The 144,179-nt window shown below is 36.8% G+C and overlaps 2 protein-coding genes across 7 annotated transcripts; one reads left to right on the top strand and one right to left on the bottom strand.

The window, feature by feature from the left end:
- Window positions 1–21,209: 21,209 nt before the first annotated feature.
- On the bottom strand, window positions 21,210–100,429 carry LOC149539855 (uncharacterized). Of its 6 annotated transcripts, none has more exons than XM_089801051.1 (4): window positions 100,086–100,429; window positions 77,800–77,930; window positions 21,814–22,054; window positions 21,210–21,681 (listed from the first exon to the last, which is right to left on the bottom strand). In XM_089801051.1, exons 3-4 carry the CDS (start codon window positions 22,015–22,017, stop codon window positions 21,568–21,570), a joined length of 318 nt encoding a protein of 105 aa, XP_089657177.1. In that variant the 5' UTR covers window positions 22,018–22,054; window positions 77,800–77,930; window positions 100,086–100,429; the 3' UTR covers window positions 21,210–21,567. The 6 variants fall into 6 exon arrangements, with proteins under 6 accessions (XP_089657177.1, XP_089657176.1, XP_089657178.1 ...); XM_089801050.1 differs by having other exon boundaries at window positions 100,164–100,428; XM_089801052.1 differs by having other exon boundaries at window positions 77,868–77,930; window positions 100,164–100,359.
- Window positions 26,913–30,955, top strand: LOC149539856 (uncharacterized). Its single transcript, XM_089802629.1, has 5 exons — window positions 26,913–27,097; window positions 27,220–27,713; window positions 27,799–28,199; window positions 28,304–28,431; window positions 30,655–30,955. The coding sequence occupies exons 2-5, from the start codon at window positions 27,569–27,571 to the stop codon at window positions 30,953–30,955; spliced, it is 975 nt and encodes a 324-aa protein (XP_089658755.1). The 5' UTR covers window positions 26,913–27,097; window positions 27,220–27,568.
- Window positions 100,430–144,179: the final 43,750 nt, after the last annotated feature.

Here is a 144,179-nt window from a genome sequence, read left to right on the forward strand (position 1 = left end):
TTAGAAGAGCTTCCATTTCTTCAACTTCCTTACAAATGATAATAGGCCTTTCTTAAATAGGCACTTACCACCCAAGGCATGATTTATCCACAACATTCTAGAATCTCCACAACCTTCTACAATATCTACAACCTTCTAGAATTTCCACCTAAATACAACTAAGCACCACTATGTGGCCCAATTAGAAAATTATATTTCTTTTGTGGATCACAACAAATATTAAATGCATGATGCCACCTACACACCTCAATTAATAGAATAACAGCTATTTTTATTATTTTTCTATGCATGATGCCACCTAAACACCTCAATTAATGGAATAACAACTATTTTTATTATTTTTCTATTTACGCCACCTATGCATCTTGAAAATAGAAATTTCTCTTTTCTCCTTTTTCCCTTATTTTATTTTTAAATTATTTTTCCTTCTATTTTCGTCACTTTCTCTCTCCTCCACAAATTTTTTTTTTTTTTTTCTCTTAATAATTTAATTTTCCCATGCAAGATGCTCCTGCATCAGACTCCCTTGGTAGATATAAAAGTGTGTCCCACACTTTGATGTCAAAAGAAAGATATAGAATCATTTTCATCTTCACCACAAGCTTCCACCTCAATAGGAACAAGAAAACCAACATGCAAATCTTCCACATTTTTTTTTTCTGCTGATGCATGATGCTCCTGCATCCGACTCCCATGGTAGAAAAAAATTTTGTGAATATGGAGTCACAAAATGAAGTAGCCATTGTTGACATAATTTTTTTTCCTCTTCCTCCAACACATAGCTAGAACAAGTATTTGATGCTGAAATTTCTCCTTTGCAATGAACTCTATCCAAGCATAAATCTCATCCTCATTCAATCTTGTTGAATTAATCACACCTGTAATAAATCCAGCAATACCATACCAATCTTCCTTTGCATACCACACATGACTAACAAGATCCTCATGCAAAAAATCATCAATATCTTTTAAACTCATATCAAAGACAACATCCCATGATTCATAAGAATTTACCTGTTTGACATCTTCATCTTTGCTTGCCTCTTTTATGTCATCAACAATGCACGTAACTACTCCACTTGCTTGATCTCCAACTAAGGCACTATGCTTCTCCTCCATTGCTGCAATCTTCAAATCATCTTGATCTACTTCAGGTTCGTAAGTCTTGTCATCTTTATGCTCTTCCTCTTCTTGTTCATCTTCTTCAACTTTAGGTTCGCAAATGATTTCCTCTTCATCCGCTTGCTCTTCCACTGGATCATCTTTCTTTTCCACATCCAAGGAATTATCAACATCTCTTTTCTGGTGACATGCTTTTTGTTTCCGCAACTCAGCTTCTAATTCATTCACTTGCTTCTGCAAATCAACTAGCAATGCTTGTTGATTTCTTGCTCTAAATTTCTCAAGTCGAGGAATCCTCAAAATTCATCCAATCACAAAAGTCATCTTCTTCTTTCTCTTCTCCATAATCAAGTCTTTAGAAGACAAATCTCATGCAACACAAGAACCTTGTGCAAACTGCCTCACAGTCGGCAAACTATCTACACAATCAAGAATTTCTTGACAAACTTCAACCAACTCACGGTCCTGGTGCAAACTGCCTCACGTTCGGCGATCTGTCCGCACTCTCAGGAACCCCTGCTCTGATACCACTGATGACGGGCCAAACCACCCGTACCAACTCACAACCAAAAATGCAATAATATGGAGACAAGAGAGATGACAAAATGCTTCATAAAACTTCCATTAATACTTGAAATTCATTAGAATATTCTCCAAATGGAAAAACTCCAAATTCTTACAATATAAGAGAGATTGCTCGCTAAGAGCTTCTACAAGAAATTACATCCGAAGAGCTTCTACTTGAAGAGCTTGTCTTGAAGAGCTTCTATTTCTCCAACTTCCATTAGAAGAGCTTCCATTTCTTCAACTTCCTTACAAATGATAATAGGCCTTTCTTAAATAGGCACTTACCACCCAAGGCATGATTTACCCACAACATTCTAGAATCTCCACAACCTTCTACAATATCTACAACCTTCTAGAATTTCCACCTAAATACAACTAAGCACCACTATGTGGCCCAATTAGAAAATTATATTTCTTTTGTGGATCACAACAAATATTAAATGCATGATGCCACCTACACACCTCAATTAATGGAATAACAGCTATTTTTATTATTTTTCTATGCATGATGCCACCTAAACACCTCAATTAATGGAATAACAACTATTTTTATTATTTTTCTATTTACGCCACCTATGCATCTTGAAAATAGAAATTCCTCTTTTCTCCTTTTTCCCTTATTTTATTTTTAAATTATTTTTCCTTCTATTTTCGTCACTTTCTCTCTCCTCCACAAATTTTCTTTTTTTTTTTCTCTTAATAATTTAATTTTCCCATGCAAGATGCTCCTGCATCAGACTCCCTTGGTAGATAGAAAAGTGTGTCCCACACTTTGATGTCAAAAGAAAGATATAGAATCATTTTCATCTTCACCACAAGCTTCCACCTCAATAGGAACAAGAAAACCAACATGCAAATCTTCCACATTTTTTTTTTCTGCTGATGCATGATGCTCCTGCATCCGACTCCCATGGTAGAAAAAAATTTTGTGAATATGGAGTCACAAAATGAAGTAGCCATTGTTGACATAATTTTTTTTCCTCTTCCTCCAACACATAGCTAGAACAAGTATTTGATGCTGAAATTTCTCCTTTGCAATGAACTCTATCCAAGCATAAATCTCATCCTCATTCAATCTTGTTGAATTAATCACACCTGTAATAAATCCAGCAATACCATACCAATCTTCCTTTGCATACCACACATGACTAACAAGATCCTCATGCAAAAAATCATCAATATCTTTTAAACTCATATCAAAGACAACATCCCATGATTCATAAGAATTTACCTGTTTGACATCTTCATCTTTTCTTGCCTCTTTTATGTCATCAACAATGCACGTAACTACTCCACTTGCTTGATCTCCAACTAAGGCACTATGCTTCTCCTCCATTGCTGCAATCTTCAAATCATCTTGATCTACTTCAGGTTCGTAAGTCTTGTCATCTTTATGCTCTTCCTCTTCTTGTTCATCTTCTTCAACTTTAGGTTCGCAAATGATTTCCTCTTCATCCGCTTGCTCTTCCACTGGATCATCTTTCTTTTCCACATCCAAGGAATTATCAACATCTCTTTTCTGGTGACATGCTTTTTGTTTCCGCAACTCAGCTTCTAATTCATTCACTTGCTTCTGCAAATCAACTAGCAATGCTTGTTGATTTCTTGCTCTAAATTTCTCAAGTCGAGGAATCCTCAAAATTCATCCAATCACAAAAGTCATCTTCTTCTTTCTCTTCTCCATAATCAAGTCTTTAGAAGACAAATCTCATGCAACACAAGAACCTTGTGCAAACTGCCTCACAATCGGCAAACTATCTACACAATCAAGAATTTCTTGACAAACTTCAACCAACTCACGGTCCTGGTGCAAACTGCCTCACGTTCGGCGATCTGTCCACACTCTCAGGAACCCCTGCTCTGATACCACTGATGACGGGCCAAACCACCCGTACCAACTCACAACCAAAAATGCAATAATATGGAGACAAGAGAGATGACAAAATGCTTCATAAAACTTCCATTAATACTTGAAATTCATTAGAATATTCTCCAAATGGAAAAACTCCAAATTCTTACAATATAAGAGAGATTGCTCGCTAAGAGCTTCTACAAGAAATTACATCTGAAGAGCTTCTACTTGAAGAGCTTGTCTTGAAGAGCTTCTATTTCTCCAACTTCCATTAGAAGAGCTTCCATTTCTTCAACTTCCTTACAAATGATAATAGGCCTTTCTTAAATAGGCACTTACCACCCAAGGCATGATTTATCCACAACATTCTAGAATCTCCACAACCTTCTACAATATCTACAACCTTCTAGAATTTCCACCTAAATACAACTAAGCACCACTATGTGGCCCAATTAGAAAATTATATTTCTTTTGTGGATCACAACAAATATTAAATGCATGATGCCACCTACACACCTCAATTAATAGAATAACAGCTATTTTTATTATTTTTCTATGCATGATGCCACCTACACACCTCAATTAATGGAATAACAGCTATTTTTATTATTTTTCTATGCATGATGCCACCTACACACCTCAATTAATGGAATAACAACTATTTTTATTATTTTTCTATTTACGCCACCTATGCATCTTGAAAATAGAAATTCCTCTTTTCTCCTTTTTCCCTTATTTTATTTTTAAATTATTTTTCCTTCTATTTTCGTCACTTTCTCTCTCCTCCACAAATTTTTTTTTTTTTTTTCTCTTAATAATTTAATTTTCCCATGCAAGATGCTCCTGCATCAGACTCCCTTGGTAGATAGAAAAGTGTGTCCCACACTTTGATGTCAAAAGAAAGATATAGAACCATTTTCATCTTCACCACAAGCTTCCACCTCAATAGGAACAAGAAAACCAACATGCAAATCTTCCACATTTTTTTTTTCTGCTGATGCATGATGCTCCTGCATCCGACTCCCATGGTAGAAAAAAATTTTGTGAATATGGAGTCACAAAATGAAGTAGCCATTGTTGACATAATTTTTTTTCCTCTTCCTCCAACACATAGCTGGAACAAGTATTTGATGCTGAAATTTCTCCTTTGCAATGAACTCTATCCAAGCATAAATCTCATCCTCATTCAATCTTGTTGAATTAATCACACCTGTAATAAATCCAGCAATACCATACCAATCTTCCTTTGCATACCACACATGACTAACAAGATCCTCATGCAAAAAATCATCAATATCTTTTAAACTCATATCAAAGACAACATCCCATGATTCATAAGAATTTACCTGTTTGACATCTTCATCTTTGCTTGCCTCTTTTATGTCATCAACAATGCACGTAACTACTCCACTTGCTTGATCTCCAACTAAGGCACTATACTTCTCCTCCATTGCTGCAATCTTCAAATCATCTTGATCTACTTCAGGTTCGTAAGTCTTGTCATCTTTATGCTCTTCCTCTTCTTGTTCATCTTCTTCAACTTTAGGTTCGCAAATGATTTCCTCTTCATCCGCTTGCTCTTCCACTGGATCATCTTTCTTTTCCACATCCAAGGAATTATCAACATCTCTTTTCTGGTGACATGCTTTTTGTTTCCGCAACTCAGCTTCTAATTCATTCACTTGCTTCTGCAAATCAACTAGCAATGCTTGTTGATTTCTTGCTCTAAATTTCTCAAGTCGAGGAATCCTCAGAATTCATCCAATCACAAAAGTCATCTTCTTCTTTCTCTTCTCCATAATCAAGTCTTTAGAAGACAAATCTCATGCAACAGAAGAACCTTGTGCAAACTGCCTCACAGTCGGCGATCTATCTACACAATCAAGAATTTCTTGACAAACTTCAACCAACTCACGGTCCTGGTGCAAACTGCCTCACGTTCGGCGATCTGTCCGCACTCTCAGGAACCCCTGCTCTGATACCACTGATGACGGGCCAAACCACCCGTACCAACTCACAACCAAAAAATGCAATAATATGGAGACAAGAGAGATGACAAAATGCTTCATAAAACTTCCATTAATACTTGAAATTCATTAGAATATTCTCCAAATGGAAAAACTCTAAATTCTTACAATATAAGAGAGATTGCTCGCTAAGAGCTTCTACAAGAAATTACATCCGAAGAGCTTCTACTTGAAGAGCTTGTCTTGAAGAGCTTCTATTTCTCCAACTTCCATTAGAAGAGCTTCCATTTCTTAGACTTCCTTACAAATGATAATAGGGCTTTCTTAAATAGGCACTTACCACCCAAGGCATGATTTATCCACAACATTCTAGAATCTCCACAACCTTCTACAATATCTACAACCTTCTAGAATTTCCACCTAAATACAACTAAGCACCACTATGTGGCCCAATTAAAAAATTATATTTCTTTTGTGGATCACAACAAATATTAAATGCATGATGCCACCTACACACCTCAATTAATGGAATAATAGCTATTTTTATTATTTTTCTATGCATGATGCCACCTACACACCTCAATTAATGGAATAACAACTATTTTAATTATTTCTCTATTTACGCCACCTATGCATCTTGAAAATAGAAATTCCTCTTTTCTCCTTTTTCCCTTATTTTATTTTTAAATTATTTTTCCTTCTATTTTCGTCACTTTCTCTCTCCTCCACAAATTTTTAATTTTTTTTTTCTCTTAATAATTTAATTTTCCCATGCAATATGCTCCTGCATCAGACTCCCTTGGTAGATAGAAAAGTGTGTCCCACACTTTGATGTCAAAAGAAAGATATAGAACCATTTTCATCTTCACCACAAGCTTCCACCTCAATAGGAACAAGAAAACCAACATGCAAATCTTCCACATTTTTTTTCTGCTGATACCACTGATGACGGGCCAAACCACCCGTACCAACTCACAACCAAAAATGCAATAATATGGAGACAAGAGAGATGACAAAATGCTTCATAAAACTTCCATTAATACTAGAAATTCATTAGAATATTCTCCAAATGGAAAAACTCCAAATTCTTACAATATAAGAGAGATTGCTCGCTAAGAGCTTCTACAAGAAATTACGTCCGAAGAGCTTCTACTTGAAGAGCTTGTCTTGAAGAGCTTCTATTTCTCCAACTTCCATTAGAAGAGCTTCCATTTCTTCAACTTCCTTACAAATGATAATAAGCCTTTCTTAATGAGGCACTTACCACCCAAGGCATGATTTATCCACAACATTCTAGAATCTCCACAACCTTCTACAATATCTACAACCTTCTAGAATTTCCACCTAAATACAACTAAGCACCACTATGTGGCCCAATTAGAAAATTACATTTCTTTTGTGGATCACAACAAATATTAAATGCATGATGCCACCTACACACCTCAATTAATGGAATAACAGCTATTTTTATTATTTTTCTATCCATGATGCCACCTACACACCTCAATTAATGGAATAACAGCTATTTTTATTATTTTTCTATGCATGATGCCACCTACACACCTCAATTAATGGAATAACAACTATTTTTATTATTTTTCTATTTACACCACTTATGCATCTTGAAAATAGAAATTCCTCTTTTCTCCTTTTTCCCTTATTTTATTTTTAAATTATTTTTCCTTCTATTTTCGTCACTTTCTCTCTCCTCCACAATTTTTTTTTTTTTTTTTTCTCTTAATAATTTAATTTTCCCATGCAAGATGCTCCTGCATCAGGAAATATGTTTTCCATATGTGTCTAAATATTAGTTTACAATAAAATCAATGATTGGAATATTAAAATTACCAAAAATCCACGAGCATACATGCACGAAAGAGAATGTTCTTGAGAAAATTTTATGGTTTTGAATAATGCCTTGTGAACAAGATTGTGTTTTTACACATTTATTAATTTTGAATTCTTATGTTTTTACACATTCATTAATTTTGGTAGTTATAAAAAAAGAGAAGAAAAGAATTCTCAACTAGGATACTAAGATGTGGAGACTTGCATATACGAAATTGGAATCAAACAGTAGATGCTTCTAAGCCTAAGGTATATATGTTAATGTAGTAGTTTGACATCTTTAAATAAACAATTTATCATTACTTTATATTAGATCATAAAAAATGAATAAATTTTTATATAAAAACAAGGTGTTGTTCAAAGTCTACAATTATATTATTCTTTGGTATAAATATAGTAATCTGCAATACTACAATATTGGTGTTCTATTATATTTAGTTTTAAAAACAAAGAATAACTACATTAATCTCAAATTGATTTCAATAGTCAGTTGGCAAATTCAAAATATAGGGTTATTTGTGCTAAGAATTGTATAGAATTATAAAACTACTTAATCAACTTGAGATGTAAATAATTGATTTTGTTGTAATTGAGTTGGAGCTCATATTGGTTGATTGGATGCTATAGTTTGAAAGAGTTCTTTCTCTTGTCGGGATTTGGAGATTCCTTCAGTTGGAGCCCTAAAGTTGTAATTGGACTTAATTGTGAGGTTGGATTAGGATAATAGATCCTAGCAACAATTCTCGTGGTGGTTTTCTGTTATGTATTGTTTCCATGTTACATACTTGTGCAGTATTTCTTGATGTTCGGTGCTTCTTTTATATTATGTTTTTTAACATTCCAATTGAAGTATCTACAAAAAGATTGAATTGAAAAGAGGAATTGACAAGGTTTATTCACCACTAATTCACTCCCCTTTGAAAGGAGGAACTAAGAAGATTAAGAAGGTTTTGAATCCTTTGAAAGATTGAACATTTTAAGAGCTAAGGTTGAAAAAGAATTGATTATGAAATTAAATTCATTAGGTCTAATAGAGGTGGTGAGTTTTTATCTTACAAATTTGTTGCTTATTATGAAGAATGAGGTATAGAAAGGCACTACTCTACAACCATGACAGGTCTCAACATAATTGTGTAGTCAAAAGAAGGAACAAATTGGTAAAAAAATGGCTAGACCTTTTCATAATGAAGCAAATATCTCTAATATATTTTGGGTGGAAGCTATGTATACACAATAGTTTAAGTTCTTCACAAGGTTCATCTCAACCTTAATAGTTAGAAAACTATATATGAATTGTGGTATGGTAAGCCAACCTTAGTAAAGTTTTTCAATTTTTTTTGGAGAAAATGTTATATTAAACATGATGACGAAGGTCTTGGTAGTTTTGATTAAAAATATCATGAAGGATTGTTTCTTAGGTATTCAAATCATAGAAAATTATATAAATGCTATGACAACAGGTTAAAGATAATTGATTAATGTGTCAATGTAAAAATTGATGAGCAAATACACAAGGACAACTCTAATGATTGTGTTTTTTATTCTAAAATTGTGTCTAAAAGTCCCTGCATCCTTAAATGTTTCTAATGAAACTACAACTACAACTTTGAATGATGATGATGAAATTGATTGTTCTAAAAATGTTAGTGAGATTTCCTTTGAGCATATTGATGACAAAAGTCCATCTAAGTTCATAAAATTAAATCGTCCTAAACAATAAATAATTGATAATAGAGAAGATGGAACTCAAACAAGGAAAAAGGGTTTCAAAAACTATAATGAAAATCTTATTTGTCTTTAATTTCTTAAATAGAACCTAAAACATTGAAGGAAGCTAGCATTGATAATAATTGGATCAATGCAATGAAAGAGGAACTAGCACAAATTAAAGAGAATGAAACTTGGAAATTGGTTCCTTGACCAACACAAAAAAAAAAAAGTAATTGGTGCCAAATGGGTATTCAAAAATAAACTTAATGAAGATGGGAAAATTATTACAAATAAGGCTAGGCTTTTTTATTAAGGCTATGCTGAAATTAAAGGTGTGGATTTTGATGAAACATATGCTCATATAACTAGATTATAAATCATTTGCATATTTTTTGCATTCTCAATATATAAAAAATTTAGGTTTGGTAAATCCATGTGAAATCAACATTTTTGAATGGATTCTTAGAAGAGGAAGTCTATATGGAGCAACATGAGGGGTTTATTTGTAGAGGTAAAGAAGAATATGTTTGTGGGCTCAAAAGGACCTTATATGGTCTTACAGCTACACCGAATGGTACTCAAGAATTGATCAACATATCTTGTAGTAAGGTTTTCATATAGGTATTGTAGGTAGTAATCTATACTTCATGTATGTTGAAGAACATGTATTCATTATAGTTTTTATGTGATGATATAATTTTTGGTGGAAATAATACTGATGAAAGGATTTTGCTAATTGGATGCAATTGTCCTTTTAAATGTCTATGTTAGGAGAGTTGTCATATTTCCTTTGCTTTCAAGTTTCTTATTTGAAAGAGGGTATTTTCTTATCACAAACTAAATACACTAAAAAGATGTTTAATAAGTTTCAAATGGACACTTGAAACTTGTTAATACTTTGATGATTACAAGGTGTAAGTTAAGTAAAGATAACAAATATCTTGCAACAAATTAGACCTGCAGTTGGCAATTTACTTTATCTAATAGCATCTAGAACTAACATTATACATGTAATGCTTATTGTTGCTAGGTTTCAATTTTTTCCAAAGATTTCTCACTTTAATGTTGTTGAGTGTATTTTAAAATATTTGTAGGGCATGATTGATTATTGATTATCATATCCACAAATGAAAGTTTTGAACTTTTTTCTTATACAAATGTAGATTTTCCAAATTGTTTGGATGGTAAACATGCAACACTAGTGGTGGATATTTTTCTCTTGGGAGATATGTTGGTAGTTTGGTTGAGTAAGAAGTGGAAATCAGTCAATTTGTCCACTGAAAGTCAAACATGTTGGTGTAGTTTCATGTTGCACATAGGTCTTATGGATTTGAAGGTGAAATTTGATCACTAATGCATTTGGGTGCATTTTTCGATGAACATTTTTGACAAATTTTGTATCATGTTTTTTTAAAATAATGCCCGCATTCGTCAAATTTTTGATGACATATGGGTACATTGGAATTTTGGAAAATATATACAATATTAAAAATATACACATCATTCACAATATTTTATAATTCACAATCATGACAAGCAATCGATGATGCATTAGACAATACCCTCAGGAATTCATTCTATACCTAAAATTGTGGGAAAAAATTTGTTTCTATAATATTATATGGGGGTATTGTGAGTATTGGGAATTGTTGAAGCATTCCAATCTTTCCAAAATCTTTCCTAATGATTGATTAGGAGGAAACATTCACTGACATAATGAATAGTCAACTACCCTATTTCTCGGAAGATGACAAATAGAGTAGTATGAGTGGCTCCATGTTCGCATTCTGTAGAGAAGCCACATATAACTAAAGGTAAAGGAAAGTCATCACTCCCTTTTCATTAGAGGAAAGGCCAAGTGAAATAAGCGAATAGAGAAAAGTCCTAGTGACTATATTTAAACTAAATGGCTTTCATTTGGATGGTGATCTAATGATAGTGGTGAGAGAATTCACACCTTTTTTTTTCAAATAAAGTAGACTTTATAGATATTAGGGAGAGTAATGTTGGGTTTGGTTATATGTCTACTCATATAGAAGAGGTAGGCTCATTAATCCCTTATTAAGCTAAGTAGCAAAAACATGTAACTATACTACATTATTTAATACTTTTTAACTTTATTTCTAGATTTGAAATACTTTCTATATCTTTATTAATAATACAATATGTAGGTAGGCTAAGTCGTCAACAAAATCTTGCAACTAAAATTTCATTATTTGTTGCATTTTTCATTTATTGTTGGACATGAAAGACTTCTTTGTTTCTATATAACTTTAAACTTTTCTTTTAATGCACAAATTTTTGGCTTATAAGATTCATTATGAAGTATCTTTTATTTAGTGGATAATGAACTATTAAAAAATAAATGTATCCAATGAGCTATTAAAAACAAATGTAAGGGGGAAAAATAGAGAATACAACAACTGAACAAAAAATCAAAGTTATAGCTTATTATTCATCATTGGATTGTACAAATATATAAACACAACTAATCATTGAATAGGTGATAGCTATTATTTTGATACATTGTGTACCACTACCATTAATTAGGGGTTGATTTATTATTAACATTTTGTTGATAAGTTATGAGTAAATCACTAAATGCAAGGATAATTTATTAATGATGAAAAGATAAGTTGAAAAAAAATTAGTCTCCTACCTTAACGGCAAGGACTAACAAGAAAATATTTTTCACCTTGGCAAAAATAAGTGGTATAGAAAACAATGTGTCCTTATTCATAGTAAGGTGATAATATGGGTTCTTTGACTTTGGACAAAAAAAGAATTGTACTCATTATGAGTATTAAATGTATTATTAATGGAACATTATTTCTTTGGTTGTTATGAACATCATTTTATTTGATTTGGATCCAACACCATGGTAGGGCATAAAATATTTTTGTGAGGACCATCAAACAATTTGAAGCTACCTGTCGTGTTGAGGTGGTTGAAAGAAAAGGTGCCAAGGAGATTTTGAGGCATGATTTTCATTTTAGGCGATATTGATTTATTATTTTGTGTGATAATTTTCTTGTGATCAACATTTGTTCTATGTTTGAAGTTATTGTCATTCATTTTAATAAGGTCATATAGCTTTTTACAACATTTAATCCCAACCATTCCACCCTTTAAGTAACCTTTCAAGTTTGTTAAAACAATCAAATCTTTAGTAATATTGCCAACCAAATGATTTTTTCCTAATTTTTGCTTACTAGGGCATCAATTATCCTTCAACCATTATAATAGGACTTAACTCTAGCCCAAATTTCTTATTTCCTTAGGACTATAATCCTTAAAATCCCATTGGAAATTTCCCACAATATATCCAATACTCATTAAATTACCCAAATCATAAACTTCCCAACCAACCACCATACTTCAACACTCTTTGCTATGAAGACAAGATAGTTAATTGCCTTTTGTAAGAAGACACTATTTTGACCCTACATTGTCACACAACCCTTCTATACACTTGGACCCATTCCCAAATCTATCCCAGTGCCCCTTTGCCAAACAGATTTGGCACTTCTGGTGGAGTGTGTAGGGATGCACATGCTAGCATGTTTCCTCTTTGTTTGAATTCTGGGACCGTTTGGGCCATTCTCCTTCCAATACTTCTTTTCTTCAAGTTGCTTGGACTATTGGTCCTTCCCTTATTCTGTGGCATGTTTAGCTTGAGAGGAATAGGAGGATCCTTCATGATTTGCAGTTTGAGATCAAGCACCTGTGGGGGAAAACTGTTAATTCTCTTTAGGAAACTCTCCTAGCTAAATGTGACATTGGTGGGGGTTTGGATCCTAGAGATGCTGGTATTTTCTCTCGCCTCTCCTTTCCTCTTCAGGGTTGTACTCCCTTGGTCCCCCACACCCGCTTTGGGAATAGAGCTAAGCAACACTCTCAGCGTGTTAATCATCAGGTACATTGGTCTCCTCCTGAGGCAGGCATTCATAAAATCAACACTAATGGTTCTTCTCGAGGAAATCTTGGTCCAGCTGGTATTGGGGGAGTTGGGCATGATAGTTTTGGTGATATTTAGTTTTTGTTTTCTATATACAAGGGTTACAATACTAATAACCTCATGGAAGCCCTGGCTATCTTGGTTGCAGTGGAACAGTGTTATCAACGTGGCTAGAAAAGAATCATCTGTGAGACTGACTCACAAGTGTTTGTGAATTTATTGCATAAAATGAACCTTGTGCATGTGGATTGGCATTTGGCTCTGGTTATTTAGCAGATCATTCAGTTATGTGATTCTCTGGATTTTGTGTCTTTTATGCATATCCCTCATGAGTGGAACGATGTGACTAATTGTCTGGCTAAATGGGCCTCTAAGCAAGGGCTCGCTTGGAATATTATTGATCATAGGATGCTTCCCCTTGATTTATCTCATATGCTGGTTCAACTTGTGGACTAGGATAAAGCTCTGTAGTTTCCTGTGTTTCTTGTGTTGTTTAGCTCTCTTTGATATTCAATAAAAATTTTACCCCTCTTTTAGTTAAAAAATATATGATCAATTGCCAAGTGATGGTATTATCTCCTTTACTTTGAGCTCAGTTAAACCTAGGAGGGTGTGCATAGAGGTTTCCTTAACATAATTAATCACAACTAAAGAGTAAAAACATTGAACTAGTACTCAATGTACAATTAGGGGTGTCATTAGAGAAAAACTAATCGGAGCCACATCAAACCTCTTTTGAGCCAATAAGTGTAGCACTTCATAGATGCAAGATGAAGGTATACAAAAAATGATTCCTTAGAATAAAATCTCTTGTGGGTAATAGCCTCTATTCCACTTCTTTAACATAAACTTCACATATTGGAGCCTATTGGTAAATGAGAACATTGTTGTCTTGAAAGCCATCTTGCATCACCAATCAACAATATGCATTTGAAGAGAAGAACCACAAAGACATGTGAGTTTGGATTTGAAAGGGACGTTTCTGGAAATTCTAAAAGAGATCAATGAAATTTTGATCAACCAATGGTCAAACCCTGTCCAATCATGAGTTTTAGAGTTGGTGCTCTAGCTGTCTCTCACCCAAAGACAAGACACAAGAAATCTATTAGCATCCTCTCTCCACCTTCTATTAGTCCAAGTAAAAATACAATTGAAATGCTTAGTTATATTGATCAGATTCAAAAGAGCTCTTTGGCATCCAATACAAGACACAAGAAATCTATCAAGATGGCATCCTCTCTCCACCTTCTATTAGTCCAAGTAAAAATACCATTAGAATGCTTAGTATCGATCAGATTCAAAAGATTTTTGTTTTCTCAGAGGAGGCTAGAAGAATGCTCAGATATACCAACTCCACCCTATTATCACTCAAATTAGTAATGGCTTTGAAATCCCCCCAAGAATACAATGAAGATAGGGGGCCAAACATATGACCATTCTTATGGGATGCCAGAGATTAACCCTGCTAGGAAATTCAGTTGGAGCATAAACAATAAAGAAAATGATGACTTCTCCTAAATCCAAACTAGCAACAATCATAGAGGATGAATACTAGACACCCACAACTTTAGATGTGTCCCCAAAAATATGTTGCACCACTGGAACTACATTGAACTCTAATGTTCTGACAATGTCCTATACCCCACATCATAGAATCCAAATTCAACATACGTTCCATAGACGACTTAGCCTCCTAGATGAAAACAACATTAGGATCTAATGAAATCAAATCATATCCAGAATAGCTTTTTGTCTAGGGATGTTATTCAACCCCCTTACATTCCATGAGAGCACAATCATTTTTGAGATAGTGAGAAGTGAGGATCAATAATCTTAAATAGCTCTGACTCAACCAAAGTCTCACCTGTCATTTTCACTTTTACGTGGTCTTTATTTCTTCCCAATTTAGGAGGCCTATCGAGAGTACCAACCTTAATCATTTTTTGTTGCACTTTTTGTGCTAAGGAAGAGCTCTTACTCTTCCTAGCATCTTACAATTCATTTTAAGCTCCAATCAACAAGTTTCCCAAGGCTAAAATTATCCTTTACCATATTGGTTTCCATTGGTTCTAAAGCACTTGATAATATCATAGTGATATCTATATCCATATGTGAATGTCTAGGTCTATAACCTAATATTTGATAGGTGCAATGCGCTCTTTCTCCCCACTAGTTTGATATATAGTCATATGATCTTGGCCTATAGAAAGTATCAAAAGAACATCATCATATTAATCTAGTTCTTTTAGAGCATTGATGTTACATTAAAAATCTCAACATATTTGTCCTTCATCACTATTTTTTGCCCTCCCCTCACAATGAGCCATGATTGGAACAAAGACTTCATTATCTCCAATAAAAGAGCTTTCCCTTTGTCTTGCTTAGGAGGGAGGCAAGCCAATCTATTGTTACATAGTCTAGAAGAAAAATGACATGGAAAACTCCTCAACAAATTACCATATTCATGGAAAATCTAACAACCAAAAGGCAAAGATTCATAGTCTATTGTTTTATCCAAACAAATCTCCATAGAGTTTGGTAAGCATTTATTTAAGCCTATTTCAATGCAATGACAAGCATAATGAATTACCTTGTTATCCATTGTATCCATTAAAGGACCAACCGATTTACCAAGAAATAAAGCAATTGAATGGAAGATGTCATGCCTCCAAGATTTAAGTGAAAACCATGGAAGTCTTACCCAAACTAGAACTTAGAAGGAATCTCACAAACCTACATTCCAGGGTTTAATGAACAAACCCACTTAGTTGTAGAAATTTGAACCCCCCCTTCAAAAGCCTTATTTCAATCACAATACAAGAAAATTTGCCAGAAAGTAACTATTAGCAGTCAACATAACCTCCATTTAACTTATTGGATTTGAAGCTTATCAAGCCCATGATTCCAAGAAATGCAATGAAACTAGAATCCCCATGAATTTGGATATCGACTAGACATGTAACTAACACCTTCTATGGTCTCTAGTTAAATCACCAACACTTCCCTTTGCTCACATCGATCGAAATGCCCATTAATCTTTCGCGGCCCCAAACCCTCATTATGAGAAGAGTTTTCACCAACACCTTTGTTCTTCTTCTGAGTCTCGGAGTTGACATGTGGAAGAGGAATTCCCTGTAAGGAACCTTTGAATGGAAATTCCATCCACAAAGCTCTAGCATGCAAGGATGTGCAAGGCCCTCTTAATAAAAATTCAAGCAAAAGAGTACCATCGCAAAGCCCCCAAACCTATAAGAGAAGCTTACAAAGTACCTCCTACATTATGCTCTTAATGCAATAACTCCCACAGATTCACAAAACCCACACCCACTATCTTAAAACCCCATACAAGACCCCCATGAAACCGAACAAAAGCCCCTAGCAAATCCACAAAAAAGAGGGAGGGAGATGCCTTGTCGCAAATATCCAATGAACAGTAATCTCAAAAAAGGACATGATTAGGGCCAAACCTTAGCCTATATACACTCAAAACCTGTCACTTACCAAATATTTTTTGTTGGCATTTTTTAAACTTGTCATGAGTTATTGAGATAGCATTGATATTATATTAATCTAATAGACTATTATACAATAGACTTCAACAATGAAATGAAATGTCTTACTCACAAAAAAGAATAGCCAAAGCTTCCCAGATGAGGAAAAATAGATAGATAGAAGATTTACTGTGTTTGGTTCCAAGGTTGTAGATGGATTTGCTTATTTCTTGTGACATGGGAAACATAGCCCACTACCTCAGCTCCAAAAAGTTCCTTCTGAAGTATCATTGAATATCTCGTAACACAAATACTATCATAGTGGAAATAAGGTAGGTTGACTAGAAATAAAGCAATCATTGTAGCAATTCCTCGAAGGAGAAGGGGCATGAAGAAGACAGGAAAAAACTCTTATGAGTTGCTCACCCGCTTATAAAGATTAAAGCAGTGTTCAAATTCATACAGAAGAGAATGATTGACAAAACGTAGGAGGGAAGAGAAGAGCGGGAGATAACAGAGATCAAATGCACTCGAATGGGAGGCAAATCATCAACACGCTACTAACCCCTACTTTTTTTTCCAATAGACTTGTTCGCAAGTGGAAGAAGCATTAGATTCCTCATTAGCACGAAAGAATGAAATATGGACCTGATGCAGATGTTATCAAGGATGAGATTACTCATGAGATGTACTATGAATATGTTAGGCTTGTTAATCCTTGCACTGAAGAAGAGAGAGGAGGTTGATCAATGTAATCACTATTGTAAAATTGAAGAGCATGAAACGAGCTAGGTAATTTTGATAAATCATATTGCTTTGTAAAACTCTAGCATCCACCTACCAAGAGTGTTGGTTACGTTGTTTTTTATCTGGCCAATGAGTTCAACATGTGTCAATGGGTGCAAGACAAAATTTATGTCTACTAGACAAATTTAGTTTTTATAATTGAAAATAAAAAGTAGTAAAGCACCTATTTAACAATAATAATAAAGTGCCCTTGGATACTACCTAAAATAAACTTCTTTTGGTGGTCAACTCTGCATGGGTCGATCCTCACTATTAACAACCTCCAGCGACGTGGTTACCAACTTGCCAACTACTACATTTTATGCCTCGAAGATGTTGAATCTATTATGCACCTGCTCATCCACTGTCCTTTTTCCATGGACATCTGGAGGGAGGTTCTTTCTTTATGGGGGGTCAATTGGTGTATGGATAATGAGTTGAAGCAATTTTCCCATTGGGAGGGCCCGGCTGCCCACCCTTATCTCAGAAACCTTTGGTCAATTCTCCCACCTTGTATCTCATGAAAAATATGGAAGGAGAGGAACAATAGGATTTTCAAGGAGCAAGGCACAACTAGCTTGGGGGTGGCTCAACAAGTTATCATACTCCTAAAGGAATGCAGTGGGATATGACACTAGAAACACACACACCCCCCCCCCTCGCCATCCCCCAAGTGAAACTGATAGGAACTGGGCTTCGGCCTGGGGCGTGGGGCCGATGGTGGCACAGTTTGACAACTTCAAAATCTAGGCAAGAAAGGAGACGATTTGGCACCACCAGAGTCCTAGATAAAGTTAAATTTCGATGGATCGGCCATGATGGCCAGCATCGTAGCGAGGGGTATCCTCCAAAACAACATGGGAATGTTGGTGGCTGCTTATCCGAGTAACTGTGGTGGAGGTTCTAATAATAAAGCCAAGGTGATTGTGCTTCTTTGGGGTCTAAGAATTGCGAGAATTGCAAGAACTTGGGGAGACTCTATGTTAATCATCAAAGCCGCTAAGGGATAGGGCAAATGCAATTGGTCGAATAAAATCATTATCAACAAAATATGAAGGATGATGGAAGATTATCATATCCGCGTGGCACATATATATCGAGAAGGAAACAACGTGGCGGATGATATTCCAAAGCTAGCTAGGGTGTCACACAGTTAGTGAAATGGGATGACATCAGTTTATTGCCATCATTAACTCAAATCGTGATGGAAAGGGAGCGTACCTTCAATAATGACACATGAACTATCAAATTAGGTGGCAGGTCTCCTTTTCTACACATGGTCACGAGAATGTAGCACTCAGTAAAGGGTTTTTTTTTGGCATGTTTGGATGTTGATTAACATTTATGTTAAGACTACCGTGAACATTGATGACTGCAATAAAAGGATGCAGAGGGGGGATTCGGTGAGATTTAAGGAACGATTTTGTAATGATCATAAAGACAGGTTGGTTAATTCCCACAATTGGTACAGCTAGTGATGGTTGTTTGCAGATGGAAAGGAAATGTCCACATGTACTGTGTTGGGAGATTTTTGGTTTTTTGAGAAACATTGCGAATTCATGATGAAAATGTAATGCCTTTTCATTTTCTCCATTGTGTCTTGGCATTTTATATTTTGCAACTCCAAAACCTGGTGCAAGGCTATGTCATCGGAGGAGTTAGTTGCGGACCTGGGCGACCATATGGGCACTAGCAACCATATTGAACCAACAGATGTGGAGGAGTGTATCAACAGTAATGAAGTTGCAATGGTCTACTTGTAGGAGGGGGGCCTTTTACCTTATATGGAGAGCATGGTTAAACTAAATGAGGTCATCTCAATGCAATTATATCAAACTTGGAAGGATAGAAAAGTTACTGTTAACGGCATGAGCTTTGAAATTTCTGAAGAAAATATTGTGAGGGTTGGGGATTTTCCACTGGATGGTAAGAAATGGCAGAGGCAAGCTAAGGTCAATGAGGAGGTGAGTTTGCATAAATTCTTTAAATCCAAGGAGGAACCAACAAGATTGCCTGGTGGGTTTACGCGAGCTGCCCTTCCTAAGCCATGGGATACCATTTGCTATGCGATTATCAGATACATTACCTTGGAGGACTGCTGTCAAGTACTATATTATTGTCATTTTCCTATCCTGAATCATTTCAAAAATCTAGACCTTATCTCCTTTTCATTTATGATACTACATTCACTAGATGATAGCATCTTTAAGGCTAGAAGGAAACACGAGGAGGGGAAGCCCTTCTACCTTATCCACCAAGGCCTAATGAATAAACTTTTCACCCAACACCTGGCTCAGAATCCCCCTCTCCTGATTAACCCCCTGGCCACTATCACCCCTCAGACCTCCCTGGACCCAAACCTAGCTCTACTGTTATAAGGCCCAAGAAAGGTCATGCCATTGAGGTCAAAATTAACCTTGAGGTTAAAGTGCATTATTGAGTTGGACTCAGATACCAAGAAGGGCAAGCAATGTGCTAGAAGAACCAAAAAGAGTCTCCAGATGGAGAAATTTAAGACCCCCCTCAAAGTACGAATCCAACTCTGACTCCTCCGATAGTGAGGATAAACCTACTAAAAATAAAAGACTCCACCAGGACATCAAACCCAACCCCAACTCTATCAGCCCATCTCATGTCTCTAATACCCTAGAAGCTACCATGGCTCGTAGTGGGGGACATGACATCACTTCTCCTAGGAAGGTTAACCCCAAGGTTACTAGCAGGAAAGGAAAACATAGCCACACCAAGATGTGGATGGAGAGGCTTGAGAAGGCTATGAGGGGACCTGGCAAATAACCATACCACTATCTACCACAAGGTCAAAACCCTGGTAGAGTTCTCCACCAAAGTTATGCACTCTACGGCTACAACCCTCTACTTCCTATAGGCCTTGAACAGGACCTGGGAAAGACTACTGAGACAACCTGATTCATATATGGGTTCTCGGTGGAGGATTGGCTAAAAACCATCCTAGACAAACCAATGAAAGTGGAAGAGGAGGATGCGACAGGGGAAGCTCCTGAAGAGAAGAAGAATGGTAACCAGGAGAAGGAAGAGGGCATCTAGCCTAGGTTCTATTGTGTTTTATTTTTGTTTTTATGATTAAGTCTTTGAACTTTACACCCAATGGGGTTTTTTGGACTATGTAAATTAAGTGGTCCAATAGCAGCGATGTCTTTAAATGCTGCTAGTTTATTATTTAGTTTCTTATGCGTAGTAGTTTAAGCATTGTGGTTAATGACAATTCGACTCTTAAAATTTTATGATTTTTGATGTTTAAAGTTGGTATAGGTTAGAGAACTGGGAGGTAACCTCCAGCTGAATTCTTGGCCTTTTTGTACTCCGAGATCAGCCCCCCATTTTTTTGGCTGCTATCAATTACTTCAAAAACAAAAATAATAAAGTTATATTTTATATTTTATTCTAAATGCTTATTAATATTAAAAATCGTTAAAATTATCTATGTGATAAATATTATCGTAATGAGAATTATAAGTTACTACATTCATTTGTATCTCATAGATTGCTATCAACGGTAACTATTGCATCTGATTTTGATACAAATGCTAGTTATTATTAAATAATAAGTCACTTGATGAATAAATGACAATAAACATACTCGCATCAAGTTACTACTCTCATTTGTACCTCCTATATATTACTATCAACGTGACTGAACATTGCATCTTCTTTTGATACAAATGCTAGTTATTATTATTATAATAACCAGCTAAATAAATGACTACCAAACATACTCACATCATTAGGACCTTCCCATCACTACCAATATATATATACTCTTATTTTGTGTTTACATATAACTTATGCCATTATCTCAATTATTTTCTTTAACAAAAAGCATAAAGAAATTAAAATTAGCCCAACATAGAGTACACAAACATGTAGTCTAGTCAAAACTTAATATTTTAATTCCTACACAATAAAAAACACCACAGTACCAATCACATATGGTTTCCTCCTCTAAGCAACTAGGTGGCTAGGAGTTATGTAATTCCAAAGAGTATTCATTCAATACTTTTTGTGCGATTACAATTTATTCTTGCAACACAGAAATAGAGCCCTGTAAAATCTCCATAAACTATGTAGGTTCGCTATAAACTTCCAAGAAATACATTTAGAATTTACAGTGCTTCGATTGTAACCAAACACTATTAGCAATAAGCCAAAAAAACTGAAAAGGGAAAATTTGAAATCAGTGTCTGTGGCTCAATGAAACCTTAAGCTTACTACATAAGCCACTCCAATCTATTCCCAATAAGGTTTGGGTATCTGAAGCCCAACACTTGCAGCTGATTTTTTCAGTGTCGCTTTTAATTCTCCTTCCCTATTTACGGCAATGTTGTAACAGAATAATAGATCCTGCAGAGATCACCGAAGTTGAATATTTGCTAAGAAAACTTAAGAGAGAAAATTCCAAATCATATGCTTCAGTTTCAGTTCTCTTATCAAACCCATACGAAAATATTAAAGAAACATATTAACAATTACCACCTTATGATGGTGGACGCTACTGAGGAGTACCGCATAGTTCTGTGCAAGCTTTAATTTTTGTTGAACTATGGAAGCGTCCTTGAGACCTTTATTCTTTCTGAACTCTCCCACAATGTAATCTCGAAAATGTGTTTTGCTTCCATCACTCCCGATATGTATGTGCATTGTCCTCAAAAGATTCCTATAAATTTTTATCGTCTCCATTTAAAAAGACCTCAGTAGAATTGGTAAGAGCACATCCCTGCACACAGGGTATTAGAATTTAGAACACAATAAAGCCAAATCCTGCCCTGATATTTTTCGTGATGCAAATTAAAACAAAGTTATTCCTGTTACTCTTCAATAAAATATCTTTAAATTGCACATTCTACATTTGTTCTCAACAAATAAATTAACTTTGTAAGAAGAAAATAAGAGATTGTGTAGCAAACCAGCAAACACTTTAAACAACACGCACCCATAAAATATTAAATGCTATTAACCTCACCAAAAAACTACCAAGAATCAAATAACTTGCCTGCATATACAACAGCATCATAACCAATTAGCAGAGAGGATGGGTGTTGGGCAATTAATGTCTCAAGTGAAATTTATGAAGATGGTGATTACTGTGAACATTGGAAAATATATATTGATCAAGGCACAGTTTGCAGTATATATACTAGTCAAGACTCATGGTAATTCGGACTTGTCTTTGTTCTGAGGCGTGCCCACCTTGCTTTTTTCTTAAATTATATTCATAGATATTCTTTAATTCCAACACTAAACGGGAGCTTACAAACCCAATATAAAAATTCCAAGCACTGAACATGATTATGGATTAGGCTGATTTGGCTAAAATATACTGACATTTATGTGTCTCAACTTTAAATAGTAAAAGGTGTTGAAATTTTGAGCAGATCTAAGAGGAAATAAGCATCACAAATAGAGCACCCACACAATGGATTGCACAGATATTATGTGGATTGTTGAACAGCAGAAAATACAAGTTCATCTCGCAGATTACAACTAACAGTTCACAGTATGTATAGAAGCAATTTGGATAACAGCGTAATTGCAGAGACATGAAATGTGCAAGGACAAAACCTGTGGGACTTCACAAACCCAACAATATCCTAGTTGAAGGCCAAACCATGCTGCAACTCAGAGAAGGCCAGATTCATTGTCAACATTCATTAAAACAAGAGAAGCTCTCCCACACATTAGCTTCTCTTTGGGAACAGCCTTTCTGACAACTCCACACATCTTGATCCTCTTCATCAACAGAATGCACAGAAAACTCAGCTGCCATCTGAGGCATAGACATCTAATATTTTATGAAAACTTTTGCGTTAAATCTCAAAACATTTGAGGACCACCCACATTCGCTTCTGACACAACAGAATTTGTCATTAAAAACAACTTCATAAAGTTTATTATTTTCCTACCAACTTATCAAAACTTTTCTGTAAACTGACGCACACATTAATGTTCATGATAGTTTTTATCTGATCAATATTAAGACTCTATACCACAAACCTCTTGACTTCTGCAGACCTGAGAACTCTCCACTGAACCTCTGGTCACAGGCTGTACAATTTCCTCTACTATAGGTTCATCCAGCCATAAAGGAGCTACTTGAGTTCCTAAGTTGACAGATGCAGACAACATCGATATGGTTGCAGTTCATGAAACCACATCTTGATTCTCCTGTGTTCCCATATTCTATAGTTCCAATTCTTTGCTTCTATGAAACATTCCAGAAGCATTTGGCATTTCATTCTAGACTCTATAATTTCTGAGCCAATGCCAAACAAAGTATTACAAGCATTCTAGTGGCATCCAAGACCCGGGTAGTGCTCATCGTACTATTATTTGCATATGTCCACTTTAAACACTTTGCTAAGAGGTTTTGCTACACTGACACTGACATTTACAAAAATCAAATACAGAACTTTTCTGGCAAGTATCGGCTGTTGAAAACATTTGATCTTTTATGGGCAGTACTTAAAGTAGACCATTGTCCAGACTCTTCATATCATTATTTACAATATGTCGATAAATCTAATGCTTTTATATTAGATCTATATAGATATTACGACATAACTGAGCATGTTTGCTGAAACAATGTTACCATTTCCTGTTCCTGTCAGCTTTTTATGAAAGAAAGTGATTGAGATCTCCTGGCAGAAAAGGGATCTAGACATTTGCAAACAGAACTTTAGTGTTTCTCCTTAAACTTGGCAGGCATGACTTTGTTAGAGCCAGATTTCCACAAAGGCACCTTAGGAGATGGTGTCAATAAAGTGGGCAATATAATTTCATAAGCAGCCCAAGAATTAACATTGAGGGACTCCGAAGTACACTCCTGTAATCAATAACACTGTAGCCTACTTTGCGTAAGCTTGAACATAATGATTGGAGTTGTTTTAGTTTACTTTTGAACGACCAAATTTGGCAACAAAAGTTCCATTAAACAAGATGATGCTTGCTGGGGAGAATACCTGTATTCCTCATGATGATATTATTCAGTGGCTTGCATTTGAATAAATTTTCTGGTATTGATTACAAGGTTTTTAAATCTCGTCATCATTGACTCTCAGTCCTGAAGTCACATTTGTAACTTATGTCTACTCCCTGCCTACCGATATTTAAAGCAAAGTAGAAAGAACAAAAATTTAGATGCGCTTTCTTTTATTGATAAGTTTGTAATTAAAATACAGACTGATCAATAAAGAAGAAGCTCGGATACAACAGTCGACATTCATGAGAGAGATCTAATGCACAATCCCTGGATAGCAACATAATAAGATGTTCTAGCCTATTAGAAAAGGTTCCTCATGGATCCGTGGAAGAAATTGGCCATGCTGAAATTCCCATAGTTTGGTTACCCAAAGACAGTTATAACTGAACATTCATGACAGGCAGAAAACGAATGTGAAAGAAGCTTTGGGATTGAATATTCTGTGTAAAGTAAATGCCTGAAAGGAATGCTTTGAACCTCAACAAGATCAGCAGACATGTCATGACTGTTCTGATAGTTATCCAAATATGTATGGAAGCTTTAGAAAACATTAAATGATGGATAGAACTGATGAAAAGCATCACAAGAACGCAAAAAAATGAGGCTCTTTGAACAACATATAAAGCTACATGAGTTTGAATAGAAAATGATGCTGATGTAGAATAAAAGTCTCGAGATGCATTCTATATGTCCTCATTGGAATAACTTGTGTACTCCCAGTATTAAATGGTTCAGGGATCTTTTAGAGTGTATTCTGAGATAAAACAGAGAAGTGTACCAGAGAAAGAAAATAATTACAATTGCCCAGGACATGAACTTTACAATCTTGTTTAGACATGTGTTTACAATGATATACCCAAATGCCTCGAAAAGAACACCCAAAAAAAAGTCACCAAACAGTAGATGACCTACAACTTAGAAGCAAATGAGAATTACCAATTTCCCAAGAAACCTTATGCTGACATCATCCTGAAAATTGTTCATACAACTGAAAGCATGCATTTCTTTTAGACTGCATACAATTGTAGAAAGAGGAAACGTGTACTGCACAAAACTGTAACAAGAGAGAATAAGAGAGTCTACAGCTATTAAATGACGGACATAAAGTTGGAGAAAGCAGACCATCAATAGGACTCTTCCTGTGAAAGTTAAACCATTTGTTCATAGTGTGTAAGTTCATTCTTTATTCTTACACTGGCTTTCCATAGATTTGTAGAAAGGCAAAATGATTCCGATGAATTGGAAAACCAAGATAATAGACAGGTATATGAACTTTGATTTGGAAAATTTGACGGACATCCAGTTTGCCTGCCATGCCAATGTTGGAAAAAACAATGGTGGACTCACATTTATTTCCTCTCCTAAGGCCAGTTGATACATCAGCGCAATGAGCTTTGGCAGTTCTAATAAATTTGTCAATAAGGCCAAGAAAATACTTTCAGAGCAGAGTAACGAGAATCGCCCAAAAATCGCCTAAATCGGCAATTCACCAGATTCATCCTCTGTGATTTTTTTTGAATCGTGAATCAATATCGCCGATTTTTGGGCCATGAATCACCTAAATCGCCGATTCAGACGATTCATGTAAAAATCGCCAAAATCGCCTTAAAAAATCAGCTATGAATCGCCTGCGGCATGTAAAAACAGAAGTTGAAATTTTTAAAAAAATCACTTTTTTTTTCACTTTGTTTTTGACCTTTTCTCTTTGTTATAACCCTAAAAGGCCTTCTATTTGTGAAACATGAGTAGAAGAGAGGAAAAGTGAGAGAGAAGAAGAGAAAAGGAAAGTGATAGGTTTCCAACCGGCAAGAAGGAGGAGCACCAAAGAGATCAGCAGGCCATTTGGGGAGCCCATCAATTGCTTTGGGAGCATTAAGGAGCCAATATCAACACTCCTCAACTCATTTGCAAGAGGTAAGTGCTTATTTTTTTCTTGCATGTTAGTGTATTATGCATTTTTTGTTAAATTTTTAGTGTATTATGCGTTTTTTGTTAAATTTCTATAGTTTTCAAGAATTTTAGTGTAAATCTTGAATGTTCTTTATTTTTACTAAGTTGCAAGCTAGGGTTTGTTGTTTTCTAATTTTTATTAGCTTCAAACTTTGATATTTTACATTAAAAAATTTATTGCAGCAGCCTTTGCTCTCATTTTTCGCAAATTCCAATGGGTAAAAAAGATGAATGTTGGAAATATAATGAAGAGTTTCCTGGAAGAACCAAATATCAAACAAAATGCATGTTTTGTAAAGAAAAAATAACTTCCGGGGGTATTTATAGATTGAAATTCCACATTGTTGCTATACCTGGACATGATGTTACAGTTTGCACTCACCAAACTCCTGAGGCAAAACGCACTTTCTTAATGGCATTAGAAAAAATTGAAAAAGACAAAGCAAATAGGAAAATGCAAGTTGAAGGGTTAAGGGGTATTGGCTCCCATGTTCCCGCATCCGCAACCACATCCACATCTGCATCTGCATCAGCTTTCGCATCCGTAGGTTGTGTTGGAGAGGGTTCTTCTAAGCCTCCTTTTTATCCTAGTTCTTCTACTCGTGCTAGTGCTAGTGCTAGTCGGTCACATACTGAGACAGAGTCCCACACCAACCTATTGCAGCCTAGAGTGCGAAAAAATAGAATGGATAGTTACTTTGTGCCCCGCACTACTCCTGGTTCCCAACCCACGCTTGAGGGCATGGGTTTGAACAAGGAGATTCACGATGCTGCCAGAAAGGAGATATGCAAATTTTGGTACTTTTGCAACATTCCATTTATTGCAGCCAGGTAATTGATTCTTTTTTCTTTGTTTTCTTTAAAGCTAAAATTAAAAGTAAAAGTAAAACTTTAATTATATCTACTTGTTTTATAATTTGAGTCTTTGACATCTAAACTTTTATTTGTGACAGGGCTCCTTATTGGCAGAATATGATAGATGCGGTTGCTATTTGTGGTTCGGGGTTTAAAGCCCCAACTGAGGCTGAGTTGAGTGGATACCTCCTAGATGAGATGGTAGAGGACATGAGGGTTGACCTCGAGGAGAACCGAAAGGAATGGATTGCAAAGGGTTGCACCATCATGACTGATGGTTGGATCGATAGGAGGAATAGAACACTCCTCAATTTTCTTGTATCCTGTGGAGGTGATTGATCATTCTACTTTCCTACATACATTGTAAATTTTGATTTGTTGAACGCTAATTCGTTAATGATCCATTTAATATTATAATTCATTGTTTTGTTACTTGTAGGATATACCATGTTCATAAAATCCATTGATGCTTCCGCACATGTGAAAAATGCCACATATTTATGTGAGGCTATTGAGGAAGTTATAGCAGAGGTGGGGGAACAAAATGTGATCCAGGTGGTGACGGATAATGCAACAAATTATGTTGCAGCAGGTAAACTTTTAACTTTGCAAGTTTTGAAAATAAATTTATTTGAATTTTGAAATTTGAGTTTCTAATTAACTTAAAATTGTTGTAGGTAAATTTTTGATGGAGAGGCACCCCACCATATTTTGGTCCCCTTGTGCGGCACACTGCATTGACCTCATGTTGGAGGAAATTGGCAAACTTGAGTTTGTCAAGTCATGTGTGGAAAGGGCAAAAAACATATGCAAATTCATTTATAATCATGCATTTGTCCTTAGCACAATGAGGAAGTACACAAAAGGCAAGGAGTTAGCTCGCCCAGGTATCACGAGGTTTGCCTCGAATTTCATCACCTTGCAGTCCTTGTTGACATCAAGGGATGGATTGAGGAGCATGTTTGTTGGGCAGGAGTGGATTTGCTCTTCCTATGCTACGACCACTATAGGGTTAGATGTGGCGGATTGCATATTTGATGAGGATGGTTTTTGGAAACCCGCTAGAGAAATCCTTAAGGTAAATTTATTGCAATTTAACATTTAGTATTTTGCTTTTACTTTAAGTTATATTATTTTATATTTAAGTTTTGACTCAAATTTTTTGTTTTACTTTATATGTAGGTCACTGAGCCCCTTGTAGCTTTGCTACGAACTGCTGATGCGGAGAAGCCCTCTATGGGCTACATTTATGAGGGCATGGATAGGGCCAAGGAGGCCATCAGAGCCCAATATGCAAGAGTGCAGGAGAGGTATGGCCCTATTTGGAACATCATCGATAGGAGATGGCAGAATCAGCTCCATTGACCCATCCACGCAGCAGCTTACTATCTGAATCCGGCATTTCGTTTCCGTCCTGAGTTCAAGGCGGATGTGGAGGTTCTCACTGGCTTATACACAATGATTCAGAGATTGAGTAGCGATGAAAATAGCGATGCTGCAATTGTTGAGCTAGACTAGTTCAACAATAAGGAGGGGCCACTTTTCTCTGGCAAGATGGCCATAAATGCTCAGACAACACTACAGCCAGGTAAAAATTAAATAATATATTCAATGTTCATGAATCTAGATTCTAAACTTAAAGTTGATTATATAATGCATTAATTTTAGAGTTGTAATCTATAAATGAGACTAATTGTTTTTGTTTTTTCCTTATTTCAGATAGATGGTGGCAAATGTTTGGGGCCACAACCCCAAACCTTCAAAAAATTGCCATCTGCATTCTGAGTCAGCTGAGCAGCACTTCTGAATGTGAGCGCAGTTGGTCCATGTTCGAGCACATCCACTCGAAGAGGAGAAACAGGTTGACAGTGTAGAGGTTGAATGATCTTATCTTTGTTCATTACAACCTTCGTCTTAGGATCAGACAGATTTTGGGTGCTGACTCCTCTCCGATCCTTTTGGAGGAGATTGATCCAGAATCAGAGTGGATCACAGAGACCGTGGACCCAGTCTTCACTGAGGAAGACCGCACGTGGGTTGACCAGGTGGATGTAGAGGCTGAGGCTGTGGCCAGGGCAGAGGAGGCAGCTAGAGCACGTTCAGGCATTGGTAGACGCACACGCGCACGCACAGACGCAGGCCCTAGCGACGTTATTCATGAGCCCATTGCCCATGCAAGGGACATGGCTCGGCGCTCCTCTAGGACCTACCTTACACGCCTTTCTCATAGGTAAACTGGATACTCAGAGGCTGAGGTTGAGGTTGCAACAGAGCTAGAGGATGATGATGAGGATGATGAGGCTTGAGTCGGAGCCTTAATTTTATATTTTGTTTACACTGTATAGATATTGATAGTGATACTGAATCACTGATAGACATATGTTTCAAACTTTCATGGATCTTCATCTTAGATTTATACATACATTTATGATTTGATGTCTTATAGATCTTCATGATTTCATCTTACTGATTCTATGATTTGAATCATTATGATCATTTGATTTTTATTTACTTCAGCTAGCATACAATTTACATTTTAGTACATAATGATAACATAGTTACGTATGTGATGGATTTTATGTTTCATGTTTATGTATGTTAGATTCTATTTGATGATGTTATAGTGTTTTCAAGTTATATTCAATAAAGGGTGCATGAAATAAGTCTTAAATTGTTAAAATCTTTACATTTAAAGGGTTTTTTCAAATTTGCCGATTCACCGGCGATTCACCCCCGATTCACAATTCGATTCGGCCGTGCCGATTCCGATACAATTCCGATTCACGTTACTTTGTTTCAGAGTTTATAGATGTTGAGTTAAAATTTAAAAGTTATATGGTAGGTATGCCCAATTCTGGGATGAGCAGGCATGAACAATATAACTAAATTAAGAAAATGAATCTATGAATTTTTATGCAGTTTTATGCTCCATAAATACTTTTTCATAAATGTGTTGAAGTTTTTGGATCCTTCTTACTTGTCATATCCCCCGTCTTGAAACCTTAGTTGCATAATTCCCTTTTAAAAGCAAGAGACGCAAATCATCAAAGTTCCTACCATTTAGTTTAGCATAGATAAAAGCAGAGATGAAGATAGAGTGGGAAGAAAAGGAAGAGAGAGGGAGAGGGAGACATATCCAAAATACAAAAAATCTGAAATGTTTGCAAACATAAAGAACTATAAAGTGTTTGGGTCATTGCAAAGCTGCCAACTAAGCAATTTATTAGAGAAAAATTTTGGTTAACAAAGCACATACAGCTGAAAACCTCCAATACATTACTTGTAGATTCATAGAAGTGCCATGAATAATTACATTGGTGTTGAAAAAATCAAAAATAGTTGGAAATGGGAAATGGGAAATGTCATAGCATCAAGCAGGCATGCCAAGTGTTTGAGAAAATAATCATGCAGGCTGCTGTGTCATGGATTAGTACAATTACAACACATGTTCAACATGGAAACGTTGATTATGCATGTGAAATGTTAGATGTAATCAGAAGAGAATATTGTTTCTTAGTATGCAATGCTTATAGGATATGCACAACATTGGTTTGGGGAAGAGGATTTGAATTTGTTTCAGAAATCATGCAGGCTGCTGTGTCATGGATTAGTACAATTACAACACATGTTCAACATGGAAACGTTGATTATGCATGTGAAATGTTAGATGTAATCAGAAGAGAACACCGTTTCTTAGAATGCAATGCTTATAGCATATGCACAACATTGGTGTGGGGAAGAGGATTTGAATTTGTTTCAGACAATGCAGAGGACAAGGATGCTACCGGATTGTATTACTTTTGGGAGACTTTTAAGTGCATTTACTACCTGTGAAACTTTTGAGCACAAGTAAGTCAGTGCTCATTCTATCAAATCGTCATTGAAATTGCCTCCTACTTTCTGTTAAATTGTCACTAAAGAACAAAACAAAATAATTTGATTGAAAGGCACTAATTCACTGATGTTTGAAAAGATTTCTTCATGTGAGGCTTGCATCCTTATAGCTATATTGGAAACAACTGATTATGAATTAAAACAAGCAAACAGAAAATAGAGATGGTAGAATAACACGTCTGCTAGTTGATAGGGATGATAAATTGCCTCAACTATGCATGATATAAAATGGTGTTGAACCCAAAGTCAAAGATGAAATTTTGCATGCAGAAATTTTCAATTATCATGTTCCTTGGATTTCTAGGACTTTTAATAGCTAAGAAGGGCCATAGCTGTAAAATTTGAAATGGCGGCCCCTACATACAATTAATCATTCAAAAGACACAGTAAACTTGAATAAACATGAATATTAACAGCACTCAGTTTCAGAACAGAGAATGCTCTGTTTTTGGAGTATACTTAATTTTATTGCAGCTCATAATAAAACAAAGCAAATTACATCTTTTCATTTAGTCTATAGCCTTTGTAGACTTCTTCATACCTGAAATATTTTATTAAATAATTGACTGACTAACTTCTAGTAAACTCACTAAACTCCAGCACTACATAGGACCAAATTACATAACATTAACTATTATTAAAAACTCCACATAAATGTATACACATGTACAGGATGTTTGATTGGAAATAACAAACGTTAATTATGTACGTGGAAGCACATGCTTATTGCTCAATATATACAACAGAAACTAACAGTTAGTTAAGGTAAAAACTACAGAACTACCAAGATAAGATAAAAATATTAATGTCCAAGAAGAGACCAACTAGTGTCTAAGGGACTCGAGTATATAGCAGTACAAGAAAGAACGAAACAGCTGGCACACCAAACGGTGTCCAACAAAATGCTTAACATGAAACCAACAAAAGAGAACAAAAGACAAGAAGGACTAGGGATCCTTGCTTGGTGAAAAGAAATCAAGCATTGAAGGATAAGGCTCAATACAAAAAGGGGTCCGATCCCGTCTCAGGGAAGCACTGGAAGTAGGGTGCTATTGACCATGAAAAATATGTCGAGGTCTAACTGATCTGCAATGTCCAGAGATGGGTGTAGTGAGTTCTCACTTCATACCTCATGAAGGAGACAAGGATGGGAAAAAATCTGTGATGAGCTGATCAGAGAGCTGACTCTGAGGAAGCATGAGTTCTAAAGTATGGTCCAGTAGCTAGGAGGTCTCTCAAAGATAAAGAGCTAGACACCGCTGGTCGGAATAGCTGAAGAAGGATGAAAGGGATCTGCAGTCTTTGAAAAGGCAATAGAACCTACCTCTAATCTCATATTAGATAGGGCACCTAAAAATGAAATTGATCTCGGTCTCAGTCCCAACCTCGGATAAAGTACAAAGGTGGAAAATCCGATCCTCACAGGGCAGGGGGTGATCCATCTGGCACTAAAGATGATGGGAACCGACTTTGAACGACCCCAAGGAGATGCATAGGGCGTGACTCCAATGTTGGCTTAAGTCCCAGGGATGCACAATAATCCCATCATGTATATCTAGAAGTGCTTTGAATAAAGGCTATTCACGGGCGCAAACCCCCAGGAGGGTTAGTCCAGGTCATGGTGATGTATTGTTTGTATATGTCAAGTCTGACATGACTATTCAACTCCTACTGTGGGGGGAGAAGATGGACAGGAGCATCTAGGGAGGACTGATACAACGGAAGACGATCAATGTCAATCCCAACTGAACCCAATAAGGTAGTAGCCTAGGTGTACCAACTATGAGCACTGGATCCCCTAGTGGAACTGGCAGTATCAACTGAGGAGCAATAAGCAAGGTAGGAGTATTTGTAACGACCATCAACAAAGCCTCTGAGGCGGTGGATGAACTAGATCAGATCAAAGATAGCACTAAGACAAAACGGATGAACCCCGAATTCGGCCAAAATAATACTGTGTGGAGTTTAGTGGTCACAACGGATAATCTGACGAAGGAGAAGGGTCTAAACCCGCTTGATCGAGACCCAATCAGAATCTAGAAGAGAAGGCCCCCAAATCACTGAGCAGTATAAAACTGTCAGTCTGATCAAGGAGTCTAGGAGAGATAACTTGGAATTGGTGTTTTGAAAGTGATGTCGGAAACACTGTCTCTCAATAAGGGCAAGGGAGCCCATACCCTTGGCCACCCGAGGTAGATGAGCAGGTCTCATGCTGAAGCGAGGGCCGGAGAACTTGACCCTAAGATAAGTATATGAGGAGACAAACTCAATCAGATGGCTCTGGAAGCTAAAGCGAAGATGTGAGGTCTTAAGTCTGTTGAAAACCATAACCCGAGTTTTACTCAAGTTCACCACAAGCTGACACTGATCACAAAAAGAAGCTAGTTTGTCAATAAACCTCTGGAGACCCTCCAGAGAGGAGGCCAGCAAAGCTACATCATCTGCAAATAGGAGAATAGAGATCATAACCTAGTGTAAGTAATAGCCATCATCGGGGAGTGATGCCTCATGGAGAAAGGTCTCCAACTCATCAATATAGATACTGAACAGGGTGAGGGAGAGGGGGCAGCCCTGCTTCACACTGATGGTACTTTGAATCTGTTATGAAAAACCCTCCAAAGTCCTAAATCTGCCAACCACAATCGCATAAAGTCTCATAATTGTTGTCATGAGAAAATCTGAAATACCAATGTCCCTGAGACTCCACAAAAGGGCCCCAAGAGGAACAGAGTCAAAAGTCTACAAAACAACAATAGACGTTTGTAGAATGGTGTTGTGCCTCCTCAATGATAGTCCATAAAATCAGAATGTGGTCCATAGTCTGAAAGTCAAAAGAGAACCCGGCCTGCCCTCTGGCATGAATCTACCTCCCATCAAGCTGTCTGGAGAGGATATTGTTCAAGACAGTAGCGTAAAGCTTGGCAAAGGTGTGTCCATGATGAAACTGTAGTTGTCGAGGTCCGATACCAACCCAAACTTGTAGATCGGATAAATCACGTGTCTTGGCCAAGAAGCAAGGAACCCAGTACACCACTCTGTTAAAGAGCAATGAGAGAAAGGAGCACAGAATTGGGACACTGAGCTTGAAAAGCTCTGCTTGAAAATCTTTCTCATCCGTGGCTCTGCTACATGTCATAAATCTAATGGCCTCGTTGACGATGGATGGAGTAAAAAGATGGCAATAGGTGGGGGTAGGATGAATGGGCCGTTGGCCAAGGATATCATATAGAGTGGAGGCATGGGACAAAAGAGAGTGCCAATCAAGGGTGGAGGGCAGGGGAACATAATACGCCAAAAAGCTTTTGGGTCACGGGCAAGCGTATCGCACATAGATCTGCACTGCATATCAATGAACAACCGCTTCTTGTGACAAAGAAAGTGGTGGTACAAGGAATGCATCCAAGTGTATGAAGGGGAACTAGCAGCAAAAGAGGCAAGCAGGGAGTGGTGGAAAGACTTGCACTCATTATCAAACCAAAGGTTCATGGTACAGGATTTACAACTAGCATGGGAAGAGGGGGAGCGAGGTGTCGTGAGGGATGGAGAGGAAGGTGGCCTCCCATATACCAACGGCCAAATGGTCAAATAAGGACGAGGCCTGGGAGGAATCCGAGAAGCAATCATGGGAGAGAAGTTGCCTAAGGTGGAAGGTGAAGAGGTAGCAATCACACTCAGAAAAGCGAAAAGTGGTATGGCGGCATGAAGGTGAAAGCGGGGGAGGAAGCACGGGGGTGGCGATGATGCAGTTGAGTGGACAACGAGACTAAGGATGGGGTGGTCAGCCAAAGGGGGCCGGGTGATGCAGAAGCGACTAATGGAGGGGATAACCGAGGCAGGGGCAAGAACATAGTCAACCACACTCACCCCCTCACTGTGGGGCCAACAAGTGAAGAACTAAGAGTCTGGGAAGCGGGGAAGGCCATTCAGGATCAACAAATCGGAGGACTCACAAAACTGGAGGAGATGTCGACCGTAGCATGAAAGAGGCCCAAGGCTGTCTAGAGAGAAGCGTTGGAAGCCCATATTGGTCGGATCAATCTCTCTGGTACAAAGCAAGTCTAAGGTGCAATCGTGGAGAGGGGATTGAAGATCTCTAGTACATGCATTAACGTCCCCCAAATTGATGATGTCTCCCAAACTCGAGAACTTCAAGATGCACTAATGCAAATTGGAGAAGGGATCTCCATCCACCGGACTGTGAACAACATACGGCGAGGTGGCTGGCAAATAATAACAAATTGCTAAGAAGATATCCCTGTGGCGGCTAGTAGTATGGCTGATCCGGATCCACATAAACCTAGCTGAGATGTCTAAATGAACCACTGTAGTAACATCGAAAATGTCCACACCACCGGAACCCCAAAAACCGTCGGATGCCCGAACCTCCTCTCTACAAACAGAAAGCCACTGATAACCATGGGGGGGACAAAACGGACTCTCATGAGTCTCAGTGACAGCAAGTATATTTGTAGACACAACCATGTCAAAGAATAGGCTAGGTAATGACTAAGGGTGTCATTACCATTCCAACAATTAACATGAGAGAACCAGAGGAAGGTTCTCTATCATGTAACTATTGGTGGGACCATCATTTGGCTGCAAGAGTCGATCTTTGCTCCCATCCGCTGGGAGACGAATTGCAAATAATACCTTTGAGGTATTGGATTACCGCCCATTTACCGGAATATCTCGCCTCTGCAACCAAACCTCTCGAATGTTGTAACTCTGTCATTTGTGCCCTGGTGAGATCCTCATCCAAAAAAAGCTTTTAAGGAAGAAGGAATAACTTCCTCTTCAATCTAAGAGCCCACAACCTATCGATAGGTGAGAGAAAAGGGTACCATCCAATCCCACCCAACACCTATCTAAAGTGATGTTTGAAATACCAAGTTGGTCAGAAACAAAGGACTATCCAGCTGTCATTAGGTCAATAGTAAAAGTAGGGAGGCCCCGAACTCTAAGATTAAGCTCATGGGCACGTCTCCAGTACTCTTCAATAATTTGTCCCTAGACAATCTTTTCCACACCCCGCAAGGGGGCAGACTCGAGGTTGGTGCAAATAGAGGCCCATCATTTGGCCTTCTCCTCCATATCAGATAAGAGGGAAGTATGCTTAACCACCAAATCGCTCTATTGTTTTCTAAAGGTATCAAGGTCACCCAGCTATTCAATAACCGTGTCAAAGTGGGTTTTGATGTCACTAGTTTCAGAAATGAGTGGTAGAGAGACAAGAGAGGGCCGAAGAGTTGGAATCAACCTACAATTGCCACTATCGTCTCTAAGAGTTCGTGGATAGTAACTTTCAAACACTGGCTCTTTGTTTCTACTTTAAGCATTCTGTCATATAGCCTATGATAGGTTAACGATGGTGTAGAGATTACAATTGTAGAAAGCGCTAGAACTGGGTTATCTATTTCTGGGGTCCCCAGATAAGAGGGAAGTATGCTTAACCACCAAATCGCTCTATTGTTTTCTAAAGGTATCAAGGTCACCCAACTATTCAATAACTGTGTCGAAGTGGGTTTTGATGTCAGCAGTTTCAGAAATGAGAGTGGTAGAGACAAGAGAGGGCCGAAGAGTTGGAATCAACCTACAATTGCCACTATCGTCTCTAAGAGTTCGTATCAGATAAGAGGGAAGTATGCTTAACCACCAAATCGCTCTATTGTTTTATAAAGGTATCAAGGTCACCCAGCTATTCAATAACTTGTCGAAGTGGGTTTTGATGTCAGTAGTTTCAGAAATGAGTGGTAGAGAGACGAGAGAGAGCTGAAGAGTTGGACTCAACCTACAATTGCCACTATCGTCTCTAAGAGTTCGTGGACAGTAACTTTCAAACACTAGCTCTTTGTTTCTACTTTAAGCATTCTGTCATATAGCCTGTGATAGGTTAACGATGGTGCAGAGATTGCAATTGTAGAAAGTGCTAGAGCTGGGTTATCTATTTTTGGGGTCCCCATTGGAAGGGCAAAAATCACAGCACAATACACCGTGAGCTGAGAGTTGAGCACACGCATAGGATGAAGATGATAATCCAACCACCAGTTAGGATCAGCGCAAAATGCCATAGAGGCAAGTTCAAGCAATAAATGACGAGTCAGACAGAAATCCTACTTCCAATTCGAAGGTCAACTACCACACGACTTACAAGATGAGCATGTACGCAGTGCAGCCACCTCGTGGAAGTAACACCAAGGAGGGCAGCAGGCAACACGCGGGTGAAGGAAGGTAGTCGCAGAAAGAATAGCCCCTGCAAATCGTTAAAGAAGAGCAGTCGCAGATAGAAAACACCCCGGCCGTAACTGCAAAAACGACAAGGGGAGGAGAAAAAGAGAAGACCACGGGACCAATATTCAAACGGCACAATCCACTTAGACCCCAGCCGCGACAATGAAGACTCTTGAACACAAAAACACAACACCCAAGACAGTAGATGCGAAGGTTACGATCAGAAGCAAGCAGAGCCATCAAGCTCGCGCAAGAGAAGGGGAGAGATGGTGGTCGCACAAAAGAATATCACAGACAATACGCATGCTGATTTCTAGAAGTGTAACTGAAACTTAGCATCATTTATCTTCTACCATGTCAAATAGCTAGCTCTCATCTCAAATCAGAGTCTTTAAAGTTAACATTGACAGATTCTCCTATAGTTCTGGAAGAATCTAGGAGCCAAGAATGAATACAAGAACAACATTTACAATGAAACATGTAGAAGTGCCATCATAAAATTAATAAATTATTCATATCCTTTGTTTATGGGCTGATTGATTTAGCATATCTCGGACCCATTTTTATTTTATTTGTTTCCATGGCTGTTGTTGTGTCTTTTGTCGACACTATGTTTCTTCCTCGACGAGGTATTTATGTTCGTGAGGTTGAGTTGTTTTGGCACGTGATTTGATTATTTTCTTTGTACTGCAAATTCCTTTTGGAGTTCTATGTTGTTCGCCATTTTAGATGTGAGATTTTCTCTACTTGGCTATTCTGGTTTCGGTGGGATTCAACTCTCACCCTATTCTGTTAGTATATTACTTTACTTCAGATCTGGTATGTCTGGAGCGCCATCTCTTGTGTTGTCCTATGATTATTGAAATCTTAGTTGGCATTTTCTTATTGCTATTGTTATTGTCTGGAGTAAATTCTGCAACATCCAATTGACTATTCTAAAGTAGGCATGGACACTCTCATCGACATCTAGGAGAATCGACAAACCAATTCTATACACCCACCGTACGACATCTCTGTGCAACATAAGGCATCCTTGTTGCCCGTACAACCTACCTATTGCTCTGTACGGCCTTCATATTGCACGTATGGCAGCCAATCCACACCGTACCCCAACCACCCCACCTCCACCGTACAAATCTGCCCTTGCCGCCATCGTACGGCTGAAAGATTAACTTCATACGCCACTTCTGTGACCGTACGCCATCTAGTCCATATTAAGCACACTCCATCCTACCATACGGCTCCTTTCCAGCTACTTGTCGTTGGTGCAATTAGAGATAACAAGAACGTAAGAGTACCACGACATCTACTACTGAGAAACAAAACATTAAATATATAGGTAAGAAAGAAATGCCCTTTCATTCATACACATGTTCTTGAGAATGTAGAGATTGTAGTTGATTTAAAAGTAAAGCTTCTATAGTTATATCAAGACTTTCACAAGGAAAAACATTGGCATAGGTAGAGCATAAAGGATATCTCTTCAAGACAGAGGTATAAAAGAGAGGATAGTCACATTAAAGGTAAGGGTTTGGAGTACTTGGAAGGCATTAAAAATTAAAATTGATGGCAATGACAAGGACGTGTTAATTTTCAAATCTGAGAAGCATTTCAGTAAGAATTTGCTGGATTGAACGGGCAAAAAACAAAGATTCTTTGGTTGAAAGTTTAAAATGAAATTTAAGCACTAGACCCAGTAGTATGGATTTAGTTCACTGTTTTGCCATCACAACTTCCATTATCTTTAGCTAATTAGCATATAAGATATGGTCGTAATAATTCAATAAAACTATTTTAAGTGGTGTATGTGATGTTTGGATCTTGACATGTATCTCAAGGGAATATATGACAAAAATAACGGAATGCTTCACAAAATCCTTGAGCTTATTCAAAGTGCCTTTGTAGTACAATTTCCGTCATTTTCCTTTAGCAAAGTATTCTACTTTAAATATTCTAATTATAGCTTACAAGACCGAAATGGTGAAAGGTCTACATGCAAGATTTGTGTAGCAGATGTAAAAAACAAAATAGAAAAACTCAAAACAATTTCCTATATTTGGATAAACAAGTTTCATCTCACTAGCCCTTGAGTAAACAAGCTGCAATGTAAATTCTAATAATAGTTAAAACAAGAAAGTTGTAGAAACTTAACATAATAATAATCATTCCAGGTGAGCCTTAAGTCGTCCAATCCCTTAAAAATTAAAAACAATTTTCCTAGTCTACTCCTTGGAATCCATAAAACATTATGCCAAGGCTCAAAACTGTAGCTACAAATCAAAACAGTAAAATACAGTCTTCAGATTCTATTCAAAGTGTAGAGAATTTTGAAAATATCTTCAGTATTTTACAAAGAGGAATTGTTGAAAACTCTAGTCAATATAAAAACAGAATCATATCCTCTGAAAGAAGATGCAGAATAGACTGTTCTCTATACCATTGAAAAAATCACAAGTAATACAACCGTTTGGGATTTCTTCTTCAAGACACAGAATTTTGATACGAGCTTATCAACCCCCAAAATCTGCTGAAAATTAGTAACTACAGAAACAGAATTACTTTTCTGGCAGAACAATATAGCAGAAAATATTGGCAAAATATTGAGCCATCAAAATCTTAGAGGAACAGAAAAACATGATTTCAGCTTCTCTGCTCCCAAAACACAGCAAATAACCTTGCAGAGATTCAAAATCCAAATCCAAAGCTTTACAGCAATTGAACAATCTCAAAATTCCATTCTAAAATTACTTGACATTTTGATAATATCTTTTCAACCCTCAAATTTGTTCAAAATATAACAAATCACAGCACAGAAATTTGCAACTCTGACATGAAAATTACAAAACCAGGTAAAATACAGATTCCGGAAAAACTCCAGCCATCAAAACCCTAAAAATATATGTTTATACCTATTTTGCACCATGGGGAGCTTCTACAAAAGGTCAAACTTCCAGCTATACATTTCAAAACAAACCCATTAAAAATAAACAAAAATGACAATTTCACTTCGCTCACAAGATTGATGAGATGCTTTTCTATAGCAAAGAAAAATCCCAGAAGACAGAATCCACGACAAGCAATGCAAAATCAATCATTATCCACAGAAGATGCATGAACCTAAATGTTTGGAGACTTCGAGGAAAACAAAGATCCACGAACCTCGACATATGAAGAATTCCAGAAAAAAAAATTTAAAACTGTTTTATTAATGTACCATAGTTTTCTGTACTAATTAAAGTCTTTAAACTTTTCAGAATATATATATATATATATATATATATATAGATACACACTATTATTCTTTTACATTCTTATTCAAACACACACATATATATACAATATAATAATGTTATAATCCTAAATTAAGAAGTTTAGTTATGTATTGAGGTATGGTTACGTAGGGTCATACCCCTACATAAACATATCTCAATGGCATATATATATTGTATGCATTTGTGAATTCTTAAAATAGATCAATAACAAGGCATTACATTCTCAGGCATATTCAGATCTGCATACTTTATATATATACTTGAATAAATCAGAACAAAGATATTAAAAGGAAGATCTATAATCTTCATATAAGATTCACTATTTTCAGTTTAAGTCTCCACCAATAAACAATCATTCAAATTTAGAAAAGATTTGTATCAGACGAAGAGTGGGGGAAACTCGACCAGAAGGCACAAGCAATGATTTTTCAATCACTCTCAAGCAATGTGCTCTTCAATGTTTCAGCAGAGAAGACAACAAAAGAATTGTCGGATAAGTTACCCTCATTGTATGAGATAGCATCACTATCCAACAAAGTATTTATAATAAAAAGCTATACAATCTGAAAATGAAAGAGGAAGGAGTTATATCTAATCACCTTAATAAATTCAATGCCTTAGTTACTCAGTTTCAATAGGTATTACATTAGATGATGAAATAAAAGCTATTTTATTGCTGAGCTCATTACCCAATAGTTGCGAAGGGGTGATAATGGCAGTTGGCACTTCAGTTGCTTCCATAAGTAAATTGAAATTTGATGAGGCTGCAGCCACACTTCTCAGCGAGGAGATGTGGAGGAAGATTCAAGAATCTTCCTCCGCTGATGCACTCACAGTTGTGAGCACTAGCAATAGAGGTCAGAGTAGAGAAAGAGGCAAATATAACAACAATGGAAGGTCAAAATCTAGAGGCAGAAATGGTGCATGTTGGTTTTGTGGTAAACCTAGCCACACAAAAAGGCAATGTTGGAATTACAAATAGGCCCAAGATAAACTGATTAATGATGGAGTCAACACTGCAGCTGTTAAAGATGATTGTGTTTTGGTTCTTGCTGCTAATGACACAAATGCTACTTTGTGGGTTCTCGATTCGGGTGCCTCATTCCATGCCACTCCATGTCAGAGTGCTTTCACAAACTACCAAGCAGGTATATTTGGCAAGGTTTTTCTTGGAGATAAGAAAGACTGTGACATCGTCGGAAAAGGTGATGTTTTATTATTGCTGAAAAATGGTAGTAAATGGCTTTTGAAGGATGTAAGATATGTTCCTACTCTCAAAAGAAATCTGATTTCTGTAAGTCAGCTTTACTCTCAAGGTTAAAATGTTAATTTTTCTTTGGATTCTTGGAAAGTAACCGAAGGTCAGTTGCAAATGGCAAAAGGAAAGAAATTAGGGAATTTATATGTTTTAGAGTACAATGGTGAAGTGGGAGCTGCCATGGTCGTTAGGAATTGTAACATTGAAATTTGGCACAAGAGGCTTGTTGAAGATTGTAGCTGTGATAGAGATCTTTATCTCTAATTTTTCTATATATTGAGATTGAGTTAATACATATGTATTGTCTTTACAGCTGAAGAAGATACTAATTCGAGACAATATTATATGAAGAAACATGTGGTCATGTGTCATGGCAAGAGGCGTGCATTTGAAAATATGAAGACTTGCTTGAGAAATTGAAGAGACCTTCAATTGTGAGATGACGAGTCTCTCAATTCTTTATATACAAATTGTATCGAATGGAAAGCATTGTAGTGAACATTTTATTATCAATAAAACAGATATTTTTCTAGTGTGATTGGATTTTTCCCTTCCAAATTAAAGGGTTTTCCAAGGATAAACGTCTCGTGTCTCTTGCACTTATTTTCCTTTTATTTAGTGTTGTTTATCATTATTTTGGGCAAAACATCAACTGGTATTAGAGCTAGGTTGATAACGGCAATGAAGGGATGCATGAACAATGTGAAGAGCATGTACAATTGCATATCTAAACAGTTTGGCGTTCGAGAAGATAACATAACAATACTAACCAATTGATGTAGGAGCATCCAATGGTGTAAGGGCAATCATGTATCACCCAAAAATATGCTTAGTGTTAGTTTCTATTTAAAGTGTTTTCATTTCGGGATACCCATTTGGGTCAAATAGAGATTCCAACTCTCATAATTCCACTATTGGTTTTTTGGGTTAGAATTTTTGAACACCTTGGGATATGTGCCAATGCAAAATATAATTTATTCTGTAATTGAGCCATAATTATGATGAGTTAGAGGGTGTAAATTGGAGGGATGATTATACTTGTAATTTAAAACAGCCCACAAAAAAAATCAGGTCAAAAGGCTTTACGGTTTGAAAGTTATTGCAGTTTTAAGTTGCCTGAAGACCCCCTAAGAGTACTTCAAAGTCAACTTTGAGGCACTAAACGGCCTCGTACGGGCTTGGAAAATGGGGAAGAGCGAAGCTATCCATAGGGCTATAGAGTGCTTGGAGAGTTTTCCAAAAATGTAAACAGTTCGTCAATCAAAGTCCCGGATCAAAAGTTATGCCTCCCGAAAATTGGACTATCCTTTCTAGATTCGTCTAATTTTACACCGACTTCTAACGTGTTTTCTAGAACCTTTTGTTTTGGCGGTGGATGCCAAATGGTATATTCTAAAATGTATTCCTAACCCTAAACCTAATTTGGGTTACTTAAGGACATTTCTGGCATTCTAAATGAAATTTTTGGTGGAGTTTGGAAGAAGGTACTAAGGAGGGCTTTTCTCCAAAATTGGACAACATTGTAAGCCCTTAGGGCACGTCATTGGGTCTATTTTCATTGTACCGAATGTAATAGCATATCACTTCTGATAATAATATTCCCCTTTTCCTGTTGTGTTCATTTTGGTCTTGGATTGTGCCCTCATCAAGTGGTATCAGATTGGGTTTTTCCTAAGTGTGTAGACAGAGCACCGACTGTGAGGCAGTTTGCACCAGGACTCCTTGGTTGTGGGTTTTGATATAGCGAGAAGATGCCTCCACGAAGAGAGCATGGTGAAAGGGTCGAAGTTGTTCCTCCTGAGGTTAGAGCCATCCAGAGACAAGTTCAAGCATTGCAAGAGAAGATCCGTAGAGGGATGAATATTGCCGTAGGCGACGGAAGTGAGGAGGAAAATGAAGCAAATATTTGGCAAGAAGGGGAAGGAGATAGAGAAGTCCTAAACCAAGTAGAGGAGAAGCTTTTTAGGGCCATTGCCAAGCTTGGAAAAAGACCTAAAATTGATGTCGATATGTTTTTGGGAAATCTAAACTTGGATGAGTTGATCCACTGGATCAATGAGGTAGAGGAATATTTTGAGTATGAGGATATCGGGGACCCTAATAGGGTTAAGTTTGCGAAAGCCAAAATGAACGGCCATGCCAAAATTTGGTGGCAAGAGATTCAGTTGGAAAGAAATTGAAAAGGAAACGAGAAAATCACAAGATGGGATTGCATGGTGGACAAACTAAAAAAGCAATTCATTTTTGTTGATTATGAGCTTGATTTGTTCAAAAAGATGCAAGGGTTAAAGCAAGCGGGAAAATCTGTCCAGGAATACACAGAGGAATTTTACTGAGTCCTTATAAGGGTGGGGCATGCGGAAGCAAACTAGGAGAAGGTTGTTTGTTATTGTTGCATTTTGTGCCCCTGCCAAATATTTGAATTTTAAATCAAACCCCACCCAACGGCTAGTTCCCAAGTTTAATGTTATCTTAAACGTCCCAGAAATATCGAAAAGATTAAATGATCAAACCTTATGATTTATTTCTACGAGCCCGCAAGTTCCTCATCATTGGATTAGTCTGAATCGACGGATGGCGCTATCTCACTATGAGAAGTTGCGCGTTGTTTTCCCATGGTGACATAGCGCCTTCCGGCCGCGTGTCAAGTGGGTCCCCCTTTTCCTGCTGTTTCTCCAGCGCCGGGTTTTGCTAAATCAATGTTGGGCGCTATGGCGCTATCGGAAAATCTCTATTCCTCGCCGTTAGCGACATAGCGCCCAGACGAAAAGTTGATACTGCAGCAATGTCAGAAGGAAGGTGGGTCCCAAGTATGCCCCGTCTGATATCATGATGGAATTTGTCAAAAAACGTTGGCAGTGGTCTTCTTTTTCATTGCCTAAGTATGACTGCGTGGAATGTGGGTCCTGCCTCACTTGGTGGGCCGCAAACAAGGGTTGTCAAACAGGTTGGCACATGGCTAGTTTCTATTGGTTGATGCACTGACAAGACAGACTCATCTTGCTCACCGTCAGATCGGTTCGGATCAACGATGGGCGCTATCTCGCTATGGAAAGCTGCGAGAATTTTAACAATAGCGACATAGCGCCTTGGCGACACGTGGCACGGATGACGTAATGGGCCCACCCTTCTCCAAAGCAATATTACGGCTCATCCTCGGTGGCATGTTGTCAGGTGGGTCATAGTACGGTGGCAATTTTTCATTGGTCCATTTAGCCAGCTCGATGCGCAGTTGTACCATTTTGTTGATCATCATCAGATCTAAGAAAATCTACGGCAGACGCCATCTCGCTATGGAAAGCTGCGAGGAAATTACCCATAGCGACATAGCGCCATTGTGCCACGTGGATAAGTGGGTCCATGTTCCTTCTGTGGGCCGTAGGTTGGACGGGGTGGTTGGCTGAGCTTGCGTTTTTTATTGATGCCCGCTTCCCCGCATTCTGGACTTTGTCAAACCTTCTAACAATGCGGGAAAGCGGGCTGTTGACACGCGTCCAAGTGGTGTCAGGGAGTGTAGTTGTGCAAGTTCAAAGAACGCATGTTTCAAGCACCGTCAGATCTCAGAGGATCAACGGTCAACACTTTCCCACATTATCAAGATGCGAAGAAGTTAAATATTGCGGGAAAGCGGGTAGCCGCCACATGTCTCTGTGGGACCAGTTTCTCTGTGGGTCGCCAGTTAGATGCCAGGTGTTGTCCAGTGTGGTACAGTTGTTGATTAGATGCCAAGTGGTTCGTGGGCCCAGAGGTCTAAAGGGCAAAGCGCAGTAATGGCAAGTCTTCACGATCATCAAATTAAGGAAGATCCACGACGAGTGCTATCTCGCTATGGGAAAGTGCTCGGAGGATATCCATAGCGACATAGCGCCTCGCTACCACGTGTCCCAGTGGGTCCGGTGGACGCAGTAACAGTTAGCGGCTGGCAGTTAATGTAACTGTCGCGATCAGGGTTTAAGGGGTTGGCACAGTTAGTAAAGAAAGGGGGCGGTCAACTCAAAAAGACCTTGCGAGGTGGCGGAAGGATAAAAGATTATTGGCCCACGTGGCCTTTTTGGGTTGCAGTAATAGGTTGACCTGTTGACTGCACTGGTTCATGAACTAGGAGCAAGGGGAAGCCAGGATTTTATACGAATTTGATATTCATGATCGATTCCAACTACCAAGAAATGAATGCTAAACGAGAACACTTTACCACCCCGATCCAATCTATCTACCTAGTCGAAATGGCTTTATGGCACCGTTTCTATCTTCTCAAGGCATTATTTGATAGCAGGATCAGATCTTCTTCAAATTTGCTCCATGATTGTTCTCTGCAGGACTTAATGGCGGTGGTTGTAGAGTCACTTCAGCTAGAAAAGATCTCAGTTATGCCTGCACTATAAAGGCAAATTTTGTAAATTTTGTTAGGGTCGGATCCTTCTCTGTTTTTCTCTGCTGTTGCTCTGCAATTTCAGTGTAAAATTCCCTTTGCCTCTGAACTGTATGACATTCTGCCCTATCTCCTTCAGCCATTGGTGTGAAAGTGCAAGAATCCTTGCCTCTCGTTGATGTTTTGTGGATATCTGAAACCAGCATGACTGTATCTCTTTTGGCCTATGAATGATATATAAGTGAATATCTCTTTCCTTGTGTCATTCATTCTGGTTTTCTGATCTGTCTGTGGTTATTAGATTAAATCAAGTCTGAATGTGTATATCTTTAGTTTCATTCTGGTTCAATAGTGCATATATGGGCAGAGTTTGGTCTGAACACTCTATTTGCGTGCATCACCTCTTTAAATTAGAATAGGTAGATTTTCTTTCATGCTCTCCTTCTCCCTTTTCCAATCCAAGAGTAGTTAGGTGCATCCTAATAGTAAGAGGAAGTCGGCCTTCTCCGGAGACTCAACCTCACAGTTCAACTCCCACAGCTTAGAGGTTGTTTCCATGTTTCACTAAGTTGTCCTCATGCATAGGCTTTGGACAAGGGTGCAAACCTAAGTGACAACAGTTTTTGGCACGCTCGGTGGGACCACTTATCAGAGGATTTTAAGCCTACTAGTGTCAAAAGGGAAGATTTCAAGATCAATACCGAAGAGATAGTTATGGCTTCAGTATTCAGGCCTTCAAGGGGCTGATCCTTCAAAGAACTTGGCGACTCTGAGCTTCAAATACATATCTGGTTCTAGACCAAAGCTGCAGTGATTCATGCCCAGAGCTGAAACAAGGGCATCTTCTAGAGGTAATTTTCAGTATCAAGAGCTTTCATTTTCAAACCCTAGAAGAAGGAGGACTAGAATATCTTTATCACCAGTTAGGAGTGCAATAGTAACAAATACAAATACCCCTACAAGATCTATCTCTACTCCTCTTGCTGTTAGATCTCAGCCCAGATTGCCATCATCACATATCAATAGACCACTTGTCTATATGGCGTTGCCTAGAGCTCATACTTTTGCCACCTTTAATGGTGGGAGCCCTCTCTTATTAGCCCAAAGACATGACATACCAGTAGCAGCACTCAAAAGTATACCAGAGTTTACTAGTGAAAATTCTATCTCTCCTTCAGAGCACATTCAAGAGGTTGCAAATGTCTGCAATATCCATGGTATTACAAAGGATGATGTTGCAGTTAGGCTCCTAGCCTCATCCTTGAAAGGAAAAGCATTACAATGGTATAGAGGTTTAGCTCATGGTTCTATAACAGATTGGGATGGATTAGGAGTAGGATTGTGCAAACATTTTGAAGATAAAAGTGACTATTTGTCACTTTTAGAGTAGTTGACTACTATAAAAAGAGCCCCCCATGAATGTATGACTGATTTTAATTATAGATTTCAAAAGACATGGGATAGAATACCTACTTCAATGAAGCTTACCCCTGGTAATGCCTTCTTGCATTATCTTAGAGCTTTTAACAATGATATTGCCACTACAATCCAAACTATGGGAGGGGACACCTTACCTAATGCTTATGACATAGTAATAAGGGCAGAAAATATATTGATACAAGGAGGTAAATTAGCTCCAAGGCCTCCTATGCCCTTCTTTCCTGATGTTCCAAATCATCAACCAGCAATGGCTCCTCTTCCCACAACTTCTACATCACAATCCCTTGTCCCAGTCCCGCAAGCTTCCACATCTTCAAATGGGATAGATGAAATCAAGGAGATGATGCAATCTCTGATGCAGAACATGGACAAAAGAGAGGAGCCTAGAGAAAATATTGCAAGATTATGGGAAGAAGCTAGAGGACAACTCCTCTATGATGCAGAAAGTAAGCAACAAGGTGGTGACTTTAGAAAGACAAGCTCAAGGTGGTAAGCCTCATCAATTGCAGTATCAAGCTCCCAGCAGTGGTAGGCCTCCAAATCCTAATCATTGGAACAATTCTTTTGATCAGAATAGGCAAGGTGGCCATGCTTCAACCTCAAATGTAAACCAAAGTAGGGCCATAGTCCCTCAAAACAATATGGCCCAAGATCAAGATTTTTGTCCCTCCTGTAACTACTCCTATGCCTATTGTATGTGTCAGAAGGCTGAATCTTATATGGCTTTGATAGTCCAAGAACCTGCAGCAAAACAATCATACAAGGAAGGACAAATTAAAGATGCCTCAGATATGCAAAGACAGGGTGATTGTTCTTTTATGAACCATCAAATGGAGGAGCATTGTAATGTAAACCAGGATTTCATTGCTCATAACACTAGGAGCAAGAGAAGAGCTATGGAAGATGCTATCCCTCCTAATCGGGCCTCAACTTCAAGTGCAATATCTCATGAGCAAGCAGCAAGTAATCAATCAAGTACCTTTCAGTAGCAAAGGCAAAATCATGGCAGAAAAGATACAAGTGATCCTCAGGTTATTCCATCTCAACCTCATACAATTGCAGCTCCCAAAGCACCTGCTATGCCATTCAGTGTGGTAGAGCAAATGAAGAAGACAAATGTGAATATCTCGATGTGGGATGCTATTGCCACCATACCAATGCAAAAGAGGTTGTTGCAGCAAGAATTGGAAAGAATTGAACCAAAGGATCAAACACTCAGCATGGAAAGTGCCACAAGCCTAGTACAACCATCAAGGGAGGTAGAAACAAGCAAAAAGGTTAGACCTCCTCCATTCTATGTTTCTCTAATTATAGGGGCAAACTAGTCCATAATTGCATGATTGATTCAGGGGCTAGTAGTTCAGTGATGCCTAGGTGTGTTGCTGATGCTTTGGAAATGAAGTATGAGCCCATTGTTAGGGATGTATTGCAGTTGGATGGTAGTACTATCAAGACTGTAGGGATCCTTAGTAATGTGGAGATGGCCTTACATGCATGCCCTGGTTGCACTATAACCCAAGATATTTCTGTTATTGAGGTCAAGCCATATTTTGCCATTTGTCTGTCAAGAGACTTTACTGCCCAAATAGGTGGTTTCATATCTTCTGATTGGTCATATATGTCTTTTAAGACGAGATATGGAACCAATGCTTCAATTAGAGTAGAGCCTCAAGCCCTCCATCATACTGAATCTTACACCCCTAATTCCATCAACATGAATTGCCCTATCCTAGAGATGGATGAGAATGACATAATGAATGAGCCCACCACTTCCCTAGCAGAGATACCTGATTTTTTCTTGGATGAATGGGCTAATGCGTATCAATTTGACCCTATGTCAGAAACCCTTGAGACAGGTCTCAGTACATATTGTATATCGGAGAAAGATGCTCTAGTTCCCAATCTTGTGGAGACTAAAGAAGATGTAAGTGGGATATGGAGTATGTACTTTGATGGATCAAGGAATAAGAATGGGTCAGGGGCTGATGTGATGTTGATTTCTCCTGCACAAGTAAGGTATTATTTCTCCTTTAGGCTCCAATTCAGTTGCACTAATAATGTGGCCGAGTATGAATCCTTGATTCAAGGTCTCCTACTTGCTCAAAAGAGAGGAATCTAGGCCTTAAGGGTGTATGGAGACAGTGAGTTGGTGGTTAATCAAGTGAAAAATCAGAATACCACCAAGAATGGTTTGCTCAAGTCTTATAAAAATAGGGTATGGGATTTGCTTGAAGGTTTCAATGCATTTAATATTCAAAGCATCCCTAGAAAAGATAATAGACACGCTGATGGACTTGCAGCAATAGGTGCATCTTATGATGTGTCAGGGAATCTTGAGGAGGAGAAGAAGCAACAAATCAGAGTGGTAGTAAGGCCTGCTATCCCTGATAACAACATCCATTGGCAGGTGTTTGAATCTGATGAGCAAATTGTCAACTTCTTGCAGAATGAGGCAGAATTTTCAGAGAGAAATCAGTCAAGACTGCAGGATCAATATGGTGACCAAATCATTCACCTCAGCTCCAACAAGCTGCCTAAAGGTCTTATCACTCTAGAGAGTGTTTTTAATCTTGATGACCAAGCAAGAGGCAGAACCATGAACCTAGCTGCTGATGAAGGTGATCATACTCTAGTCATGGTTGTTGATGGAAAGTCCTTGAACATGGGTAAGATATGTTCTGAAATTGAGTAGGAGAGTTTTATTCATCTATGTCAAGAATTTAATGATATATTTGCTTGGACATATGATGACTTAAAGGGTTTTGACCCAAGGTTGTTTCAGTATACCATAGATTTAGTTGATAATGTCAAACCAGTGAGACAAAAGCAGAGACTAGTGAATCCCAAGATTGAACCCCTAATGAGAAAAGAGCTATCCAAGTTGATTGAGGCCAATATAATTTTTCCCATCAAGCACTCATCATGGGTAGCAAACCTTGTCCCTGTTAAGAAGAAGAATGGAGAAATTAGATTGTGTGTGGACTTTAGGGACCTTAACCAAGCTTCCCTTAAAGACCATCACCCTCTCCCTTCTATGGAGCAGATTTTGTCCAAGGTCAGTGATTCAAAGAGATTTTCATTTCTTGATGGATTCTCTCGTTATAATCAAGTACTGGTTAAGGAGTCTGATAGATACAAGACTGCATTTACCGCTAAATGGGGTACCTATGCTTATTGTAAAATGCCATTTGGGCTAACCAATGCAGGTGCTACATTTTAGAAAGCAATGGAGATGGCCTTCAAAAAATTGATTGACAAGTTTGTCTTAGTTTACCTTGATGATATCACTTTGTATTCAAAGGATGCAAAAGATCATTTTGATCATCTAAGACAGGTATTCCTAAGATGCAGAGGGTTTGGGGTTTCCCTTAACCCAAGCGTGTCTTTGCTACTAACCAAGAAAAATTATTAGGACACATTGTATCTGAGGATAGCTTAACCATTGATCCAGAGAGAACAAAAGCAATACTTGCCCTCCCTCTTCCTAAACACAAGAAAGGGTTGCAAAGTTTCCTAGGCAGGATAAATTTTGTGAGAAGATTTATTCCAAATCTTGCTACCATGGTGAAAACTCTTACAACTATGCTCAAGAAAGGTATGGTCTTTGCATGGACCAAGGAAGGGAAGGAAAGTTTTGAAGAGATCAAGGCAGCCATAGCCTCAGCCCCTACTCTCGTGAACCCAAATTTTGAGAAGGATTTCATCCTTTATACCCTAGGTGGTGAGTCAAGTATTTTTGCTATCCTGACTCAAAGAAATGATAAAGGTGATGAGCAGCCCATAGCTTTCTTTAGTGAAGGGCTTAAGGAATATGAAGACAAGTACAGCTATGTTGAGAAACAAGCCCTTGTAGTCATCAGAGCTTTAAAGAAATTCAGACACCTCCTGTCCCATAATAAGATTCATTTGTTAGTACCCCATGCCAGTGTGAAGGATTTTCTTTTGAGCAAAGATATTAGTGAGAAAAGAGCTAGTTGGATTACAAGAGTGATGGAATATGATGTTGACATCCAAATCACCAAGCTGGTAAGAGGGAAAGGATTGTGTAAACAAATGCTATCACATCAAGAACCAGATGAGGAAGCTGCTATGGTACTAACAGATCAACAAGAGGTGAGAAATAATAACCCAAAGAATTGGATGGATGATATGAAGAATTTCTTGCTAGGAAATGGATACCCTCAAGGATTAGACAAAGCTAAAAGGAGACAGTATAGATTGCAGTCTATCCCTTATGTCATAATTGATGGTATCCTTTTCAGGAGAGATTTTAATGGAGCCCTATTGAGATGCCTTGATACAGACCAAGCTGAAAGAATGATCAAGGAGCTTCATGATGGTCCTGATGGTGGCCACTTCTCAGCTAGAACAACTACAATAAAGATCATGAGAGCTGGTTATTACTGGCCATCTCTGTTTCATGATTGTCATAAGTATGTGAGGAAGTGTGGAAAATGTGCCTTCTTCTCTGGCAAACAAAGGCTTGCAGCTCTTCCCCTTCATCCTATCCCGTGGATCAACCTTTTGCTCAGTGGGGATTGGACTTCATAGACCCTATCAATCCTCCTTCCAGTTCTGGTCACAAATGGATTTTAGCTGCTACAGATTACTTCACCAGATGGACAGAGGCAGTTGCATTGAAGGATGCCACTGAACCTTCAGTTGTGGAGTTCCTTGATGGAATTGTGACCAAGTTTGGTGCCCCTTCAACCATTATTTCAGATAATGCAAAGTCTTTTGTTGGGGCTCAAATTTGTGCATGGGCAGTGGATCCTAATATCTATTTGAGCAGATCCTCAAATTATTATCCTCAGGGTAATGGTTTGGCTGAGTCAGCCAACAAGAACCTGATCAGAATTATGAAGAGGACAATAGAAGATAACCAGAGGTGTTGGCATAAAAAACTGAAGACTGCACTATGGGCTGACAGGATAACACCTAAAAGATCAATAGGGAACTCACCATTCATGCTGGTATATGGCAGAGAAGCAAGGCTTCCAATTTCATTGGAGTTCCCAGCCCTGGAGTTAGCTCATCAGTTAGAACTAATTGAAGATGACGCCATGACAGTGAGAATGGCAGAACTGATGGAGCTGGAAGAGAAAAGAAATCAGGCCATGCAGACCCTAGAGACACATCAACGACAGGTAAAGAAGAGCTTTGACAGGAAAGCTAGGGTCAGAATCTTCAGGGAGGGAGATTTGGTTCTAAAATGGGATGCAGATAGGGCAAAACCAGGAAGACACTCAAAGTTTGATGCGTTATAGAGTGGTCCCTATCTGATTATCAGTTGCAAACAGGCCAATGCTTTCCAGTTAAGCAACCCTGATGGTGAGATTCTGCCTATCCCAGTTAATGGGCTCTATCTCAAGTCTTGTTTCTGAGAGTTTGAGATTCCATGTACATAGTAGTGTGTTTCCTTTTTGTTGTTTCTAGTTTCCCAAGAAGTGCACGAGCACAACTGTTTCACTTTGAGATAGCAGGTTTTGATTTTTGAAGGTCGTAGAGGAAGTTTTTGGTCTCTAGTGCCAATTGCAGAAACATGGGTTCCAAGGTTTCCCTCTCAGAGGTAGGGTTAGGGTTTCATAGTGCCCAGAATCTACATATTTTACGACTCTGTAGCCCAATGGATGCTTCAGGTCATTGGTCTTATGCATAGCAGGCTAGCATCCCTTGTGAGTCGCCAAAAATGTTGCATTTTGTGCCCCCTGCCAAATATTTGAATTTTAAATCAAACCCCACCCAACGGCTAGTTCCCAACTTTAATGTTATTTTAAACGTCCCAAAAATATTGAAAAGATTAAATGATCAAACCTTATGATTTATTTCTGCGGGCCCGCAAGTTCCTCATCGTTCGATCAGTCTGAATCGACGGATGGCGCTATCTCACTATGAGAAGTTGCACGTTCTTTTCCCATGGTGACATAGCGCTTTCCGACCGCGTGTCAAGTGGGTCCCCCTTTTTCTTGTTGTTTCGTCGGCCCCGGGTTTTGCTAAATCAACGGTGGGCGCTGTGGCGCTATCGAAAAATCTCTATTCCTTGCCATTAGCGACATAGCGCCCAGACGGAAAGTTGATACTACAGCAACGTCAGAAGGAAGGTGGGTCCCAAGTATGCCCCGTCAGATATCATGATGGAATTTGTCAGAAAACGTTGGCAGTGGTCTTCTTTTTCATTGGCTAAGTATGACTGCGTGGAATGTGGGTCCTGCTTCACTTGGTGGGCCGCAAACGAGGGTTGTCAGACAGGTTGGCACGTGGTCGGTTTCTATTGCTTGATGCACTGACAAGACAGACTCATCTTGCTCACCGTCAAATCGGTTCAGATCACCGATGGGCTCTATCTCGTTATGGAAAGTTGCGAGAATTTTAACGATAGCGACATAGCGCCTTGGCGACGCGTGGCACGGATGACATAATGGGCCCACCCTTCTCCAAAGCAATATTACGGCTCGTCCTCAGTGGCATGTTGTCAGGTGGGTCATAGTACGGTGGCAATTTTTTACTGGTCCATTCAGCCAGCTCGATGCGCAGTTGTACCATTTTGTTGATCATCATCAGATCTAAGAAAATCTACGACAGGCGCCATCTCGCTATGGAAAGCCGCGAGAAAATTACCCATAGCGACATAGCGCCATTGTGCCACGTGGATCAGTGGGTCCATGTTCCTTCTGTGGGCTGTAGGTTGGACGAGGTGGCTGGCTGAGCTGGCGTTTTTTATTGGTGCCCGCTTCCCCGCATTCTGGACTTTGTCAGACCTTCTGACAATGCGGGAAAGCGGGCTGTTGACACGCGTCCAGGTGGTGTCAGGGAGTGTAGTCGTGCAGGTTCAAAGAACGCATGTTTCAAGCACCATCATATCTCAGAGGATCAACGGTCGACGCTTTCCCGCATTATCAAGATGCGAAGAAGTTAAATATTGCGAGAAAGAGGGTAGCCGCCACATGTCTCTACGGGACTAGTTTCTCTGTGGGTTGCCAGTTAGATGCCAAGTGTTGTCCAGTGTGGTACGGTTGCTGAGTCAGATGCAAAGTGGTTCGTGGGCCCAGAGGTCTTAAGGGAAAAGCACAGTAATGGCGAGTCTTCACGATCGTCAAATTAAGGAAGATCTACGGCGGGCGCTATCTCGCTATGGGAAAGTGCTCGAAGGATATCCATAGCGACATAGCACCTCGCTACAATGTGTCCCAGTGGATCCGGTGGAGGTAGTAACAGTTAGCGGCTGGCAGTTAATGTAACTGTCGCGGTCAGGGTTTAAGGGGTTGGCACAGTTAGTAAAGAAAGGGGGCGGTCAACTCAGAAAGACCTTGCGAGGTGGCGGAAGGATAAAAGATTATTGGCCCACGTGGCCTATTTGGGTTGCAGTAATAGGTTGACCTGCTGACCACGCTGGTTCGTGAACTGGGAACAAGGGGAAGCCAAGATTTTATACGAATCTGATCTTCATGATCGATTCCAACTACCAGGAAATGAATGCTAAACGCGGAAGAACACTCTACCACCCTGATCCAATCTATCTACCTAGTTGGAATGGCTTTACGGTGCCGTTTCTGTCTTCTCGAGGCATTATTTGATAGCAGGATCAGATTTTCTTCAGATTTGCTCCATGATTGTTCTCTGCAGGACTTAATGGTGGTGGTTGTAGAGTCACTTTAGCTGGAAAAGATTTCAGTTATGCCTGCACTATAAAGGCAAATTTTGTAAATTTTGTTAGGGTCGGATCCTTCTCTGTTTTTCTTTGCTGTTGCTCTGCAATTTCAGTGTAAAATTCCCTTTGCCTCTGAACTGTATGACATTCTACCCTATCTCCTTCAGCCATTGGTGTGAAAGTGCAAGAATCCTTGCCTCTCATTAATGTTTTGTGGACATCTGTAACCAGCATGACTGTATCTCTTTTGGCCTATGAATGATATATAAGTGAATATCTCTTTCCTTGTGTCATTCATTCTAGCTTTTTGATCTATATGTGGTTATTAGATTAAAACAAGTCTGAATGTGTATATCCTTAATTTCATTTTGGTTCAATAGTGCATATATGGGCAGAGTTTGGTCTGAACACTCTATTTTGGTGCATCACCTCTTTAGATTAGAATAGGTAGATTTGCTTTCATGCTCTCCTTCTCCCTTTTCCTCTCCAAGAGTAGTTAGGTGCATCCTGATAGTAAGAGAAAGTCGGCCTTCTTCGGAGATTCAACCTCACAGTTCAAGTCCCACAACTTGGAGGTTGTTTCCATGTTTCACTAGGTTGTCCTCATGCATAGGCTTTGGACAAGGGTGCAAACCTAAGTGACAACAGTTACCTTAATGGGTTAAGACCTAGCATTCAAGAGGAGTTAAGTCTAGTTAGAATGACTAGAATTGAAGAGGCATACCAGTTTGCCTTGTGAGTTGAGAAGCTAAACAAAGAGTTTGATGAAAGGCAAAAAGGGCGCAATCAAGGACGAAGGGGCAGTGGCAGGTCATTTGGAGGCCAAAATGAGAACCAGAAGAAAAATGAAGATGTGGGTACTAGCCGAAACCAGAGGAACAAGGGTTTCAACCGCTCCCATGATCAAAACTTTGGAGATCAGAGAGGAAGAGGCAGAGGACGTTGGCAAGGCTCAGGAAGAGGAGGCATCTATGGTACCTGTTTACATTGCAATGAAGGTCATCGTGCCTACGAATGACCTCAAGGCCAAGGAAAGACAAACAGGAGAGCTGATGGGCAAGCAAGGGTTACTCATGTAGATGATGATACACAGTCATTGCATTCAAAGGATGCAAAAAGAGGAGAGGTTCTAGTTAATGAAAGGGTCTTACAAGACTAAACTTGGACAAAGGAGGAGTTTGTTTTGTACCAGGTGCAAGTGCGAGGGTAAATGTTGTGATGTGATTGTTGATGGTGGAAGTATAGACAACTTGGTGTCAAAGGAGATGGTCTCAAAGCTAAATCTCAAGCTGGAAAAACACCCAAACCCTATCGGATAGCTTGCGTGCAAGATGATCATAAGGTCCTAGTTACTGAGCAATGTTTGGTAAAGTTCAAGATTGGGAGTTACCATGATGAGGCTCTCTGTGACATTATCCTAATGGATGTCTGTCATTTATTGTTAGGAAGGTTGTGGCAGTTTGATAGGCATGCTATACATGATGGTCATGCAAATACATACTCTCTGACAAAGGACGGAGTTTGCCACAAATTGAAGCCCTTGATAAAGGAGGGTGAAAAGGTATGTAGTAGTACTAGGGTACCTCCTGTTGATGGAAGAAAGTTTCGGGATGGCATGAAGCATCAGCATATGCGTTATACTTTAATTCCTAGAAAGGATAAGGAAGGTACTAGTGAAGTTCCACTTGAAGTTTCAAGTCTATTAAGTGAGTATGGAGATGTCATCTCTGATAATGTTCCAAAAGGGTTGCCGCCAATAAGACAAATTAGTCATCAAATAGATTTAGTCCCTGAAGCTAGTTTGCCTAACAAGGCTTTTCACAAGATGACTCCTACTGAGACTGAGGAGCTAAACAGACAAGTTCAAGAGCTGTTGAGGAAAGGTTTAATTCGAGAGAGCCTCAGTCCATGTGCAGTACCTGCAGTGTTGGCACCAAATAAGGATAGAGAGTGGAGAATGTGTACAAACTCTCAGGCTGTAAATAAAATAACCATCTAGTACCAATTTCCTTTGCCAAGGATGGATGATCTTATGGACTGCTTGAGTGGAGCTCAGTACTTCACAAAGACAGATCTCAAGAGTGGCTATCACTAGATACAGATACAAGAGGGAGATGAGTGGAAGACTGCATTCAAGACCAAGGAGGGTCTATATGAGTGGTTAGTCATGCCTTTTGGACTGACTAATGCGCCAAACACCTTCATGGGGCTTATGAATGAGGTACTAAAGAATTTTTTGGGAAAAAATTTTATTGTCTGTCTGGATGATATTTTGATTTTCAGTAAGTTTTTGGACAAATATTTATTGCACATTCGTAGTGTCCTTAAAAAGTTAAGGGAAGAGAAATTGTTGATTTATTTAAAGAAGTGTAGCTTTGTCAAAAGGGAGTTAGTCTATTTGGGGTTTTTTGTATCAGCTGAGGGTCTCAAAATGGACCCAGAGAAGGTGAAGGTCATCTTGGAATGGCCTATTCCAAGGTCTACCACTGAGGTGAGGTCATTCCATGGTCTAGCTGGTTTTTACAGGAAATTAATTAGGAATTTCAGTAGTATATGTGCACCCCTAACTGAAACAATGAGGGGGGATAGAAAAGAGTTTAAGTGGACTACAGGAGCTGCAAGGAGTTTTGAATTGCTAAAGAAGGTGACAGAGCAACCTGTGTTGGCACTTCTTGATTTCAACAAAGTGTTCCAAGTGGTTTGCGATGCTAGTGGTAGTGCTATTGGGGCTGTGTTGAGCGAAGAAGGTAAGCCTATTGCCCATTTTAGTGAAAAATTGAGTGATGCGAAGAAGAAGTATTATGTTAATGATCACGAGTTCTATGTAATAGTTTAGGCCTTAAGGAAATGGCGGCATTATTTGTTGCCAAAAGAATTTGTTTTGTATATTGATCACCAAGCATTGCAGTACCTAAACAGTCACGGTAAATTGAATCAGAGACATTTGAAATTGGTAGAGTTCATGCAAAGCTATACATTTGTATTGAAATATAGAAGCGGAAGGTCTAATAGGGTTGCAAATGCATTAAGTAGGAGATAGTTGTTGCTGACAATAATGCAAGTTGAAGTGGTTGGGTTTGATGAACTCAAGAATCTTTACCCTGAGGATCCTAACTTTGCAGAGGCTTGGAAGGCTTGTAAAGAACCTATTACTCTAGACAAGACTAGGTGGCTAGATTACATGATTAAGGATGGTATGTTGTTCAAGAGAAGTCAATTGTGTATTCCGAAGAGTTTCATGAGGGAGGACTTGATCACGGAGAAGCACAGTGGAGGGATGGCAAGACACTTTGGTCGAGATAAGACCATTGCCATTATTAGAGAACATTATTTTTGGCCTCAATTGTCATAGGATGTGAAGAAGTTTGTGCAGAGTTGTCAAGTATGTCAAACAACGAAAGGATTTAGTCACAATACTAGACTCTATCAGCCATTGCCTATTCCATCGAAGCCTTGGGAGGACATAAGTATGGATTATGTTCTTGGATTGCCAAGGACACAAAAGGGTAATGACTCAGTATTTGTGGTGGTTAATAGGTTCTCCAAGATGGCGCATTTCATTCCATGCCACAAGACTCATGATCCAGTGCATATTGCAGATTTTTTTTTCAAATAGGTGGTGAGGCTACATGGTCTCCAAAAAAGTATTGTTTCTAACAAAGATACTAAATTTGTTGGATGTTTCTGAAGGACTTTGTGGAAGAAGTTGAAGACAAAATTGAAGTTCAGTTCTGCACATCATCCGCAGATTGATGGAAAAATAGTAGTAAATAGAAGTCTGGGCAATTTGCTAAGGTGTTTAGTAAGAGATAAGCCCAAGGGATGGGATTTGATTCTACCACAAGCAGAATTTGTTTACAATAATTTTGTGAATAGGAGTACTGGTAGATCACCATTCCAAATTGTGTATAGGAGTAGTTGAAAGACTGCACCAAAGCTGAGGAAGATGGAGCAAGGGGAGAGGACAAGTGCTGAGGCAGAAGACTTTGCTGAACATGTCAAGAACCTACATGAGGAGGTACATGCACATATTACTAAGATGAACCTATAGTATAAGGCTAGGGCAGATCAAAAGAGGAGACATAAGGAGTTCCAAGTTGGGGATCTGGTTATGGTATACTTGAGGAAGGAACGATTTCCCGTGGGTACCTACAAGCTGAAGATGAAAAAATTTGGCCCCTAAAAAAGTTTGAAAAAACATGACTCAAGAAATGCATGAGGTGGAGTTGTCAGATTGGATTCACATTTCTCCTGTTTTCAATATTGCAGACTTAACAAAATATCATGATGGTAGTGCAGATGAGGAGTTGGTGTTGGAGCCATGTCCAATTCTTACTTCTAAGAAGGAAGAGATTGAAGAAATTCTGGATAGTGGTGTGGGCTAGAGTACCAGAAACAAGCAGTATGAAGAATACCTAGTGAAGTGGAAAAGGCAACCAGTAGAAGATTCAACTTCGATATCCGCAACGAAGGTTGCCCATTTGGGTTTTCCTCTACCAGCTATAAAGTGATAGGATCACTTTTCAATCTACCCTAGGTGTTTGATGCAGGGGCATCCAGTGGTGTAAGGGCAATCCTATTTCACCCAAAAATATGCTTAGTGTTAGTTTCTGTTTAAAGTGTTTTCATTTCTGGATACCCATTTGGGTCAAATAGAGATTCCAACTCTCATAGTTCTACTATTGGTTTTCTGGATTAGACATTTTGAGCACCTTGGAATACGTGCCATTACAGAAAATAGGTTATTTTGTAATTGAGTCATAATTATGATGAGTTAGAGGGTGTAAGTTGGAGGGATGATTATACTTGTAATTTAAAGCACTCCCGAAAAAAGAATCAAGTCAAAAGGCTTTACGATTTGAAAGTTATTGCAATTTTAAGTTGCCTGGAGACCCCCTAAGAGCAGTTCAGTGTTATTGAAGGCATTAAACAATCTCGTGTAGGCCCAAAAAATGGGGGGCAAGCGAAGCTATCTATAGGGCTATAGAGCACTTGGAGAGCTTTCCAGAAATGTAAACGGTTTGTCAATCGGAGTCCCAGATCAAATGTTATGCCTCTCGGAAGTTGGACTACCATTTTTAGATTCTTCTAATTTTACACCGACTTCTAATGTGTTTCCTAGAACCCTCTGTTTTGGCGGTGGATGCCAAATGGCATATTCTAAAATGTATTCCTAACCCTAAACCTAGTTTGGGTTACTTAAGGACATTTCTAGCATTGTAAATGCAATTTTTGGTGGAGTTTGGGAGAAGGTACTAGAGGAGGGTTTTTCTCCAAAATCAAATAACATTATAAGCCCCTAAGGCATGTCATTGGGTCTGTTTTCATTGTACTGAATGTAATAACATATCACTTTTGATAATAATATTCCCCTTTTCCTATTGTGTTCATTTTGGTCTCGGATTGTGCCCTCATCACCAATACAGATAGGAGATCCAAGGAGCCCACAATGGTTTTTATTAGGAACACCCTAATGACCGTGGTGGAAAGTGTAGAGCCCAGAGCTGTATTGTTTTTCATTGTAGTGGTCCTAATGTTTTCCTACACGATGAGAGAGGCGATGAAGATGATACCAGCTATGATGAATGCATCATTCCAACTAACATGAATCTTATCACAGGAACTTCTCTATTGTAACAGAAGGCCATTCTTGTGCTACGGGAATGCAAAAACGGAGCAATTTCATTGTCTATTGGAATTCTCGTAGACAATTCCTAGTGTAGCGTGGGTGGACAACGTTATGGGTGCAGTTCTTGATTGAAGACAGTGAGTCATTGTTTTGATGCTATTTTGTAAACGTTCTCAGCACCATGCGATATTACAATAACTACTTTGTTGTTGACCGTGGAAATCTACTAGGTGAAATTCAACTACTTGAAGTTCAAGTTGCAAAACTTAGATGTGAGCATCATGAATGGCCAACAAGAGTGATAATTGCAAAGGTGCCAACAATCACCATATAGATCTAGTGGAAATCAAGAACCCTTCGTTAGTGCTCAATGTCGAATTCATCGCGCACACGTTATGCTTCATTCTGCTCACTTTCAAGAATGCAATTGAGATAAGCTTTTCACACGGCTATGACGAATGCAATGACGTCAACTACTCTGTTTTATTCCACCTCCATGCCAAATGTGATGGCGACCAAACCCTCGATCTCATCAGCTTTGTGATCAATTCATTTCCATTGATGTAACCAATCAATTTGGCAGAGCATTCCAACCCTGTCAGGACTGACAATTTTAACCGATGCAATATCTTGTATTAAAGGGGAATCATTTTTTTTTCCTTTTTTTGCAAATTTAAGGATAAGGGTGGTTGTGCGAAGAGTCATTACACATGGATGTCGAAAATGATGGTCGAGTTTGATAGTGAAAAAAATAAACACAACAGATGCATTGGTTGGAGCAAGCAATAATTTTTTCCGTTGTGACTAAATGGTATGTTTTTTTTAAGTTGATGCATTATTATACTTACAAGCTTCTCTAAATATGGTGTAATATCCCTTTGTTGAGAATTAAGTTCTACACTAGCATCAATTAATTAGTTCATGTGACATATCTCTTAGCTGTATTCTTCTATTTATATCAAATATCTTATGAAGAAAAGTTAACAACGACATCCCCATTCATTAAATATCTTCATTGTCTTCTATTCAAGACGGGGCTATCACTTAGTCCGTGGTGTTATAGAGATTAGAGTGTTTGGCTCTAAAAAGTATATGATCATTGAGTCAAATCTATGAAGAAAAAACACTATGCTGCTACAGATTTGTGCAATCACCATTTAAGTGATAGGAAAATGGTATTGATAGATAGCAAGAATGATGTCAAGACCGTCTTGAAGAGAAAGCATGTATCACTCAATGGTAAAGGATATTATGTTCTACATGCATCGTGTATCAAAGTGCAGAAATTACCCTCAACTTCTTGTGAAGAGTCTCAAGTTGTTGTTCTTGGAGATGAGTTGGTAGCACTTTCATGTGTATCAATCAACAAAGGGTTACCTGTTTTAAGTACAAAGTGTTTGGTATGTCCAAAGAAAAGTTGATACTTTTAGATCATATAAGGCTGTAGTTTCCTTTCATAGATCACTACAGAGATGTAAGTATTCCTTGATGTATGATTTTTTTGTTATCAAATTGGAAATAGTGTTTGCTTTTAGCATTGATCTCTATACAAGTTAATTCTTAATAAGTTATTATTAATCCATCCTAGTTGCAAGACAAGATGCAATGGGATGATGAAGCAATATCGACTGTATGGGTTCTTAGACTAGATTGATGATGCATATCTTCATTAAAAGAGAGAGCATGATCTTTAGAGGGAGGTTACGTGACAGAGGGAAATGTCTAAGCTTATTTGGTTAAACTAGAATCAGCTATCTTATTCTAATGATCAAACCTATCCCTGTTGAGAGGGAGTTTTTGTTGGATCTCTATCATTTTAATACATGTTAATTAGTTCTTCTCTGTGAAGAAGTCTGAGGTGAAGTCCCTTGTTAATGAGTTCTTCTCTATGAGAAAAATTCAAGGTGAAATCTCTTATTCCACCCTCTACGAGGAGGTATGGTGGATCCACCCTTTGCAATGAGGCATGGTGGAAAAGCATTCTTTTTAGGGAGAAATCTAAGGTGAAAGCCTTTGTTCCACCCTCTATGGTGAGGCATGGTCACAATTCATTCTTCTCATGGAGAAGTTTAGGGTTAAAGCCCTCATTCCACCCTCTGGGATGAGGCATGGTGGTAATGCATTCTTCTCAGGGAAAAGTCTGACATGAAAGCCCTTGTTCCACCCTCTATGAATAGGCATGGTGTAAATCATGTGTGTGACTCCATGACGTTAATTTTGTGTTGCCATGGCGAATTATGTTATGCTGAGATAGCACATTTTTTTATGAGAATCTATGTGACGAGAATTTATCAGTGACACGTTTGGTTCCAACTATGTGTGCCTGTCTTACTAAAGATCTCTCTCTTGCTAAGAGGGAGTGTTGAATATTGTAGTTGCAATACAGATCTTTATCTATGATTTTGCTATATGTTGAAATTGAGATAATATCTATCTATTGTGTTTATAGCTGAAGAAGATACTTATTTAAGATAATATTTATTATATGAAGAGACTTGTCGTGTCATGCAAAGAGATGTGCATTCAGAAATATCAAAAGACTTGTTTAAGAAATTGAAGAGACCTTCAGTTGTGAGATGAAGAGTCTCTTAATTTTTTATATATATTGTATCAAATGGAAAGCATTGTACTTGAACATTTTATTATCAATAAAAGAGATTTTTTCCTTTGTGTGGTTGGGTTTTCCCCTTCCAAGCTGAAGACTTTTCCCAAAATAAATGTCTAGTGTCTCTGACTCTTGTACTTATTTTTCTTTTATTTAATGTTGTTTATCATTATTCTAGGCAAAACATCAACAAGGCTCGGTCACATGAGCAAGAAGGATCTTGAAGTAATAATTCAAAGAGATTAGCTTTCGGATCTTAAATCCACAGATTTGAAGTTATGTGAGCATTCCTTTATGGAAAACAAAATTAAACAAGCTTCGTATGGATGGGTCATGAGAAGAAATCTTCTCCATTAGAGCTTGTGCATTTTGATGTTTTCAGTCCTACAAATGACTTCTATCGGTGGTGCAAATTATTTTGTTACATTTCTTGATGACTGCTCGTAAATTTTGGATTTATATGTTGAATAAAAAATCTGAGGAGTTTTCCAAATTCAAAATTTTCAAGGTTATGGCTGAAAATCAGATTGGAAAGAAAATTAAATGTCTACTAACAGATAATGTTCGTGAGTTTTGCTCTTCGAAATTTTATAAATTTTGTACAAATTATGGAATTTGAAGTATTAAAGTAGTTTCCTTTACACCTCAAGAAAATGGTGTAGTTTGTTAGTGTAGTTTTTTATTTTTCCTATTTTGCTAAGTTTTTCCTACACTTTTAATAATCTCGCTTAGGTTAATAAAGCATGTCTTATTAGGTGAATGGTTGTGAGGTGTCACCTTCCTACATGTGAGCATCCATTAGCTATCTTGGGAAGATACTTTGCTATCTTTAGTCCAATAGATGGTTGCTCCTCATTGGTTGGTGTTGCCACCTCCTCCCTCTTCCTAGCCTATATAAGCATGCTACCTGGCTTGTATTTGCATCTCTTATTTTTGCATCCTCTTAATGCTATTTTGCTTCCAACATTTGCATTACTCTCTTGGAGACTAACTCTATGATGCTATTTTGATTTTGTATCATTTGCATTCATAGTTTAGATATTTACTCTTTGCACTAGTTTTCTGGGTTATTAATCTAATCAGATTCTAACATGGTATCAGAGCTTTTCTATGTGCAAGAGTAGATTTTAGTTTCCTTATTTGAGAGATTTGGGGGGGGCTGATAAACTTTATTGTAATTTTTTGAAAAACTAAGTATGCTCTTCTCTTGCATCTTTGGATGATCCTAACAATTAGAAAAGTTTTGACAAAAACGATTTTTCTCTGGGGTTTCAATCTCAAATCTGACAACCAACTTGCATATTTGGAGTTTTCAATCAGTTTTGCAGGTTCCAGCATGCCATTAATGGAATTAGGAAGCTGATCCAGCATTTGCATGTCATATTCTGGTTGCTGGGGTCGTTTTTTGATTTTTGGAGCCGTTTTTTACTGTTAAAGGCGTTTGATTTACACTACAACAACATCTTCTGTACATCAGCAAGAAAAACGCTTTCTGGGTTTTGTTCGCAGCCCCGAAAAACCATCTGGGTATCTTTTAGATTTTGCATGCAAGCTGTATATTTTGCAAAATCGAGCATGCAAAGCTACAGTCATACCCCTCTCCGTTGGCAATCGCAGATTTGAACGCAGTTTTCAAATGTCTCATTCTTGCTCATACGGACTCCAATTTTGATGATTCTTATTATGAACTTAGCTATTTTTTTGTGCTCTATCCACTAGTGGAGTTGTTTCTTGATTTTCATGCATGAATTCTTCAGAAATTGCAGATTCTCAGCCGTGACTGTGCACAGTTCTCGTTTTGTAAACTTCGGAGGATCATAACTTTCTCATACGACCTCATATCGAGGCGATTCTTTTTTTGAAAGTGCATGATTTTTCGAGTAGATCGCAGTGGTGCTATTTGTTTCCTTGATTATTGTGCCCAAGTTTCACTTTTAGCATATGCTCTTCATGAGGAGGCCCTGTCGGTTTTTCTTTTGTAACTTGAGTATACAGACGTATTTTTTCGATCCGAAAAATGCGTCGAAAAGCTGGTTCTAAGACAAAGATGATGGTACAGGTTTTTTTGATTTTTGCTATAGTCTGGTTGCCTTTTTTGGCAGTCAAAGCTAGATGTTCTATTTTTCCTTCCGGGAGCCATATCTCGCTCATTCGGACTCTTTTCTGGGCTTGCCAGATATCGTTGGAAAGCTGGTTCTGTGAGTTATTCAGTTGCAGAGGTCTTTTATCCAGATTCTGCTCCAGGTTCTTTCTCCTTCGAGTTTTGCACTTTCGCACTCTGGCGGATTACTTGGATTCTACAGGTCCTGGAATCTCTTCTTCTATTCTTTTGGCTCACTCTTCTTTCTGACTTCTGAGTATTGTATGCTTCTATTCTGTTGCATTCCTTTTTTTGTAAATGCACTGAGATAAAGTGTCTGCTTTTGCATATCTGGGATCTTGTACACCTTGTGTTTGTTTGTACTCGCACTCAGTTATAAAGTGCCATGGGGGGTCATGATGTTTTGCCATTTTGTGCTCATCCACCTTTGTCAAGTGAATTTTTCTTCCACGACATTAGCCCATGTAGAGTGTCGGTGACACCGCCCTTTATCCTGTGCTTGTACTTCTATTGCACTGTTGGTGTTCCTGATTCTTCTTCTTGCAGATGTTTTTGGCATTGCATTTCAGTGTTCCTGTCACCCCTTTCCCTGTTCAGCATTATGGGGGGGTTCACCTGTTGGCTCTATTGCTTCTTTGGTTTGGTTGAGTGATCTACGTATTCAATTTTTGTTCCTATGTACTAGGCAGATGCAGTGGCTAAGCACCTATGCATTTCGGTGAGATGGTTCATCTACTATATAGACACTCATTCATTCCTACCTTTGGAGGTCACCTCTTCGATTGATCAGCTCTTCAGACTTTGTCTTCTCTACCTGGTCATGCACTATTTCAGTGGGGGTTTCAGCAGTTTCTTCTGACAGTGTTTGTAGCTTCATGCTTCGGAGATGCTTCATGCTCTTTTTTGTTCCTCTCTTTGGGACATTTCCTAGATTGGAGGCTTAGTTTCCTTCATCTAGTTCTTTTTCTTGTATTGGGTACCTGATCAGGCCTTGTTGTCGGGACCCATTTTCCTGCTCTCATAGCTTTGCTAGGTTAGCATCCACCTAAGCTTCGCTTATGGGGGGGTGTTAGTGTAGTTTTTTATTTTTTCTATTTTGCTAAGTTTTTCCTACACTTTTAATAATCTCGCTTAGGTTAATAAAGCATGTCTTATTAGGTGAATGGTTGTGAGGTGTCACCTTCCTACATGTGAACATCCATTAGTTATCTTGGGAAGATACTTTGCTATCTTTAGTCCGATAGATGATTGCTCCTCATTGGTTGGTGTTGCCACCTCCTCCCTCTTCCTAGCCTATATAAGCATGCTACCTGGCTTGTATTTGCATCTCTTATTTTTGCATCCTCTTAATGCTATTTTGCTTCCAGCATTTGCATTACTCTCTTGGAGACTAACTCTATGATGCTATTTTGATTTTGTATCATTTGCATTCATAGTTTAGAGATTTACTCTTTGCACTAGTTTTCTGGGTTATTAATCTTATCAGATTCTAACATAGTTGAGAGGTTGAATCGGACTATATTGGAAAGAGCTTGGTATATGCTCTCCAATGCTGGTTTCGGAAAAGAATTTTGGGTAGAGGCATGTAACACTGCAATTTTATTTAATTAATCATGCCCCCTCGTCTTGATTTCGACATTCAGGAAGAACAATGGCTTGGGAAAAGAATTTCATTCAATCACTCGTGCATCTTTGGTTGTGATGCTTATGTTGACATTCCTTAAGAGTACAAAACAAAATTGGATTTTAAATCCAAGATGTGCATTTTTTTGAGTATGGTGAAGATTGCTTTGATTTTTGTTTGTAAGATCTTATTGCTCATAAAGTGTTTTGTAGTTCAAATGTTTTCAATGAGAAATCTTTCTCAAGTTTGAAAATTCAAAGTCTTTCTTGGAATGATTCTATACAATTTGATATGTTTGATAATGGCACAATTTCAATGCTTGGTTCTACTTCTTCTAAGAGACCCACTATGAGTTTTCATCACTATATTTGTCCCCAACACACTAATACCTCTTCTATTACTACTTAAATGCCCCTTTCATTATTCTCACAACCTATTGTAGCTACTATGCAATCTGCCATTCTTCAAGCATTGCCAATGACTTCTTTGTCTACGCAGTCTTCCATTACTTGTAAACAGCTTGAGTCTCACTTTTGCAGCCCCCCTCTACTTTCTATACAGACTATAGAGGATAATTCTCCGGCTCCTAAATCGCCTCCTAAACACTATCCACCGTAAGAAGTTGACTTCTTTGTGACTCTTTCAACAAGGGACATGCGGCTTCCCTTGAGGAGTACGCAACCTACTAACTCATTGGTCCATTCCTATTCAAGTGTATCACCTTCCATATATATCATCTACGATGAACCCTCCCTCCGCGTGTGGGCAAACTTTGTCTACGATGCTCAAAACAGGGGAACTTCTTTGTCCCCATTAATACTCTTTCACTCTTCTTTGCAACAGCAACTTACCGTGCACATCCCCACCGGTATTGAACAAGTTTATTGTCCCCATTAATACTCTTTCACTCTTCTTTGCAACAGCAACTTACCATGCACATCCCCACTGGTATTGAACAAGTTTACCAAGAGTAAAATGTGGATCATCAACAAGATCTTGAAGTCCAAAATCCAATAATTGAATAGGGTATTCAACTAAGGTCTACTAGAGCACGAAAACATCCGTGTAAATTTGATGATTATGAATTATTATTTTCTTTGTGTTTTGATCAAGCAGAGCCTCAAACTTTTAATCAGGCATGTAACAATGTTAATTTAGTGCATTGAATGGATGCAATGAATGATGAATTGGAGTCCTTAAGAGCCAATCAGACTTCAGATTTGGTTTCTCTTCCACCAAATCAACTTTAAAAAATAAATGGATTGACCAGTTAAAGAGTAAGATGAAGGACGAAAAAGATACAGGGACAGATGGGTGGTGAAAGGCATAGTTGGAAAACTCACTCGGCAACAACTCACCAAGCCCCATAAAGTTTATTTAGGAAAAAATCGACCATTTCTTTAAAAAAAACTCAGGAAAAACTCGAGAACCTAAAAAATCACTTAAATTTAATTAAAAATACTTTTTCTTTGCAAAATTCAATGAAAAGGTGCATGTAATGAGTTAATTAAAGAGAACACAAAAGAAACAAGCAGAATTTCGATATATATAAATGCATAGTGGGTACAAAATCGCATTCTCATGCGGAATGTTGATGGTGGGAAGCAAAATAGTAAACAGTTTATGTCAAACTAGAAGCAACTACTAAATAGATCAATAAAATCATATCTTCCTCTACTAGCTGAAAATAGAGGGGGTCTAGGTCTCAAAGAGGTGTCCCACACTGGAAGTGGGCGTGACTGTGAAGTTCGTGGCTCTGCCTCCTTGCCCGGCATCCCTACTGACTAGCTCTATGTACCGGAAATGGATGTATCTCCTATATGTGGCACTGGTAATGCCTCCTCCTTTGAGTAAGAATCCTCATCGTCCTCGTCTTCAATGTCGTCCATACAAATGAACACTGGTGAAGAAAAAATGTAATTTTTTGGCCTATATCACTGGGGTGTGCACGCAAGCGAGTTGCTGGTTAGAACTATGCCATTACTCACCAAAAACCATGCCATTAATCGGCAATATTTTGTAGATCACCGAGTTTTTGAATCCGCAATTCTTTGGCAGAAAAACTCGCCCAGCCAAAATACTCGGCGATTTTTGAAAAATCGTAGATTACTCTACGATTTTGCCAACTATGGTGAAAGGTTTTGCTCAACAAAAGGGCATTGATTTTAATGAAATATTTTCACCAGTTGTAAAAATGCAAACCATTCGTTTAGTTTTGAGCTAAGTAGTCAATTCAGATTCTGGTACAAACACAGATTTGAGATTCGGGTTCGAAATTCATCCTAATTTTTAAGGGATTGGGTTTGGATTTGTTTTGGGTTCGGATTTTAGGTTCGTCTGTACAAAAACATATTTTTTAGGAAAAAATAAATAAATTGTGTATTTATGCAACAACAAACAAGTCCATATGCCCCTATGCTAATAATAAAGTAACATAGCAATATACACCACCATATCTATATTTCAATTTAATAGGAGATTTATTGCATCATTTAGCCATATATACAACATGATAAATTGGCTTGATCGCGCATGGAACATATTTACATATCACGGGGATAGTTTGAGAATGAAAGGAATCATCAAAAGATAAGTGCAATTATCTGAATTTTCATTTTGCATTGGTTAGAGGATTTCTAACTAGGCTAGATCAAAAGTTGAGATTCAACTTTTAAGCCTTGGATTCAAAGATATCATTGTTTTTTAAAGAAATTCCTCTTTAATCACGAATTTGGATTTCACCTATTGTCAATTTGGGTCTCCTCTATAAGCAAGTTTTAATTTTTATTCACAAATGCATAAATGACATATAACCCATACTTTTTGGCCTTTTTAGTGGTCACTTTCAAGGTTAGGAGGATCAAATAAATCAAATTAGGCAAAAAAAACACTTTAAAAAAATCATAAGAAATTGTTTTGAAACCAAATTCGGTCCGATTCAGCAACTAGAAGACAAATTTTCCAAAATTTGCTCCAAATTCTGCCCGGGTTCCTCTAACAAAATTTGCAGTGAATATGTGGTTTTCTAGGCAAATTTGGGGAGAATTTGACAAGGACAAGACTTTGTACAGAATTGAACTAGACTTTGAGGGTTACTAGAGAGAATTTGGTAACTTAGGTTTTGAGTATGACAACCACCGAGATCTTCAGCTTGAGCAACTTAACATATGTGATGTCCCCAATATTATTAAATAATAATTTTTGTTATATGGCCAACTACAAATGTATTTATCTCTCAAGCCCACTCTTTATTTTATTTTTGTATAGATTGTCGACGCTTTTGTAATCCTTTGGAAAGCTTCCCGAAAGCCCTTTATAAGCCAATTTGTAGGTGGTTGTAGAATGCGATTTGGACTATTTCTTTGTACTATGAATCTCTGTTGGAGTTTGATGTAGGAGCATCGAGCTTGGATTTTGAGGACCTTATGGTCCGTGCAATTGGGGATGTGTTCAAGGCATATTGGTGGACCTTGTCCTATGTGTGCATAATGATTGGAGTGATTGTGTTGGAGTTAGAGTCTTTTGGTGGTTGTTGGTAACATGTTCCTGGACAGGCTTTGGAGATTCTTTTCGCAAGCTTCGATTTGTGCGAGTTATCTTGTGTGCCCTTGGATTTGGATTGTTGGATGGCAAGTGGACTTATGTCTAAGGGCGCGTACTCGTATTTGGTCTTATTAGTTATGCTTTGTAAACTTGGGGCTTGTCCTAAGTATGTATTTAAATCTAGTCTATCAGGCCGAGTTATGGCTTGAGTGTGCATTTGATGTGAGTGTTTATTTAATGTAACTTGCTAGGCCAACTTGTGGCTTGGTTTAACATAAGTAAAGGGTCTTGTGATGTCTAGAGTCATTCATGAGATCATGGAGAAGATGGACTAGCTAGGAGCGAAGTTCAAAGCTAGTAGCTAACTGTGGGCTTGGGAAACAAGAAGGTTGCTTGGTAACTTGCAAGCACAAGTTTAGTCTTCTTGTGGTTTCTACCAAATTGTGGATTTAGGCTAGCTAGGGTTTCGATCTTGCGAGGTCTTACAGAACTGTCATATTAATTGTTGATGTATTTGGCAATAACCCGAAAGGCCTTCCAGTCAGGCATGTCGGATATAAATCTTATGATTCTATTATGAGAATATGTTGCAATTGATCTGAATCCCCAAGTTATTGTTATTCTTCTGTTGTGTGGTTATTTGTTGGGGGCTAGGTCATCTCCTTTGGGGATACACCTGCCTTGCACTACATCAAGTGGTATCAGAGCAGAATTCGATTTTGTGCTAGTTGTATGGTGGATTGATTGTTTGCGGAGCCCTAGATTTGTTTGTTGTGAGGTGGCAGACTACAGTTCTAACTTGCAATTGTAGAGGACTTGCAGATCGATCTTTTGGTTGTGAAACCTTGATGTGATGAGATGAAGGAGATTTCCCTAAGTGAGCCATATAGCTGAATTGAGGCAAGTTAAAAAAATGAAAAACATATTGCCAAGTGGGAGGCAACTAGACTCTTGCAATCAAATCACGGATTCGAGACAGTTGCACTTTGAGAGGAACCTAATGGCTAAGTTGGAGTAGTTTTGGCAAAATTTAATTTGAGGATTGAAGAGACAAAAAAAGCTTGTTTGAGTTGGCCTCACTTGGATTTGATCATGTTGTTAGGATATTCTATTCCATAATCCTGTCATACTCATGTAGACACTTATGATGTTTTTTTTAGTCATTTTCTCATAACAATAGCTTGTGTACGAGAAATTTTCAATGTTCAACATTCAAGAATAAGTTAATCATTAAATTCCTTGACTATCATATGCTCTAGATCATAACTCGATCACTAGAATTAAATCACTCTTACATGTCATCCGGTATATGGTACCTATTAAATAAGTAGATCATCCTTGTAGGCTCATAGATCACCTGAAATGTTTTGTTTATCCATGTTTCCATGTATGTAACCTAGGTCATGCCCATCTTATCACAATAACATTTCATGATAGGCATATATTTCATCTCTAAGACAATATAAAACAATTCCGGTATGCCTTGATATTTCATTACCAATACAATATATAAAGGATTTGAGCAATACAAATCCACAACACCCGAAGAACACCTGCATGCAAGAACTTGTCACAAAGAAGAAAAGACAACGAAGAGGCAAGGGTTTTGCTCTGAAAATATGAAAAATTATATTATCAGACTGAAAAGTTGAAAGATATTAACAAAAGATCAATCTTTATAGAAGGAGATCGAAAAACGTAAAAGGCAAACCCCAAGAGGTAAATGACATTTAATAATTACTAATTAATTATTAAATGGACATGTCAGATGCATAAAGGGAAATCTTAAGAAGAGAGTAAAGGTAATTTAATAAATGAAATGAAATTAACCTTTTACTCTAACACCCCACCTTAAGATGAGCAATAATGCAGCTACGAACAATGCATGAAAAAACAAGGAAACTACAATGCTAAAAGCAAACTTGTGTCCCGGCAACAAGGCTTGATGAGGCACCCAATCAGAACCAAATCTCTATGAAACGGAGAAATAGGGAAAACCACACTCCAAAAAGAGATAGCAAAGAAAAAAGTACAAATGATAAGTCTCAAGAGTCTCTCTCAAGACCATAAAACCCCCCATGATAGAGGCTTGAGACTCCATAGCCCCCCCAGAATGGCAGAACTCCTATGTCCATGAACATATTAATATGGCTCCAATCTAAAAGAAACAAAGGCAGTAGACAAGGAGGGTGAAACCCCTGAATGTAAGGTGAAGCTGGAAGTCCTAGTTGATGCTCGAAGGAGAATGCATGAGAATCTTCAAATGGAATCTCCAATGGAGGTGGGGTAACAGGTGTGTTGAATCTGTCATCTAAGAGGAGATGTGTGTCCTCTAATATAATCTCAACAACTGCAGTAGGTGGCTTGATGACTAAAGCTACAATGATAGGCAATGTTGAAGAGTAATCCTGTGCAATAGATGGAATCTGAACAGGAGGTTGAGTTGTATAAGTCACAAAATTGGTCTCAGGAAAAACACAAAAGTTCAAGTGACCTGACTTCACCTTAGTAGTCTCTCGTAAAGGAGAGTGAGACTCCGATAGAGGAGATAGTGGACCAAAATGAGAGAAAGAGTATAAACAGGAAGAATGAGCAACAATCCCTATAGAAACAATATTGCCTGTCTCACTATCTCTGGTGTGCACGAAATCTTGTGCAAACTCAACTGTCTTCCTTGCCCCACTATGTGTAATCTGATAGATAGAGAGAAGGTTAGAGGACAAAGATGGAACACAGAGTACATCATAAAATGTACCATCATCAAGGCCAATAGAACCTTTCCCACATACAGTCATAACAGTGTTGTTCCCCATCAAAATGTGTGGAGTAGAAGCCTCAAAGAAAGAGCAAAAATCCTAAGAAGATGTCATATGGTGTGAAGCACCTGAATCCAGTAACCATCTGGAAGAATGTGAAGTAGTAGTTGCACATAGTGCATGACCCTTTCCTATATCTTTACCATCTAATTGAAATGATGGTGATAAAGAAGATCTATGAGAAGTAGAAGGAATATCAATGTTGCTCTTCTGAACGAGAGCTATCAAATCTAAAACCTGTTTGGTATAGCCATCTAACTTCTTCTCATACCAACGTGACTCATCATGATTGGGCTTATTGCAATAAGCACACTTCGGTCTTTCTACTTTGGTTATCCCCACTAGGAGGAGGTGGCCCTGATGAAATATGAGGGCATGAATCAATCTAAGACTCTGTAGGATGTGACTTTTGTTTCTTCTCCTTCGTCCCAGAAGATGGCCGACCTACCAATACATAAGTTTGTGAGCCTGTGAGAGAATCCAACTGAGAGAGCTTAGCTTGCTCTCGGTCAAACGATCACAAAAAACCTCAAAGGATGGCATGGTAAATCTATTGCCCAAAGCATCTTTGGTGGAATAGAAGGTAGAAGCAAAAATCTGAAAGTTTCCAAGAAGCTTAGAAAGAAACAAGTAAATGCACTCATTCACTCTTGACAACCCTACAATAAAGATCTCTGTTGTTTGAACTTCATCAAGAAGTCCTCAATAGAGGGAAAAGTATCTGGTATAAGAGAAGTAAGCTCTGCCTCAATATGAAGTGTTTTGAACTCGTTGATGGTACCAAACAAGTCTTGGGGCATCATCAAGATGAAACTGTAAGCTTTCTAAAACACTCAAAGAAATGAGACCCATGGCTTCATCCATCTTATTCCTATGCTGCAAAGTCTAATATTAACTCTGAAATACTGGCTGTATTGTATCTAAACAAGACCACAAACCCTTTGAACAGAGAAGTCGTTGCATATGAGATTTCCATGTGTGACAGTTGTGTGAGTTTAGAAGTACTAGACAAGAAGATGTCTCAACCATTGCTTTAAGAAAATGTTTTGAAGTTTTCAGATATACTAATACTGTAATTTGTAACATAAAATAATGAAAAAACTCCCCCCATAATGCAAAAAATCGAACCCCAGATGGCAGTAGACATGCATATACTAGAATAGAACAAAAAGACTTCAGTTGAGTATCACAAATACCTGGTATAAAATACTAGTGAAATGACAGAAAATCTGGAAAGTGCTCGAGGAGCTTTCCGACACTTCTTTCGGATCAAAAAATAGAGCTATAACGAGTAAGTTACGCCCCCCAGAAGATAGAAGACATCATCTAACTTTGAGCGAAAAAACAAGCACTAAACTAGAAAAAATTCCAAAAAATACCTTCATCATCATCTTTGTCTTTGAATCATGAAGGAGCAATGCAAATCCACAAAACCTAAAGAAAAGACAAAGAAGAGGCAAGGGTTTTGCTCTAAAAATATGAAAAATTATATTATCAGACTAAAAAGATGAAAGATATTTACAAAAGATCAATTTTTATAGGACATTGAAAAACATAAAAGGGAAACCCTGAGAGGTAAATGACACTTAAAAATTACTAATTAAATATTAAATGGAAATGCAAGGTGCATAAAGGGAAATCTTAAGAAGGGAGTAAATGTAATTTAATAAATTAAATCAAATTAACCTTTTACTCTAACAATATTAGCCTTACAAGTGATTAAACAACTCACTAGGTTTTGATATTTCATAATCATATAAAATCAATTATGCAAGTGAATTATACATGTATAACAATATTTCATAGGTAAAATGAAAGATCAGCATACATCCAAATGAGATCATAGAGGTTATGTTTAACTTGGTACCACACTATCTTCATCATACCATAAACTTTTACATTTTATGGGACTACCTACAGAAGTCCCCTTGTCCATAATCAAGTTCATAATGATATGCTTCTCACAGCATTAACTTACATCATTAGTTTTCCTCAGTATAGAATATTTCAAATCTATGCATCTATGTGCACACTAATTTTGATTGACACATAGTTCAAATATTTAGATGCAAGTGAAATATTATAAGTTCTTCATAATCTATTCAATCATATTACATGCTGAAAATCATTACCTTTTATGCTAAAACTTCTTAGCTCAACCCACCCTTGGGTCCTAAATTGATCATAAGTATTTGGAACAAATTTACATAGGATTCTTGTCAACTAAGTAGATCATCTGGGCTCGCTTGCCAATCACCTATAAAGATTTGGAAATTCACTTTTCTCATTCATGTGACCTAAGCTCTCATGCCCATCTTGTCACCATAGTGTTTCAAGGAAAAACTCTCAAGTCAAACAAAATGTGACATCTATAAATAAGCATTGATAGTTTCAATTATGCAAGTGTGTTTGCTCCATATTGGAGCACAATATGTAATGTATAGCCATCCTATCATTTAATCATCATTAAAAAAAAGATCATTACTTTAAGATTAAAGAATTCTCAAAATCACGGTTCACATTTCTTTTCAGTCCAAGTCCCGAAATGGATAAAAAAACATTAACTACCATTTCATATGAACAAGAATGTAATTGCATAAAGCATAATGCTGAAAACATGTAAAGGAAAGAAATAACTAGTTACGATCAAGATTTCAATCACATCCCATCAAAAGAAGTGGAAATTGGTATGCACTGTGCAAGTCTAGGCATCTTGACCTAGTGTAAGTCTCACTGCCCCCCCTACCTTGGATAAGGCATGTGCACACCATTCTAGTCCTGCCATTTGAGCATCCTAGTGTTAGAGTGTCAACTAGTCAATTGCCGAGGTTGTGGACACTTTCCAATCAACCTATCTTACAACTCCTAGCACTCTGACCTCTAGTGATCACAACATCAATCTTGCCACTAATCCTACCCTAGCCAGGGATTTCAAGTGGACAGTGTGTGCCCGATCACCCACCTCCCGGCATGCAAATTATGTTAATTTTCATAATTCTGATTCATCTTTATGATTTTGCAATTTTATCCATCGGTCTAATCATATAGACCACACCATCATCCCAGCCCTTCCTAGCTATTTTGGATGATCTCTGGTGTGATTTTCTAGCTTGCATTGTAAAATATTCAATTATGCAAAATAAATAATCATCCTGTCTCAATCAGCATCACATTTTCAGCTTCTCTAAAATAGTGTTGGCCCAAGGTTCAGTGTTGAACTCAAAGCTCTGATACCATATGTAACATCCCCTTATTCCAGGTCTTAGTTAATAGCTAGCATAACATCGAAATACAAATACTACTTTACATTCATGAGAAGGCAGTTATAACAGTTATGTTCATGTGAAAGAGATTAATGATTACAATCAGTTTAACTGAAATATCATAATTAACAAATGAAAGTATCATCAATAAATTTAAATAGAGGATTTAAGTTTTCCATACCCTAAATTCCGAAAGCGGAATTCTGCATAGGGCAACATCTACAAAAACCAAGTTAGTCCACATATACCACTTAGGGCACAAATAGTTATACCATTGTACCATTATGACCAATACCATTTAACGCATCAAATACCATTGTATCATCCCTTTTCTTTCCTATCTCTAACTATGGCACTGATATATGGTTAAAAGATATGTTCATATTCATTATTCACATAAATGAAGGATTGCTATAACAACTATCAAGTAATCCTATCTCTTGCATTCAAATACATTTCATGTTCAATTGGAAAATCAGCTAATTTAACTATTTTTTGAATATATTTTAGAGGAATTGATTTCTAAGTGTTGAAGAGAATATCTAATTAAATGATACTAATCAGTTTAACGTATATAGTTAAAAGATATGTTCATATTCATTATTCACATAAATGAAGGACAATTATAACAACCATCAAGTAAGCCTATCTCTTGCATTTAGATACATTTCATGTTCAATTGGAAAATCAACTGATTTAACTGCTTTTTGAATATATTAAAGAGGAACTGATTTGTAAGCATTGAAGAGAATATCTAATTAAATGATACTAATCAGTTTAACATATAGTCAACTTGTAATTTCAAGTTTAAGAAAATAAAATACATGTTACTTAGCAGATTTTTGAATGCATATATTATCCCAGAGTTGTGCATGTCTTGGCATTTGGTGGAGAGAAGCATTGTCAAGGTGCACAGAGATCAATACACAATGAAGGTTATCTTATTAAGTTTTTTTTGAAGTGTTTTAAGAATAACTAGATAGCTTACGGTCATCCTTTGTTCTTCTTGCTTGTCTAGCCATTTCATCCTTGGTCGTGGTGGTTTCAAAATCCCACCTATTTGCTCAATGGTAGGTGGTGCCCCCCCATGCCAACTCCTAACAATGCCTCAACGTGCTCCTACAAGGAAGAAATTCTCCATAATAATATCAATTTCCTCAATATAATCATAATTACCATAACAGTTATTATTCATAAAAAATCATAACAGCTAAACACCATTTCACTTTCCATGAATTCACAATGAAAAACCAACTTTCCAAGATAACATTAAAATATCATCATAACGGTTAACTAGCATGCCAGCTTTGAAATTATAATGATTAACCATCCTACCATTTCACATGATCGTAACTAACTTTACTTGTCAACTGACTTCACATGAAACCGCAACGGCTATATGAACATTTTCAAATTGAGACAAAAATAGGGATGTAACATATATTATCTTTCTAGCTTTAAATATATTACAATAATACTTCAAAAAAAGATATTTAAATAAATTATTAATCTTGTAAATTATGCAAAAAAGATAACTTTTCTTCAAAAAATTCTATTTCCGAAAAACCCTACCAAAATATGCATATATCTTTTTCTATAACTTCAATATTTGAAATAATAAAATCTGTAAAAAAATATCTAATAATTTCATAATTTTTTTAGTTACAAGATATGTTTAATTTTTTATATTAGGAAGAGGAGAAGATGGAGAGGACAAAGAAGAGGAGGGGGAAAGGCAAGGGTGAGGAAGAGGAATAAGAGGTAGATGAGGAAGATGAGTAAGAAGATGAAGAGGAGGAGGAGGAGGAGGAGGAGGGGGAGTAGGAGATGGAGAAAGAAGAGAAGAAGAACGAGGAGAAGGAGAAGGAGGGGAAGTAGGAGGAGGAGAGGAGGAGGAGGAGGAGGAGAATACAAGGAAGAGAAAGAGGAAGAGAGGAAGGGTAAGAGAAAAAGAAGAAGGCAAAGAAGACAAAGTCAGAGAAGATGAAGAAAAAGTAGTATTGACAGTTGATTCTACTTAAGTGAATGAGCTGAGATCATATCAAAACAAACTTGGAAGCATCTCCAACAACATCGCCACAAACAAATAAGAGATCACAGAGCGTGTAAACTAAACAAACCACTATAATCAACATGTGAAAATTTGTGAAATTGAAATAGTAGAAGTTGGGTAAAATTACTTGCTATTTACTATGTGAGTTAAAATATAATGAGGATTAGAGAACGAAAAATTTCTGAACATTGAAACATTTAGTCCACCTTTTTCAAAGAATGCAGTATAGCTTGCTATCAACATAATCCTTCATTTAAACAAAGGGAAGAAAAAGAGAGGAATGCACATTCCTATTTGTTATCTACTTTTTTTGCTACAATAATATAATACTAAATATACTTTTGCAAAAGGCTAAAACATTGCACCTCTTTTTGGTGCAACTGCTAGTTTATATTTAATGTTGAATTATGTTCATGTCTGGAAGAACAACGAAGCTTGCTATTTGCTGATTATCATTTTATAATACCTTTGGATGGATCAATATCATATGTACAGTTCTACAGCTTGAATATCGAAGCAATCAAACCAGGCAATATCCATATTTCCCGAAACACTTAATAAATTTGTACAAGAAAAGGAATGGTGTGACTTTAGATGTTATGTAAAGAGGGTTTCCAGAATTACAGAGGATTGTCTAAGGCTTTAGGATAAACTTGGAGGTTATTATAAGTAACATTGGGACACAGATATTATAAGTAACATCAGAACATTACAAATCTGAGAGGCACATTCCATAGTCCTAGTCAGAGACATTACATTACGATTTCCTGAAAAGTCAAAAGAAAAGAGGGAAGAAAAAAAACTTTTTAAATGACAGTCCCATTCTCAAATATGTGCACTCACTCTCTGTGCTGGATCCAGTGTCATAGTATCACATTGACAGGAGATACAGATGAAGCAGATGATCATGTAGACAGCTCATGTATAACTAGCACTTGCACCATTAGAAGGTGTAATGGTTGCACCACTAGGAATAAAGGTATTATTGACTTAGTCACATCATGCAGATGGTAATGTAATATTCAACAGTTTTTTTCACTCAGAAATGAACTCTAAGAGGAAATGATAATTTTGATGCAGAGAATTTAAATATAGGAGAATGTGTGAAGAGAATGTGATAATGATGCTTGGCATATGTATGGAAAATGATGCAAATAAAGGTGAAATTGATGTGATTCGGAATCAGGTCATGAGCCAAGCTTAATACAAGTATGCCACTTGTCCATTTGTTATCAAGGCGTGGTGCAAAACTAGCAGGAAATGGCATGGTTATGAATTTCACCATTTCAATAACAAATGAATCCATAAACATTAAAACTAAAATTGTAACAAATTGTTATCCAGACCAAATGAACCCAAAAAATTTCAAAAGATTTAACTCTATCAGCTCTTGCAATCAATGAATCCATTCTCTGCCCTTACCACTGCTGTTAGGATGAAACATCAAAGGTCCTACACATGAAGCACATGCCCAAAATTCATCTACAGATGCCTGTCTACTGAAGGGCTGTGTTCAAAATAAAGAGATTTGGCATGAGCTAAGTGAATCCATGCCCACCTGACTTAGAATGAATATAGTCCAGATGAAGTTTTGGGTAATGCACTTCATAACATAGATGTAAATGTGGCATTGTGCAGGATGCACCAAGTGTTGAAAAGACGTAGGAACAACAGGGGTTTCTGTGGAAAGTTGATGTCAGTTTATGCAAGATGTAAAAGTTCGCGGCACTCTTCAACGAATATAGCACATGCAAACCAGGCCAAAGAATAAGTAGTCACCTAAAACATAAAGTGGTATGGAAGAAGAAATGTCAAATCTAAACCTTTTTTTACATTATGATTTGCTATGGGGATTCAACTGTCTATTTTGAGTCAAACTCATTGACCTATGTTTTGTGACTAGTAGTTCACAAGAACCCATCTCTTGTGAGGATGAATGGCACACTTAGCCCTCATTTCATCTAGGTGATCCCCACATAGGTGAAGCATTAGGCATTCTTGGGAAGTTGCACAGTTCAATACTAGTTCAGCTCAACCACGCTTGACCATGGAGTTTCTCCTAAGGTTAAGCCTACTTAGCTTGCTACCCATTTGCAAAACCTTCAACAAGTGTTGTGCCTTATGAAGCGTTCGTTATAAAGCACCTTGAACTAATCAATTGATAAGTAGGAGATATTTTCCACAGCAAGTCAAAATATGAAATTGCTATCAGGGTTCAACTGTGTAGTTTTTTAGTCAAACTTGTTGACCTATATTTCATCACCAATGGTTCACAAGAACCCAGCTCTCATGAGAATGAATGGTTCACTCAGCACTCCTTCCATCTAGGTGATGCTCACAAGGGTGAAGCATTGGGCATCCTTGGGAGGTTACCCATTACAGTACTACTCTAACTCAAGCATGTTTAACCATGGAGTTTCGCCAAGGTTAAGCCCACTTAGTTTACTACCACATTTTGCAAAACTTTCAGCAAGTGTTCTGTCTTATAAACCATTCCCTATAGAGTCCCCTTTTTCTACATAATCTAAAGTTTACCAAATTTTGAACACACATAAAAATAGACATTTCCTGATAATCTAATGGGTGCAGAAACTATTTGACCAGAAGCTATTTGTGCTTAAAATATCTGTATTTTTCAAACTATTCATTTGCTGCTATGGATGGCTAAACAAATCTATGGCGGACTCAAATTATAAATTTTTCAATATATAATCTAAGGGAGAAAGATCATAAAGAGTCCCAACACTGAGTCAAGTTGAAAGTCAAGGGACTCTTTATTACAGACTGTGAGGACCAAGCCCTCAAGAGTATAATAAAAATAAAGTTGACATAAATTCTTTGCTCGCTATAATTATGGGTCTGTCATGAAGTTTATCTGATGGAAATTGAAATACGACAATTTTTTTGCATCTGGTCAAACTCAACACTGTATTATTTCTAGCACAAAATTTACAGCTTTGTCCAAAGCTTCAATCCAAATGAGTGAAACAGATGATAAAGCAAAAGTGCAATCTGCAACTAAGCTGAAAAAAATATAGACATTGTTAGCCAAGAAGAATTTGAGATTTGAATATTCTATAAGTAGAAGGCAGTACAGAACAACAGAATAGGCTGCTACCGGTCAGACCAGATAGGAAACCACTTTTTGTCCCTGTAGATCAGTTCATTAGGGAAACCAACTATACTTCAAGGCAATGAGACCACATTATCAATTATAAAGGTAATAAAATTGAATAGTTCGGTATAACCCACTTTCAAAAATCAAAAGCTGAAGAACACCCACCTATAGAAATCAATGGCTCAAGCAGCCCCAATTGAACTTTCAAAGGTTGAGGTACACCCATTTATAGAAATCAATCTCTCAAGAAAACCTTCTTGTAGAAATGCAATTGCAAAACCACTTGTGGAATTCTAAGGTTAAACTTCAAACACACTACCTCCTCAAATTTACAGAACTAAACATGCCCACTAATACAAATCAACAGTTTAGGCTCACCTACTTACAAGATTTTAATGTGCGCGGACAGAAGGGACAGACACGTGATAGAACTTGATAGCTCATTCACACCCACTTACAGAATTCAAAGGCTCACCCACACCCACTTGTTAAATTCAAAGTTTAAGATGTGTTGAAATTGGGTGAACCCACTTATCGAATTCAAAAATGCAGATAAACCCATTTATCATACAAGCCGGATCGGAATCATTAAGCCAAAGCAAATTCTACATTATACTGTTCTGTGCTACAAAAATCCATCCAAAACTAAAAAAATTGCAGTGGCTATAACAGCTCCTCTTCTTCTATAAGATGTCTGCACCCAGTCAAGGCCTTTATTATAAATTATTGGAAATAAAGCTTATGATAAAAAGCAGCAAGGCCTATTGATTTTGAGAGTCCAAAAGACAGAAGGAAAAAATAAAAGTAGTGCAGAGAACTGAAGCAGGCAATGTATAAATCTATGCACACAACTGGATAAATGCGTACTTAAAGCCAAGCCTTTCATAAAAGATGGATTGACTAAATGTAACATTGAGCCACCATAAATGACTTGCCAAGCTGCTTGTCAAATCTAGGTGAGCCTTATTTGATTTCACTGTTTATTTTGATTGAACAAACATTGTTTATTTCCTGCTCCACTGGGCAACCGTCGCCTGTATTTCCCCAATTACACAAACCTGAAAATCTATGAGACTTTGAGCTCAATCGCATGGTACTATCAACCTAAGAATGAAACATGCTCATTATGTTAAGCACTGGGTTCAAAATGCCAGTCAAACTTTAAATGTTTTCTTGAAAGGACAAACACCCCCAAAATGAAAATAAAATAAAGCACTGAGATATGCAAACCAGATGGAGTGTGGCAGATCCTGGATCCCCCAGGATTAACTAGGCCACACAAACTTCACTAAATCCTGAACCTCGAATACCCAGATTGGTAAAACAAGAGTTGCCCAACAAAAAGCTTAAAAAATTCCTAAGCCATATGCAATCTTAAACCAGCACGAAAATGTGCTACCCAATTAATAAAATGATGAGATACAACATCCACTAAAGCTCACCTCTTGAGATTGAAAAAGGTTTGAGAAGACCCAATGTCTAGAGGGGTAAGCAGATCTTGAAATAATAAGCAACGAAAAGGCCACGTCCGTTAGCATCTGCAGTGTTCAAATTTGACCTTGAACCTGTAGAGGAAAATAATATGCGAAACTTGTTTTTCTTATTTTATGTTTAGTTCATTTACAATAGTTAAATGTTATATACAATTAAATTGTACATTTATTTTTTCTTGTTAGTCCCTGCCGCACATAGTTGGAAATCTCTCACTTGGCAACAACTCGTCAAGCCCCAAAAAGTTTATTCGGGAAAAAATTGGCCAGTTCTTTAAAAAAACTCTAAAAAAACTCGGGAACCTAAAAAGCCACTTAAATTTAATTATTTTTTGCAAAATTCAATGAGAAGGTGCATGTAATGAGTTAATTAAAGACAACACAAAAGAAACAAGCAAAGTTTAGATATATATAAATGCATAGTGGGTACAAAACCGCATTCTCATGTGGAATGCTGATGGTGGGAAACAAAATAGTAAATAGTTTCTGTCAAAGTAGAAGTAAATATGAATACATCAATACAATCATATCTTCCTCTTCCCAACTCAACTAGCAGAAAATAGAGGGTATCTAGGCCTCAAAGAGATGTCCCTCACTAGGAGTGAACATGGCTGTGCCTCCTTGCTCGGCATCCCTACTAGCTAGCTCTGTGTACTAGACCTGGATGTATCTCCTCCTATATGCGGCATTGGTAATGCCTCCTTTGAGTCGGAATCCTCATCGTAGTCATCCTCAATGTCGTCCATACAAATGAAAACTGGTGAAGAAAAAATGTAACTTTTTGGCCTATATACTTGGGGTGTGTGCGTAGGCGAGTCACTGGTTAAAACTTGCGAGTTTTTTGTTAAAAACAAAAACTCGCCAAAAACTCTGCAACTAATCGGCAATTTTTTGCAGATTGTCGAGTTTTTGAATCTACAATTTTTTGGCGGAAAAACTCGCCCAGTTACAATACTCGGCAATTTTTATTACTCTGCAATTTTGCCAACTATGTTACCACAGGCAGGGGTACTAAATTCTTAACCTCTATTCACATTTGCTTAAGGAAAATTAATGCATTTTCGTAATGTTATTTTAATATTGTTTTTTTCCCCTAAGTTACCTGGTTCACCCCCTGGCCGTTCGGACCAAGTGAATTTCAAACCAGTCTGGGGTCATGGTCCTAATTCACCTATTGGTTTGACCAAGGTTCAAACTCAGGCAAGCTAGTTGTCCAGACCAAATCTAGGTCAAACAAGGGCAGACCCAGGCAGACCAAATGCGAACCAGTTACAGTTCCACTGTGAAACATTCTATAATTTAGTGCAGAAAACAACTATTACAGAATTTGTATAAGATCTTTAACATTACAAAACAAAGTTTGCTGAAGTTCAGATATTTATTACATCAAATTATTTTGTTCCAGTGAATTTTTTATATCCAATTGCTGATAATAACCCCTGTCGGATTAATTGGAAGCTCTCTATAGTAATAAATCACATTTTAAACATTGAAAAGCATTTTTAATAGGTGAAAGGAGTTGCAAGCTACTTTAAGAACATTTTTCAAGTATGATATTAATTACAAACAAACAAGCTCTTTGCACAGTGAAACAGTAAGAAGCATTTGAGGAGTTGGAAAGCAAGAATGTTATTGGTGAAGCTGATACCATTGGCATTGACACTGTTTGTAAATCAACTAATGCCTCTGATAAAGAAGAAAAAGAAGAAGATGCAGATTTAGATAATCGTATAAATTTCAATCGCTGAAGGTCAAAATAATGATACTTGAACTCAACATTATTAATTTAATATTTTGATGTTGACATGATGCTATGATTACAAGCTTTTAGTGTTTTTGTTGTTTTTATGATACTATGTAGCATTCTAATCTTAATTAATGCTTCTAGGCTGCATATATATGTGTATGCATGTTTTGTACCAATAAACCCGAACTCCATTTCAAAATTTTGCTGTACTGGCGAACCAATTCTCTGACCCAGAATCCGCAACTTAGGTTTTTCACCGTTTCCAAAAATAATTAAATTCTAGTTTTTCACAAGCCTGCAAGCCTGTTAGAAGTTTGGTGGGTAGATTTATAATTTTCCATTCACAAAAATAAAGGAAACAGAAGTTCATTGAAACAAAAATCTAAACTTGATAGCCTTAGACCATATTAGGTATTTATGCTGTAAAATACAATCAAATTTTTTAAGAAATTAAAATGCAGGAAAGGAGAGCTTTTAGAGACACTCAAAATTTACATATAAGATCATATTGATATAAATATTTAGTTTATATATAAAGTTGTTTATTTTAAGGTGGGTCTCAGTATTTTTAAGGCATTTTCAAACAGATATCAGTCATACAAAATTTTTCTTGACATGCACAGTCAAGCTTCAAATTGAGGCCCCAATAATTGTCTGGCTTTAACAATTACAGCAATGAATTCACATTTACACCAAAAACTGTTGCAAATGAAAGCACTGGAACAGGATATGGACATTCATCACAACATTGAGGTAAGAGAAATTTCGCAAGGTGTTTTAGTTGCCACTGCACTGATGATCAACAGCGCCTCACACCTCATCACTTCTCCTGTGCTTAAAATTGACTTTACCTCACTCCATGCCATCATCATTTTCTTCTTGGCAATAAAGACAAAGGTTTAGTGGGAAAAGCAATTGAAAATGCATGGCAGAAGGCATTAAACCCCCAAATCCACACCATCACCTCACATTCTTTTACTTTTGTTCTCTGCATTCACAACTCTGCCATCCAATTCCTTCAGACAGTAATAAAAATCAAATCACGCTGCACTGCATTTTTCATCCAATTATTTTCATCTATTAATCTGCAACAGAGCCCATTTTCCCGTTGGCTAAGATTTTTCGAGATATTTTTTAGGATTGGTTTCTTGCAGTTTTATTTTCTCTGAATGATTTGAGATGGAGAATTTTTAGCTGGGTTCTACATTTCATCAAGTAAGGCCTAAGCTTTTCAATGCAAGAGCTTAATTCTCTGCAGCATTCAAGATGATAGATAGGAAGAAGGACGATGCTTGCCAGGATGAGCTTCCTGGTTATGAAAAGGATAAAGAAACCGTCCCAACCTGGACACTTCTCAAGCTGCCACTGTGATCTTGAGTAAGGAAGCAGAACAGTAATTTTTTTATTCATGCGACTAGTGTCCTTAAATAATTATCTAATATTGATCTTAATATGTAAATTTTTCCCTGCAAAAAATGTAATAGAAGGCTTTCGTTAATAGATTTCCCATTCATTTAAAATTCAATAAAATGAATATAAATATTTAATATTACTAAATATATATTATATATGCTATGAGATATTCTACCCAATTAATCCTTTTTTTTTAAAGTAGATATATGTAAAAGAATATTATCTATATATGTTAGTAGTTGTGCAAATTAAAAGATATTCAATATATTAATATACAAATATATACTAGCACTTGCATCAAAATGAGGCGCAATGGTTATGTTGGTAGTGTTATGATAAATCGATGTTGTTGTAGTTGTATTAAACAAAGGAGATGAAAGCTCCTTATATAGATTTACAAAGACGATATATTTAAAAGAAACAATCATGAAGTAAAGATGAAAAAAGAAATGACCTAATGAACTAAAAACTAAGATGACCATTAAAGAAACATTATAATATTCTAATACCCTCCCTTAATGATCATTGTCTAACTATTGTCATTTGGTCACAAATTCTTCAAAACATTTTGTTGTTGTTGAGACCTTCCTTGGCTCTGCAAAATGTTAATGACCAAGAAGCCAAAATTCCTCCATAAAAGAACAAAGGGGGGTCCCCTTCTTCATAATGCTTTGCAACAAGAGACAAGAGCTACCATTGACCCTACCACTAAGAAGTTTGCCACTAACCCTCCCAGAATTAGCAAAACATCTGACGAGAAATCATCACAAAATATCCAACCTAATGTTGGATAATGAAGCTGCTCTACCCAGGAGACAAAGACAAACATTGAGAACATCTACTACGATTTTGAGGAAAAATCGATAAACCCTCCAAACTTTGCAGATGAGCATGATGCCCCAAAACAAACTGCAAAAAGCTATGATTTTTTAAGGAGAAAATTTGGAAAATCAAACACGATTTGTTAATGAAAAATCGATCAAAACCAAACAATAGAATCTAAGACATGGATAAGAGAATACAAAGCTTTGTTTTTAGGAAAAAATGTAAAACCCAACGGATAATTTTTGAGGAAATATTATAAGCCCACAAAGGAATCCCACACTACTTCGCCAATTACAGAATCAGAAATTTTTCAAGGAAAAAAATTATGAGAACCCATCAGAAAAAAAATTGAAGGGAAAAATTTATGAGAACCCATCAAAAATTTTTAAGGAACAAAATTATGAAAACCCATTAGAAATTTTTGAAGGGAAAATATTATAATAACCCATCAAAGAAACCTTCATGCGGCAAAACATGAGACTTTGCATGGTAAAACAGCACATGCAAGCAACACACAACTCACAAGCAAATATGTGCAACCTTCAAAAATTAGAGACTTTTGCCCAAACCAAGAAATCGTGCAATCAAAACCTTTGACCAGGCTCATGATTTTCAGCCAAAATCCTCAAAGGCAAACTACCAAGTTTCATAAAATACCTCCAGCGATTTTTATTTCTAAAAATCAAAAAGAAAATTAAAAAATTCCAAATCAAAGGAGGTTCGAATTGTTTTTTTAAATTCACCAAATTTTATGAAATCACATCAACCTACTTTGGTACCATGTTATGGCAAATCCATGTTGTTGTAATTGTATTAAACAAAGGAGATGATAGTTCCATATATAGATTTACAAAGTCGATGTTTCTGAAAAAAACAATCATGAACTAAAGACGAAAATAGAAACTACCTAATGAACTAAAGAATAACTAAGATGACCATTAAAGAAACGTTATAATATTCTAATATGTAGTAAGTTATACCTTTTGGGACAAGCATATTCACGAGTTCTTCAACTCGTACTGCTTGAACTAACTTAGATGTTGCTAGCGTTGTTGCTAGTGGTTCTCAAAATGAACTATAGTTCAGTTTTCCCTGAAGGGATGTTTACTTGGATTCAAAGAGTATCTTGTATAATATATTGGAGGGATGAAGAATTGATACAAAGGAAAATTGAAAACCAGTGTAAATAAGATTTATGTCTTACAATTTAAGTGAGTTGTTTTAAAAAGGAAACACCAAAATTAATATCAATTAATTTTAACAAGTCATACAAAAAAATTATATTTTTGTGATGTGAAGTCATATAAAATGTCTTTACAATATGAAATATCTTTATAGTGTGTGAAAAGAATCAGCACACGTGAGTTATTGCATTAGATATATTTCTTGTCGTTAATTTGAGATATAAAAATTGTCTCTATAACTTCAAAGTTTTGTAGACCCACTTATCCTTTGCTGTGTCCTCCAAAACCTTTTTGGCCTTTTGTTCCAAGATGTCAAATTGTAATGACCCCCATTTGCTCAAGCATGCCACACAAGCAAAACACATAAATTACGAAAAGTCAAATGTTAATGTCAAAGTCAATACAACACAATCTAGCCAACAATGATCCATTCCATAATTAATAAAAACATGCATTAATTCAACCTACACATCAAATAAAGGAATGTAGAATAATAAATTCAATAACCCAAGTGTTGACCCAAACTATCGAACACAGGATATCATCACATGACAATGACAACATGATCAAATACATCAAAGAAGTCAACCTACATGTCAAGCTTCACTACATCATGAGATTGTTGGTATCTCTAACCACTGTTGCCTATTAGTGTCAAACCACTTAGTCATTTACAAGGTAGAGTCACACGGTCATCACTGCAACCAAGCTACTCTATAGAGGCCGAGTCATGTACATAAGTTAGTATGTACCAAGCAGCTCTATAGGAGCCCAGTGTATGGTCACAGAGTAATTTTATATATGTACCGAGCTCATTCAGCGACCGAGTGAATTCCAAGTATGCAAGTGTCGAGCATAATATATATCAAGCATCAGAAGGTTAACAGAGGTCCAGCAACAGCAATGCCAAGCATCAAAGACAGTAAAGACCGGGCTACGTAGAGTTTACACAAAAGTCAGGAATGGAATAGACTCTAGAGTTTTAGGCAAAATGATTATCAAGCCAACTTGGAAGGATTATTTAAGTTTTCAAGAGGTTGTTATAGATCATTTACATGACGTGGATCACATATCCCTATGTTGTATGTTCAATGATCAAGATGAAGAGGCAAAACATGGAACTATCTAGAAAACGGCTTACGGAAATCTTTAAATAACGATGATCTTAACCTATATCATATACATGACGAAGGAGAAGAAGGAGAGAAGAGTATATGTGTGAACATGAAGCATTATACTATGAAGGATTGAAAAGACACGAAGTCATTGAAGGGTTATCATCTAACAAAGCAAGTGACCTATTCATAAACAGTGAAGTGGAAGGGAAAGACAAGTGTTATCAGATCATAGGAGAGGATTAGTTAGTAAGGAGAAGACTCGAAATCAGCTTACAGGGCAAACCGAGAGTCGAGTACTGAATTAGTTTTAACAGACTTGAATCAAGGTAAATCTCTTAACAAAGTGGTCTTAACAAATCTTTGTAAATCTCCTAATAGAGTCTTTACTTTATTAGAAGTGTTAAATCCTCTAACAAGGTGAGACCTAACAGTCTCTTAAGTCTTTAACAGGATAGACTCCTCACAGAGTAGATCATATTTTATGGTCAAAAATTGTAACCTTAACTGGTTAACTTTAATACTGCAATAGTGAAGATTTGTGGGTGTGATCCCCACCCCAGTTTTACCTTCACCTTGGAGAGTTTTTGGGTAACAAATATTGTGTTATGTGTTTTTACTTCATGCATGTGACTGAGTTGATTTACATGTTATAGCAAATTTACATTAGAAGTTTTACAAGCACAAGATATTGATAGATGTGAATGAATCTGTGAAAAGTTTTAAAAGAGTTCAAGATTCTAATTCACCTCGCCCCCCCCCCGCACTATCTAGTTTACACCTCCATAAATCAACAGAGATTTCACCTTACTTAATCATGAACATCAAATCTAAATCAAGGAGCAAATAAGGATGTAAACCAACATGACAAGTACAGTAGAACAACATAATAAAAGTACATCAATAAGGTACGAGACCATAAAGGTCGAACAAAGTATATGGAATAAATATGCCATTGAACCTTTGTCCATTTGCATGCATCTCTATCTCCTTAGCCTTCAAATAACGTCCATGTGCTATCACAAGACGGAAGTGTGGCTCAAGTGCTTTTTTCACCGAACCACGGAGCGAGTAGCTCCCCCAAGGTCATTCCTAACACGAAGAATTCCCCAACCCTACCCAAGAAACCTAGCAACTCGAAATTGGTGGATTGGATGGATATGATGGAGCCGTAAACATAACTACTAGCACATATGCCTAATGTAAAACTAACATGGATGTGGTACGGAGATGAAACATAACTAGTATATTTTAAGAAACATATGCTAAAATAGCTTTGGCCAAAGCATTGAATACTAGACTTCTATTGGTAGGCAATGTGAAAATTACAATATTTCCAACTATCCTTCCCTGGTTAACCACATTCAGCACCCTTCCAAAAATTTACGTCAATAAAAACATCTTCACAAATGCAAGAAAAGTAAAACTCTCTTTGATTCAACATTTTAATCAAGAGTTCAAACATTCTATTCAAAAGACTAAAAAAAACATTTAGCACATCTACTCCATATTTCCTATTAGCAATCATGGATCTCAATAAGAATTAAATCCATTTAAATGCACACTCTATTAGAAAGGTTAATCCATAGTCTCCAATCAATCTCTAAAACACTATGCCACACACAAAAAGATAGTAGATTTTACAAGTTTGTCTAGATCTTACCACAAGGAATGAAATAGGAAATATCTACCTGATTAGATGTTAGACATATCCAAATTAACCAAAGCATTTATCGATATTTTCCCACACTAATCTATGCTAGACATTCATATCCTTAACTTCTTCCTCGGAGTAGAAGTAGCATAGAACACATATATGATTATTATAATGAGCAACACTATTGATTTATAAGGATTGCTGCAAATGTATTAACACTGTCTGTTTAGTATGTGTCTTTCAAAGGCATCAATTTTCTTTTATATATATTGTGAATGAGACATGTCCCTTCATGGGACATGTCTACTTATAATTGTGTAGCTAATATAATGAAAATCTTAATTTTACACACACACATAATTTTCATGAATCGTTATGATATTAATTTCACTTCAATAGTTTATTCTCATAGGTTTATTCGACTAAAGCTAGCAAATATCAACACTCCCTCATAGCTAGGGAGGTTAAACACAAGATTACTTCAATGTAAAAATCAGGAATGACAAGTTTTAAGGATATCTTTGATCAAAAGATATCCACCATTTTAGATATCATCTCATGATATCAAGATTAACCAAAGCATTTATCGATATTTTTCCACACTGATCTATGCTAGACATTCATATCATTAACTTCTTCCTCGGAGTAGAAGTAACATAGAACACATATCTGATTATTACAATGAACAAAATTGTTGATTTATAAGGATTGCTGCAAATGTATTAGCACTGCCTGTTCAATATGTGTTTTTCAAAGGCAGCAATTTCTTTTATATATATTGTGAACGAGACACGTCCCTTCATGGGACATGTCTATTCATTATTGTGTAGTTAATATCTAAGTTACTAGTGCGTCTAAGAGATCACCAAATGCTAGTTCTGGTGCTTTCGAATGCATGGATGCGTTTGGATGTTGCACTGGTACTCACTGGAAGTTCGTCCAACGCCTGCGGATGTGCGCAAAATGCATTTGAGAGCATCCAAAGAGCATCCAGGCACATTTGGAAAGCATCCATACTTTTTCAACACCCATTCACTTAAGTGACTTTAAAAAACATGTGTTTAATTGATTTTTTAATTATATTTTTGTTCCTTTTTGCCCCAAAACCCTGAAACGGCCCTAAACACTTTATGATGATAAATACTTATATGCGCATCAATAGCGTTAATGCAGATTGTTCTAATGAGGGCCCATATACAACAAATCAGAAAGGATCAAAGCAAATAGCAATCTTTCTTCCTTGAATGCAATCTTTAATACTTTTTGGTTCGTCCTCTTTTATTCCACACACACTTGTTAAATCTCTCACATTATTCTGACATATATATATATATATTAGATTTCATAAATCTGAATATATATCCTTTATTTATCTCTTCTATTCTCCAATCACTAACATCTATTTTGTTTGTACATGCCTCTTTATTTAAATGTTTCAAATATGAGTTATGTCTCTTCAAAGTAGATGTCTCTTACTAACAAAATAACTTGTCAGACTTATATAGCACTTTAAAAAATTCTAAGTTTATAATGACACTTCAACAGTTGAAGTACACTCCTTCATGATTATCAGGCATATATTTATATCAAATCAATATACTGATGGCTTAGACTAAACCCAAATCTTGAGAATATTGAGTTATATCTCCTCCTTGATACGCGATGTGATTGTCTCCCCATCTTGTGATTCTCCCTATCACTCATGGATTTCTTGTTACTCCTTTTCAAGTTCTATGTAAAGAAATACTAGTTCGATCATTCCAATTGTATTCTGCGAATATTGTCATCAAGTCTTGAATGAGTGTTCAACTCCGGTGGTCAACATTGGTTTGTTGTGGCAGAGACGATCCTTCCAGAATACATATCTAGAGCACAAACTTCTACCATGGAAACTGTAAAGTTGTAACACACATGACTCTAGAATTGCTCTACGACATCTTCCCTTAGACACTTGCATAACAATAATTCATTTATGCTTGCTCCTTCACTACTTCCTCTGCTCCTGTGAATTTCACTTTCTGTAGGCCTCTTTATGAATCTACAGACTTTGTATTTCCTTTCCTGTGCAATTGTCGTTAATATCAGCAGATAAAATTGAAGGCTTCCTTTCTTAGCATTGTACGGATGTAATACTAATTTCCTTATGACATCCAATCTAGAATCAACAATATTCAATGTGTAATCTTATTCTCTAACACTGAATGCAGCCGTCTATGAAACTAAGCACAATGGTCCAATATCTTCGATTACGGACCATTTGTCCACTGGTTTGACATGGAGTCACCAGAATTCAATCATATATAACAATACTATGATTGATTCATGCCTATTTGATGTTTTCTCTAATCATGCAAATATGACCGATCCTCATGTAGAGGAGACCACCAACTTCAATGTACATTAAGTGGAGGCTACAGTTTAAAAATATGGTAAAAATATTATATGATATCCTCTCATCTGATGTCGGTGTGGGTCGATGCAATGCTTCAGGAATTTGTTCTCTCAAACCCGTATGTCATTTGAATCAATGCTATTAAGAGGCTTGTCATCAAGACTCCCTTTAGATCCAAATCTCAACGCCATTGCATTGCAAGACTTTATATTGATCTTCATAGCCAGTCTTTGACCATTGTGGTATTTCATTTGTATTTGATTGTACATTATAGAAATAGAACTCATAGTTGTTATCGCATCCATCTACACTTTGCTCATCACACCTGCGTAGCAAATTTTCTACAATCTTTATCCTTATAGTATTCAGGTCTTTAGGATCTTCCTTTAAGCGGTAAAGCTTTGTTCAAGGGAACATGGCTATGATACCATGTTGATTTATAAGGATCACTACAAATATATTAGCACTACCTATTCGGTATGTATTTTTCAAAGGCAGCAATCTTTCTCTTTTATATATATATATATATTTTGTGAATGAGACATGGAGAGACATGTCCCTTCATAGAGCATGTCTATTCATTATTACATAATTAATGAATATATATATATAATTTTCATGAATCATTATTATATTAATTTCTCTTCAATAGCTTAGTCTCATAGGTTTATCCAACTGAAGCTACCAAACATCAACAAAAACAACTAATCATTTTCTTCTTACCCATCATCCTCAGATGATACAATCAACTATCAACTCTCACCGTCCAACCAACCCATCCATCGGGATTACTTAAACAGAAAATTTATAATTTATAATAACATATACTAATGTGAAAGGCATAGATACCAATTCTCGTATCAGTTTGGATAATGGGTAAACTACTAGACAATGTCATAATTTAAGGGACTGGGGGCCGTTTTCAACGTTCCCAGCAAATTACACCTTGCCAAGATTTTCTAATTGCAAGATGAAATGAGTTTATACAAAACTGACTCATCGTTTCATTTTAAAAGTTACAGACACTTTCTAGCAGCTTTAGCCTACAGTTTTAATCTTTCCAAAGACACATTACTATATAGGTTCCACAAGTTTAGCCTGATAGACATTTCAAGTTCAGATTGGAAGACAAATGGATGCTTACACATCAAATGAAGTTCCTAATCACATTGCAGCCATGCTGCTACGAAGGAAAACGATCATAGCAGAAATTAAGATATTAAAAAGAGCTTAAGGCGTGATATTTTTTGCGCACACAAGCATTAAGCAATCTTCATTGACTGGTGTATTTATCCTTGGACAGGAAAAAAAATATCAAAATAAGATAATGAAGTCCACCAAAGATACAATGCAATTAAACGACGCGTGGTACTTACATCCTCTAAATGTGGTTTTTGAGTTATGGTAAACAAAACATAGTAACACTCTTACTAGAAAGTAAGTTCAAGCCTGTGTTTCCTCAGACTTGACCAATTCAGTCCCATTACAATGAACAAACAGTTAACATTGAAATTAATAACAAAGGGAGGACATAGCTACAATTTGCTGATTTTGATTGTTTGTCCTTCTTTGTTGCTTTTGAATATTTTAGCTCTAGCTTTTATTATTTAGTTTTTGTTTTTGTTTTAATAATTTTTTATTCCTGTCTTGTCACATTTTTTAATTTGTTAGCTTCCGTGCTACCTCCCACTTCTCTTTTTCTTTTTAGTTGCTTGTGTTCTGCAATCTTTCATTCTTCTCCTTATGCTCTCTTATTAATCCTAATGATGGATCACAAAGTATGATTGAAATGTTGGTACTAAAAAAATCTCATACAGTTGAAACCAGAAGCAATATTACAAATATCGGTTACATCCCAATTTTTGACCTAGCTTGAAATATAGCCTTTGAGGTTCGCATGAAGTCAGTTGGCAGTTTAATTTGATATAATCTAGCGAAATGGTAAGATAGTTGGTCGTTATAATTTCAAGTGAAGATGACCCCCTGTCAATTCCGGGTAGGGAGGGCCTTTCTCATTAGAGATCATGTGGGGATATATTGTGGTCTGAGGTTGGGTGGCTAAGCCCTTGACAATGTTTCACCTCTCCCAAGATGTCGGACATGCGTCAGACAGATATAAGCTATGCATTCAATTGTTTATCGAAAACAAGTATTATCATTTTGATTTATGAGGAGGAAAGATAAATTGAGTTAATTTAGTGTTATCATTATTTTACACCTAGACGCAAGATATAGATTCGTGGATTGATTTTCATTTATATGGATATCAAATATAAGTATAATTTTAACCCTGAGTTACTATCACAATTAAGCAATTGGAAAGAAAGGAATTTGAAGCCCTATTTGATTCCGTCGTTGCGGAAACCCTAAATTTAATCCGTGGTCGCGGAAGCCCTAAATTGAATCCATAGTCACGGAAGCCCTAAAATGAATCCGTGGTATTGGAAACCCTAAGTGAGATAGCAGTATCGGAAGGCCTAGTTGAATCTATGGTAGCAAAAGCCCTAAGTGAGATAGCGATATCAAAAGCCCTAAATGAACCGAAGGTAAATGATGCCCTAATTGATACAGTGGTATGTGATGCCCTAATTTAAAATATAGTGGTATTTAATTGTAATAATCATTTGATTTTAAGGTAGCGGATTAGTAGATGATAGTCATCATATGAAATTGTTATAGTGTATTTGTGGATTAACACGGGTGGTTGCAAAAGCATTCCTAGTTGATTTCGATCTCAATCTTCCAAGGTATGTGGTTTTCAATTTCTGTAGTAATTTCATTTGATGGTATTTCAAGTTTTTAGTTAAGAAATTTTGTTTAACTGAATTTAACGGTAAATCTTATTCACATGAACATGAATGATATAACTGTCTTCCTATGAAATGTAGTAGAAACTATATTTCTTTGAGTATGGCATTTATTAATTTAGACCCGAGAAATCGGGATGTTACATATGGTATCAGAGCACTGGGTTCAACACTGAAACCTTGGGTCCAACACTATTTTTGAAAAACTGAAAATGCAATTTGCAATACTGGAAAATCACACTGGAAAATCATTCAGAATAGCCAGGAAGGCTGAAATGATATAAGTGGGCAAATGTATAAACTAATAAAAAGATAAAAAGGATTGGCAAGTTGAGTGGTAGAGATCGGGTTGTAAACCCACAATTTGAAATCCTTGGCCAGAGTGGATTGTCCAAATGCTTCAGTTATTTTGTCGAATAACTGTTGGGACCTCAATTAGGCTAAATTGCCGGAACAAGTGATCTATGTTGATTGTCTAGACGCTTCAGTTATTTTGTCGAATAATTGTTGGGACTTCAACCCACTTGAATACTCAGATGGCAAGACCAAAATGATATATATGCCTTATCCTTGGTGGGAGGGCCATTCTTTGTCGAGAATGAAAAGATTAAAATGGGTCTGGATGCCGAGGCTTGCGCAATCCAAACACAGTTTATATAATTTTGATAAAATGTTCATGATCGGGTTTGTCGACCCAAATTAATGATAGAAATAAATTGTTATCTATTTGAACTTGAACTGAATGAAAACAAAACTGTGAACCATGATCCTTCCTGATGTTGGTTAAACGACAAGACCATTATGTGCTCCAGTAAGGAGTAAAACACACTTGCGTAATTAGAACTAGCAATGCTTGTTTACAGATGTAAACTTTGATGAGATGGGCATGGAAGCCTAATTCACATGAATGAAAAAGATGAATTCCCAAGTATTTATAGATGAATGAGGAGAATCTTATGAATTGTTTCAAATGTTTATAATCTTGATTTGATGATCTTATCATGTTTTTACCCTTGAGCACATTGTTATACATGTATAATACACATGCGATGTTGACTTTACTTATTGAGTTGTATATTGTTTTGAAGATATCCTATCATGAAATGATTATTCTAATGAAATATTGGGCATGAAGGCCAAGGTTACAATGGAAAAACATGGATTCACTAACCTATTACAGGTAATCTGTAAGTTTGCAAGGATGATCTACCCATTAATAAGTGCCTTATGCCAAATGGTATGTATAAGTGATTTAAGAACTTGCTAGCTGAAGAATTTCAATTTTGAATACTTATCTTACTTTCAGTCATTGAACCCTAAAAATCCTCTTAAATGAAGATATCAATATAGAATCAAACTAATGATTTGGTAAGTGTCTACATAAGTATGACAGGAATATGAAACAGAATCAACTCAATCGATGTTGAGATGATCACCATTACGGTAAAGTGAACTCAAGTGAGTACGTGTTCAATTTTATGTTACCATGCAAGTATCTTTCTAGAAACTTTTAAGTAAAAATGGATCTTGGGTTTCGATTATGATTTTCAATCTGATCCAATTGAGAAAAGAAACGATATCACAATGATTATATATATGTATATTGTATGTGGAATATTCTTTTAGTGTCTAAATTGCAGAGGTCATCGAGGACGATGAACCACAAGGGGAATGGTACGTTAAATTCCAATTATAATGTTCATTGCAATTTCAAGTTCATCGAGGACGATGAACCACAAGGGGAATGATATGCTACATCCCAATTTTTGACCTAGCTTGAAATATAGCCTTTGAGGTTCGCATGAAGTCAGTTGGCAATTTAATTTGATATAATCTGGTGAAATCGTAAGATAGTTGGTCGTTATGATTTCAACTGAAGATGACCCCCTGTCAATTCCGGGTAGGGAGGGCCTTTCTCATTAGAGATCGTGTGGGGATATATTGTGGTCTGAGGTTGGGTGGTTAAGCTCCTGACAATGTTTCACCTCTCCCAAAATGTCGGACATGCGTCAGACAGATATAAGCTATGCATTCAATTGTTTATCGAAAACAGGTATTATCATTTTGATTTATGAAGAGGAAAGATAAATTGAGTTAATTTATTGTTATCATTATTTTACACCTAGATGCAAGATATAGATTCGTGGATTGATTTTCATTTATATGGATATCAAATATAAGTATAATTTTAACCTTGAGTTACTATCACAATTAAGCAATCGGAAGGAAAGGAATTTGAAGCCCAATTTGATTCCGTCGTCACGGAAACCCTAAATTGAATCCATGGTCATGGAAGCCCTAAATTGAATCCATGGTCACGAAAGCCCTAAAATGAATCTGTGGTATTGGAAGCCCTAAGTGAGATAGCGGTATCGGAAGCCCTAGTTGAATCCGTGGTAGCAGAAGCCCTAAGTGAGATAGCAGTATCAAAAGCCGTAAATGAACCGAAGGTAAATGATGCCCTAATTTATACAGTGGTATGTGATGCCCTAATTTAAAATATAGTGGTATTTAATTGTAATAATCATTTGATTTTAAGGTAGCAGATCAGTAGATGATAGTCATCATATGAAATTGTTATAGTGTATTTGTGGATTAACCCGGGTGGTTGCAAAAGCATTCCTAGTTGATTTCGATCTCAATTTTCCGAGGTATGTGGTTTTCAATTTATGTAGTAATTTCATTTGATGTTATTTCAGGTTTTTAATCTTATTCACATGAACATGAATGATATAACTGTCTTCCTATGAAATGTAGTAGAAACTGTATTTCTTTGAGTATGGCATTTATGAATTTAGACCCGGGAAACCGGGATGTTACAATATCATGGTGGAAATTTAATGGTGTTAATAAAATTTGGTTTCCAATTTTGAGAAGGGCGGTTATATGAAAACCGCCCAGTCCAATTTACATATTATCAACAGTTCATACCTCTTCCTCAAACAAGAATGACATCTACATACAGAAAAAACGGCTCAGACTGCTCTCCATTCAGCCCACGCAACCAACAACCAAGGATATGAAAAAAATTAGACTACAAAATGCCGAGGATTGGATAGTCAGACTTGTGAGGTTCAGATTTCAATGAAAACCTAGCATTTCTGGCGGAAGTTTATTGTAGTCAAAACATATCAAATGTACCAGAAGTGCTATCTCACAGACATATGAAGCTGGGAGAAGATTTGTGGCAAATTAAGCAAATAACATGACCTAGTATCTGAACATATTCATACAGAAAGGTATATCTTCAAAAAAAAAAATTAGTGAGCTGAAGGAAGAAAAGGAAATTTCATTGCATTCCTAGCAGACGTCTTGTTCTTTCAGAAATTTGAGAAACAGCCCCAAAGAGAAATTAAGAACAAATTTACGCCATTCAAACAGAAAACATAATTTCCTTTCTCCCTGCAGTTTACTTAAATTATTTACTAAATAATCTAACATATCTATTAAAGAGAAGAATAAGATTAAAGAACCTGGTAAATGCTACGGAAATGATGCCTCAGAATACATTCTTGTTTTCCAATGGTCAACAAAGAAAGTGTCCGGCTCACCTCTGCTTCTCGCGGATGCTGGCTGTCAGAAATTCTTTCCCAACTCCCGTTGCTACCCTTGGTAAAATTTCTCCTCTTCCCACTATGATCTCTGAACCCCGCAACAGCAAGCCCGTTAACCGTCTAAGCTCTTTCGCAGAGGAGTGAAAACCAGTCAAAAGAAAGAAAAATACCCTGCTCCCACAGATTCATCCATAAATTTAAAAAACCAAGAACTCGTTACTCTATGTTTTCTTTTGGTTTTTTTTTGGGTATTTTTTGCTTTCATCTTAAACATGTTTTTGTTGCTCATTTATAGCCACTACCTCTCATTAACATGTCTTTAATGAGTCCTTATTTCTATCTTTTTTCTTTTGAAGTTTTTTTCATATATAAGGCAAAGAACTAATGTTTTTGTTTATCCGTCTTTTATTTCTTTTTCTCAAAACAATTATCATATTGCTAAGGTTTTTATGCTGTATATTCTTAATTCATTTATGAGAACAAAAATTTGTTTTCCTGATTGGATAAATACTATTTTCTTGGGCATATTTTTTATTTTTTGAATTGAAAAATGTAAGAAAAATGATAAAGCTAAGAATGTAATTAATATGTTGGTTAGAATTCATTTATGAATTCTCACTTCTAATCTCATTTCTAATCGTACCCATAAAAAAATAGAAAGTTGAACTCTTCAATGCTTTTCCATTTTCACGAGCTGTTATCTTATGTTGACTCAAGTCAAGAGCATGGGACCCATGAAACATCGCTCCTTCTTATTAATTTTAACTTGAGTAGTTGGGCCATCACCGGCTTAAACTAATGTTTAAAACATTATCAGTCCCGTATTTTTTTGAAAAGGTTTGAGTACAATCTAATAAACTAAATAAATATGATTTTAATTGTAAAATTAAAGAATTACTTTTATTTAATTTTTTGATATGTCATATAAATAATTTTAAAATATAAAAAAATAAAATGGATTCACATTTGATTTTAGAATAAAATTTTAAAATTACAATGTATATATTAAACTAAGTTTTAGATATGATGTAATCTTTAGTTTTTAACTTACTTAACTTATAAATGTAATCCTTTTAATCTAATTCTATGTTATTAATGTAAAACATTATAAATTTTACAAATAAGTTGAATGTTATTTTTTTAATAAAATTGTCATTAGTATTAAATTTTTACAAACAAACCATCCAACTTAAAATACTTGTACATACTATATTTTTTTTAAACAATGTATTTGCAATTTGACAATTGCAATTTTCCTAAATGCATTTTCTTGAATAATCCTTCTAATAGTTCATTTTTATATCTTGCCAAAAGGCAGGGACTCCAGCTCGCAAGAGCTCTTATTAGAATGGTACTCATATTATAGAGGAGTTTTCCATTTATCGAGTTATTGAGTCATAAATACATATAACAATTTCCAACATAAAGTGAAATATCTATATATTTTAGAAAAAAATATTCCTTTATCTTTAAAATAATAATTTTTTTCAATTTAATTGCATAAGGTTAGAGATATAAAATTATTTTAATTCATCAATGCATAGGTTTTCATATTGTGTGCAGGGTAGATTATTCATACTCATGACTATTGAGGACCTAGTCTCCTCTACCTTAACCACGCTCTCATCTTCTTCCCTACAACCACTCGGACACACTTAAGACCACATCAATAGGTTAGTGTCCTAATAAATCAATAACTAGATGAAATAGCATTATATCACATTGTATCCCAATTTACATTATACTATCATTAATGTATGTAAACATGTGTCATATTCATCAAATATGGATTAACTAATCAAGCATTAGATGTATTCCCAATGATTACACGATAGAGTAGTAGCAGCAGCATCTTCGTCATGTATCAAATCAAGCATGCTAAGTGTAAATGGAAGAAATCATGATCACATAGTCGAATGTATCAAATTAAAATATTGACTAAAAATCTTAGAACCAAATCAATAATAAGCACAACAGCACAAGTCTAAGTTAGGAACATGTCAACTAAAAGGTCTAAATCTGAGAAACTCATGAAGACCAAAAATGAATGGTCACATAGTCAAACAACATATCAATTTAAAGTTGAGCTCAAACACACACACACACACACACACACACACACACACACACACACACACACACAGAGCCATCAGTCAAGGTCCATCGACCAAGTCATGACAGAGTCAAGGATTGCATAACTCCTACAAATAGAAGTCTCACAAGGTGGGTCGTGATACAAACAAATGCTTCATTATAATGATAATAAAAAAAATTATTGTTAGGAAAGCTTTTTGTTATGTATTGAAGGATATAGGCATTCACAATGACATAGTGCCCCTCAAGACTTTGTAGTATGTGTACAATAGAAGATAATATTTATGTTATAGGTTTACAAGAGAAGTGGAACTAAATCAATTGATTCCTCTCGCTTTTCTTTAGCATGCATAGGACATCAATATGTTATGTATCAAAAGAAAATTTCAAGATGTTGCCTAACAAGTTTAGTTTGTTAAAGTTGATCCAACCACACTAACATAGGTAGTTAGTGAACAATTGTTGTCTCTTCTTTGTATGTGACGGAGAATAAAAATTCTTTATTCAACACATCTCTTATGACCTCCTAGATGTCTTTTTTTTGCATTTTTCTCAAACTATAGGGAGTATGACTCTTTAGAAACTATTCCCCTTAGGTGTACTACTTCTTCATCAAATGTAACAGTTCATATTGTATTTGTACGATATTATACTTTATGTAAAGTAGGTATGTGTTACTATGTGCAATATACAAAAATTAAAAGTACATGAATATCTACCTAGTTCAAACAACTTCATGATTTCGCTATTTAAATACAAAATTTGTCAATTAAAAAAATCGCAATGTTCTGAAAGAATCTCTTCCTACTTGTAAACTAATATTGTATTTTTTATTACTTCATTTTTTATAGACATAAATGAAATCTATAATATTCGTCTATTTTATTTATATGTTATACTATATTTTTACAATAATAATAAAATTGATATAATAATAAATCAATATTATAAAAATATTCGAATACATATATTATATTTAAAAATCTCTTCAAAATATTTTTAAAAATAACTATTAAAAATATTTATAAGGAAGCTTCAATAATACACATGTCATGTTATAATTGTAATTTAAAACTAAAAACTAGAATATAATAGAATATATAATAAGTTTTGTTAAATAAGTATAAAAATTCTTGATTTCCATTAATCGTCAAATATATTGAAATAAAAAATTAAATAATAATTCAAATTAAATATATTTAAGATATTTGTAAATCAACATATGTAAGATATTTCTTTTACTATTTTAATTGCAATATTTATAGATTTTCCATTATGATATCTCAATTCATATTGAAAACTGAACTTCTCAATTTCTTCAATTGTATACAAATTGTATGCAACATTTCAAAAAATATGTAATCCTAGTTAATGAAATATGATTGATAACTTAATTACTTGAAAGCATAATATGTGTTCAAAATGAGAACATCCTCAAAGAAGGTTGCTTAAATCAACTTTTTGAAGAACCAAAGATTCACAAAATTGTTGATTTTGTGAAAAAGATTCACAATCAAAGAGCTAACATTATGAAGAACATGAAGATGGTTTATGATTAGATTCTTGATCTCTTAAGTGTTTCGTCTCATAGGCAACATTAAAATTCCCCATTCATTCATTTAATCATTCATTGAAGATATCATTTTATACATCATCACAATGTGAACATTGTTTTTCACTTTAATTCGTTACTTATACTACAAGTTTAAAAAATATTTTAGTTGTAATTGATACATTTCAGCAACAATTTGAGTACAAACATGTCCAACAATTATTGTACGAGATGCAACTTAATTTTATTAAAGTAAAATAAAAAATGCTTCCTCAACCTAACAAGAAATTCTAATTTTTGTTAACTATAGTGCACAAATATTAAAAGGCTTTAAAGGTGATCATGCTGATAATTGTTAGGATCAAGTCAATTTTAGGGAGTGCACTCTTTGGCGAATCAAATACTAAGGTGACATGCATGTGTAGTGAATTTTATTCTAACGGCATACATGTAATACATAGGTCTTTATCAAAATTTTATATTATAATTACGATTCATAATCATAATTTTATTCCAAATTTAATGTAAAATTGTTTTATATTATATAATAAAATAATAATATTTTATTTTTATTTTTTATATAACAACATTGAAACTATATATTAGTTTTATTTTATATTATATTTTTATTTTATTAAGAATATTTTTTCAGTATTAAGTATTCTTTTATTCATAGAAGAAAGATAGTATGTCTTTGTATCCATTAACATTTATATCTTCTAAATCATACAGTGGCTCGTGCCTTGTTCCTAGCTAGTAACCCATCTAAAAAAGGATCCTCTAAGATATAGTAACCAAATTCATACACCTTAAAACCTTCAAGCCTTTCCATAACTTTGCCTTATAGATTAGACATACTACCTATTACAACCATAGAGATAATTTCCAACAACAAATTACCATAAAGGTAATTTCCAACAATATTTTTTTGCAAATGCACATCAATTATGACCCTTCATTTGCGCTACTCCACCACTCAACTATCATCCCAGACACTATCCTCCGTTGGCATTAAAAAAAACCACAAAACTAACAAGTATCCTTAGCCTGCTGCCACCATCTCTCTCAGCCTAATCAAGCTATTTCCATACTCTCATCACTCTCATTCTATCCCCATATACTTAGCCTGTTGGAGCCATCCTCTATCATAACTCTTCATACCTTTGTAGAAAAGGAGTATAAATGTGTAATACCCCTCCTTTGTTATCATTGTGGACTTAATTTTTAAAGTTCTATATGACTCTTCTATAGTTGTGTTAGCCCTTATTTGATATTTGAAATGCAATACTTTGATATGTTGAGTAATTGATTATGTCAGATTGTAACAATTTCCTATGGGTGGTGATGATGCTTTAATTTCTCTTAGTTGATTGATGAAATTACTTTTATGATGATGTCATATGGTGTCTTAGAAATATGTTTAGCATGTCCTCACGATGATGAGATATTCATGTTAGAATATGATGTTATTTATATTTAGGATTTACTATTATACTTACCCATACTTGCATGTGTGTGGTGTGTGTGTCTATTTTACATTTATGTTTGATGTGTCTAATATGGTTGAGGGAGGGAGTCATAGTCACCTGCTAGTCGAGATCTACATGATGTACCACTCACTACCATTATTTTTTTAGCTTAGGTATATATGCACATGTACATATTTGTATTTTATACAAATTTGCAGGTATCAGGCATCGACTTCCTTGAATTGTCAGAATGAGCATGCCCTATCACAATAACTCAATGCTAAGAATGGGGGATAATGTTTAGGTCCAATCCTAGCCATAGCCTAATTACTTGTCCTAAAAAAGAGGACATGTATTTAACTTTTCATTGGACACTTTTTAAATCCATAGGTTTATCTTTTTCTGTGTTGTTTACTTTTGAGATTTGGTTAGTTTTGGTAATGTTGTTTTTATGTGGTTTATTTGATAAATGATTCAATTATAATATTTGGGTTAGTTATATAATATTGAGAATTATTAAATATTATTTGATTAAAAAATATTAAAATATGAGAATATTCAATTAATTAAAAACTAATTAAATATATGCTTTAATTTAAAAGACTTACTTTAGAAGTTTAATTTAGAAATTGGTTAAAGAGAAATTAGAATATGATGATATTTAATTAATTAGAAATTAATTAAATATTTGCTTTAATTGAAAAGATTTAATTTAAGAAGTTGGATAAAAAGAGAATTAAAAGATTAAAGATTTAATATTGCTTTATTATAATTATTTAATTAATAATAATTAAATAATAGTTGCATTAAATAATGAGCTTTAATTATTATTTTTAATTTAAATAATAAACTACGTTTTAAATAGTGCTTGCACTGATTAATAAAGTGGAGGAAAAGAAAGGTAAGAGTCTCCAACACAATGATAAATTATGAGCCTCTTATTTGGGAGGTATTGGGTTCAAATCTACTCAAGCTTAATAAATTATAACAATTAATCATGAATCTTCGCTTCGGCCTCTTACCAATAAAAAAAAATGTGGAGGAAAAGAAAATAAAAGAAAATTTTAATTAAAAAGTTCTTAAGTGTGCATGAAAGGATTAGATAATAAAAAAATATTTTAAGGAGAGACATTTGCATGTTTGAAAATTGGAAACCCTAGGTAGAGTTAAACTCTTTATTAAAAGATTCAAGCTCATTTATACACACATAAGATTTGAGGAGCGAAATTCGGAATTGGATCAAAAGAATTGTTGAAAGTTTCAGAGGGTTTGGGTTTGCATGCGTTCACAATTTGTCTCATATTTTAGCTGTGGTTTTGAGGTAGGGTTTGAAAACCCATTATAAAATTTTATTGAAACATATGTCTACTCTGTGTCTCCTAGGTGCTTGCATAGTGCTTATTAATTTATTCTATTGATGTTTGGATAAAGAATTATGTTGTAGATTTAAAAAAGTAAAAGTTATTAATCAAGAAAACTTGACTAGGAAAATTTGTAGAAAAATGTAGAAAATTATTATGATTTTATTATTTTAGAATCCTTTTTAATATAAAGAAAATTTGATTATAAAAAATTGGAAGAAAACAACAAATTGAACAACTAAGGTTTCAACTTTAAATTTGTCATTAGAACCATGTGATTATCATGAATTTTCTAAATAAAGATAAATATTTTTCTTATATCAAAAATAATTTGGTTGCAAAATTTATTGAAAAAGCAAAAGATTAATTGAGAGAAGAGCATGATGTTACTAAATTTATGCATACATGTGAAAATAAATATATTAAAGACCGAAAACTAAGTTTAGTATGGTTGCATGATTTGGGAAATCAAAGGCATGAGAAAATACTAATTGTATGTTTATTTTTTATTTTATAAAATTATAATTTAATTTGATTTATTTATTTAAAAACTTTTTTTAAAAAAAGAAGATTAATTATTAATTTTAAATTTTAAAAAATTTAAATTAAATTATTTATTTATTTTGAAAATAAAATAAATAAATACTATTTATTTTCTTATAAATGGATTTTAAATATAAATTAATTTTAAAACTCTTAGTGGGATATAACTTAATACATATTTATTAATGCAAGTGGAGTTACAAATTGATAAATATATAATTGTGATTTAGTTATATTTTAAGAGAAGATATAGTGAAGTTCAGTATATAATCATCTAGTTATGAATATTTAATATTATCAGAGAGATTGTAGATAACTTAATTAATATTATAATTTCAAGTTTAAGTTATCTCTAATTACATTATGAATTAAAGGAAAAGTAAATATTAATATTAGACTTAAATAGAAATCAAATTAATATTTTAGAAATGAAATTGATATTAATATTTAATTTAATAATATATATTTATGTTATTAATTAAATTATTCATGCTTTAATATTATTTAAATTAATTACATGATAATATTGCATGATACTTTATATGCACAAAGATATTTGACATTCAAATATTTATTGATTTAAATAAGTATATTAGCATAACAATTTATACTAACATGCACATGCTTACTTTATTTTTAAACACATTTTTATGGCTCAAACTAAACAAGAAAAAATGATGGAATAAAATCATATGGCTGAAAACTATGTGTTTTCTTAAATATTCTATTTATAGTCTTGTGATGTTTATTTTCGTGATGATTTTTCTTTGTGGGTTGTTTTGTTGGCCAAGTTAGGATGTGCACCAGAGGTATTTTTGATATTTTTTTAATGATTATTTGACTAGATGTCATGATGTACTTTATGATTTAAATTGAGGTTTATTTTGATGAGTATTTATGAGAACTTAGGTTTTGAGAACCAATGTTATTTTCAAGTTGCCCGTTAAGGAACCAAATTTGATCAATATTATTTTTGTGGTATGGGACACAATTGTGATTTGCGAGTTTTGGGAAGGTAGTCTAGATGCATGTTTATGGGAGTGGCTTGCAATGGGGGTCGGAGCCCAAAGTGGTTGCCAAGGTAACTCAATGTAAGTTGTGTAACAAGTGATAACATAGTAATTAAAATACTTTCCTCCCCAATGCCTTGAGATAAATTAAAAACACAAGTTATTGAGTTTTTTTCCTCATCCATGCTCAGAGTGCTTGTATAGGGTAAGGATGAAAATGGGATGATACCTTGAGAGGTATGACTAGTTTCCTCGTCTTCATGAGAAGGTATTTTGGTTCCGCATAGAGTCACTAGATCTCGGGGTCTTAAGAGACTGCCAAGGTAATCTTAGAGTTGGCTCATGTGATGGCACTCCATAGTATGTACCCTAAGTCTCCTTCACATTTTCTTTATATTTGCCTCTAATGATATACTTGTTGGATATTATTTTTTATGGTGTATTTATTATAAGTTATTATTTATTTATTGGATGTAAATTATCGTTGATAGTTAACTTTTATTAATGAATGTCAATTATTCGTTGGTGGTGTTCTTATTGTTGGAGTTAGTGATTGGTGGTCTACTTTTATTGATGATAGTTGTTATCTATTGGTTATTGTGCTTGTGACACTTAACATTGATTTGGAGGTGGTTGTATCTTTTTTATTTTGATATTTGATTTGTACTTGGTATCTGTTGTTGATTTTGATATGTGATGTTGGTTTGGATGAGTGTCTTTTCGACTTTGCTTATCTTTTCTTTATTAGTAGTTTATGTTACCCTGGAGGTAGGTTTGGCTATCAATATCCCTTACCTAAGATTGTTTTATGATTTGATTATATGTGTGTGGATCGTACATTATCTCTCCTACATAGTGGGAGTGGGAGCCTGATTAGGTGACCACATGGTCGAAAGGTAGTGTCTTCTTACTATTTGGGTCCCCCTCAGATTGCCAGATGTTGGATTATCATTGATATAGTTGTACCATTATTATTTGTATTCTTATCTTGAAGACTTCTATTCATTTTATGTATCTATGTATCATGTGTTTTAAGATCCCACGGGATATTGTATTATATATTGATGTACTTGTATTTAATATTGCATACCCTACGACATGAGTAGTGGATGATGCTATTTGAATGTACACTATTATATCAGTTGTTTTATGTATGTGTATATGAGATTATATATGTGTTTATTCATTTTATGATTATGAACATTATAATTGAGACTTAAACTTATTAAAAAAATAATTCTTAAACATGATTCAACGTGAAGGAATCATTTAGGAATGGAATCTGTATTGTAATTGCATTTGTGTAAATGTTGTGTGTGTGTGTGTATATTGCTTTCACATTGTTACATTGATGTTGCTTAAACTTTAAAAAAAAAAATATAGTTTCATAAACTTTGTAACATATTAGATTTATTTATTTTGGATTCTCAAGCAGGGCGTTACAAAATGGCCTATGTATAAAGATTTGGGATTTACCATTTGCTAGGGGTGAAGGTGAAACTAAAAATATCTCATAAAACCCCAAGAGGAATAGTCCAACGGACTTGGTTTGTGAGGATAAATAGGGATTTTCAATTCTTTTAAATTTCAAAAGGGTGGATTTCGCTTTCGAGAAGATAAATGATTTTAGTTGATTTTCTAAATATTGCATTTCTTTTCAACTTTTTGTCTTTATCCATTTCCTTTTAATTTGCTTTATTTTTTATTTTATGAATTGAATTTCCTCTTTGAAAGTGATTTTGGTCTTTTTGAATTTGATCAAGGGTTTAGGTAATTAATTAATTAACCACTCAAATGACTTGATGTTGTAATTGATTTGAAAGTATGTTGTTTTCCTCATTTTTTAAAATTTTGTCCTTAATTTTCATTGTTTGATTGAAATTCATGTTATTTTAGGTCTTTGCCAATTTTAGGGTGTCTACAAATGCCCCTCTTTGAGCTAATATGTGAAACATATTAGTTCAAAGAATATCTTACTTTTCTTATTTTTAGCCAAATTTTGATGATTGAGTGACTGATCACTAATGTTATGTTGATTTGATGTTGATACGATGCTTGATTATTGATGATTTGATGTTTGATCTTGATATTTAAAATCCTTCATTTAGAAAAGTTTGATTGAATGTCCTAGTTAATTTTGATTGAAGTTGAATTTTGATTGGGGTAGAACTTTTTTGAGAAATTTTGATGTCTTGGTTTGATATAGGTAGATTGCCCCCTTGGAATTAAAATTGGAAAAATTGATTTGCAAATATAGAGAATCCAATTTTATTAATGAAAAATGTCGAGGAATAAATTTGAAGATGAATTGGATAGTTGGTATGTCATTAAATGTGGTTGAACAATACCCAAGTCCAAAAAATGGGCCTAAAGGCTTTAAATAGGATGAAGGGTGTTCAAAAATGTCATAAAATGGCCATAGAGAGGGTTAAATAGGTCAAAAGACCTTTTACCCTTTTCATTTTTACATGCCCCTTTCACTTTTCTCTATTTTGAGCTCTAAGTTAGCAAAGATGGTGGTCCCCTTACGAGAGCACAGATTTAAGAGGGGTCATAGATACGAGCGTCCAACTGACTATGGTGTCCCGATAAGTCATTGAGAACCTCTGTTATGAATTTTTTTGTAGGAATTTATGATTTTTTGCATGATTTTAACCAATAAATGCTAGGATTTCATGTTGTAGTGCATTTAACATTTTCTATAGCGCTTTTAAAATGTTATAGCGCATATGTCTTCTAAAATAGCACATTTGCGGTGCAAAATAACATATTTATAAAGCCCTAGGTTTGAAAAACAATGCATAATGGACAATTATAGTGCATAAGTATATTATTGTAGTGCATTAAGGTGTTTTAGCATATGCACAGTGTTTTCTAGTGCATCACCATAGCGCATTTGATTGCTAATGAATTGTGCCTATAAGATGATGTGAGGATTGGTTTGTTATAGTGCATATGACATGTTTTGGAGCACACTAGTGCATCTATGTAGTATAATAGTGCTTCTGTGTGACAAGAGCACTTGTTGTGAATTAAATAGTGTTAATAATAGTTTTAGTGCATCCATCAAGTATGATAGCACATTTGTTTTGTGCAATAGTGCAAATATGTGGTATAGCACATCAAATTAAATAGAGCATTTGTTCTGTGTAATAGTGCTTTTGTTATTTCTGGTGCACTCATGCTCTATTGTAGCACTTTTGAGTAGGAATTGAGCTAGAAATCTTAGATCAATGTGGCAATGGCCAGTGTAGGGTGTTACAAATATCAAAGAGGCCAGATAGGTAAATGTCAACATGTGCAATATTGATCAAAGTCTAAGATAGAATCTTGATGTCCAATGGATAATGATAAGGTTGAAGTTGACTTGTAAACTTGTTCACATAAATAACTGAAACCCTAGGGTTGTGTAGTCACAAAGTGATATGTAGGATCAATCAAGTATGTTGGATAGATAGAAAATGTTCCCTCCTAAGGATATAAAGTAGGGAAAAATTGTCATGTCCGTATCAAGATATAGAGTAGGACAACTAATGGGTTTGAGATTGAACCATTATTGAGATAGCTAGATGTTTACTAAGATTGATATATGACAATCACTTGTAATGAAAAATTGATGCCATTGTTTGATTGTTTTGTGAAACGGGTACATGGGCAGAAGCTCATGGTTTGAGGATTATATCCTTGGCCACTAGAGTCCATTGGTAGATTGTCAACAATTGATCATCAGATTATTGATAGATGTAGATTCACGTATCTTCTTTAGATGCCTTAGTTCTAGGTGACTCGAGGATTATTGATAGTTGTGGCCAAGCAGTGGCACTCAGACTACAACATCTTTCATATGCCACTTGGGGAGGTGATGATTACCCCAAAGGATGTATATAGTATTCTTAGGATCCCTATAGTGGGGGATCCAATATATTATAATTAGATAGATGATGGGACAACCTATAGAGATCTATATGCAGATGATGATATTAGGGACGATAGTATGTCGTGGTTCCAGATGCTTCAGTATGATCCCTTACCCACTATGTTAATAGGACCGATAGGAGGATTTCTCCTACTAGATAGGCAAGGGTGCAAATGTCTAATTGGATGGGGCCGCATTATTTAGGACATGATTGATCGACCACAAATATTTTTGTGGGGAAGTTGTATTCTAGCCCACTTGTATCATGATTTGCATCAAGTGGTGTATATAGGGATTGTATCACTTTCAATGGTTGTGGTGTTGTTATAGATATGTACATGGGAGCATCTTCCCATTACTCAGCTTATATGTGTGTGGCAACAACCATAGCACATGCCCTACATATATTTGTATTCAGGTGTTATTGTCCAACCCCATCTAGGAAAGACACAGTATTGGAGACACATGTTCGATGATATTGATGAGGGTGTGTGGAGGCCTTATAGGTTTATGAAGCCATGGGCAGAGGATGATGATGAGATGATGTACTTCTTTTCTCTGTGGTATTTTCTTGGCCAGATCCCCTCATTGATTGAAATATTTTGTTTCATGAGGGTAGTCAAACAGTTTGGTCGCCAATAAGGGATGCTATAGGGATTAGCACACTATGCTTGTGTTCATGTAGAGAGACTAGTATGGGGTCCTACATTAGAGTATGAGGCATGCCAAGAGGCTTTCATTTAGATGATGGGGACTCTTCAAAGATGTTCACTAAGGGACGATGAGGTGGATGTAGGGATGGAGGGGGACTATTCTTGGTGGTTCAGGGAGCATCCTCTTTCAAGGTATATAGATCCAACAAAGCTAATACGCAATATTGAGGAGTAGTCAAGGGGGGAGGATGATGATGATGAGGGTGGATGGGGGAGAGGATGGGCTAGAGGAACAACCAAAGGTACAACTAGAGAGTGAGGGAGGTATGGAGGTAGAGGTAGGGTCATGGTGTTGTCACAATGGAGAGTTCGGCCATAGGTTCTAGTACAAAGGTAGATGTTGACACAAAGACCACGAGATTTGGGCAGTGGTGGGCCTAGAGAGGTTTGTGGGCAAGGTGGGATTGTGATAGGAGCACAAACATGAGCTAGTATGGGTAGTATGACAACTAGTGTGATTAGTGGGAGAGGCTCAGATAGGGGTGTAGGGTCGAGCATGAGGGCAAATGATTTGGATTGGGGTAGGACACTTCAGCATAGGGCCATGCTACTAGATGATGTCTAGTTTGTGAGGATGTAGAGGCCTCGGGTATAAGATCCCTCTATAGGGGTACAGAGTTTACACTCACAGGTATAGCCATAGGTGTTCATAGCTCCAATGTCATCAATAACTATACCTAGTGGGTCATCCATTTTGGATGCCCATATGAGTGTCTTAGAGGCACAGGTTGGAGTGATTGGCACTCAAATCAGTTAGTTGACTAGCATAGTACAAACCTCCATAGAAGTTATGACACCAAGGCCCCCACCTCCACCACTAAGCACAAATGGAGTGACTGCTAGTCAGGTCTCCCTAGCCATACTAGTGACATAGGGTACCAGTGCATCCGATCAAGCCCATAGATATGGGATGAGTGCCCCCAATGATTAGGTACCTTCTGATTAGACACAGACAGATGGGGCAGGTGGCCCAAGTGGTGAGACATAGGAGTGATCCTATGTATCATTTTGTATTGTATGTATTGGCTATCAGATGTGTCATAGATGTTTTGATGATGACCTTTTGATATATGACCATTCAGGTTGAGATTTTCACATTTGTGTTTATGTTCGATTTTTATGTCTTTGTATTCTGGATTTTGTATGTTTGACAGTAGCATGCATTGATGTTATGGATGTTTTATGTGATATGCATATGTTGTTTTATTTTTAGATGTTGTTATATGTGAATGTTTAATGTAGCTAAAGTGTATATGAATAAATGCTTAGTGTGGTAAAATAATATGTTGATGATGAATAGAGAAGTAAAATGGATGAATAAAATAAAATGTAATGTGATGACATAATAACAAAAATAGGATAATGTAATAGATGGTAATGTAGAGACATAAAAATGGTTCAATGAAATGATGAAATGAAAATGAGACAACAAATGAAATGTTGTAATACGATGACATGAAATGATGGAAAAAAATGGAAATGGATTAAGAAAACATGAGTGTGAAGAGATGAAATGAATTAAGGAAAAGTTGTGATAAAATGATGTAACAAAATGAATGTAATGTAAAATGAATAAATAAAGATGATTGGATTAAGTTATATATATATATATATATATATATATGAAAATGGATTCAAGGAAATGAAATGATAATGGTTTAAGTAAATGAAGTGGAATGTAATGGGTTAATAAAAGGAAAATAAAATTAAAAATAATGAATAGGAAATGATTAAGAATGGTTATAGTTGGATGAAGGTGAAAAATGGAAGGAAATAATAAAAAGAAAAAGGTGAAATGAAATGGGTTAATGTTTGAAATGAAATAAGGTAGTACGATGAAATGAAGATGGAATTAAAATGAACTAAAGAAATGAATATGAAATGATGTAATGTGAAGATGAGAGGAAAATTAGATAACGAAATTTAAAAGTAAATGAAGATGATAGGAAAATAAAAATGAAATGGTTCAAGTGATGAAATGGAATGAAAAGGGGGGTGATTAGAGTAATTAAAACTAAATGTAATGAAATATGAAAAAAAAAATTGATGAAATGAAAATGAGATGAGAATGAGTAAAGGAAATGAATATAGTATGATGTGGTTTAATGAAAATGATGAAAGAAGGATGAGATGAAAAATAGGTGAATGAGATTAAATGGATGGAGTGAAAGGATGAATAAAATGATATTGAATAATGGAAGATGTGATGAAAAGGAGTGTAATGAGATAGAAGTGCAACTCAAATGTTTGAGATTTGAAGGCCATAAAGGATTCTTGAGGCACTAATGATGAAACAAATGATTAATGTGAAGTAAGGAAGGAATTGAATATGATCAATGATGAAAAATGAAGTTGATGAGAGGAAATTGTGACCTAAATTTTTGAGATTCAAAGGCCACATAATTCAATCAACAGAATAAATATTGTGGGATAATGAGGTAATGAAGCATGATAAAATGCGATGATGTGGGGGTGAAAAGAAAAGTCCACAATACTAAAATGGTGAAATCTCATTATGATGGTAATTTTGTTGTCGGTCATTTGCTACCATGTCTCAGTTTTGTTACCAATTCATTGGATGATGTTGTGTAATATTTCTTGTTTATTCCTTGCTTGTGTGCCAACCATTTGTTTTAAGGGACCCCATATGAAATGCAATCTACATGAATGTAGCTAACTGACACATTTTGCAAAGAGATGCAAATTAAATGTCATCATTGAGCACCTAAATAAAAGGGATATAATACAATCACCACTATCTCAGCTATGGTAATATGAATACTCTATTATACCAAGCATTACCAAAGAAATTGAATAATGTACATGGAAAATATGGTACCCGTTGTCACAAAATCTTGCACCATTGCCTAAAGTTTAACCTAAAGGAAATCTTGTGAAACATGGAAATAATCTCCAAGATGTGGGACTTGAACTATGATATTGAGTCTCTAGAGAAGGTCGGCTCCCTTACTATTAGGGTGCACTAAACTACTTATTTCAAGGAAAAGGGGAGAAGGATTACCTAACCTAAAGCTAGAATGAAAGGAGGTGATGCACCAAATAGTTTGTTTGATCTTATCTCTTCCCAAGACTGCACTACACATCAATATGGCTCCAATATACATAACTCCCCAACCCTAATTACCCCTCACAACTCATATGCATATTAGGAACTAGATGAAATGTTACAAGGAAGAAGCTTCACAAGATAGCATTAACAAAAAGAAAAGTAGATACAACATATAACTTGAAGAAATAAGAAGAAAAAATAACATAAGGTAAGAAGGCATGCACAACATTAATGGTGGAAGAAGGTAAACTAAGAGATTATATTTGCGCAAGGCAAGGGAAATTACAACTCCATAGCATAGAATGCTATTATCAAAGAATTAGAGAAAGAGACCAAACCTTAAAACATATTTACAACTACCTTTTAAAGAGTTCAGGAATAACTCAAATCTGACCATGAGCTCAACCTCCAACCACAATGGAGTTGATTTCTAGAGGAGAGAAATAACTGAGTATTAGAAGAAATTTTGATCTTTGGAGTGTCTCTACTAATGGAAGTGTCAGGAAGAGGAAAAAAAGAGTGCACCTGATCACAAGAGGTCAAATCACTAAAAATCTAATCATTTCATGTATTAAAGAGGCATGGAGGGCATTGGCATCGTGCAAACAAAGCCCAAGAAGTCACTTTGCATTGAAGAACAAGCCCTGATAGTGTGCCATGGCCATGAAAAGATGATTCATGCCACTAAAAAGAAAAATATGGGGAGGGATAACATGACATTTTATCTGCCCAAAAAATGTAGGGTTGACCATGGTGGAGGAATTTGATTTCCCAAAAAACAATAGTTGGTCATCAATGTAGATCATCTCTTTGAAATAGACTATCGAGATGTTGCGAGAGTCTCCCTAGTGAAAGATTAAGATGTAACCGTCGATCAAGATCCCCCCTTTGAAATGGACAACTAAGATGTCGCGGGAAATCTCCAAGATGTGCTAGTTCCAACAACTATCACATCTTTGCAAGAGGCCAAGGCAGAGACACGAAAACATGAGAGCCATTAGATTTGATGATCTCAAAAAAGAAGGAAGCAAATAATACAAAAGGTGTGACCCCAACCACGTGGTGTAATTAGAGGATTTAGAACCTCATGAAAGCACCACAATATGAAGAATCACCAGAATGCAAATGCGTGGCAACATGACTTTGGATGACGCACTAAAGTCAACCACCCGTGTAGATAGATAGACATGACCATCCAAAGACACATGGTAGTATCTCACGTTCTTGTGAGGATGAGTAGATATCACACAAGAATATGAGTCATTGAACCCTTTTTCATGTGGCACAATTTCAAGTTCTAGAGCATCAAAGAAACACTACAGCGTGAAGAAACATGAGAATGAAGATGCATGGCAACATCTTGTGTCTTCGCGAACCTGAGCTGATACTCCACAAAAACATGGGAGTTGTCGGTGTATTTTTCTATTTGATAGAACAAATGGTGATCTTTTTAATCTTTCATTGAATCTCTTTCATTTATTTGCACATGTGCATATTGGGTTGACTTAAATACCAGAGATGGGACACGTGTCGACATCTCATATCATTGTGAAACCCCACTGAGCCAAACACGAAGGCACAACCATTGATCTTGTCTCCAAAGATCTAGCCCATTGAAGGTTTCTCTGATCAGATATCAATAATGGGCTGAATGGAGGAAAAATAGCTAACATTCTTGGCGATTCAGTGGGGATGCTTACCTACTAAGTATAGGATCAATGGCCTTAATAAATCCATTTGACATGGAGTCACCAAAAGAAAACAAGACATCATTCCATCTGCAACTTCACAAAAATCTACCTCTACAACTAGAAAAACTATTAAAAAATGTTATATCCAAGAGGGGATAGTTGTGCTTGTGCACTTCTTGGAAAGCATAAATCTACTCTAATATGTACGCAAAACCTTTAACCTCCTCTAGAAGAAAATTTTAAGGTGAATCTCATTGACTGGGATTAGGAGAACTTCACCATCAGGCCTAAACAGATGAAAAGTGTTGGCCTCTTTGCAATTGGTGATGATATATGGGCCACTCCACATAGCATCAAATTTGGCCTACCAAGATTGTCTCTATTAGCATCCCACTTGAGAACAAGGTCTCCTTTCATGTGCAAGAATTTTCCTTAGGGCAAAATCACCCAAGATCAAGGAACTCAAGCACAAGCACAAAATAGACCAAAGTATAATCAGAATAACAATATGATATTGAATTCATGTAATTGCATGTACAGGTACACTAGAAGTGCTTGAATATAAAAGCCTATAGAATGCTTTTAGAATGCCTAGGAGTCAGCACACTGATAAGTCTTACAACCAAGCACATGTCCACCAAGAGTGGATTATCCTCCATTAAGCACAAGAGTTAGTGTGATGATGAGAGGATAAACCTAAAAAGGTATAGCACATAAAATTATATTGTAGATACCATGTGCTAAAATAAGAGTGTGAATAATTGTGTTGTCTACATGACAACTTAGTTAATTATGCAAACTCCAGTGTGGTAGACATCGACCTAAGTAAAGTGTAATAAGTAAATACTTATTTACACCAAAACCCCCCCGCTTAAGTGAAACTTATGGGAATGCTCTTAAGCTTATGAAAGCTAGGATAAAAATGCAAGATGGGTCCTAGCTACTAGGCCATGTTAGGTACCCATGTATAAAAGCAGTGCAATCTTTCATAAAGTGGAGAAAGAGGGAAAATCTCATGGGAAAAACCCTCCCCTAAAAAGAGAGATGTAAAATCAAGATGCATGGATGGATGGAGTAATCAAGACCCCCCATCCCCCCCCTCCCCCCCATTACGACATACATCAAATATATACAATAGAGAAATATGAGAAGAACACAATCCCAAAAGAGGAAAAGGTCACCCCCACAAGAGAGAAGAAGAAAAGAGACAAGGTAGTCCCCCCCCCCCCCAAAAAAAAATAAATAAATAAATAAAATAAAATGTAGAATGTTAATCAATGATAGCTGCTCCAATGTAGAAGCTGATCCAGGACAACTGAATAATGTTCCTCCCCTTTGGAAGAAACAATGGCATAGGTACAAATGAGATGCTTCCCCTATGTGTAGAAAGAATCCCAAAGATCAATGGTATCTCTAAAACTTGCTCAACTATCCTTGTGTTGATATTGACTGTCGTCCCTTCTAATGCCACTGAAAAGAACAATGTTGGATCTAGCAAGGATGGATGTAGAACATGTCCCAAAGAACCAATTGTCTCCTCGAATGATAAAGAGACCTCCTATAATTGTTGTACATAAGGATCCACAATCATATCAACCTAGAAAGATTGATCATGTAAAGAATGGATAGGAGGGTCAGAGTGAGCCCTTGTAACAACTGAAGAAGGATCTTCTTCATCAAAGAGAAGATGTATATCATCAATGATGCCTCCCAAATTTGCTATGTATGACTCCACAAATAAACCTAAAATATCTACTATGTAGTCATTCCCTAATGCTAGAGCTGGAAGACAAGTTGTACCCAATTGTGCTGATTTGCATGAACCTATCACTGTAGCAATGTATGCATGTGGAATGTGCTAATGTTGTGATGTTGTACTATATCTATCAATAGGATCCCACATATCTGAATCTATTGAATCACTATCACTGTTGTCACTATTAGTTTCCACTGTGTATGAAGTATGGAGAGGATTAGAGGATAGGCTAGGTAAACTTTCCTGAAAGTGAACATTCCTCTTGATAAAAATCTCACGAGTCTCAGGATCCATAAGTCTATATGGCTTTACACTATCTTCATATTTGATGAAAGTATAAGGCCTTGGTGGTGGTTCCTTGGATTATCTGGAAGATATGTTTGCCCATGCTGGACAACCAAAGACAATGAATTGTTTCACAACTAGTTTTCTATCGCACCATGCCTCAAAAGGAGCCTTTCCATCTAAGACATAATGAGGAGACCTATTAAGTATGTGATTGGCACTAGTGATAGCTTTGACTACAAGTGATGGATCAAGAGACTTGGCTTGAATCATGCAACTTGCTACTGACTTAAGAGTTCTGATCCTCATTTCTACACCACTTGTCTTTTGTAGACTAAATGCTAATGGATTTTAAAGATCAATACCCTCAAGTTTACAAAAGTCTCTAAGTCTTGAGTTCACATATTTGATTTTATTTCCCATGCGAAGACACTTGATGGCTTTCCTTGATTGCTTTTCAACATGACTCTTGAAGGCTAGAAACTTATCAAACACTTCATTCTTGTGATCAAGAAAGTAGACCCATGTGAAGTGTGAAAAGTCATCAATGAAAGTTAGGATGTAGCAACCCTTGCTAACTGATGTCACTGCAAAAGGTCCTGCTAGAACTATGTGAACCAACTCAAGAACAACTTATGCTCTTGAAGACTTCCCTTTATCATACTTCTCCTCTAGATGCACATCCATTGAACAAGTTGAACATTCACCCTTAGAAAAGTTGATTCTATGTAGACCTTTGACCATGTTGTTTGAGCTAAGTTGATGAAGATAGTGGAAGGCAAGATGTCCATACCGCTCATACCATAATTGGCTTTGTGAATGAGATTGAGTCAACAAGGCATGTGAAAGAGACTTAAGCACAAAGTGGGAGAAAGAATAAAGCCTTTTGTGATGATTGACTTTACCCACTACAACCAATGAATCATATTTAAGATTGTGCACCATTACTAAATCAGGAAGAAACTCAACTTTATTCCCATCTCCATAGTGAGTGATTTGGTAGATTGAGAGGAGATTAGAGCTAAGGTTGGGAACATAGAGAACTTCTTTGAACTCCCCATTTTCCATCTCAACTTGTCCTTTCCCTTCAACTTCAATTTTTGTATCATCTCCTACAAAGATGTGTGGTACCTTTGACTGCTTCAATGAAGAAAAGTCTCCTTTTGAAGAACCCATATGATATGAGGCACCTGAGTCAAGAATCCATTCCCCTAAAGAACTTGAACCAGCCATAAGTGCTAACCATTTCCCTTTGATGTGGGTGTAGTTGAATCCTTGGGAGCATTTGGCACATTGATTTTGTTCTTCTTGAGTAGGTTTTCCAACTCATCTATTCTCTTATTCTTGCAATGATGCTCATCATGATTTGGTTTCTTGCAATATGCACAAAATAGTTTATCCTTCTTATCATTGTTTCTATTCTTCTTGGAAGAAGAATTTCCTTGTTGCGAGGAGGAAGATTGTTGTGTCTCTGATTGTGATTTTTGCTTCCACTACTTTTTCTTGTTGTTGGTAGAACTTTTTCCTCCTTGATTTGATTGGTTCTCATTAGTAGCCACCAATGTTTTGGTCTTTGATGATTTGAGAATTCCCATATCTATCAACTTGGATTATTCCAACATTAACATTTCTATGAATGCATCAAATGTAGGCTTAGTGAAAGCACTTCCCATGGTCAACCTGTGAGTGTTGTAACTCGAAACAAAAGATGCATATTCTAAAGGTATCCTCTTCAAGATGTGATCAATCAATTGATCATCCTTCATGGGATTACTACAATCTTTAGGTAGTGCTCTCAATTCATTGGCTTTGTTGATATAATCTTGAATCAAGTGTCAAAATTCTTAGGATCCAAGAGAAGTAGATCATCCTCAATCTAGTATCCTTTTTCCTCATCCACCTTACCATACAACCCTTCAAGTTTGTCCCAAGCAGGATTGGATTCCTTAAAGCTAGAAATGTGGAAGAAGAGATCTCTATGAACACAACTCTTGATAATTCCTAAAGCTTGATTGTCTTTAATTTGCCAATCAACTAGTGTGTAGCATCAATGGGTTTGGTAATCGTACCATCAACATATAGATTTAAACCTTTTTCCATTAATCTACTCCATACAATATCTTTCCATGTAGTATAATTGTGTGAAGTTAGAAGTGGAGTTTTAGGTGAACCCATGATGTAGAAAATTAAAAAGAGCACAAAAGAGAGACACAAAAACATAAGAGATGCCCCCCTATTCACTTAATCAAAGAACCCCCCCAAAAAAGATGCTTTTGACACTTTATATGTAGTATGTGTACAATAGGCCACTTGTCAAAATGTACAAAGTGGACTTTTGATTTTTCTATTTATAATTACCTTTTAAGGCTGAAATCTATCACTAAGCACTATAGCTCTAATGTACAATAATTTTGAAAAGTAATCAAAGCAATATAATGCAAAAAAGGACCTAATTCTAAAAGTGATATTTTTTCCACACAACCCTATAATCTAATTGTAGATCTGGAAAGTAGATAAAAAATTAAGCACTTTGAAAAAAAATGAAACCTGAAAATGTGTCCAGATGAGCTCGTATGGAGCGTTTGAAGTTGCAAAATGTAGGATTGGACAGATACACTCACCAAAAATGTAATTTCTGACAAATCCATGCACCAAAACTAGAAAAGAACAGTACCGTAGAAAAGTTTAGAAAATTCTACCCAAAATCAAAAAATATTGGACTTGATTTGGAGTTTGGATGACTAAGTTATGGTCTCCTAAAGTTGGATTGTCAAATCAAAATTGCATTTGGAGAGGAGTCTAGGCAGGAAACTATGAGGTTAAATTTGACAGTCAAATGACTGTCGCAGTACTTCAAATTTTCCTAGAAATGACAGTTGGACGATCATCAAATTTATCATAGCAAAATGCTGATGTCAGCAAAAACTCAGCATTTTGCTAATGTGGCACATGACATCAACACTATATGGATATGACATCATCATACAAAATGACACGTGGCCAGTAACTTGTCGTGCTAAGTTGGTGATGATGTTAGTGGTTTCTAGTGACATGGCAGGTACCATTGACGTGGATATCTACTAAGTTGTCCATGACATGTGTCCTAACAGTTGTACGTGACACGTATCGTGATAGCTATTTCTTTCATGGCATGGCTGAAGGGTATGTGTCCGCTGACTATATTTTATCCATGTGGAGGGTGGATCATGTGACTCCACACTGTCATAGATGTCATTGTTGGCACCACTGGAAAATATATGGATGGTGAGAAAATGGCATCAGGAACTGTTTACTTGGCATCAGGCCAAAAATAATGCCAATGTTGGAGATAGGTTTGCTAGGGGAATAAAGTCACCAGTGTGGGGTCTTTGCTAGTGTTGAGGATGTCAGCGTCAGGGTGGAGGACTGTTGCTAGGGAATGGAAAGTTGATGTTGCGAAGGTGTAAGGGTCACCGAGGGAAGAGAACATGATGGGATGACTTTTAAAAGTCCTACATGTCTTGTGCACTCAGTATATCAAGTGTATACAAACCAATGCACACAACAAGGAGTTCAGCTTTGAAGCTGCTTCGAGTGATGAGTCGTCATGTGTTATGTGGATGATCGTCCTTGTGTGGATGAAATGCAGCGACTAGATTGGTCTATGACATGAGTTAGCTAGATTTATCTACCAGAATTATGTGATGCATCCTCAAAATATTGAAGGAATATTCTAAGATGTATAGGGAATATTCCACCTACAGGGGTCGGGGATTCACTGCCCAGTTCCTGCAAAATAATTTTCTCTATATGCCAAGTAGGCTTTAAAAAAATTCAAAAATTTGCAGATGAAAATTTGTAGAGAATAAATATAGATATGAAAATAGATTATATAGATCTAACAAATGATCATACCGGATTTGCAAATCAAGGCCTTTGGGTGCCGATTTGCAAAATATTTTGCCTCAAATTTGACTATGGCGTAAGGTAGGCAAATTTATAGTCAAATTTCATCGAATTGACATTCTAAATGCAATGGAGAGGTTTGTTTTAGCTCTAGACACTCCCAATGACTACGATACTCTAGATCCAGGTTGAGGTCCTCCAAGAGGTGAAGCAAGAAAATGCTCTCGAATGGCTATGTAAAGAGAAATTCCCTCAGCTCTGATACCATGTAAGAATTTGCCTTAGGGAAAAATCACCCAAGATTAAGGAACTCAAGCACAAGCACAAAATAGACCAAAGTGTGATTAGAATAATAATATGATATTGAATTCATGTAATTTCATGTACAAGTACACCAGGAGTGCCTAAATATAAAGGCATCTAGAATGCTTCTAGAATGCCTAGGAGTCAACACACTAATAAGTCTTACAACCAAGCACATGTCCACCAAGAGTGGATTATCCTCCATTAAGCACAGGAGTTAGTGTGATGATGAGAGGATAAGCCTACAAAGGTGTAGCACATAAAATTATATTGTAGATACCATGTGCTAAAATAAGAGTGTGAATAATTGTGTTTTCTACATGACAACTTAGTTAATTATGCAAACTCCAGTGTTGTAGACACCATGTACTGAATTAGAGTTGCTTACTCCAATGTTGTCAACATGACAACTCATATGAGTATGCAAACTCCTAAGTGTCTCACGTAAGAAATAATAAAATAATGCATTGACCTGAGTAAACTTAAGTAAAGTGTAATAAGTAAATACTTATTTACACCAACACCATGAAGCCTCTAATCGTAGACTTCTTGTCAAAACTTCTTTTGACCTATTGTTGATGTATCTCAAGTGTATGCATAGCTTGTTGTCTTTTTCCTTCTAATTCCATCAGCTCTTCCATCCTAATTGGCATGACATCATCTTCTAACACTTCTAGCTAATAGGATAATTCTAAGGATGTAAACTCTAGAGAAATATAAAGTTTGGCTTCTCTCCCATACACAAGCATAAAGGGTGAGTTCCCAATGACCCTCTTAGGAGTAACATTGTCAGCCCAAAGAGAAGTTCTTAGTTTGGTATTCCAACTCGTATGATTATCTTCAATGGTCCACTTTATGATCTAAATAAGTATCTTGTTAGAAGACTTAGCTAGGCCATTACCCTTGGGGTAGTAGTTGGATGATGAGCTCAAGTAGATGTCATGATCAACTACCTAGGAACATATATGAGTTCCAACAAAGGACTTGGAATTATCTAATATGATGGTGGAGGGGACACCAAACCTGATTACAATCCCATCAAGGAACTCCACCATTAAAATCTTTGTGTCATCCTTCAAGGCTACTACCTCTGTCCACCTTGTAAAATAGTTTGTAGTGGCTAAGATTGAAATGTCCCTTTTCTGACTTTGTATGATATTTCCAACCTCTAATCAGATCTTTAAGATCAAACAACCAATATTTCAAAGATCCACCAACTTCTCAATAAACCCCAAATCGGGTATGCCAGAAATAGTGCCAAAAGCTTCACAGCTTCACCTATTATTAATAAATATGAAAGTGGACATTTTTACAAAAATTTGAGCAACATAACAGCCTATAAAATGACATTTCCAGATCTGTATAACATGCACACAATAGCTCCCAAACGGAGGACAAAAACAATGCTCATCGGGCTCCCGAAAATAGCACAAAATAGCCTAGAATCACCACAAAAACTTAATAATCTATCACATAAGTATAATCATATCCAAATACATATTTTCAGCTCTATTTTAAAATTTAAAAGTATGATATACAGCAACAACCAAAACTGATATGAAATACTCAACTGGAAACACCAAACTTTTACAAAAAATACACCCGAAAACTCACAAATCTGCACTGTTCAGCACAAAGGCAAACTCTGCATGAGCATGCACATGGAATGGCTTCAAACTCCCATCCTTAGCCTTCCTAGAAACCTACAAACTCCTGTTCTTGGGTCTCCCTGGAAACCTGCAAACTCCCGTTCTTGGGTCTCCTTCTCCACAGGTTTGGCAGCCTTTGAAGAATAACAAAGAAATGAGCAAAATCAAGTTCTAGAATCAGCCCAAAATGCCTCCAAACCCCTTAAAAGAGGGCATAACCCTAACTCACGTCCAAGAGGGGTTAATAAAATATATTTTAATAATAATCTTCATTTATTAGTCCATTAGCTTCCAAAGATTATCCCCTTTTTCCAAAACTTCACCTTTTTGGGCCTGCCTGCCTTAGCAAATATTATTATTTTTAATTATTTGAAAAGGGGACATGACAAATCCTCCCCTCCCAAACATTGCTTGTCCTCAAGCAATGGCTGAACAATAAACCAATCAATCCACCTAGATCCCAAGTGTAGTCATGAACTATACTACTACCAATTAACACAGGCTCCTGCAATATCCTCTGCAATATGACCAAGAGGAATCCATAATCAAACTGACAATTATAGCTCAACCAAACTCCAAAATCACCACTGCCACAGTAAAAAACCCATGGGACACAAACTCTTAGAACATCAGAACCCAAGTAAAGGGCACAAATCAAATTGCCAACACAATAAACACCATCAACGTATCCCACTGGCCTATACGGAATGTACAATCCAACTCTACAACAATGGTGAATGCTCTCAAATGAAACTGTACCAAGTATGGAGAATCCACACACTGTACAACTCTTGCAGTCAACACAACTCTGCAAATCACTAGCCACTGTCTCATAACCATAACTCCCATGCACTACTGATGGTAAAAAGATATTACAAGATAAAGAGCAAGAAATGGAACCCAAACCAAGTTTGTCTGCCATCAACTCCTCAGCACAAGGATCAAATGCTAACTGATGTACATACCCTGCAATATAATGTTGATAAAAAAAACCAACCTCAGTCAACAACTCACCATGAACAAGTGATACAACCCACTGTGACTGATCACCAACTAAGTCAGGAGATGTTATAGCCAAAGGAGTAGAATCAATAACAACACCCGCTGAAGCATCACTCCAAAACTCCTGCTCTAAGTCATGTATTATCAAGCTATCAACTGCAGGACCTATCGCCATGTCAGCCCATCACAACTCTCATCCCGAGGCATCAAACTATCTCATAACTGATGATAGGCACTAGGAACCAAAGTACATCTCTGTATCATCATCTCATCAACATGGTCATGAGCATATCTCACAATGTAATGTCGATAGAATGAACCAATCTCAATCAGTGGCTCAGACTGCAATCCAGATGTAACTAACTGCAATTGATCACTAACCAAGTTGGAACTGACTACTACCTCTGAAGACATCACCAAGGGAGTAGTATTACTAGCAGGAACCATGCCAACTGTCAGCTCACCAACATCACACATGGTCTTTGATACATCATCTCTAGTCTTTGTGCCATTAGTACTAGAGGTCACCACCATGTCAGGCATACCAAAACAATCTGTTGCAGCACCCAACTCAACTGAACCTGACTCTAGTGGGGACAAACCCGATATGCCAATGTTAGTATCAAGGATGGATGCATCCCCATCTCCACTATCTTTGACAATCTCGACCATGGACATCCTTGAATCACCAGACACCATAGCTTGTGACTGTATAGAATCTAGTAAAGACTGTAGTTTCTCTAACTCCATGGTCATGACCCTTAGCCAAATGAAACTGTGACTCCTTGAAAGCCAACTATGTACTCTCAATAATCTTAGAAGTCACCACAAGCTACTGAGTAAGCTCACTCACCTCATCTTCCTTGGCCAACAATGCATCGTATGCTGTACTGCCCCACTCCATAAGATAATCTCTATCGGCTACCAACTGCATATAATCATGTCTCAGAATCTGGATAGCCTCCCATAAAGAGTGGAACTCTGTCAAGGAAAGATAACTGCCTCCCTACTCATCACTAGTAGGAGAACCCCATCCATAAATGGCTAACAACTGACGAGCAGCATCAAAATGCTGGCAAGTGATAGCAATGTCTCGCTCACTAACTCTCAACTGATTAGACACATGATGGCACTGGCTAGACTGTCTCCTACAAACCTCCTCTGATGCACTGTCTAAAGGAGTATCCTCAAAGTTACTAGTCTCTAGAGTATTACCATCCATATCCTGTGAATCAACTCCAAAGCTCATATCAACAAATGGAGTATAAAAAACTGTAGCACTGCTATCCAACTCCTCTGTACCAAAAGAAACTGCCAAGGAAACTAAGTCTTCAAAACTGCCCACTACATCCTCCTGGATGTCATCAATGCCAATATGACCCTGGGACTCATCTGTACACACTACCAAATATGAAAGACCATCAACACATTCTAGCAAAAATGGTCGATTGGATATATGAACAAAGCCCAACACCGGTGTATAAAAACTAATACCAACATTGGACAAGCTGCTATCACAAGAAAAGACAACACCATGTAATTTGCTAATCAAATCCATGATAGAACCCAAACAATCACTGCTACCAAAAAGTGTTAAAGATTTCCAGTCAACTGAATCCCAAACGCCAATATAACAATCTCGAGTCCATATCCGTAAACTAGAATCAGCTAGTAACTCAAGTAAACTCCTCACCTGAGTAATATGACCAATACCAACTAACTCCACATACCTTTCATGATGAGATAATGTAGTCACAATATTGTCTTCACTCACCTTCAGCTGGCGGGATAAATCATGTAAAGTACTACTAGCCTCGACCTCATGTGACAAAGCATCTAATTGTACTTGGTACTCTCTCTCAGAAAAGTCATGAATGCTTAATGTCTGCTCGTCTCTACCAGGTATCTCACCATCATGCATAACAACATCCTCATAATCATCATCCTTGAGGTCAAATCTATCTATCACTCTTTGACTAAAATCATCAAATATAGTTACCTGATCATGACCTTGAGTAGTCATTCCATGATACCACCAATCATAGGCTGCATCTTCCAAGTGTAGACTTGCAATTTGAATGGCATCACTCTCCTTCATGGGGTTAAGTGTGAAGAAGGTCTGTAATTTTTGTAGCCATGCTCTAGCTGAAATTTTATTTGTTCCATCAAAAGTAGGTGCTATAAACTTGCTTATTTTATTTTTGAGCTCTCTTCCACTTATGTCATGCTCCCTTCTATACTCTTTCTTGGGCATCAAAGTGTTCATCATATCCACATATTCTCTAAAAGGAACCAAAATACGAAAGTCATCATCTAAGCCATTGTAAGTAGCTCTTAATGTGATCAAGTTACCTGTAACCTCTTCCACAGGATTAATAGCTAGATTTGGTACTGGTGGCTCATCTGTAGGCAAGAAAATAGTTTTGGTTGATTTAGATGGTGTGGATTTCAGATTTCTTGGCTCCTCTGAAGTGCTCCCTTTCTCATTAATAGATGCAACTCCTTGTAGTTTTTCTATCAATATTCGCAAAGCCTCTCTAGTTTCTGCCAAACTATCCACTGTTTGCTTCTGAGTATTTTGGATGTCTTGGAAGAATTTCTTTGCCATCTCATCTGGATCAGCCATACTTTTCCCTTCCTTGGATTTTGTACTTTTACTTTCAACTAGAGGTTTGATCAAAATTTCTTTATTCTTTTTTCGTTGCAAATATCTTTTTTCTCTTTCACTTAGTTGCATGTGACCATAAATTTTGACATGCAACTGATTAGAAGAAACATGCAACCATAAATTATGACATGCAAGATCTGGGTAGTTGCCAAAACTGACATGCAAGATCTGGGTAGTTGTCAAAATTGACATGCAAGATCTGGGTAGTTGTCAAAACTGACATGCAAGATCTGGGTAGTTGTCAAAACTAACATGCAAGATCTGGGTAGTTGTCAAAACTGACATGCAAACTTCTACAAACCCCCAGGCTAGCAAGATCATGGCTTTGATACCACTGAAATGTCCCTATTCTAATTTTGTATGATATTTCCAACCTCTAATCAGATCTTTAAGATCAAACAACCAATATTTCAAAGATCCACCAACTTCTCAATAAACCCCAAATCGGGTATGCCAAAAATAATGCCAAAAGCTTCACAGCTTCACCTATTATTAATAAATCTGAAAGTGGACATTTTTATAGAAATTTGAGCAGCATAAAAGCCTATAAAATGACATTTCTAGATCTGTATAACATGTACACAATAGCTCCCAAACGAAGGACAAAAATAATGCTCATCGGGCTCCCGAAAATAGCACAAAATAGCCTAGAATCACCACAAAAACTTAATAATCTATCACAGAAGTATAATCATATCCAAATACATATTTTCAGCTCTATTTTAACATTTAAAAGTTTGATATACAGCAGCAACCCAAACTGATATGAAATACTCAACCGAAAACACCAAACTTTTACAAAAAATACACCCGAAAACTCACAAATCTGCACTGTTCAGCACAAAGACAAACTCTGCATGAGCATGCACATGGAATGGCTTCAAACTCCCATCCTTAGCCTTCTTGGAAACCTGCAAACTCTCATTCTTGGGTCTCCCTGGGAATCTGCAAACTCCCGTTCTTGGGTCTTCTTCTCCACAGGTTTGGCAGCCTCTGAAGAATAACAAAGAAATGAGCAAAATCAAGTTTTGGAATCAGCCCAAAATGCCTCCAAACCCCTTAAAAGAGGGCATAACCCTAACTCAAATCCAAGAGGGGTTAATAAAATATATTTTAATAATAATCTTCATTTATTAGTCCATTAGCTTCCAAAGATTATCCCCTTTTTCCAAAACTTCACCTTTTTGGGCCTGCCTGCCTTAGCAAAGATTATTATTTTTAATTATTTGAAAAGGAGACATGAAAAAGATCCACTAGTGACCTAAGCTAAAAGATGAGTTGATTGGTCCAATAAAATCCAAACCCCGTTGAGAAAATGGTTGATTAACTTGAATAAGGTGAAGGGGGAGGGTAGCTAGTCTTTGCTTACCTGAGAAGAAAACACACTGTTGTCACTTAGGTTTACACCCTTGTCCAAGGCCTATGCACGAGGACAACCTAGTGAAACATGGAAACAACCTCCAAGCTGTGGGACTTGAACTGTGAGGTTAAGTCTCTGAAGAAGGCCAGCTTCCTCTTACTATCAGGGCACACCTATCTACTTCTTGGAGACGAAAAGGGAGAAGGAGAGCATGAAAGCAAATCTACCTAGTCTAATCTAAGGAGGTGATGCACCAAAATAGAGTGTTCAGACTCATTTCTGCCCATATATGTGCTACAAAACCAAAATAACATTCAAGAGACATACACACCTAGACTTATGTCAATCAATAACCACATACAGATCAGGAAACCAAACTGAATAACATAAGGAAAGGGAGAATTTCACTTATATATTATCCAATAGGTCAAGAATAGATACAGTATGCAAGCGATAGATCTTGAAAATACACCAATGAGAGGCAAGATGGATGCACATGCACATTGATGGCTAAAGGAGATGATACAAAATGTTATACAACTCAGAGACAAAGGGAATTTTACACTGCAGATCTGCAAGCAGTAGCAAAGAAATCAGAAAGAGTCGACCCTAAAAATGAAAACAAAACTTACCTTTATAGTTCAGGCATAACTGAGATCTTTTCCAGCTGAAGTGACCTTGTAGCTACCTGCCATTAAGTCCTATGGAGGACAATCATGGGAATCAGAAGAAAATCTGATCTTTGTTGCCAAATAATGCCCTGAGAAGACTGAAAACGGTGCCATAACTGCGTTCTGACCAGGTAGATGGATCGACTGAGACGATGGAGTGTTCCTCTTTGTTTCGCATTCATCTCCGGTGGTTGGGATTAATCACCGAGATCAGATCGCACAACGAAATTGATTACCTTCATTTTTTGGTTCATGAATCAGCAGGGTTAGCGAAGTCAAATGGTTCCACATGCTGACTGGGCCACATAGGCCAATCACATCTTTTCGTTATGCCACCTGGGGAAGTCTTTCTGTGGCTGACCTCCTTTTATTAAACTAACTGCGCCACCCTTCAACTCTAGCTGTGACAGTTACACTAACTGCCAGCCGTTAACTGTCAACCTTGACCAGGCCAGTGAGACACGTGTCAGCCGGGCGCTATGTCGCCAACGTATACATCGCACAGCTTCCCCATAGTGTGATGGCACCTACCGTTGATCTCTATAGATCGGACGATCATAAAGACTCGCCCTGATCTATGTTTTCTTTACCCTCGAGCCCATCAAATCTAGCGCCACCTCAGCAACCGCATCACATTCGAATGACACCTGGCATACTTTGGTGAGACCTGGTCCTGCTAATCCACATGGCGGATGGGCGTTATGTGGCTATGGTAAAGATCGCACAACTTCACCATAGCAAGATGGCGCCATCCGTCGATTTGATTTAATCTGACGATCGTGGAGACTCGTCGTACTTTGCACTCTGCTCCTCCGCCATCAGCACACCTGGCATCACCCCTGAAGTTTATAAAATAACACGGCCCCACCTAACACATGTCATTGAGGCGCTATGTTTCCATGGTAAAGATCGCACAGTTTCACCATAGCGAGATGGCACCTGTCGTTGATCTAAATCGATCTGACAACGAGCAAGATAGATCATTCTCCTCAGTGCATCAATGGATAGGAACTAGCCACGTACCAACTTTTTGACGGATCCTCGCTGACATCTAACGAAGTACATCCGGGGCTCATTAGACACGTGGCAGGAGGGTGCTATGTCGCCATCATATTTGTCGTGCAGCTTCTTCATAGCGCGATGGCGCCTGCCATCGATCTGATTTAATTTGACGGCTAGAACCACACCGTACTCTGCACATCCTTCCCCCTAAAAATTGTTGGGCCCGTGAACCATATATGCTCTGACTTGTACACTTGGCACTTCTTTGTTGGCCTTCGAAGCATCGACCTGACAGATCCAAGATTTGACCCTACGGAGTGGCCACGTGTTGACTTGGCGCCATGTCGCTATGAAAAAATTGAGGCCAAATCTCCATAGCGCCATAGCGCCCAATTGATGACATGTCCTCTGATTTGCATGTGGCTCCATCTGATTTGCCACCGTGGCACCGAGCTTTCCCACTGTGCAGATGAGGTACAGATGGGACCCAACTGTCTGATCGCTCTTGCCACTGTGAACACTAGGACTCACCATCGAAGTACCTTCTGGCCGGCCGGGCGCTTGTGTCGCTATCAAAAAACTCATGAGTTTTTTGATGGCGACATGGTGCCTTGCCGCTTTTTGAGACTTCCAGCCGTTAGAACATTTTCGCCCATCGTCGTGAAACTAACCGCTCACCGTAAGACATTTTCGTCGGGTGCTATGTCGCTATGAAGATTTCTCGGCCAACACGTGATAGCGACATAGTGCCTACGGTGCCACAGAACTTTTTCAACCTGCCCTTCATCGTAACTTGTTCACTGAATGTGGACCCACCATGGCAACGTGTCATCAGGGCGCCATCTCGCTATTGTAAATATCGTGCATCTTTTCCATAGCGAGATGGCGCCAACTGTCGATCCTCTGAACTGATCTGATCGTGGGGAACTTGCGGGCCGCAAAAATATATTATAAAGTTTGAAACTTGGCATTTTTAATATTTCACGGGTTATTAAAATATTACTAATTGGGGAGGTGACTGTTGGGTGGGGTAACATTTGAATTTTGAAATTTGGCGGGGCAAACAAAATGTGGTAACACACACTTCTCACACTTCCTCACCCACTTGTGGGAGTCATTGAATAGAGTTGGCCAATAATAATTGACCCTCATTATCTTCATGCTAGTTGTCCTAGTAGAGAAATGACCACCATCAGGGCCATCATGGAATTCTTTTAGCATTCTGCTATTTTGATTAGGACTAATGCATCTTAATAAAATTTTGTTAGAATCTCTCTTGAATATAATCCCATCCACTAGGGCATGCGGAATAGACTGCAACCTAAACTATCTTCTTTTTAGCTTTGTCTAATCCTTGTGGATATCCTTCTGCAAATAAGAAGGTTATCATATCATGCATCCAACTATTCTAAATATTGGCCTATGTTGGTTGCTCATCTTCTAGTACTAGGGAAAATTCTTGACTAGCATCATATGATGAATTAATTTGTTCACATAGTCCTTGACCTCTCACAAGCTTTGTGATCCTGATGTCAATATCATATTCCATGACCTTGGTGATCCATCTGACCCTCTTCTCATTGATGTCTTTGTTCAAGAGGAAATTCTTCACACTTGCATGTGGAACTAGGAGCTAAACCTTGTTATCTGATAGAAGATGTCTGGATTTCTTTAAAGCTCTTATAATAATAAGAACTTGTCTCTCCACATAATAGTACTTGTCTTCATAATCCTTTAGCCCTTCACTAAAAAAAGCTATAAATTGTTCTACATTTTCATCATTTAACTATGTCAAGACAATTGATATACTTCACTGACCTCCAAGGGTGTAGAGGATGAAATCTTTGTCAAAAATTGGATTGACAAGGGTAGAAGCTGATGTTATTGCTTCTTTGATTTCTCCAAAATTGGCCCTTCCTTCCTTTTTCCATGTGAAAAGCACATTTTTCCTTAGTATGGTTGTGAGAGGTTTGATCATAGTAGCAAGGTTACAAAGGAACCTTCTCACAAAGTTGATTCTACCAAGGAGACTTTGCAGACCCTTCTTATGGCTAAGAAGTGGAAGAGCAAGAATTCCCTTGACACAATATGTCCTAGAAACTTTCCCTAATTGGTGGCAAACACACACTTGCTTGGATTAAGTGGCATACCATATTGTTTGCACTTGAAAGACAGATGGAAAAATGTGGGGGAAGCTCAACGATTTATATATTTTGAGTGACAGTACAATGAGGGCATGCATGTAATGCCATTTCCACATTTTTTAGTATTCCTATTGTTGTACAGAGCTACCATCTAACTATAGTACTCCTCTAGCCATTAGCTCATTTTTAATACCAAGGAGTTCAGTTATACATTTAGGCATCATTGAACTACTAGCTTTGGAATCTATCATGCAATTATTAACTAGTTTGTTTCCTATAAACAAAGAGACATAAAAGGGAGGAGGATTGTATTTCGGTCTTCTTCTCTTGTAGGTTGCACAAAACTTGTTGCATCATCTAAAGTAGCTAATTGGCTTGGCACCCTTATACTCTTTAGCTCTTGTTTTAGTAGCTCTAACTATGGTGGCATATTGAGAACATCCCACATAGGAACATTGACACTAGTCCTCTTCATCTAATCTACCATGTTGAGAGGAGTGCCAGTTACTTTGACTAAAGCCTTGTGGGCCATTGGAACTGGTGACTGAAATGGAGCAGCCTAAGGTTCAGTAAACTTCTTGTTGCTTAGATTTTTCTTTTTTTGGAGAGTAACATTTGGTTGTGCACTTGTAACTAAGACATGAGGAGTAGTACTCAAAGTGGAAGCTTGATTTGATAGAGGAGGTGTAGCATTTTCCATAGCTCTTCTTTTTCTTTTGGTATGATGAGCTATGCCATCACTATTATCATGGTTGACATGACAACACTCCTCTGGTTGATGGTTCATGAAAGAGTGTTCTCTTGTTGCTTGTTGAGGTTGAGAACCATTAGTGGATTGATTGACACCATACTATTCTCCTGTTGCTTGTTCTTGTCTGGTTAGTGCTTGAGATGGTTCTTCCCTATAAAATATGCAATTCTCATATAAATAATTGCAAGAAGGACAAAAATATTGCTCTTGAGAAAGGTTGCTTTTAGGAACTAATGTTTTTACTAGATTTGTGTTTGCATTTGCAGCCGGGGTATTATCCATGGGTCTATTTTGCATACATGGGGTTTGACCCTAATTTGGTGGTCTATTATATGTGGGGTTTTGGTAACAAGGTTGGAAATGCCTATTGTTTTGAGTTTGTTTCCTTTCCAAGGTCATCAACTTATTAGTCATCTTTTGAACCACTGAGGAATGGTCTTGAAACTTTTTGTCCATATCAGTGCTCTGATCCTTGATCTTGTCAACATTTTGCATCAAATCTTATATCATGTTCTTCAACTCTCCTAACTCATTAGAAGATGTAAAGGCTATTGGAGTTATGACAAGAGGTTGACTTGTAGATTTGGCAGGAATAAGGGCTACCGAAGGTTGACAAGTAGGCATATTAGAAAATAGAGGCATTGGACATCTTAGGGTTAACTTCCCTCCTTGAATCAAAGTATTCTTTGCTCTAATGACAATCTCATATGCAGTTGGTAAGCTATCCCATCCCATGGTTTGTAAAGTAGTAGTAATATTACTATTGAAAGCTCTTAGGTAATATAAAAAGGCAATACCAAGGGAGGGTTTTACTACAACAGGTATTCTATCCCATGCCTTTTGGAATCTATAATTAAATTCTGTCATGTGTTTATGGGGAGCCCTTTTTATGGTGGTCAACAGGTCTAGGAGATATAAGTAATCACTTTTATCGTGATGTGAATATCAGGATTTAACTGTGTGATTTTGAGTCAAACTCGATGACCCATGTTTCATGAGTAGTGATTCAACATGAATCCATCTCTCATGAGAATAAATGGAACACTTAGCACTCATTGGATCTAGGTGATGCTCACAAGGGTGAAGCACCGAGACTTCCCGGGAGGTCACCCATCCCAGTACTACTCCAGCTTGAGCACACTTAACTACAGAGTTTTCTCCACAGTTAAACCCAAAGCTTGCAACCCCATTTTGCAAAACCTTCACCAAGTGTTGTGCCTTATGAACCATTCATTAGAAAGCCCCTTAAGCTCATCAATTGATAAGTAGGACATGATTTCCACAGCTAGTCAAATTGTGATGTAAATATCAGGATTTAACTGTGTAATTTTGAGTCAAACTCCATGACCATGTTTCATGAGTAGTGATTCAACATGAATCCATCTCTCATGAGAATAAATGGAACACTTAGCACTCATTGGATCTAGGTGATGCTCACAAGGGTGAAGCACCGGGACTTCCCGGGAGGTCACCCATCCCAGTACTACTCCAGCCTGAGCGCGCTTAACTACAGAGTTTCCTCCACAATTAAACCCAAAGCTTGCAACCCCATTTTCAAAACCTTCACCAAGTGTTGTGCATTATGAACCATTCATTAGAAAGCCCCTTAAGCTCATCAATTGATAAGTAGGACATGATTTCCACAGCTAGTCAAATTGTGATGTGAATATCAGGATTTAACTGTGTGATTTTGAGTCAAACTCAATGACCCATGTTTCATGAGTAGTGATTCAACACGAATCCATCTCTCATGAGAATAAATGGAACACTTAGCACTCATTGGATCTAGGTGATGCTCACAAGGGTGAAGCACCGGGACTTCCCGGGAGGTCACCCATCCCAGTACTACTCCAGCCTGAGCGCGCTTAACTACAGAGTTTCCTCCACAGTTAAACCCAAAGCTTGCAACCCCATTTGCAAAACCTTCACCAAGTTTGACTCAAAATCACACAGTTAAATCCTGATATTCACATCACAATTTGACTAGCTGTGGAAATCATGTCCTACTTATCAATTGATGAGCTTAAGGGGCTTTCTAATGAATGGTTCATAAGGCACAACACTTGGTGAAGGTTTTGCAAATGGGGTTGCAAGCTTTGGGTTTAACTGTGGAGGAAACTCTGTAGTTAAGCGCGCTCAGGCTGGAGTAGTACTGGGATGGGTGACCTCCCGGGAAGTCCCGGTGCTTCACCCTTGTGAGCATCACCTAGATCCAATGAGTGCTAAGTGTTCCATTTATTCTCATGAGAGATGGATTCATGTTGAATCACTACTCATGAAACATGGGTCATCGAGTTTGACTCAAAATCACACAGTTAAATCCTGATATTCACATCACAATTTGACTAGCTGTGGAAATCATGTCCTACTTATCAATCACTTTTATCCTCAAAATGCTTGCACAATCCCTCTCCTAGATCATCCCAATTATGGATAGAGTTGTGTGGTAATCCTTTATACTATTGCAATGCTTTTCACTTTAATGATGAAGCTAAAAGTATAACAACATCATCCTCTCTAATACCATGTATATAGCAAATATTTGTAACTTCTTGAATATGTTCTATTGGAGAAATAGAAGTTTCATCAGTGAAGTCAGGGATACTTTTTAATGTATACATTGGTATGTCATGTCTCTAGGGTAAGATGAGAGGACTCCCTCTAGTGAAGGTAGCAAACACTTGATTTCTAGCCATGTGGAACAATGATCTATTCAAATGAGAGGATAGGACTCTAGGCTATGGTCTACCAGCAGGAGGAGTAGAAAGAGACCTAGCAGGTGTATGAGTTACTTCAAAGCTCCTAACTAGTGAAAGAGAGAGTCTAACTCTTCTTCTTCTAGTGGATGAAAGAGAAAGTTGGGGAAACTAAAAATTACCTCTAGAAGATGCCCTTATGTGAACCCTGGGCATTAATTGCAGCAACTATAGTCTAAGAACCAGAATTAAAGATGAAGTCACTGAGTGCTTTAATGAGATCCTCTTGAAGGCTTGAAATGCTAAGAGCAACACTAAAACCTCAACATATTAGTTTAAATCTCTCAATTGACATCAACAACCGGTAGACTTCAAAATGAACTTTTGTGCCAAAATTTGTTGTCACAAAAGCTTGCACCCTTACCTAAAGTTTAACATAAAGGCAACCTTGTGAAACATGAAAATAATTTCCAAGCTATGGGACTTAAACTATGAGATTGAGTCTTTGGAGAAGGTCAACTTCCTTACTATTAGGGTGCACAATACTACTTCTTTCAAGGAAAAGGGGAGAAGAATTGCCTAACCTAAATCTAAAATGAAAGGAGGTGATGCACCAAATAGTTTGTTTGATCTTATCTCTACCCAAGACTTAAATACACATCAATATGTCTCCAATGTACATAACTCCCCAACCATAATTACCCCTCACAACTCATATGCATATCGGGAACTAGATGAAATGCTACAAGGAAGAAGCTTCACAAGATAATATTAACAAAAAGAAAAGTAGATACAATATATAACTTGAAGAAATAAGAAGCAACACTAATAGAAGGCAAGAAGGGATGCACAATATTAATGGTGGAAGAAGGTAAACCAAGAGATTATATGTGTACAAGGCAAGGGAAATTATAACTCTAGAGCATAGAATGCTACAGTCAAAGAATTAGAGAAAGAGACCAACCCTTAAAAACATATTTACAACTGCCTTTTAAATAGTTCAGGCATAACTCAAACGTAACCATGAGTTCAAACTCCAACCATAATGGATTTTAGTTACAGAGGAGAGAAATAATTGAGTATCATAAGAAAATCTAATTGTGGAGTGTTCCTACTAATGGAAGTGAAAGGAAGAGAAAAAAAAAGAGTGCGCCCGATCGGAAGAGATCAAATCACTGAAAATATGATCATTTCATGCATTAAAGAGGTGTGGAGGATATTGACATCGTACAAAACAAGCCAAAGAAGTTGCTCCACATTGAAGAACATGCCCTTATAGTGTGCTATGGCCGTAGGAAGTTGATTCATGTCATTGAAAAAAAGTGCGGGAAGGGATAACACGATGTGTCATTTGCTTGCAAAATGTAGAGTTGACTGTGGGGGAGGAATCTGATTTTCCCAGAAACAAAAGTTGGTCACTGATGTAGATCATCTCTTTGAAATGGATGGTTGAGATGTCATGAAAGTCTTTCCAAAAAAAGATTAAGACACAACCATTGATCAAGATGCTCCCTTTTAAATAGATAGATGAGATGCCACAGAAATCTCCAAGATGCGCTAGATCTAATGGCTATCGTATCTTTGCAAGAGGTTGAGGTAGAGACATGAAAACATGAGAGCTATCAAATTTGGAAATCTCAGCAAAGCAGGAAGTAAATAGCATGAAAGGTGGGAACCCCACCACATGGTGCAATTCTGGGCTTCAGAGCCTTGTGAAAACACTGCAATATGAAGAAACATTGGATTGGAGATGCATGACAATGTGATGTTGGATGACGTGTTGAAGTTAACCACCTATGAAGATAGAAAGACATAACCACCCAAAGACACATGGCATCATCTCATGTTCTTGTCAAGATGAGTAGATATCATGCAAAACCATGAGATTCGTTGGACCCTACGCCATGGGGCACAATTACGGGTTCTAGAGTGTCAAAGAAATACTATAGCATGAAGAAATGCTAGAATGAAGACACATGGAAGCATCTTGTGTCTTTGTAAACTTGAGATGATACTCCACAAAAACATGGGAGTCATCAATGTGTTTTTCTATTTGATAGAACCAACAACAATCTTTTTAATCTTTCATTGAATCTCCACCATCGATCTATGTATGTGTATATTAGGTTGACTTAAACATCGGAGATGGGACATGTGGTGACATCTTGTATCTTCATAAAACTTCGCTAAGCTAGACATGAAGATACAAAAATTGTTGATCTTTTCTACTAATAATCTAGCCCATTGAAGGTTTCTTTGCTCGGATATCAGTGATGGGCTAAATGGAGCTGAAAATAGCCAACAATAACCATTAACAACAGTCTGTCTTAGTAAAAGAGAACATAGAGATAAACTTAGTACACACACATATAGACACATGTTAGATAAGGAACCTCACCTAAGATTTTATGCAAAATCGGTTGAGGTACACATGGCCTTCAAAATAGGAGGAGGCTCTTATAAGTGGACACCAATAACACATAAAATTGAAGGATAACTGGATCAAAACAATGAAAGTAAAAGGAAAATAAAATGTCATGGTTTCATCTCAGTCCCATTATGACAATATTTTTGGACCATTATTTGTGGAAAATCCAATATTTGTGGACCATTATGCCAAAAGTTATGTGCAATAGTGTCAAGTTTGTTTAGTTCTCTGTGGATGAAAGTCATTATATGATTCTCGTAACAAGTTGTGGAGTGTAACAGTGGCAATTTTATAGCAAGATATGTGGTGGTTGCTTTGGAAGATGTGTGTCAATGGTGAATGAGTAGGTGTACCATGGCACAACAATGTTAGAGTGCATCAACAAGTGTACTTGGTACTTGTGCCACAAGTTGCATAGAGTGAATGCATGGCCAAGCTGAAAATGTGTAATGCATGTTGAGTGATGGCCATGAATAGATGAGCGTGTGCATGTGAAATGAAGCACATTGAAGGAATAAGTATCACAACTATGGGAGATTAAATCTTTAGAAAGGCAAAGTGAGTGTAAGGCTATTAACATGGCAGGCTCGCTAGACTAGTCACAAAAGGAGGTAGAGATGGGGGATGTCACTCATGTAGGGTAGGTGAGGCAAGGGCAAAGGATAAAGCATACTTTTCATATGTCAAGTGAACTAGTATACCAACCTAAGCTCTAGGCACTCATTTGTGATCATGGTGAGTTGAGTCAGATAAAGCCATTGCAGACACACCTAGAGGCTCAGGTGTCAGGGTGGAAGAATCTCCCTTGTCAGCATTATTAATGTTGTCAGGGAGTGTAGCGTAGTAGGAATTGTAGGAGGAATTGGTTGGTGATCCTATGATGTGAGCGAAAGGTAGCCTATTGGGGTGATAAAAAGCATGCCAAAATTATCTATAAGTGTAGGGGAGACAAACTATCCTGGGAAGACCACATAAAATGTGTAGAGGATGACTGAGGATGTCAGTGTGGGTGAGGTGACAAGTGCAACAAGTCAGTTGATTAGCCTCAAAATCTTGATACAAGGGTTGATGAGTGAGGAGATGGGAGCATTGGGTACGACTAAACCAAAATTGAAGGTTGAAGCTATGGCACAAGCAACATGTGAAGTGGAGGAGTTGTTGAAACTACTGGTTGTAGAGAGAGTTTGGGCAAACAATGTGAAATAAGAAGTCACATTTTTGTTAGGTTTAACAAATAAAGCTTGTGAGGATGGAGTGTAAAAAAAAGACAGATGACTCCAAGTGGTGTTGAATGTAGAACGAGCTTGAGTGTAATCTTTGGAAGCTAAGTTGCAAGTAGAAAGATCACGAGTAGAGGGAAACAAGGCATGAATTTAAGCTAAGTGAGCATGGGCACAACGATTGCAGGATGCTCTAAGGATGGCTCAAGTGGGTTTGGAAAGTGCATAGAATGTGCTGGTGTTATTGCAAGTGTAGTTAGAGTCTTTTAAGGATCTAGTGTCAAAAATGAACATCGTGTGAATGCAGTTGCAAGAGCATTTGGTGGCTAGTGAGGCAATTTTAGCAACGAATTGGTGAGACAAAAGTAGACATGGAGCACTGGAAAATGGTGTCCAAATAGATGCAATAGGAGCATGATGTGGCTCAACAAGAAATCATTGCACTGAGTATCAATAAACTATTGGAAAACATGTTTGTAGATATGTAAAGGATAGTGAAAGTGCATTAGGAAGCCACATATTATATGGGTTATATTATCAAACAATCTCATTGGAGTAGGAGACCTAGTTTTCGGATAAATAATTTATGTAGTTGTTGAATTCTCAACTGCATAGTGGGAAGTTCCCAATACCAATGGATGTTGTTTGGGTGTGATGAGAATCAATGCTAGGAGTGTCATCTTTTGGCATGGCATCGAGGGAAATGCCCCCAACCGAAAATCCCACCATGCCACCTCCACAAGGAAGGCCAAAATGAGTGTTATGCTAGGTGTTGCATTAGATGTAATTGTACCTTTGCCTTTATAATAAATGAAAAGTGTGTTGTCCATGGAAAACAAAAGGGGTAGCTTGCACACTTTGTGCGTCTATGTACAATTTAATGGAAAGTGTTTGATTTTTTTTTGGTATTTTTGAGAGTTGTCAATTTTTTTGGTATTTTTGAAACTGTTTGGGATGTTTTTGGTATTTTTGAAACTGTTTTGGATGTTTTTTGTATTTTGAAACTATTTTGGATGTTTTTGGTATTTTTGAAACTATTTTGGATGTTTTTACTATTTTTGCAAGAGAGGAAAGTTGTCAATATCCACAAAAAGTGTGGATAAGGGATATTTGGAGGAAGATTGGCCTTCACTTATGTGTGATAAGTAGATGCCAAAAAAAAAGAATTGAAGGTGGGCTCTCAATGAAAGATGAGTACAAACTTGTGTAACGTTTTGAAAACATAAGTCTACTAGGTGTAAAAAGTAGGAAGTGCTAACTTATGAATTATAGGTAGAACTTGATTAAATTTTTTTGTGTATATTGATAGCCTTTACAAACAACTTAGAGCCAAAGTCGTGATTTTTCTCTAGGTGTGGGTTGAGACAGATACTTATGGGGCTAGTTGACGGGTATGTGGGCCTAAAAAGGTGTTGTACGGCCCGAAAAGGGCACATTGAGCCTAAAACATTGTTAGGGGACCCAAAAAGGGTGTTTGGGCCTTGGAATAGGCATTTGATGGCCTAACAAGGTGTCAAATGGCCTAAAGAGGCGCTAGGGGCCCCAAAAAAGGGTGCGTAGGCCTTGAAAAAGGTGTTTGGGCATAGAAAAGGTGCTATGGGGTTCGAAAAGGGCACTTGGGCCTTGAAAAAGGTGTTGGATGGCCTAAAAAGGTGCTAGGGGGCTCAAAAAGGGTGCTTGGGCATTGAAAAAGGCATTGGATGGCCTAAAAAGGTGCTAGAGTGCCCAAAAAGGGCGCTTAAGGATGATGCGGTCTTTCAAATGCTTACTTTTTCTAAGGCACAGGTTGCTCCAAGGGTTAAGGGTTTGACCCACGTATCATTCAACCTCTTGTTGTGCTTCCTACGATTGGGAAGTAGGCTAGCATGGTAGAGTGCTAGCAACATTATTGTTGTGTAGTAAAATGGAGGCCTAGCTGGATGTCGATGAAAGATTGCAACAGATATCTGTGGCAATCAAAGTGATGCACACTTTGTTAGACCTACAAGCCTGTTCCAAAGTCATGGATCACAAGGTCTTTTATGTTAGCATTGGTATATTTGTTGAAGGACATTGAGTAATCGTGGCCTCTGTAACATAAATAAGTCTAGAAATGCTTCTAGATTTTTATTAAGGAATAGAAAGGTGTGAAGAGAAATATAAGAAAAACTCTTTGGCTATTCGTGTTGTGCTAGATTTTCCCAAGCTCAGAGATATGGTTGAAGAGATAACGCCACTATGTCTTAATTTCTTATGGAAAAATGGAAGGTGGTGATAGACCCACTTTGTAAGAGCTCATAGGATAAGGATTCTGTCATAACTTATTTAAATATTTTTCAATGTAGGGGGCCTCACCATTTTTTTCATATAAAATCAATCGAGTTATGCAAACCCATCCCGAAGGAGTGACAATTATAGACATACACCAGCTTGACATGAAAGTAATGGATCATCGAATTAAAAAATATAAAAATAATTCATGCAAAATTAACATGTTTGTGATATGCTTCAGATTGTTTGTTTTCCTCTTTTTTAAAAAGGATTTTTGACTATTTTTGATCTGGTAATAGTGAAAAGGGGAATGATGTGAGATTTGTTGGAATATGGAGAGCACAGGGATAGGTTTGAAATCTAGAAGGGATGTTTGGGACCACATGAAGAGTTACAGAGATTGAGAGTGGATTTTTGGGAACACATGTACATTTATGAAGGCTAAAAGTGGGTTTTTGGGACAATTATGTGTATTTATGGAGGTAAAAATGAACTAATATGGATTTATGGAGGTAAAAATGGAT

Source organism: Cupressus sempervirens, chromosome 9 (genome assembly GCF_028749045.1).
Source record: "Cupressus sempervirens isolate cs-2001-9-10 chromosome 9, ASM2874904v1, whole genome shotgun sequence".
NCBI classification, from domain to species: Eukaryota; Viridiplantae; Streptophyta; class Pinopsida; order Cupressales; family Cupressaceae; genus Cupressus; species Cupressus sempervirens.

Excerpts from the sequence above, each read along its gene's own strand:
- LOC149539856 (XM_089802629.1), top strand. The coding sequence starts at position 27,569 with ATGTTCATAAAATCCATTGATGCTTCCGCACATGTGAAAAATGCCACA. Across the intron at positions 27,714-27,798 it reads AACAAATTATGTTGCAGCAG|GTAAATTTTTGATGGAGAGG; the intron begins GTAAACTTTTAA and ends AAATTGTTGTAG. Across the intron at positions 28,432-30,654 it reads TATGCAAGAGTGCAGGAGAG|GATATGCACAACATTGGTTT; the intron begins GTATGGCCCTAT and ends CAATGCTTATAG.
- LOC149539855 (XM_089801054.1), bottom strand. The coding sequence starts at position 22,017 with ATGGAGACGATAAAAATTTATAGGAATCTTTTGAGGACAATGCACATA. Across the intron at positions 21,682-21,813 it reads GTAGCGTCCACCATCATAAG|GATCTATTATTCTGTTACAA; the intron begins GTGGTAATTGTT and ends TGATCTCTGCAG.